The sequence below is a fragment of the Eurosta solidaginis genome, chromosome X (assembly GCF_040869045.1).
Source record: "Eurosta solidaginis isolate ZX-2024a chromosome X, ASM4086904v1, whole genome shotgun sequence".
Lineage (NCBI taxonomy): Eukaryota > Metazoa > Arthropoda > Insecta > Diptera > Tephritidae > Eurosta > Eurosta solidaginis.
In genome coordinates this window covers 148249807-148393985 of record NC_090324.1, presented here as the reverse complement: position 1 = coordinate 148393985, position 144179 = coordinate 148249807, and positions in this window count along the sequence as shown.

Genomic DNA, 144179 nt, shown 5'->3' with positions numbered 1-144179 from the left:
TCTCTATTCTTCTGGAATTGCTGCGCAGAAAATTAGTACTCCTAAATTTCAATACGCATTATACTCAGTTGTAACTGAAATATGTGTCTATGTTTCACCTCTATGTATTAACTCTACAAATGGTGTGTGTCCACTGTTCACCGCAACCGATTCACCTATAGGTTATACACTATTGCCAACAGAGGTGTGCCTCCGCTTTTCGGTACACCATGTTCTGTAGCAAGTTGCCGCTAGATGGGTCCCCTAACCATTGCCTGAGTGAGGATGAGCGTTTTTTTAACCGCAAACATAGACGTATATCCGTGTAAAAAACAAGCCTATTATTACTCAGTTTATTAGTTTATTCTCTGTAATCGGGGTTGATATAGTTAAATAACCATTTACATAAAAATCAACCCTTTCTTTAAGCGATTACAGAATTAAGAGAGATGAATATGAATAAATAGTTATTACCTAATCAACATTTGTTAACATTTTAATATATAAAATATGTATAAATATACATAATAAAGGAAATCAGATTTTTCATAAAACTTTGTACTTTCTAATCATATTAATGTATTAATGCTAACTGGGTTATATTGGTTTAATTGCAAACAGTTAGATTTTATATTGTTGCCAGCGTTGCCGTTTTCTGGGTAATTCGCTAAATTTGGGGAGTTTCGAAAGCGCGTGGGTAATTTTCGAGTACGCTCTTCTTTATTACCTATGAAGGCACGGAGTTCCATGAAAGGTCTTAAATAAATTTTTTACTTCACTATTTCGGTTGCGTCGTATTTCGTTGGCTACAGTTGCAGTAGTTTGCAGCATTTATTAAAGCTCACGGCTGAAAATAATTTTTTTATTCCGACCCCATGAAGTCATGGCCAGTATTGGCGTGATTGCGTTAAATTATGGGTAAAAGTCTAGTTGAGTCGACTGCTAATACACTACAAAAATATCGAGAGAGGTGTCAAAAGACCCGTATTGACCTCGACAACAATAATCCGAAGGCGAAAAAGAAAAATTGTATATCTGTCCGGAGATATTTGCAGTTGAAGTTGGCGATTATCAAGTGGTTGTTGTAATGTTGTAGTACCTACCCACAAAAAAATTGTGAACATAAGCGTTTTGCACGGATATAGTTTTGGTCTCTAAACCGGTGTTGGACCCACCGAGGGTAATTTTTTAACCGCAGAAACGTGTTCTGGACAAAAATACTATGGATACCACCCCCGGTTTCGGAGGAACCCGCGGGTCATTTTTCGGTTTTTCGTTAATATCTTTTGAACGAGTTAAAGTGTTTATTTTCCCACTTCGGATTATTATTTTCGAGGTCAATACGCGTCTTTTAACACCTCTCTCGATATTTTTGGACGCGTTTTAGCAGTCGTCCCCTCAACTAGACTATTACCAAATTATGAAACCTATATGTCTTATTTTACAATGTTCTTATATGCTATAAGCCTTAGTCGCTTTTATGGCTTATACAAAAATGTTTAAAGTAAACAAAACTAATACATGTCAAAATACAAAATATGGGTAACCGGAAAGTCTTCCTTTGTCTTACAATCTCAGAAAGGAAACAAAGAGCAGAAAATGGGTGTGAAATATTTTTCAATTATATTTAGTATGATACCCACCCAATGTTTATTGGAAAGTAAAGACATCTGTCCAAAATTTTATGAGTAGGAACATTTTGAAATTCATAAAGACGATATAATTGTGATGACATGAAATCACAAACAAACCAAAAAATAAAATAAACTTCTTATTATTTCCCGAAATTTTACACTATCACTTGCGACGTATTCACTTAAAAAAATAGAAATCCATAATTTCGCGCTTACGATACAATGGCTAACATAGCTTGCTATAGTCAAAATGAAATTTGCTTCAATTTATTTTACAGCTTCAAAGTAATTTACAGTCGTCACAAGTTCGAAGTTAACTTATTTTGCCTATCACTAAGCAACAAAACAATTTATTTGAAGAAATTTTGATATTTTGGGGAATTGAAAATTGTTTTTTTGGGTAATTTGAGAACGGCAACACTGGGTTGCATCTAGTTACATGCCAACATTCGTATAAGCTCAAATTTCCAGTAAGAAAATACTCCGCAAAAACGTATGGGTTAAAGCTGACAGCTATTAAAACATAATTAATGTTACTCCATGTCTCACCAAACTTTTACCAAATATAAAATATAATGTTATGTTGGTTTTATTGGTCTGTAAATAATGAATTGTTATACTAATTTGTCATATTCAAAACGGGTTTTATGTTTTCGTATAAATGTAGCCGATAACGAAAAATATAAAAAAATTATGGAAGAGTTTCTAATTAATAAAACCTACTGAAAAGTCATAACCAATGGTGACTTACTATTTGGCATATATATTTTTTCAAACGTGTAACTATACAGAGTGTCTGGACAAGTAACTTGGTACCTCGATCAACTTTAAACCTTAATAAAAAATCTTCTATGGATGATCAATTTGTGAAACGTCAATTCTTTAAGCAAATTAAACAACATTTCATATTGTATTCTCTGTTTAGCTGCTTTTTTTATTGTTAAGTGATTTTGTAACACTTTTAACAATACTTGTACTTGCTTTATGTCTACATATGATTGTTTATTTTTGAGATTAAGCTAAAGGTATTTAATTTGGTGCTGTAAGCAGGTTTGTGTTGTATACGTCTATAACATATGATTGTTATATTTAATTTGGAAGGAAAATAATATATTTTAAATAAAAAAATACTTAAATAATAAAATTATTAATTAAAAAAATATGTTAAAGAATTAAATGAAAAAAAAAAAATAACGAATCCACTTAAGCTTCTTTTCTGCAAATATAAGCAATGTTGTATTTAAGCTTTACGCCTTCTGCGCGAATTTTTCGACTAGATGCCACGTAAAATAAAAATAATTATTAAGAAAGCATTATGGAATAACCAAGTTTTTAGTGCAACCGGGAAAAGTTGTTGAAAACGCTAACCGCATTTTCTTTATGGTTAGGGGATAAATAATTGACCTACTACTCAGGAATTATAAAGAATAAGTGACCATTTAACTGGCATAATTTTTTTTTGGAAATTCCATGTGTACAGGGTGTCTAGACAGGAAAATTTTATTTAACTTGAAAATTTCTAAATCGCCATAAAAAATTGTCTATGGCTGACCAATTAGTGGGACCTACTGACCAATTATATCCAATCAGTGACAAATTAATTAGCATAATTTATGGCTGACCAATTAACGAAACCTGCTGACCAATTATGACCAATTAGTGACCAATTAATTGGCATAACTTGTATTGGAAGATTTATGTATACAGGGTATCTAGGCAGGAAAAATATTTTTCACTTGGAAAATTTTAAATGGCCATTAAAATTTTTCTATGGCTGACCAATTAGTGGGACCCGCTGACCAATTATGACCAATTAGTGACCAATTATTTGGCATACTTTTCGATTTGAAAATCCACCGATGGGGTGCTAACATCCGATAACACGATAACATCCGATTACAAAGAAAACTTTAAAAATTAATTAAAAAGTTCCTATGGCTGAGCAATTAACGAAACCTTCTGACCAATTATGACCAATTAGTGACCAATTAATTGGCATAATTTTTTTGTGAAAATTTATGTATACAGGGTGTCTAGACAGGAAAATTGGTTTTCCTTGGAAAACTTTAAATGGCCATAAAAAATTGTCTATGGCTGACCAATTATTGGGACCCACTGACCAATTATGACCAATTAGTGACCAATTATTTGGCATTCTTTTCGAATTCAAAATCCACCGATGGGGTGCAAACATCCGATAAAAGGGTAACATCCGATAACAAAGAAAATTTTAAAAATTAATTAAAAAGTTCCTATGGCTGACCAATTAACGAAACCTGCTGAAAAATTATGACCAATTAGTGACCAATTAATTGGCATAATTTTTTTTGGAAAAGTTAATAAAATTGGTATACAAATTCTTCTAATGCAAACTTAAGATAAAAGTAGCTGGTGCAAAATTTTTTCTTATCTCTCTTACTATTTCACATTCAAGCATTAATGATGCGAAAAGGGTAAGGGAGAACTCCCACATATATTTCGGGGATAAAAACTGGCAAGGTATACTACCTAAAACTAAGTAAACCTTGTTCCAATATCGCTAATACCAGAAATTACATTAGGATAGATTTCACTAACTTTTCCGAGTTGGTTATATGGACGACCAATCGCATCCAAACTACATTCCGTCACTCGTCAAAACTAGCATTGTGAAACAAAAATATTGAAAGCTCCAAATATTCTAAATATCACGTTTCGGTTCTTTGCTAACTGCTAATATTTGCAAACACTCAACTTATCAAAAGCCAATTCACTGGTAGAGTGTAGTAAACACATATTACTTCAACTCTATTTCCAAATGAAAAGCAATTGGAATCTAAAGCCGACCACATGATTGCAAAGTATAACTGGTTGCGAGATTTTGAATCCGAAGCCAATTCACTGGTAGAGTGTAATAAACATATATTACTTCAACTGTATTCCGAATGGAGAGCAGTGGGAATACAAAATCCCAATAAGAAATTTTCCGTCTAAGTTTTAGAGTATGCGGTTAGGAAAACAACACCAGGATTTCAGGGTAAGATACGGCTTCAAGAATATAAGCCTTAAGGTTTATAAGGCTGACGTTTAAGCCTTAGTAAACCTTGCGTCTCGTACGGAGGTGGTTGATCTCCCCCCAGTGAAGACGAGATGGAGGTAGACGAGGGCGAAGAAGCTGGTGGCTACGCTTCGTCAGGCTCGAGCGGAAGCTTGGCTCTCAGAGGGTTGTACTCTGAGGGCCACCTTCTGGGGAATGGCGATTCGGACGCGACGCTCACGGAGGAGAGCGCAACCAAATAGTGATTCGGGTCCTCCAAATAAACCTGCATCACTGCAAAGCAGCATCAGCTGCATTCCTACTGCAACTGTCTTCAGGTTGGGTAGACATCGTACTAGTCCAGGAGCCGTGGATCGCTGGCAATATGATATGTGGCCTGCGGACACCAACGTATAAACTTTATAGCGCTCAGGAAAAGGGTAAGCCTCGCACATGTATATTGGCTAAGTCTACTCTAAATGTTTTTCTTCTACCCAATTTTAGCGATGGGGATCTGACAGCGGTTAGCATCGAGGTGTCAGGCAGGAGCTCTAAACTTGCTTCCTTGTACCTAGCGCACGATCACCAAGGCTCATTACCACCGGATAATTTCAGGGATTTCGTGAGAGCGGCAAATCCACGAAACGATTTCATCCTACTCGGAGGCGACGCCAATTCTCATCACGCCCAGTGGGGCAGCAGTGATACAAATGACCGAGGTGAGTCTTTATTTAACTATCTTTTAGGCACTAGTCTAAATATATGTAATAAGGGAAATGATCCCACTTTCATTACGAGGAACCGCGAAGAGGTCCTTGACATTACCCTGGTCACAGACTCTTTCAGTGACCTGATCGTTTCATGGAGAGTTCTAAAGGAGCACTCCTTTTCTGACCATAGATTTATAAGCTTTTCTATATCACAGGCGCACACAAGTCCTAAGTATATACAAAATATTAGAAGAACGAATTGGGGCTACTATAAGAAGATAATAGGTAAAAAGCTATCTGAAGAGGTGCGAGCCCCAGAAAGCGAGGAGGAGCTAGACGTGTTTGTTAATAATTTCAGTCAAAAATGTAGGAATGATTTAAATAGGGCTTGCCCGACTAAAAAAGTTTTGGAAACTCACAAACCACCATGGTGGTCGTCCGATCTTGATAAGCTTAGGAAGTCATGTAGAGCGGCCTTTAATAAAGCAAAGCATGATGGACATGAATCCTCATGGGCTGCTTATAAAGCGAAAATAAATATATATATAAAAGCAATCCGAAATGGAAAGCGATCCTCCTGCGATTTTGCGGCAGGATTGAATCCACATCCGCGGCCTCCCGGTTAAGGAAGGTGCTATCGAAATCTCCAACTCAACTAAGTTACGTCCAAAAGCCGGATGGACACTGGACGGACTCCAGCGCTGAAACCATAAACTTGCTAATGGATACGCACTTCCCAAGAAGTGCGGGCGTGTCTTCAAGTATTGTCAGCGGAGGGTCACCTAATGATCAGCTGATAAGCGAAATCACAAATGATAAAAGGATACATTACAGACCTTCAAGCCCTATAAATCGCCGGGCCGGATGGAATTTTTCCGGCTCAGCTACAGTATACTGCCGAACTTATAAGGCCCTGGATTAAAGGAATGTTTATAGGTTGTCTTAGGCTCAATTACGTACCAGTATCGTGGAAAGAAGTCAACGTGGTCTTTATCCCCAAGGCAGGGAAACCTATAACCAAATGATTATAGGCCTTCGCAAGCTCAGCATGCCTATACTAAGGGCAGGTCAACTGACACGGCCTTGCACTCACTGGTATCCGTTATCGAAAGGTCACTAGACCTCAAGGAATACACATTGGTGGCATTTATTGATATAGCGTGTGCCTTCAACAACGTTCTCCCGAAGGCCATCACCTCGGCGCTGACCGATCTGGGGGTGGACGCGTGCCTGGTGGAGTTTATATAAAATCTGCTTACGCGTAGGCAGTTTAAAACTGAGCTAGGTGGATGCGTGATCCGCAGACCGGTCGCAGAGGTACTCCACGGGGAAGTGTTCTCTCTCCGCTACTTTGGGTGGTTACCGTCAACCAACTACTACGCCTCATGGAATCAGAAGGTCGCCAAGTGATCGCGTATGCAGATGACATCTGCGTCACCATGGGGGGGGAATTTCCGCAAACTCTTTGCAACCTAATGGAATAGGCACTATCAAAAATTTCGCACTGGGCCACAGCCACAGGTTTAGAAGTCAACCCGGATAAAACCGAGCTTGTCCTCTTCACGAGGAAGTACAAAGTACCAAATCTAACACCGCCAAGAATTAAGGGTACGTTTTTAGCGTTTAGCGATCAAGTCAAGTATTTGGGAGTCATTCTGGATAGGAAGCTATTATGGAGGGACCATATAGTGGAGCGATACAAGAAGGCAGCAGCAGCGCAGTTCACCTGCAAGAGGGCAATTGGCACCTCCTGTGGATTCTCCTCTAAGGTGACCTATTGGATTTATACAGCCATTGTGCGCCCGATTCTTCTTTATGGTGCCTTGGTCCGGTGGCCTGCACTAGCTAAAACTACCTATCTTAAAACGCTTCAAAAGGTGCAACGGAGTTCGGAGCTCTGCATCACCGGGGCTCTCGTCTCCACTTCATCTGAAGCACTCAACACAATGCTATACCTTGCACCTCCTGACCTGGTGGCGAAGAAAATAGCGGTCATCGCCGCTCTACGCATAAGGGAAACAGGTCAAATGGATCTAGTGGCCACGCAACAATCCTGGGCACGAACGCATCAGTCCAAATACCGGTGCGCACTGGCTACTGCACGCCAAAGAACGTCTTCGTTAAAAACTATAGTATATATATACCATCGCGACAGGACTGGAATACCAGATAACATACGGTACCGGGTGCCATCAACATATTCGCGGATGGTTCTAAGCTTGACGGGAAGGTGGGAGCAGGCCTCTTTTCGCCGGATCTGGGTCTAGATTTTCGCCTACCAGGTCACTGTAGTGTTTACCAAGCGGAAATGCTGGCAATACACAGGGCTGTGAACCATCTCGGGTTTATGCCTAAGGATGGTAAACGGGTGTTTATTTTCTCAGACAGCCAGGCCGCATTAAAGGCCCTGGACTCATTCGTCGACAGCGCAAAGTCGGTCACTGAATGCCGCAGATCTCTTATGAGATGGCTCAGCACTTCAGTATCAGCCTTATATGGGTACCTGGGCACAGGGATATTGAAGGCCATTGCAGAGCAGACGAGCTGGCCAGAAGAGGCACCACCGACCATATCCTTCCGGGAAATGATTCGGTAGGTATACCCATGGCCACTTTCAGGCTTCGTGTGAACACAAGCACTATAAGAATTGCAAATGGACTATGGTCAGCCATATCATCGTGTGAGACATCCAGGCAAACCTGGCCCTCATATGACAAGGGGCGCACAGAAGCCCTTCTGATTTTAAACAAATGAGTTCTATCGTCCCTGATAAGGGTTCTAACAGGGCATTGCTTAATAGGCACGCATGGTGCTAGAATGGGAGTAACGACCTTCGACTATTGTCGCAGCTGCAGATGTACAGAAGAGGAGGAGTATGTCCAGCACTTGCTCTGTCATTGTCCAGCGCTTAGTAGGAGTAGGTTGGCCATCCTTTGTAAACCTTTTCTACATGACCTCGCTGAGGTCTCTAGCTATGAAGTAAAGGCTCTAGCAAAATTTATAATTTCCGCGAGGTGGTTAGACCCGCTTTAGGCAGGGTTGGGGTCCTCTTTGAGACCGTATAGGGTATTACAATGGGCCCATTGGTGACCTAAGTAGTGAGCTGTTACCATAGTGTCCAGCTCAGCCCTTGCAACCTAACCTATGGCTCCCGAAACATAGAAAATTGCTTAGTCATAAAAGGGGCTGTTCCACGCCCATTTTTTTAAATTTGAAGTTTTTCCTATTTTATGTTATAAATCCACCTGGGAAATGAAATACCATTGATAAAAAGTTTTTTTTTTTTGCAAAGATATAGCTTATTTTATTCGTCTACGACCCTTTTAAAAATGTTTTATATAAAAGTAGGCGTGGTTATCATCTGATGTCGCTCATTTTCAACACCAATCTATTCTGGGTCTAGATAAGCTCGTGTGCCAAATTTGGTGAAGATACTTATCTCAATATTTACTCAAAAAAATTTTTTTTTCGATTATTTTTTTTATTATTATTTTTTTGATTATTTTGATATATTGAAGTCTATATCTATCTCGATTCGTTTATACCTGTAAAACCAACCAAAGTTAATATACTCTGTGTGCAAAGCACGCTGAGTATAGAAATTATAATTCATTACCCGTATGTATGTACATATGTAAACTAATGTTCCATTCGTATTTCCAACGGGTGCTTCTATATAGGTTTTTACGAGTACAAGTAGCCATAAATATATCTACTTTAGGAAACGAAATATAAGCGTTTTCAGTATTAAAATAATTCCTCTAACTTCTTTTAGAAAGCGTTTATAAGCGTTGGAGGCAAAAGACTATTATTAATCAGATTCTGAATCAATTTACAAATGTTTATAAAAAAACTCAAGAAAACCCTCGTCAATGTATTTAAACTTGAACATTCCTTCAAGGTGTTTAAGAAATAAAATAATTAAAAAAAATTTTTTAAGTTAAACGGTTTTATTGAAAACAATACTAACATGAAATAATAATAATACTAAAAGCTAGAAAATAATTAGGTAGGTCCTAGGTACTAGTCATCACACTCCTCATCAATCTAGGGCGTTGATCAGACAAATTAATAAAAGCGTTGGGCGCGTGAAATTTCTAAAAATGTAAGGCGTAGCATAACCTGATTACGGTTCAGTTGGTCTTATATATGACTATCAATAGGTATTTGACGCGTCCAACGCTTTTATTTAATTGTCTGATCAACGCCCTAGATTGCTGAGGAGTGTGATGACTAGTACCTAGGACCTACCTAATTATTTTCTAGCTTTTAGTATTATTATTATTTCATGTAAGTATTGTTTTCAATAAAACCGGTTAACTTAAAAATGTTTTTCTTTAATTATTTTATTTGCAAGTTTTTAGTTTTATCTAATTGTCTATTATTTCTCATTCTATTTAGTTCATTTAGTGACTCATTATTACAAGGACTCTTTCCTGACGATTTGTTACAATCTAAGTTCTCAATACATAATCCTTCCAAAGACTTTACTCGACTCTGCGACACGTATGCTTGGCCCCCCTCAAACTCCAAAATATTTTGATGTCACTTCTACCGGACTGTAAGTAATATTTGTTCGAAATATGACCCAAATCGGACATCATAGGTCGCTTTCTATTCATGTATGTATTATGTGTTCCAAATATGGACCAAATCAAATCGGACCACAAATACGATTTTTTGAATATATCGATCTTTGTGCCACTCAGCGGGGATTTTTTTTCATAGGTCGCTTTCTATCCTTGTATGTATTATGTGTTCCAAATATGAGCCAAATCGGACCGCAAATACGATTTTTGTGCATATCTCGATGCTTGCGCCACATAGCGGCGATTTTTTTCATAGGTCGCTTTTTATTCTTGTATGTATTATGTGTTCCAAATATGAGCCAAATCGGACCACAAATATGATTTTTGTGCATATCTCGATGCTTGCGCCACCTAGCGGCGTTTTTTTTCATAAGTCGCTTTCTATTCTTGTATATATTATGTGTTCCAAATATGTGCCAAATCGGACCACAAATACGATTTTTGTGAATTTCTCGATCCTTGCGCCACCTAGCGGAAATTTGTTTCCTATTATTGCATTGTCATTGGGTTCTGAACTATATTCCAAGTTTCAAGCTTGTAGCTTATCGGGAAGTTACTTAAATTTCAATTACAAAATTCGTTCACAATGGCCATGCATGTGGCTAGGCATGCGGCCGCGCGGCCTGCCTGTCAAGTCAAGCTAAATAAAACCGTTTAAAAAACGCTTGTATATGTGAGAGAATAGCTGCATTGAACATCTCCTTGCATGGTTTAGGAAGTCATTAGCATTACAGCTATACTCCTTATAACGAATGTAAGACATCAGAAAATGTATGTGTGTTTATACATAAATAGATTTTTTATGTATCTAATAATATTGAAATTAGGAATCTAAATGAAAATTATGGCTTAAAAAAAACAACCCAAATAAACAATAAAAAAATATTTTCCTTAAAATGATTTAAAAGCTTACATTAATGAGCGTTTCAGCAACAAGCCGTTTCGATTATCTTACGTTTATTCAAAAAAAAAAAAAACAACGTTTGATGAGCTAAGTGCTTGCATCACGTTTACTTCGTTTGCTGGGATATATACCCGCAAAAAACTATTAGTTAAAAAAAAAATACTCTATTAGTTACGATATTAATAATTCTGTTCACATTATTTAGGTAAATAAATATGACATATGGCGGCCACCGTGGTGTGATGGTAGCGTGCTCCGCCTACCACACCGTTTGCCCTGGGTTCAAAGCAACATCAAAATTTTAGAAATAAAGTTTTTCAATTAGAAGACAATTTTTCTAAGCGGGGTCGCCCCTCGGCAGTGCTTGGCAAGCGCTCCGGGTTTATTTCTGCCATGAAAAGCTCTCAGTGAAAACACATCAATTTGCCAAACGGCCAATTTGTAAAAAATTAAGAGGAGCACGATGCACATTGGAAAAGAAGATCGGCCTTAGATCTCTTCGGAGGTTATCGCGCCTTACATTTATTTATTTTTTTAAATGTGACAAACGTTTTCACACCTGTAATGAATTACGAACAACAACTTTATCGAGAATTCAATCATTCTATTCGTATATATATATTTATATATATACTTTTGTTTTGGAAGTTAAGGAAGGAGCAACGAAAGGGCCAATTAAACTTCCTTAACCCTAATGCCATAGTCGTAACCATACCCTTATCCATAACCATCTTTATTGTGATCGATTAATGGTAACTTAAACAGCTGACAATTGCAACAGGGAATGTTTTGTTTACAAAAAGTGGTCGTGGATTAAATAAAATTTGGTAATATTTAAACAAAATAAACTAAAAAAAAACATTTTTAATAGTAGTTTTTTTAATATTGCAAAAAATTGGGAGCATATCTATTTCTTTGGCAGTGAAACAATTAGGTGGTGAATAAAGTGTCCATACCCCCACGTACCTTAATTTAAGTTGTTCACAAATTAATAAGGATTTCTGCATTCTTACAGATTTCATTTAATACAGCACTACATGTAGGAGAAGATTTATATATATTTGAGTTCAAGGACGTGAATTTACCAGTAAGTATCTTCAAATAAAACACGGAAACTGCCACACAAAACCTTCTGGTTTCGGGGTTGTTTCATGTTTAGCCTGCTATTTATCTGAATTGTTATGGCATTTAGGATAGTGGTGGTACTAAGCATTTTGCTGAACCTATGCCCATGATGAATTAAAGGAAGATATCCTTGGAAGTTAAAAAACAGAACGGTCTCAAGGGTCTTTCCTACAGTCAAGAGTAGGAATTTTGGTCGATACTACTATCCGTGGTTAGCTGGTTGTCGCAAGGGGCGCAACTGTGTGTTCTTGTTTGTTGTTTGGCAATGGCATATCGCCAAGGGTAATTCATACCTTGTTATTGTTGTTGTTTTTTTTAGCAATGCTTCGCCCCACTCTATGGGCATGGTCACTCAAATTAAAATGCAGCAGTACCGGTCTCTTCCATGGGAAATGATGGGTTGAGATTGATTGACTTCGCCGCGGCTCGAAATATGGTCATCTTCAGTAGCAGGTTCCCCCGAGTCACTCCGGTGCATAGAACCTGCTGCCGTGGGATGTACATTAATACTCTGTCGTTATATTTGGTAGGGTCTGTTAGGGACTGACGGTTGACCATATATTACCAACACCAGCAAAGAGGTTGCATATCCTGAGGTGCTCTTACCGTTTGGTCTGTTTGTTTTGGTACCAATTGGTTGATGTCGGTATTGCGAGCAATAATTTTCTTATCTCTGGTTGGGGTTTCGTCTGCCGGCAATTCCTTGTTATCACATCTATGAACCTCACTATATATAATGGATAATTAAGAAAGAAGTAAATAAAACATATATATTTATTCCAGTTTAAGCTAACATGAGCAGTGATGAAGAAATTGACAACTTCTTCCTCAGCATAATGGCGTTATATGCTAAAATAAAGAAATTAAGGCAAAAAAGACGATGGCATGCCCGTCCCATTAATGCTAGTAAGACTCAAACCGGATATCACCAAAAAACGTTCTTAAGAAATAAGGATATGGATGAAAGCGAGTTTTTTGCGCATACAGGTATGTCCTTGCCGGTTTATGACACTTTTTTAAAACTAATGGCTCCATCGCTGACCAAATTCAAACAACAAATTGGTCTGGAAGGTCGTTTATCAATTACACCTCAGTTAAAAATTTCCAGATATTAACATCGTATTTTTGTATTTTAGGTACATGGCACATGGTATTCCTTTCAAAAATATAGCTTGGAGCCACAAAATTGGAAAGAGCACTGTGAGGATGATTGTGTTGCGAGGCTATCTGGCAAACGCTTTCCCCAATATATTTAAGTGAACCCACAGAGCAGCAATACAAATATATAACCACTGACTTTGGCCAAATGTGGAACATGCCAAATAGTGCAGGTGCTATTGATGGAAAGCACGTTGCTATAAAATGCCCTCCGAAATCAGCATCGCTTTTTTTTAATTATAAAAAGTTTTTCAGCATGCGATGCTAAATACAAGTTTACCGCTCTAAGCGTAGAAGCTTATGGAAGTCAAAGCGATGGGGGCATTTTTCATGCAGCAAGGTTTGGGGAAGATCTGTTGGAAAATCGATAACCACTTCCACCGGATACTCCTCTTCCATTATCGTCACAATCCTTTCCCCATTTTTTCTTTGGAGATTGTGCATTTCCCTTAAAGAACAGTCTGATGAAATCATATCCGGGAATGAATAGGACAAGGGAACAGCGAGTTTTTATTTAAAGACTGTCGCACGCCCGCCGCGTTATAGAAAACGCATTTGGGATTTTGACTGCGCGATGGAGAGTATTTAAAACTACAATCGAGTTTTATCCTGAAAATGCAGAACAAATCGTTCTCGCATGTTTAGTGCTGCATAATTTCATTATGTTCCACGATACTAGTCGGTGGTATTGCCCAGACAACTACACTGACGGAAAAGTGGCGAGTGAAGATTGGAGGAGCAAGCTAAAAACTTGTGGAGGTCCGCTGCGGACAGTGCAATCATTTTGAAGAAAGGGCCGAAATAGTGCATACCAGTATCGGGAATACCTTACCAACTACTTTATAACCGATGGCGCAGTAGCATTTCAAAATCACATCGAGTAATATATTCCAGGAGGTAAGAACGCAAGTTATATACATTTATCTAGAAGTTATTTTACATTTTGACCACCTTCTTATAGATCATTTGGTCGGAAGGCGGATACACAACAAAACAAAGCAACAACCATTGCTGCTGCACAAACACAATGCTGCTACAAAATCATAAGCTTTTTAAATTATTTTAACATAGTAATAATATAATTTATTTAATTTTTTTCTGTATACATACAGTAAATATATTTTTAAAATATAACTTATGGTTTTTATACTCAGTTGAGCAGAGCTCACAGAGTATAATAAGTTTGATTGGATAACGGTTGGTTGTACATATATAAAGGAATCGAGATAGATATAGACTTCCATATATCAAAATAATCAGGATCGAAAAAAAATTTGATTGAGCCATGTCCGTCCGTCCGTCCGCCCGTTAACACGATAACTTGAGTAAATTTTGAGGTATCCTGATGAAATTTGGTATGTAGGTTCCTGAGCACCCATCTCCGATCGCTATTTAAAATGAACGATATCGGATTATAACCACGACCACTTTTTCGATATCGAAAATTTCGAAAAACGGAAAATTTGCGATAATTCATTACAAAAGAGAGATAAAGGGACGAAACTTGGTAGATGAGTTGAACTTATGACGCAGAATAGAAAATTAGTAAAATTTTGGACAATGGGCGTGGCACCGCCCACTTTTAAAAGAAGGTAATTTAAAATTTTTGCAAGCTGTAATTTGGCAGTCGTTGAAGATATCACGATGAAATTTGGCAGGAACGTTACTCCTATTACTATATGTACGCTTAATAAAAATTAGCAAAATCGAGGAAGGACCACGCCCACTTAAAAAAAAAATTTTTTTTTAAAGTAAAATTTTAACAAAAAATTTAATATCTTTACAGTATATAAGTAAATTATGTCAACATTCAACTCCAGTAATGATATAGTGCAACAAAATACAAAAATAAAAGAAAATTTCAAAATGGGCGTGGCTCCGCCCTTTTTCATTTAATTTGTCTAGGATACTTTTAACGCCATAAGTCGAACAAGAATTAACCAATCCTTTTGAAATTTGGTAGGGGCATAGATTTTATGACGTTAACTCTTTTCTGTGAAAATGGGCGAAATCGGTTGATGCCACGCCCAGTTTTTATACACAGTCGTCCGTCTGTTCTTCCGCAAGGCCGTTAACACGATAACTTGAGCAAAAATCGACATATCATTAATGAACTTAGTTCACGTGCTTACTTGAACTCACTTTATCTTGGTATGAAAAATGAAAGAAATCCGATTATGACCACGCCCACTTTTTCGATATCGAAAATTACGAAAAATGAAAAAAATGCCATAATTCTATACCAAATACGAAAAAAGGGATGAAACATGGTAAGGTAATTGGATTGTTTTATTGAAGCGAAATATAACTTTAGAAAAACTTTATAAAATGGTTGTGACACCTACCATATTAAGTAGAAGAAAATGAAAAAGTTCTGTAGGGCGAAATAAAAAACACTTAAAATCTTGGCAGGTATTACATATATAAATAAATTAGCGGTATCCAACAGATGATGCTCTGGGTCACCCTGGTCCACATTTTGGTCGATATCTGGAAAACGCCTTCACATATACAACTACCACCACTCCGTTTTAAAATTCTCATTAATACCTTTAATTTGATACCCATATCGTACAAACTTATTCTAGAGTCACCCCTGGTCCACCTTTATGGTGATATATCGAAAAGGCGTCCACCTATAGAACTAAGGCCCACTCCCTTTTAAAATACTCATTAACACCTTTCTTTTGATACTCATATTGTACAAACAAATTCTAGAGTCACCCCTGGTCCACCTTTAGGGCGATATTTCGAAAATGCGACCACCTATACAACAACCAACACTCCCTTTTAAAATACTCATTAACTCATTTCGTTTGATACCCATATTGCACAAAGGAATTCTAGAGTCACCACTGGCCCCCCTTTATGGCGATATCTCGAAACGGCGTCCACCTATGGAACTAAGGATTACTCCCTTTTAAAATACTCATTAACACCTTTCTTTTGATACCCATATTGTACAAACAAATTCTAGAGTCACCCTTGGTCCACCTTTAGGGCGATATTTCGAAAATGCGACCACCTATACAACAACCACCACTCCCTTTTAAAATACTCATTAACTCATTTCGTTTGATACCCATATTGCACAAACGAATTCTAGAGTCACCCCTGGCCCACCTTTATGGCGATATCTCGAAACGGCGTCCACCTATGGAACTAAGGACTACTCCCTTTTAAAATATTCATTAACTCCTTTCGTTTGATACCCATATCGTACAAACATATTCTAAAGTCACCCCTGGTCCACCTTTATGGCGATATCTCGAAAAGGCGAACACCTATAGAACGAAGGCCCACTCCCTTTTAAAAATACTCATTAACACCTTTCATTTGATACCCATATCGCACTAACAAAGTCTAGAGTCACCCCTGGTCCACCTTTATTGCGATACCTCGAAAAGGCGTCCACCTATAGAACTAAGGCCCACTCCCTTTTAAAATACTCATTAACTCCTTTCGTTTGATACCCATATTGCACAAACGAATTCTAGAGTCACCCCTGGCCCACCTTTATGGCGATATCTCGAAACGGCGTCCACCTATGGAACTAAGGATTACTCCCTTTTAAAATACTCATTCACACCTTTCTTTTGATACCCATATTGTACAAACAAATTCTAGAGTCACCCCTGGTCCACCTTTAGAGCGATATTTCGAAAATGCGACCACCTATACAACAACCACCACTCCCTTTTAAAACACATTAACTCATTTCGTTTGATACCCATATTGCACAAACGAATTCTAGAGTCACCCCTGGCCCACCTTTATGGCGATATCTCGAAACGGCGTCCACCTATGGAACTAAGGATTACTCCCTTTTAAAATACTCATTAACACCTTTCATTTTATACCCATATCGTACAAACATATTCTAAAGTCACCCCTGGTCCACCTTTATGGCGATATCTCGAAAAGGCGAACACCTATAGAACGAAGGCCCACTCCCTTTTAAAAATACTCATTAACACCTTTCATTTGATACCCATATCGTAGTAACAAAGTCCAGAGTCACCCCTGGTCACACCTTTATTGCGATACCTCGAAAAGGCGTCCACCTATAGAACTAAGGCCCACTCCCTTTTAAAATACTCATTAACTCCTTTCGTTTGATACCCATATTGCACAAACGAATTCTAGGGTCACCCCTGGCCCACCTTTATGGCGATATCTCGAAACGGCGTCCACCTATGGAACTAAGGATTACTCCCTTTTAGAATACACATTAACACCTTTCTTTTGATACCCATATTGTACAAACAAATTCTAGAGTCACACCTGGTCCACCTTTATGGCGATATTTCGAAAATGCGACCACCTATACAACAACCACCACTCCCTTTTAAAACCCTCATTAATACCTTTAATTTGATACCCATATCGTAAAAATACATTCTAGAGTCACCCCTGGTCCACCTTTATGGCGATATTTCGAAACGGCGTCCACCTATAGAACTAAGACCCACTCCCTTTTAAAATACTCATTAACACCTTTCGTTTGATGCCCATATTGTACAAACAAATTCTAGGGTCACCCCTGGTCCACCTTTATGGCGATATCTCGAAACGGCGTCCACGTATGGGACTAAGGATTACTCCCTCTTAAAATACTTATTAACACCTTTCTTTTGATACCCATATTGAACAAACAAATTCTAGGGTCACCCCTGGTCCACCTTTATGGCGATATCTCGAAACGGCGTCCACCTATGGAACTAAGGATTACTCCCTTTTAAAATACTCATTAACACTTTTCATTTGATACCCATATCGTACAAACGCATTCTAGAGTCACCCCTGGTCCACCTTTATGGCGATATCTCGAAAAGGCGACCAACTATACAACAACCACCACTCCCTTTTAAAACCCTCATTAATACCTTTAATTTGATACCCCTATCGTACAAACACATTCTAGAGTCAACCCTGGTCCACCTTTATGGCAATATTTCGAAACGGCATCCACCTATAGAACTAAGGCCCACTCCCTTTTAAAATACTCATTAACACCATTCGTTTGATGCCAATATTGTACAAACAAATTCTAGGGTCACCCCTGTTCCACCTTTGTGACGATATCTCGAAACGGCGTCCATCTATGGAACTAAGGATTACTCCCTTTTAAAATGCTCATTAACACCTTTAATTTGATACCCATATCGTACAAACGCATTCTAGAGTCAACCCTGATCCACCTTTATGGCTATATCCCTAAATGGCGTCCACCTATAGAACTATGGCCCACTCCCTCATAAAATACTCTTTAATGCCTTTCGTTTGATACACATGTCATACAAACACATTCAAGGGTTTCCCTCGGTTAATTTTCCTACATGGTTATTTTCCCTTATGTTGTCACCATAGCTCTCAACTGAGTATGTAATGTTCGGTTACACCCGAACTTAACCTTCCGTACTTGTTGTATTATATCTTGACATATATTTTTATATAAAGTTAGTTCAAATAATTTCACTAAATCAAAAATTGCAATTCTGCCTCGTGTATATTAAATAGGGCATATTAATCGCAATATAATACAACAAAGTAATTGAATATTTTGAAGGAAAACAAAAAAATTTTTAAATACATATTTTTTGCACTTTTATAAATACGCAAATTTAGTTCATATAAATCATATATGTAACTTTAAAAATCCGTCACCAACTTTGAAACTTTTATGTAGGTAAGTTGAACTGGCCGGTCCATGAGGACCTCACATAGACTGATTGAGTCCGTAGTGTTACCAGAAGTTTGTGTTAACGACCAAACTGAAAAACCCTATCAAAAACCAGGACTTATGTTATAAAATAACTCCGTCCTCTTGGCAAATACTAGAAGCTTCCTAGGAATTAAGCCACTTGCTGCTTCTAGATCTGACAGCTGTATCACTCCTAATAGCTGGAGTTTTAGCCTGGCAAGAGCAGGGCACGATCACAGAACGTGCTCGATTGTTTCCTTCTCCAACCCGCACTTCCTACATCTGCTATCACTGACCAAGCCTAATTTAAAGGCATGTGACGCCAGAAGGCAGTGTCCAATCAGAATACCCGTCATAAGTCTACAGTCCTCTCTTTTTAATGATAGAAGCGACTGTGTTAGTCTAAGGTTGAAAGACCTACACCTAATCTTCGACACTTTACAGCCCCGCGCTTGAACCCACGCCTTTCCCGCTGGGTCGATCATGGACACCTCTCGCATTCGCTTAATCTCGTCCAATCTAATTGGGACATCTACGGAGCACGCTTCAAGGGATGCGCCCTTTTTAGCTAGTTCGTCCGCTTTTTCATTCCCATCTATTCCCATATGCCCTGGGACCCAATATAGATGTATGCTTCTCCCTGTCACGATTCTCTCCAGAGACTGTTTACACTCTAACACGCATTTAGATGCTGTGCTATGCGAGATTATATCCTTAATTTCTGCTTGACTGTCAATATAAAAGTTAACACCGTTGCAGCTTAAGGTATTCTCTTCCAGGGTTTCTACTGCTTTGGTTACGGCTAATATTTCCGCTTGGAAAATGCTACAGTAATCCGGCAGCCTGTACCACCCTACTCCTTCCACTACTTTGGAACCATCGGTGTACACATGTATCACCTCGTCCGCCATTTGCGCACCCTTGCGCCAACCGTCCACCTCAATTGTGGCCTTAAGATCTCCCTCGAAACGCAGGTAGGGAATCATGTAGTCTGTTCGTCTTGTGATTGATGACGATATACTACTATGGCCATATGGTCGGCGCTCAAGCTGCCCCGAAGCACCGAGCCTGGTTGCGGTCGTTAACGCTTTGTTCTTTGGCAGTGCGAATTATAAACACAATTTTTCATACTCAGCTGAGCAGAGTTCACAGGGTATATTAATTTTGTTCGCATAAAGGTAATCCGTAACGACATGAACTAATCGAGATAGATATAGACTTCTATATATCAAAATAATCTGGGCGAAAAAAGAAATTCATTTAGCCATTTCCGTTCGTCCGTCCGTCCGTCCTTCTGCCCGTAAACACGATAATTTGAGTAAATTTTAATGAAATTTGATATGTAGGTTCCGTATTTAGGTATATCCCGTAGGTATTTAAAATGAACGAAATCGGACTATAACCACGCCCACTTTTTCGGTATCGAAAATTTGGAAAAACGGAAAAAGTTTGATAATTCCTTACCGATGAAACTTGGAAAGTGGGTTGACCTTATGATGCAGCATAGAAAAATAGTAAAATTTTGGGCAAAGGGCGTGGCACCAACCACTTTGAAAAGAAGGTAATTTAAAAGTTTTGCAAGCTGTATTTGGCAGTCTTTGAAGATATCATGATGAAATTTGGCAGGAACGTTACTCCTATTACTATATGTGTGATAAATAAAAATTAGCAAAATCGGGTGACGAACACTCCCGCTTTAAAAAAAAAAACAAGTAAAGGTGTCTAAGTTCGGGTGTAACCGAACATTATATACTCAGCGTGAGCTTCAATTGTACATTTCATTTCAATAAATTACTTTTCTACATAACACGTGGCACCGCCCGTTTAAAAGAAAAATTTCTCCCATTTCCTCTTACAATAAAACTTGATAAGTGAAATATCATTGATTCAAAACTATTTTTTGCTAAGTTATAGCTTATTATTATAGTCTGCGACCCTTTTAAACTTTTTTTAAATCTAAGTTGCCGTGGTCTTTAACCGACCCCGCCCATTTTTACTAAAAATATTTTCTGCTATAAGAAAAATATGTGTACACAAGTTCTTTACGATATGTTAATTTTTCTTCGAGTTATGGCTCCCGAAACATAGAAAATTTCTTAGTCATAAAAGAGGCGGTGCCACACCCATTTTCAAAAACTTTAGTGTTTTACAATTTAATGTTATAATTCAATTTAGAAAGTAAAATTCTATTGATACAAAGCTCTTTTTTGCTAAGATATAGCTTATTATTTTCGTCTACGACCCTTTTAAAAATCTTTAATATAAAAGTGGGCGTGGTCTTTAACCGATCTCGTCCATTTTTTCTAGAAATATTTCCTGCCACAAGGTAAATACGTGTACCCAATTTTGTTACGATATGTAAATTTTTCTTCGAGTTATGGCTCTCGAAACATAGAAAATTGCTTATTCATAAAAAGAGGCGGTGCCACGCCCATTTTTTAAAATATGAAGTTTATCCTATTTATTGTTATAAATCCAGTTGGGAAATGCAACACCATTGATATAGAGCTCTTTTTTGCAAAGATATAGCTTATTTTATTCGTCCACGACCCTTTTAAAAATCCTTTATATAAAAGTGGGCGTGGTCCTTAACCGATTTCGTTAATTTTCAAAGCATTGCTTATAGTAAAGGCAACCTCTCTGCCGAATTTTGTTACGATAGGTTTAACAATTTTTAATTTATGATTAATAATATTTGTAAAATTGATTTTATTACAAGTGGGCGGTGCCACGCCCATTTAAAAAAATTTTTATCAAGAGTCTCAATATCAGTCCACACGTCAAATTTCAACATTCTAGGTGTATTATTTACTAAATAATCAGGTTTTGTGTTTTCCAAACTATTATATATAAAAAAATTGGGCGTGGTTATCATCCGATTTCGCTCATTTCAACACCAATCTATTCTGGGTCCAGATAAGCTGGTGTACATAATTTGGTGAAGATATTTCAATATTTACTCAAGTTATCATGTTAACGGACAGACGGACGGACGGACGGACATAGCTCAATCAAATTTTTTTCGATACTGATGATTTTGATATATGGAAGTCTATATCTATCTCGTTTCCTTTATACCTATACAACCAACCGTTATCCAATCAAAGTTAATATACTATGTGTGCAAAGCCCGCTCAGTATAAAAATGTTTAAAATCAAATTTTAACAAAAAATTTAATATATTTACAGTATATAAGTAAATTATGTCAACATTCGACTCCAGTAATGATATGGTGCAACAAAATACAAAAATAAAAGAAAATTTTAAAATGGGTGTGGCTCCTCCATTTTTCATTTAATTTATCTAGAATACTTTTAATGCTATAAGCCAAACAAAAGTTTACCAATCCTTGTGAAATTTTGTAGGGCCATAGATTCTATGACGATAACTGTTTTTTGTAAAAATGGGCGAAATCGGTTGAAAGCACGCCCAGTTTTTATACACAGTCGACCGTCTTTCCTTCCGTTCGGCCGTTAATATGATAACTTGACCAAAATCGATATATCTTTACTAAACTTAGTTCACGTACTTATCTGAACTCACTTTATCTTGGTATAAAAAACGGCCGAAATCCGGCTATGACCACGCCCACTTTTTCGACATCGAAAATTACGAAAACTGAAAAAATGCCATAATTCTACACCAAATATGAAAAAGCGATGAAACATGGTAATTGGATTAGTTTTTCGGCCCAAATATATAACTTTAGAATAAACTTTGTAAAATGGGTGTGACACTTACCATATTAAGTAGAAGAAAATTAAAAAGTTCTGCAGGGCGAAATCAAAAGCCTTTGGAGTCTTGGCAGGAATACAGTTCGTGGTATTACATATATAAATAAATTATCGGTACACGACAATCTGGGTCACCCTGGTCCACATTTTGGTCGATATCTCGAAAACGCCTTCACATATACAACTAAGGGACACTCCCTTTTAAAACCCTCATTAATACCTTTAATTTGATACTCATATCGTACAAACACATTACAGAGTCACCCCTGGTCCATCTTTATGGCGATATCTCGAAAAGCGTCCACCTATAGAACTAAGGCCCACTCCCTTTTAAATAATCATTAACACCTTTCATTTGATATCCGTATCGTACAAACGCATTCTAGAGTCACACCTGGTCCACCTTTATGGCGATATCTCGAAAAGGCGTCCACCTATAGAACTAAGGCCCACTTCCTTTTAAAATACTCATTAACACCTTGCATTTGATACCCATATCGTACAAACACATTCTAGAGTCACCCCTGGTCCACCTTTATGGCGATATCTCGAAAAGGCATCCACCTATAGAACTAAGGCCCACTCCATTTTAAAATACTCATTAACACCTTTCATTTGATACCCATATGGTACAAACATATTCTAGAGTCACCCCTGGTCCACCTTGAAGGCGATATCTGGAAAAGGCATCCACCTATAGAACTAAGGCCCACTCCCTTTTAAAGTACTCATTAACACCTTTTATTTGACTCCCATATCATACAAACACATTCTAGAGTCACCCCTGGTACACCTTTATGGCGGCATCTCGAAAAGCCGTCCACCTATAGAACTAAGGCCCACTCCCTTTTAAAATACTTATTAACACCTTTCCTTTGATACCCATATCGTACAAACACATGCTAGATTCACCCCTGGTCCCCCCTTATGGCGATATTTCGGAAAGGCGTCCACCTATAGAACTAAGGCCCACTCCATTTTAAAATACTCATTAACACCTTTCGTTTGATACCCATATGGTACAAACATATTCTAGAGTCACCCCTGGTCCACCTTGAAGGCGATATCTGGAAAAGGCATCCACCTATAGAACTAAGGCCCACTCCCTTTTAAAGTACTCATTAACACCTTTCATTTGATACCCATATCGTACAAACACATTCTAGAGTCACCCCTGGTCCACCTTTATGGCGATATCTCGAAAAGGCATCCACCTATAGGACTAAGGCACACTCCCTTTTAAAGTACTAATTAACACCTTTCATTTGATACCCATATCGTACAAACACATTCTAGAGTCACCCCTGGTCCACCTTTATGGCGGTATCTCGAAGAGCCGTCCACCTATAGAACTAAGGCCCACTCCCTTTTAAAATACTTATTAACACCTTTCCTTTGATACCTATATCGTACAAACATATTCTAGAGTCACCCCTGGTCCACCTTGATGGCGATATCTCGAAAAGGCATCCACCTATAGAACTAAGGCCCACTCCCTTTTAAAGTACTCATTAACACCTTTCATTTGATACCCATATCGTACAAACACATTCTAAAGTCACCCTTGGTCCACCTTTATGGCGGTATCTCGAAAAGCCTTCCACCTATAGAACTAAGGCCCACTCCCTTTTAAAATACTTATTAACACCTTTCATTTGATACCCATATCGTACAAACACATTCTAGAGTCACCCCTGGTCCACCTTTATGGCGGTATCTCGAAAAGCCGTCCACCTATAGAACTAAGGCCCACTCCCTTTTAAAATACTTATTAACACCTTTCCTTTGATACCCATATCGTACAAACACATCCTAGATTCACCCCTGGTCCCCCTTATGGCAATATTTCGAAAAGGCATCCACCTATAGAACTAAAGCCCACCCCTTTTAAATAATCATTAACATCTTTTATTTGATACCAATATTCTACAAACGCATTCGAGAGTAACCCTGGTCCACCTTTATGGTGATATCTCGAAAAAGCGTCCACCTATAGAACTACGGACCACTCCCTTTTAAAATACTCATAAGCACCTTTCATTTGATACCCATATCTTACAAACACATTCTAGAGTCACACCTGGTCCACCTCTATGGCGATATCCCGAAATGGCGTCCACCTATAGAACTATCGCCCACTCCCTTTTAAAATACTCTTTCATACTTTTCATTTGATACCGATGTCATACAAACACATTCCAGGGTTACCCTAGGTTCATTTTCCTACATGGTGATTTCCCTTATTTTGCTTCCAAAGCCCTCAGCTGAGTATGTAATGTTCGGTTACATCCGAACTTAGCCTTCCTTACTTGTTTCTTTTTTTATTTTCGTTAATTTTAGAAATAACTTTAATGAATTGTATAATCAAACACATGTAAACTAATTTCGAAAACAATTTCGGGAAAATGCGAAAATTCGAAAAGTGTTAAAAATCTTCATGAAATTTTCGAACATTTTATTTAGAGTTTTCAGAATTTTTTTCAGTATGCAGTTTTGTAGTCTAGTCAAATTGCAAGTTTGAAGTCTCGAAATTCGCTTTAATTTTTGCCAATTTTTTTTTCAAAGAATATTTTAGACTTTGTTCCATACAAAGAGTGAATATTTATATGGAAGAAAATCTAAAACACTCTTTGAAAAAAAAAAAATTGGAAAAAATAAATGCGAATTTCGAGAGACTTCAAACTTGCACTTTGTTATACTAAAATTGATTGGACTACAAAACTGCATAATCAAAAAAATTCTGAAAACTCTAAATAAAAAGTTCGAAATTTTCATGATGATTTTTTAACACCTTTCGAATTTTCGCATTTTCCCGAAAATGTTTTCAAAATTAGTTTGCATGTGTTTGTTTATACAATTCAGTGAAGTTATTTCTACCATTATCGAAAATAAATAAATGGAGAAATAACTGATAAAATACATCAATAATTTTCACTGCTGTTTAGTGCTCGCAACTGTACATCAATATGTGTTACAAATAAAACTATTTTCACAATTAATATGAGCAGGCGTGTACATGTCTACTATTTTAAAAATTTAAGTTCTTATATGTGTTTCTTTGTTACATTATCACAATTCAATATTCAACATATCTTTTTATACTCGAATTAACGTATTATTATATTATGATAAGTCAACTTTCATGTTACATGCAATACAACATATAATATATTAATAAATAAAGAAATTAATGTATCACAATTCGATATTCAGTCTACATTTTGTACTTTCTTAGGAATCTCAAATATGTCTACATACAAAAATAATAGCAAAAATTATTTCAACATTTTATCGGTTATTTGTTTATTTTATTTAATTTCATAAATTTTAGAAAACTTCATAAAAATTTCAAACTTTTTACTTGGATCTTTCAGAAAATTTTTTAATATGGAGTTTTGTAGGTTAATGAATTTTAGTCTAACAAATTGCAATTTTGAAGTCTGCCAAAATTCGCATTGATTTTTGACACACTTCAAAATTGCACTTTGTTAGACTAAAGTTTATTAACCTACATAACTCCATATTAAAAAAATTTTCTGACGGATCAAAGTAAAAAGTTTGAAATTTTTATGAAGATTTTCAAAAACTTCTTGAATTTTCTAATTTGTTTGAAAACGTTTTTATACTCAGTTGAGCAGAGCTCACAGAGTATATTAACTTTGATTGGATAACGGTTGGTTGTACAGGTATTAAGGAATCGAGATAGATATAGACTTCCATATATCAAAATCATCAGTATCGAAAAAAAATTCGATTGAGCCATGTCCGTCCGTCCGTCCGACCGTTAACACGATAACTTGAGAAAATTTTGAGGTATCTTGATAAAATTTGGTATGTAGGTTCCTGGGCACTCATCTCAGATTGCTATTTAAAATGAACGATATCGGACTATAACCACGCCCATTTTTCGATATCAAAAATTTCGAAAAATAGAAAAAGTGCGATAATTCATTACCAAATAAGGATAAAGCGATGAAACTTAGTCGGTGAGTTGAACTTATGACGCAGACTAGAAAACTAGTAAAATTTTGGACAACGGGCGTGGCACCGCTCACTTTTAAAAGAAGTAATATATTTATTTATTTATTTATTTTTATTTATTGTTTTGCAAGCTGTAATTTGGCAGTCATTGAAGATATCATGATGAAATTTGGCAGGAACGTTACCCTTATTACTATATGTATGCTTAATAAAAATTTGCAAAAGCTGAGAACGACCACGCCCACTTTTTAAAAAAAAAAAATTTTAAAGTCAAATTTTAAAAGAAAAGTTAATATCTTTACAGTATATAAGTAAATTATGTCAACATTCAACTCCAGTAATGATATGGTGCAACAAAATACAAAAATAAAAGAAATTTTCAAAATGGGCGTGGCTCCGCCCTTTTTCATTTAATTTGTCTAGGATACTTTTAGTGCCATATGTCGAACAAAACATTACCAATCCTTGTGAAATTTGGTAGAGCCTTAGCTTCTAGGACGATAACTGTTTTCTGTGAAAAAGGGCGAAATCGGTTGAAGCCACGCCCAGTTTTTATACACAGTCGACCGTCTGTCCTTCCGCTCGGCCGTTAACAAGATAAGTTGAGCAAAAATCGATATATCTTTACTAAACTCAGTTCACGTACTTATCTGAACTCACTTTATATTGGTGTAAAAATGGCCGAAATCCGACTATGACCACGCCCACTTTTTCGATATCGAAAATTACTAAAAATGAAAAAAATGCCATAATAATATATCAAATAATTGTTGTTAATAAACCATGAGCACTTGGGAATGTCAAACAAAGTAATTGACAATAAACAAAAAAATCCAGCATTATCAGTGATTTGCACCAGATGGCGCATCCTCACTAGGGTAGGCACCTTGTCGTTGGTGTGAGGGCTTAGCCGAACTCCATAGCGCCCGACTATGAGGCGGAGCTGTTTAGGACTGACATCTACGCCGTTTCGCCTCATGAACTCCGTGTTGGAGAAGCACACAAATGAAAACGGAGTAGAAGAGTGGAGAAGGGTATGGAGCAGAGGAAGTAAAAGAGCTCTCTCGCAGTACCGTGCAGCACTAAGAATTGTACAACGCTTGGGAGCAGTGGTCGACCCAACAGAAGTGGAGATCGAGCGCTTGGAATGGGCCCATGAAACGGTAGAAGTAGGTCGAAGGCAGTTCAAAAGGTTTGCTGCGAGAAACCCTCGGTTCTGCAACCGGTACGAGGAGGAAGAAGCGTCGAATGGCAGAATGAAGAGGCAACGTTCGGCAGAAGGCGACAAGCCTGCTTTCAAGAGGCAGAAAGGACCCAGTCCTAGAGCCGCGAGGCAGGGCAGTCGCATAGACAAGACAAGTAGGCCCAAAGCTGTAAGACAGATGGGTTCCAATAGCGAGGTAGCAACTACCTCGAAAGCTGCCAGTCAGAGGGAAGTTCCAACTACGGAAGTAGGAGATAAGCCAAAGGGAGATAACGCTAAGACTCCGGCTTTCTCGGAGGCGCTAAAGGGAGACTCCGGTGTTCTCGGAGGTTCCAAAGGGAGATAACACTAAGACTCCTGCTTTTCCCGAGAAGATGAGTGATGTGGCAAAGCAGTCACTGACTGTGGCGCTGGTTGATCGTAGCAGTCCGTTCGGACGAATGACTACTGAAAGGTGGAGATCTGTGGAAAGGGAGCTTATTAGCTTATTGCTTAAGATGATGCGGGAACAACCAAGTAAGCCCCTTCCAACCTTGATTCGGGGGGATGGTATAATGGTGTGAAGATGATAGCGTGCGACAACATCGCGAGCTTGCGGTGGCTGGAGGAAGTCGTTCCAAACCTCCAAAGGCAAGGCACGAACGCGCGGTTTGAGGTGGTGGATAAAGCGCAAATCCCCACGGTACCAAAAGTTAAGGTATGGATACCATGCGTGATGAAGTCGGAGGATACACTGCGAATTCTGCAGAATCAGAATCCGAACATACCGACACAGGATTGGAAGGTACTTACTGTATCTCGGCCTACCGAGGATGGTCAGTTCTACATCTTCCAAATAAACAAGCAGGCGGAGGATATCAGGGAAAAGAAGTCCCGAGGATAAAAATCCTAACACGCTGGAAGTGGGCGAAGTCGAAAAGGACCTCAGAACCCTAAGGGAAAAAAGACAGGTGGAGGTCCCCGACGTCACCACGAACGTGCTAGAAGAGGACCAACCGCTAAATGGTGCTGTGACTCGCACAGAGGAACACACGGCACAACATTCACGAAGGGCTGAAGGGGGCCTCGAATACTCTAAACCAAAAGGGCAAGAGGAGGACGACGACGTCAAGACGAAGGTGCTGGAGGGGGACAAACAGCCCAATGGTGCTGCGAGTCCTACAGATAAACCTCCAACACAGTAAAGTGGCGTCGAGCGAACTCCTCCTAACCCTTGAGGAGGGTTCGTTTGACGTGGCGCTGATCCAGGAGCCGTGGCTCTCATCGGGAGGAAAGGTTTCTGGACTTAGCGCGCGCGGGTTTGGCGTTTACTACGCACAAACGGAAGGACGGGTGCGAGCTGTAGTAATGGTAAGGAAACAGCTGCATTCATATATGCTGCCTAATTACACCACCGAGGATCTCGTAGCGGTGGCCGTTGAGCAAAAGAATAAGCAGGCATTTATCCTGGCGTCCTGCTACATGGCCCATGCTGCGGAGGTTCCACCGATGGAGTGCAAAAGGCTAGTAGAGGAGGAAGGGCGCAAAGGGCTGTTGGTCATAGGCGCAGATGCAAATGCGCACCACAATGCGTGGGGAGGAGCAGATACGAACGAGAGAGGCGAATCTCTATTTTGTTACATCCTGCAAACCAATTTGCAGAGAGCCAACAGAGGAAATGTTCCTAGATACATTGGTCCAACAACCAGCAATGTTCTGGATATTACATTGAGCTCCGAGCGTGATATATCAAGGTATGATTGGATGGTTCTCGATAGACCATCCTTCTCCGACCATGCGTATATAAGCTTCAGCATCCTACTAAAGAGGGTAGATAAGGGAGGAACCTTTAGAAACCCTAGGGCAACGAATTGGACTAAATTCCAGAAACATGTAGAAACGAAACTGGGACAACCCAAAGAGGTTGCTAATGTAGAGGAACTGGAGGAGTCGAATGAATTCCTAACAAGGACGCTTATGACTGCGTATAACAAAGCTTGCCCTATAAGAAGATTCAGAGGAAAAGCAAAGCCGCCATGGTGGAGCAATGAGCTGAGTCTTCTAAGAAGACAGGTAAAAGAAATGTTTAAACTCGCAAAGACCGCAGAAAGCGAAGCGTGTCGGGACGAGTACAGGGATCTGCTGAGGATCTACAAGCGTGAAATTACCAGGGCGAAGAGAAACTCATGGAAAAGTTTCTGTACGGACATAGAGTGCTCCAGTGAAACAGCGCGGTTGAAAAAAGTCCTAGCAAAGGCAAACATAGTCCAGGGACTAATAAAGAAAGAGAACCGGGAATAGTCACGTGATAGTGAGGAATCCCTTGAGGTGCTTCTCGATACACATTTCCCATCGGGAGACGGTTTAGAAGAACCAGCAGACATCACTTACACTTCGATCACGGGGCTAGTGGTGCCGGGCTTGGTGACCGATACCAAGATCGAGTGGGCAGTGAAGACGTTTTCTAAGTTTAAATCGCCGGGCCCAGATGGTATATTCGCGGCCATGCTACAAGTCTCAAGTAGGGCGGTCGTGGAATGGCTTAAAATAATATTCGATGGGTGCATAAGACTGAATCATGTACCGCACTCTTGGAGAACTGCTCGTGTAGCTTTTCTACCAAAGGCGGGGAAGATCGGTCACGTGTATCCCAAAGACTATAGACCCATTAGCTTAACATCATTTCTGCTCAAAACCTTTGAGAGGCTGATAGATGTGTACATAAAGTCCAACGTGGATGAAAAGCTGCTCTCCACAACACAGCATGCGTACACCAAAGGCAAGTCGGTAGACACCGCATTGCATAGGGTGGTAATAAGCATAGAGAAATCCCTGGAATATAAGGAGTATGCTCTAGGAGTCTTCTTGGACATTGCCGGGGCTTTCAATAATGTTGCAAAATGGGCGATTATGGATGGTCTTAATTACATTAAAGTACATCCTGCCTTAATCAGATGGATCGGCTGCATGCTAAATTGCAGAAAGATTACATCACAATGGGGATTGTACGAGGCCACGAAATCAGTGGACAGGGGCACGCCGCAGGGAGGGGTGCTATCACCTCTGCTGTGGACACTGGTCATCAACCAACTGCTCAGGCAATTCGATGAGGGACCCGTAAAACTTACGGCTTACGCAGATGACGTTGCAATTGTCATAAGTGGAAAATGCCTTCCAACGATTAGTTCTTTGATGGATCGGGCGCTTCGGGATATTCATACCTGGGCATCTAATGTCGGGCTGAAAGTCAATGCGGAGAAGACGGATATGGTCTTGTTTACAAAGAGGTACAAGGTCCCAAATTGGACCAGGCCTAAGTTAGGAGCGGTGACCTTACAGGAGAAACCTTGCACAAAATATCTAGGAATCATCCTAGACAGTAAGCTGTCATGGAAGCTCAACTTGGAGGAGAGGGTCAAGAAGGCCTCAACGGCACTCTATGCATGTAAAAGAATGCTGGGGTGTACGTGGGGCCTATCGCCCTCTCTTTCTCATTGGGTTTTTACAGCGATTGTAAGCCCTATTCTATACTATGGAGTTCTTGTTTGGTGGAAAGCCACACAAAAAACAACATACCTCAAAAAATTAGAGGGGGTATGCAGACTATCGATGCTTTGCATTACGGGAGCCCTGAAAACAACCCCGACGGCTGCACTGTATGCCATTCTGCTCATTCCACCTGTAGACCTGGTAGCAAAGAACAAAGCGTTAACGACCGCAACCAGGCTCGATGCTTCGGGGCAGCTTGAGCGCCGACCATATGGCCATAGTAGTATAGCGTCCTCAGTCACAAGACGAACAGACTACATGATTCCCTACCTGCACTTTGAGGGAGATCTTAAGGCCACAATAGAGGTGGACGGTTGGCGCAAGGGTGCGCAAATGGCGGACGAGGCGATACATGTGTACACCGATGGTTCCAAAATAGTGGAAGGAGTAGGGTCTGCGGTATACTGCGCTGATCCGGAATTAAGCAAATCCTACAGGCTGCCGGATTACTGTAGCGTTTTCCAAGCGGAAATATTAGCCGTAACCAAAGCAGTAGAAACCCTGGAAGAGAATAGCTTAAGCTGCAGCCGTTTTAACTTTTATATTGACAGTCAAGCAGCAATTAAGGCAATAATCTCGCATAGCACAGCATCTAAATGCGTGTTAGAGTGTAAGCAGTCTCTGGAGAGAATCGGGACAGGGAGAAGCATACATCTATATTGGGTCCCAGGGCATATGGGAATAGATGGGAATGAAAAAGCGGACGAATTAGCTAAAAAGGGCGCATCCCTTGAAGCTTGCTCCGTAGACATCCCAATTAGATTGGGCGAGATTAAGCGAATGCGAGAGGTGCACATGATCGACCAAGCAGAAAAGGCGTGGGTTCAAGCGCGGGGCTGTAAAGTGTCGAAGATTATGTGTAGGTCTTACAACCTTAGACTAACACAGTTGCTTCTATCATTAAAAAGAGAGGACTGTAGACTCATGACGGGTATTCTGACTGGACACTGCCTTCTGGCGTCACATGCCTTTAAATTAGGCTTGGTCAGTGATAGCAGGTGTAGAAAGTGCGGGTTGGAGGAGGAAACGATCGAGCACGTTCTGTGCTCGTGCCCTGCACTTGCCAGTCTAAGACTCCAGCTATTAGGAGTGATACAGCTGTCAGATCTAGAAGCAGCAAGTGGCTTAAGTCCTAGGAAGCTTCTAGTATTTGCCAAGAGGACGGAGTTATTTTATAACATAGGTCATGGTTTTTGATAGGGTTTTTCAGTTTGGTCGTTAAAACAAACTTCTGGTAACACTACGGACTCAATCAGTCTATGTGAGGTCCTCATGGACCGGCCAGTTCAACCTACATACCTACCAGATGGCGCAACACTAAATAAATATACTTGGTAAAAGGAATAGAAGTAGCAAATTTGCCAGTCAAACAAACCACCGCTGTATAGCTAAATCGTTAGCGCAGCGTGCCTAAAGCGTACTGATGATGAAGGCTTAGCACCCTTCGAAATGGATCTATCTGCGCAGCTATGGCAGGTTGTCTGAAACATTTTCTACTTACTATTCCAAAAACAAAAAAACATTTTTCAAATTTAGAAAAATTCAAAAATAACAATAATTATCATTAGAAAAAAATTATTGATCTGGCCTTGAGCTCGAATCGAACCTTGAATCATTTATCAATAGGCCGATAAAAACAAAAAAACAATTGTTAATAAACCATGAGCACTTGGGAATGTCAAACAAAGTAATTGACAATAAACAAAAAAATCCAGCATTATCAGTGATTTGCACCAGATGGCGCAACACTGAATAAATATAGTTGGTAAAAGGAATAGAAGTAGCAAATTTGCCAGTCAAACAAACCACCGCTGTATAGCTAAATGGTTAGCGCAGCGTGCCTAAAGCGTACTGATGATGTAGGCTTAGCTCCCTTCGAACAGGATCTATCTGCGCAGCTATGGCAGGTTGTCTGAAAATTTTTCTACTTGCTATTCCAAAAACAAAATACAATTTTTCAAATTTAGAAAAATTAAAAAATAACAATAATTATCATTAGAAAAAAATTATTGTTCTGGCCTTGAGCTCGAATCGAACCTTGAATAATATACCAAATACGAAAAAAGAGATGAAACATGGTAATTGGATTGGTCTATTGACGCAAAATATAACTTTAGAAAAAAACTTTGTAAAATGGGTGTGACACCTACCATATTAAGTAGAAGAAAATGAAAAAGTGTTGCAGGGCGAAATCAAAAGCCCTTGGAATCTTGGAAGGATAAATGTTCGTGGTATTACATATATATATAAATTAGCGGTACCCGACAGATGATGTTCTGGGTCACCCTGGTTCACATTTTGGTCGATATCTCGAAAACGCCTTCACATATACAACTACCACCACTCCCTTTTAAAACCCTCATTATCACCTTTCGTTTGATACCCATATCGTACAAACACATTATAGAGTCACCCTTGGTCCACCTTTATGGCGATATCTCGAAAAGGCGTCCACCTATAGAACTAAGGCCCACTCCCTTTTAAAATAATTATATAATTATTAACACCTTTCATTTGATACCCATATCGTACAAACAAATTCTAGAGTCAGCCCTGGTCCACCTTTATGGCGATATCTCGAAAAGGCGTCCACCCATAGAACTAAGGCTCACTCCGTTTTAAAATACTCATCAACACCTTTCGTTTGATACCCATATTGTAAAAACGCATTCTAGAGTCACCCCTGGTCCAACTTTATGGCAATATCTCGAAAAGGCGTCCACCTATAGAACTAAGGCCCACGTTCTTTTAAAATACTCATTAACACCTTTCATCTGATACCCATATTGTACAAACGCATTCTAGAGTCACCCCTGGTCCACGTTTATGTTGATATCCCGAAAAGGCGTCCATAAATAGAACTAAGGCCCATTCCCTTTTAAAATACTTATTAACACCTTTCATTTGATACCCATATCGTACAAACAAATTCTAGAGTCACCCCTGGTCCACGTTTATGTTGATATCCCGAAAAGGCGTCCACGAATAGAACTAAGGCCCATTCCCTTTTAAAATACTTATTAACGCCTTTCGTTTGATACCCATATTGTACAAAAGCATTCTAGAGTCACCCCTGGTCCACGTTTATGTTGATTTCACGAATTGAACTAAGGCCCATTCCCTTTTAAAATACTTATTAACACCTTTAGTTTGATACCCATATTGCACAAAAGCATTCTAGAGTCCCCCTCGTCCAACTTTATGGCAATATCTCGAAAAGGCGTCCACCTATAGAACTAAGGCCCACGCCCTTTTAAAATACTCATTAACACTTTTCATTTGATACCCATATTGTACAAACCCATTCTAGAGTCACCCCTGGTCCACGTTTATGTTGATATCCCGAAAAGGCGTCCACGAATAGAACTAAGGCCCATTCCCTTTTAAAATACTTATTAACACTTTTCGTTTGATACCGATATTGTACAAAAGCATTCTAGAGTCACCCCTGGTCCACGTTTATGTAGATTTCCCGAAAAGGCGTCCACGAATAGAACTAAGGCCCATTCCCCTTTAAAATACTTATTAACACCTTTCGTTTGATACCCATACTGTACAAAAGCATTCTAGAGTCACCCCTGGTCCAACTTTAATGCAATATCCCGAAAAGGCATCCACCCATAGAACTAAGGCCCATTCCCTTTTAAAATACTTATTAACACCTTTAGTTTGATACCCACATTGTACAAAAGTATTCTAGAGTAAACCCTGTTCCACCTTTATAACGATATTCCGAAAAGGCGTCCACCTATAGAACTAAGGCCCACGCCCTTTTAAAATACTCATTAACACCTTTCATTTGATACCCATATCGTACAAACAAATTCTAGAGTCACCCCTGGTCCACCTTTATGGCGATATCTCGAAAAGGCGTTCACCCATAGATCTAAGGCCCACTCCCTTTTAAAATACTCATTACCACCTTTCGTTTGATACCCATATCATACAAACAAATTCTAGAGTCACCCCTGGTCCACCTTTATGGCGATATCTCGAAAAGGCGTCCTCCTATAGAAATTAGGCCCACTCCCTTTTAAAATACTCATTAACACTTTCATTTGATACCCATGTCGTACAAACAAATTCTAGAGTCAGCCCTGGTCCACCGTTATGGCGATATCCCTAAATGGAGTCCATCTATAGAACTATGGCCCACTCCCTCTTAAAATACTCTTTAATACCTTCCATTTGATACACATGTCATACACACACATTGCAGGGTTACTCTAGGTTCTACGAGGTGATTTTCCCTTATTTTGTCTCCATAGCTCTCAACTTAGTATATAATGTTCGGTTACACCCGAACTCAGCCTTCCTTACTTGTTGAAATTGGTTTACATAGTTTTCGTTATACAGTGCATTCAAGTTTCTTCTAAAATTAATAAAATTAAATAAAATAAACAAATAACCGATAAAATGTTGCAATAATTTTTGCTACTACTTTTATGAACAAAACTGTATATCCATTTATACATACATTTTGTACTTTCATTAGGAATCTCTACTAAACATCCCGTAGCATATTTGCAGTCGCACTCATATTGACATATTAAATATATATGTGGTACCCTGTACCATACCTCAAATTCTATAACTATTCAATTTTGTTATCGTACCATATACTTACATTCATTTTCTTTCCTTTTCATTCGACATCTCATCGCAACCGGTTGTAATTTAACTAAGCTCATTCTAATTATTATTTCATTAAAGTCATAATTGTATTTAAAGCATAAAATCGCTCGGTTTATTAATTTGACATATTCATCACATTGGTAAGCTATAAACAAACAACGATTTAGCTAATCCGCTAAAACTGGTCACCCCGTCGAGAACATTTGTATTCACGCGTGGCATACACGCGATTTCAACCAACTTTGAGGTTAGCTTCTTTCGACAAAATGACGGACAGCGGTTCGCCACCATCCGAAATCGGAGGTAATTCGCCACCTCCACCTGCCTCAGGCACAGTAGAAAACACTGTTGCAGCTGTATACGCCAGACTACCGGTACCACCAATGAATTGCTACAACATAGAAGCCTGGTTCACTACCATGGACTTCTGGTTCACTGGATCAGGTATCAGTACCGACAAGCAAAAACTGCAACTGTGCTGGCAGCACTCGACCCAAATGTAATTGGCCAATTAAGTGACGTTATTGCATCAATACCTGCTAGTGATCGCTTCGATTTCATCAAACAAAAAATAACTGCACATTTTGCTGACAGCGAACAACGACGTCTCAACCGCCTGCTATCAGATTTGCCACTCGGCGACAAAAAGCCATCCGAGCTTTTTTATGAAATGAAACGTGTCGCAGGTAACTCGGTCAGTGAAGCTGCACTCAAAAGCCTATGGACAAAGCGATTGCCAGACGTCGCACAGCCGGTAATAGCTGCCTTTTCTGGAACTGCCACCGATTTCACCAAAATTGCTGATTCAATAGTGGATGCCATCGCCCCCAACAACATCAACCGTATTAAATCAGTTCAGCCAAACGAAATCGGTGAACTACGCACAGCTATAGTTGAATTAGGCAAGAAATTTGAACGATTTACGACGCGTCCCCGCTCCCGCTCGTGGAGTGGCAGGCAAAGCCGTTTTGCGCAAAGGTCAAACAGCCGTAGCAACTCACACGCTAATACACAAGGTGCAGCCAACTCATCCAATCAAGACTGCTGGTACCATCAAAAGTACGGCCGCAATGCCCGCAAATGCAGAAGCCCTTGCCGTCACAAGAATCGCTCCGTTCAATCAGTCGACACAACATCCACGTCAGCCTGACTACCACAGGCTGCGGCAGATGGTGCGAAAGGTGCGAAGTGCTTCGCTTGCAAGTCCACGATCAACACTCGAATAAAACATTTCTCGTAGACACTCGTGCCGATGTCTCCGTTCTGCCTCTCACTTCTAAAACATATGATGTCCGCCCAACAGCAACAAAGCTATATGCCGCAAACGGTTCTGCAATCAAGGTTATAGGGGAGAAAAGAGTACGCGTCGACCTAGGCCTGCGTCGAGATTTTCAGTGGTCGTTCATTATTGCCCATGTAACAGCGCCTATCATTGGCGCGGATTTCATACGCTATTACGATCTTTTGGTAGACCTGCGCCGCAATCGACTCATCGATAACACCACGAATTTGCACTCTCCTGTAACAACAACAACTACACTTAATACTGCTTAATCAGGACTTACGATTCAACATGCCCATTTGCTGCAATACTCGCAGAATTTTCCGATACAACAAAGTTGGCTCCTCACGGTGCTTCGACAAAATCTACGACCTGTCACAGGATAATAACAACTGGTCAGCCCGTTTTCGCCCGACCACGACGTCTTCCGCCCGAGAAGCTGGCTTCAGCACGAAAAGAGTTCGAGTACCTAATGAAAATCGGTGTCTGTCGCCCATCGAGCAGTAATTGGTCAAGCCCGCTGCACTTAGTTAAGAAAGCCGATGGTACATGGAGACCATGTGGTGATTACAGGGCACTTAACGCACAGACAGTGCCGGACCGTTACCCACTCCCTTATCTCACCGATTTCACTAGCACTCTACGAGGTAAGTCAATATTTTCTAAAATTAACCTCCAGCGAGCTTTTCATCAGGTACCCATTCATGAAGACGATATTGCTAAAACCGCCATCACAACACCCTTCGGGCTTGTCGAGTTCAAATTTATGACATTTGGACTCTGCAATGCTGCGCAGACGTTCCAACGACTAATCAACGAAGTGTTACGAGGTATTAATTGCGCGTTACCGTATATCGACGATATTTGTATCGCTTGAACGTCCATCGAACAACATCGCAACGACATACGCACTGTTCTTCAACGCCTTCGAGAATATAATCTTGCCATTAACACGGCCAAGTGTGAGTTCGGCAAAAGCGAACTTAATTTTTTGGGACACTTAGTCAACGCGCAAGGAATTCATCCTCTTCCGGAGAGGGTGTTTGTTATTCGTGAATTCCCAAAACCTACTGTAGCTAAGCAACTGAAAAGTTTCCTCGCGATGTTGAATTTCTACAGAAAATTTCTGCCGAACGCCGTTTCATACCAGCACTACCTCCAAAGACTAATAACTGCAAATACGAAAAACGATCGCACTCCGTTAATTTGGAATCAAGAAGCAGAAGACGCCTTCAGCCGATGCAAGTCAGAACTAGCAAACGCAACGCTCCTCGCACATCCAGTACCCGACGCCGAACTTGCGCTTTACGTCGACGCATCAGTTACTGCAGTAGGTGCGGCATTACACCAAAGCGTAAATGGCGAACTCCAACCACTTGGGTTTTATTCCAAAAAACTCACGCCCGCACAGCAAAATCATAGTACGTATGACCGTGAATTAGCCGCAGTGTACCAAGGCATGTGTCATTTTCGATATATGATCGAAGGGCGCAAGTGTTACGTCGTTACCGATCACCGTCCTTGGTGTTCGCTTTCCGACACAATTCAGAAAAGGCTTCACCTCGACGAGTACGACAACTCGATTTTATCGGACAATTTACCACCGACATTCGCCACACACTAGGGAGTCAGAATGCTACAGCCGACTTACTATCTAGCATTGAAGCAATCGATGGAGTTATTGGCTACACAAAGGTTGCTGAAGCTCAGAAAACCGACGTTCAACTTCAACAGTGGATTAAATAACCAGGTACCCATAAAAATTCGTTAACTCTTAAGTTTTTCCCGATTCCCAACAGTGACCGCCAGCTGGTATGCGACACTTCAACAACAACAGTTCGTCCTTATATAACGAAAGAGTTTCGAAGGGCCATACTTGCAAAGGCACATGGTTTATCGCATACAGGCGTACGGGCAACGACTAAACTGATCACTTCTAAATTCGTCTGGCCAGGTATCCGAAAATATATCGCGTCCTTCATGCGCTGTTGCCAAGCGTGTCAGCGGTCCAAAGTATATCGTCACACGAAGACAGCACCAGCAAGGTACGAGCCTCCACAGGAACGATTTTCCCACATAAATATTGATATCGTTGGTCCCTTTCCGCTATGTGAGGGACAGCGCTATTGCCTCACGATCATCGACCGATACACTCGATGGCCAGAAGCCGCCCCATGGCAGACATCTGCGCCGAATCAGTCGCCAAAGCTCTGCTTTCGCAGTGGATTTCACGGTTTGGTGTTCCAGCACGCATAACATCCGACCGTGGTAGACAATTCGAGTCAGCCGTATTCGCCGAACTGATCAGTACTTTTGGAGCAAGTCATTTGAGAACAACGCCTTATCACCCTCAGTCCAATGGCATCATCGATAGATGGCACAGATGTTTCAAATCGGCTATTTTGTGCCATGAACCAGCCAAGTGGGTGCTTCATTTACCAGCGATTTTACTGGATCTACGAGTCGCGTTCAAACCAGACATAAATGCTTCTCCTGCCATGTTGGTATACGGTTCAACACTACGCATCCCAGGTGAATTTTTTCAAGAGGTAAAATCGAAAGAAGTCACCAGCGAAGCCATAACGCAATTTCGATCTTCAATTGAAAGGCTACGCTCAACACAGACGGCGCACCATTCAAAGCCACACCCTTTCCTAACCACCGCTTTGCAGACGGCTACTCACGTATTCGTGCGAAAAGACTCAGTGCGGCCCTCGTTAACACACCCGTACGATGGACCATATCTCGTCATTAAACGAAGCCCAAAATTTTTCAAAATAGTTGTACGAGAGTGAACCACAAACATAAGCGTCGATCGCTTAAAACCAGCATTTCTTGCCAACGTCGACAACGATGACACCGCGCCAAGACAAGTAATACAACAGGAGGTATCACAATCCGCAGCAACAAGCACTACACGCACGGGTAGACATGTTAGTATTCCTCTGCGATACCGATGACGCATCTAGAGGGGGAGTATTGTGATACCCTGTACCATACCTCAAATTCTATAACTATTCAATTTTGTTATCGTACCATATACTTACATTCATTTTCTTTCCTTTTCATTCGACATCTCATCGCAACCGGTTGTAATTTAACTAAGCTCATTCTAATTATTATTTCATTAAAGTCATAATTGTATTTAAAGCATAAAATCGCTCAGTTTATTAATTTGACATATTCATCACATTGGTAAGCTATAAACAAACAACGATTCAGCTAATCCGCTAAATATATATTGTAACGAATTTTCTGCAAATCCTCTTATTTGCCCTTTTGCTAGGTTCGTATCGCTAAACTGTTGAATAAATAACTCCAATATTGAATAATGGAAAAATGGCCTTTATTAAAATACTTCACAATAACACTCAAACTGTGCAACGAATAGCTTAATAACCAAACTGATAGCTTAAATGAAACTCTACTATTCAAAATAATACTGCTATAGCTCGCTAGATAGCGCTTAATCGAAACTGCTTGACAGCTCAAATCAAACTGAATTCCAGCGCCTCTACATCTGCGGCCTTTTATACTCTCTGGTTTCCTCCTTCCCATCTTCTAGAATCTACTAGCATTGTCCATGAGCTCTCAAACTTCTCAGCTGTAACTACAATTGCACAATTTTATACATCTTCTAGGCGCTTCCAGAATCTACTAGTCCAGTATCTCTCAAACTTATCAGTTGTAACTACAATTGCACAATTTTATAGTTTTTCTCATTGCATACTTATAGGAGTATCTCAGATATATGCATGTGTTAGTGCATTGACTCTCCGTTGCTCGTATACGTACATGGTACATATATGTAGACGCAGTTATTGTCTCATTTATGTAGATACATAATGATTGAATTATTGATGTGCATTCACGTCACTGCTTAGCATCGGCTTAGAGACGGCAGCACTCCTTAGTTTTGCTAATATTCGTAACACTGCCCTCCACCTAAGTCTGATCGTCCCGATTAGACAAATCTCTCGATCTAAACGCTGCTAGCATCGCCAAATGTACCACTCTTCTACTCCGTGGTTTCTCAATGCTTTGTATGCGGTAGATGGTATCACTGATCTTCTTTACAACCTTGTACGGGCCTTCCCAACTGCACCGAAATTTGGATGGAACACCTTTCCATCGGTGAGGGTTGTATAACAGTACCAAATCTCCCGCAAAGAAACCTTTCGAATTATTGTTCTCATGGTACCTACATGTGTTTCATCGTACCACTCAATACCCTGGTTCGTTTCTTCGCACTCTGTTGTTTGGCCGATGAACTACTTCGTAGAGCTTGCGCTGGACGGATTTGCTTTGCATAATCAGTATCGTTCCCACGTTTCCCAACAGTAGTGCGATCTGGCTTGAAACTACCTTCGCATTCTTTCTCGGAAATTCGTTGCTTCGTTTTCCTGCGTCTTTTAGGTTTTGTCAATGCCAGTGTTTCTCTCGCAGGTACTTTTGATTTTGATTTATTTGGCCATTCGATCTATCAACCCTTGCCTTTGACTTTCGTGATCTTTGTCGAGTCTTTTCCACCAGTACCCGATTACTGCTGAACCCTTTTTCCAAACTAAAGTTAAGTGGTATGTCCTGGTTCTTATAGCGCATAATTTTTCTCCGCATATCGATCCCGATGTCATGGTCAACCAAGAAGTCCACTCCCAATATGACTTCATCAACGATCTCCGCCACAACGAATTTGTGTAGAACCATGACTTTTCCAATTAATACCTCACATACCACTTCGCCTTGGACTTGATTATACTCGCCTGTGACCGTACGCAACCTTGCTCCAGGTAATGACTTTACTCTCCTGTAGACCAAATCAGATCGAATCAAGGAATGAGATGCTCCCGTATCTACAGTCATTACACGCTCTTTACCATCCACATTCCCTCTGATGGTAAGACTGCTTGATTTCCTTCCAATCTGCGACACAGATATCACAGGACATTCAATAGCCGGGGCAAGTTTTCGTTCTTTACATCCGACACGCTCTTGCTCATTTCCGCCAGCTTTGCGTTTACGGCCACCCACATTGTTGGAACTATTAGGACAAAGATCGCAATAACGTGCAATGTAACCTGGGTTGCCGCACTTGAAACATTTAATAACTCCGGAATTCTTCTGTTGAGATCCCTTCAGTGCTTCCAAAATTGTGTCTACCCACTCTGGCCTTTCTACTTCCACACGAGCTTTGTACGCTGGCTTACTCAAAAGCGAAGCTGTTTCCTGAGTCAGCGCATGCGATACCGTTTCAGCAAATGTTAGTTTTGGATTCGCATATGTAGCCCGCTTTCCACATCTCGTATGTCATTTATGAAACTCTGGATTTTTACCCTTTCAGTGTATTCCACAGGTGCGTCCGCATTTGCGAGAGGATCCAATCTTTCAACATCCGAGGCAAACTCCTGCAAAGTCTCGTTCGATCTTTGGTGGCGGTTTTGAAACTAAATTTGGAATATCTGTTTTCTATGCTCGCTTCCATAACGTCTCTCGACAGCGGCCATCAGTGCTTCATAGCTGTTCCGTTCGTACTCTGGAATAGTCTGTAAGATTTCGGCAGCTGGTACTTTCAATGCTACGAAGAGTACAGCAACTTTATCTTCAGCATTCCAGTTGTTCACTGTTGCGGTCTTCTCAAACTGTAGCTTAAAGACCTGGAAAGGAACAGATCCGTCAAAGGATGGTGTTTTTACCTTTGGATTACTCGCTGAAACAGCTGGGCGATTTAATTGCAACTGCTCCATACGACCCTTCAAATCATCTACATCTGCCTGAAATTGAGCGATTTTTGCATCCTGAGCTTCCAGCTTTGATGTTACCCTTGCTTCCTGTGCTTCTAACTGTGAAGACATTTGTGCCACCTGCAATGATAAGCGCTCCTCTTGTTCTACCATCTTGGATGACATATACGTTTTCTGTTCTTCTAGTTGAGATGACATATAAATTTTCTGTTCTTCTAGTTGAGATGCCAGTTGAGATCTTATATCTGTCTTTTGCGATTCCAGTTGAGAAGCCACTGTCGATGTTTGAGCAGATATTGCAGCCAAAATCATGTTCAAGTCTGTGCTCGTAACTGTCTGCGTAACTGTCTCTTCCATTTTTGTTGTTTCCTCGCCTTCAAGATGAAAGTCATACTCTTCCACATCAATTCCTTCTGCTTCCATTGCCTCTCGTAGTCGTGCCTGAAGTTCGAGTTTAATGCCGGTTGTATTCAATCCACGGCTCTCCAACTCCTTCTTCAGTTGCTGGATCTTCAATTCACTGAACTTTGCCATGTCCTTGTTGTCCTCTGGAATTTATTCAACAATTCCTCTTCTGACACCAATTGTAACGAATTTTCTGCAAATCCTCTAATTTGCCCTTTTGCTAGCTTCGTATCGCTAAACTGTTGAATAAATAACTCCAATATTGAATAATAGAAAAATGGCCTTTATTAAAATACTTCACAATAACACTCAAACTGTGCAACGAATAGCTTCATAACCAAACTGATAGCTTAAATGAAACTCTACTATTCAAAATAATACTGCTATAGCTCGCTAGATAGCGCTTAATCGAAACTGCTTGACAGCTCAAATCAAACTGAATTCCAGCGCCTCTACATCTGCGGCCTTTTATACTCTCTGGTTTCCTCGTTCGCATCTTCTAGAATCTACTAGCATTGTTTATGGCGATATCTCGAAAAGGCGTCCTCCTATAGAAATTAGGCCCACTCCCTTTTAAAATACTCATTAACACTTTCATTTGATACCCATGTTGTGCAAACAAATTCTAGAGTCAGCCCTGGTCCACCGTTATGGCGATATCCCTAAATGGAGTCCATCTATAGAACTATGGCCCACTCCCTCTTAAAATACTCTTTAATACCTTCCATTTGATACACATGTCATACAAACACATTGCAGGGTTACCCGAGGTTCTACGAGGTGATTTTCCCTTATTTTGTCTCCATAGCTCTCAACTTAGTATATAATGTTCGGTTACACCCGAACTCAGCCTTCCTTACTTGTTGAAATTGGTTTACATAGTTTTCGTTATACAGTGCATTCAAGTTTCTTCTAAAATTAATAAAATTAAATAAAATAAACAAATAACCGATAAAATGTTGCAATAATTTTTGCTACTACTTTTATGAACAAAACTGTATATCCATTTATACATACATTTTGTACTTTCATTAGGAATCTCTACTAAACATCCCGTAGCATATTTGCAGTCGCACTCATATTGACATATTAAATATATATATGGTACCCTGTACCATACCTCAAATTCTATAACTATTCAATTTTGTTATCGTACCATATACTTACATTCATTTTCTTTCCTTTTCATTCGACATCTCATCGCAACCGGTTGTAATTTAACTAAGCTCATTCTAATTATTATTTCATTAAAGTCATAATTGTATTTAAAGCATAAAATCGCTCGGTTTATTAATTTGACATATTCATCACATTGGTAAGCTATAAGCAAACAACGATTTAGCTAATCCGCTAAAACTGGTCACCCCGTCGAGAACATTTGTATTCACGCGTAGCATACACGCGATTTCAACCAACTTTGAGGTTAGCTTCTTTCGACAAAATGACGGACAGCGGTTCGCCACCATCCGAAATCGGAGGTAATTCGCCACCTCCACCTGCCTCAGGCACAGTAGAAAACACTGTTGCAGCTGTATACGCCAGACTCCCGGTACCACCAATGAATTGATCCAACATAGAAGCCTGGTTCACTACCATGGACTTCTGGTTCACTGGATCAGGTATCAGTACCGACAAGCAAAAAACTGCAACAGTGCTGGCAGCACTCGACCCAAATGTAATTGGCCAATTTAGTGACATTATTGCATCAATACCTGCTAGTGATCGCTTCGATTTCATCAAACAAAAAATAACTGCACATTTTGCTGACAGCGAACAACGACGTCTCAACCGCCTGCTATCAGATTTGCCACTCGGCGACAAAAAGCCATCCAAGCTTTTTTATGAAATGAAACGTGTCGCAGGTAACTCGGTCAGTGAAGCTGCACTCAAAAGCGTATGGACAAAGCGATTGCCAGACGTCGCACAGCCGGTAATAGCTGCCTTTTCTGGAACTGCCACCGATTTCACCAAAATTGCTGATTCAATAGTGGATGCCATCGCCCCCAACAGCATCAACCGTATTAAATCAGTTCAGCCAAACGAAATCGGTGAACTACGCACAGCTATAGTTGAATTAGGCAAGAAATTTGAACGATTTACGACGCGTCCCCGCTCCCGCTCGTGGAGTGGCAGGCAAAGCCGTTTTGCGCAAAGGTCAAACAGCCGTAGCAACTCACACGCTAATACACAAGGTGCAGCCAACTCATCCAATCAAGACTGCTGGTACCATCAAAAGTACGGCCGCAATGCCCGCAAATGCAGAAGCCCTTGCCGTCACAAGAATCGCTCCGTTCAATCAGTCGACACAACATCCACGTCAGTCTGACTACCACAGGCTGCGGCAGATGGTGCGAAAGGTGCGAAGTGCTTCGCTTGCAAGTCCACGATCAACACTCGAATAAAACATTTCTCGTAGACACTTGTGCCGATGTCTCCGTTCTGCCTCTCACTGCTAAAACATATGATGTCCGCCCAACAGCAACAAAGCTATATGCCGCAAACGGTTCTGCAATCAAGGTTATAGGGGAGAAAAGAGTACGCGTCGACCTAGGCCTGCGTCGAGATTTTCAGTGGTCGTTCATTATTGCCGATGTAACAGCGCCTATCATTGGCGCGGATTTCATACGCTATTACGATCTTTTGGTAGACCTGCGCCGCAATCGACTCATCGATAACACCACGAATTTGCACTCTCCTGTAACAACAACAACTACACTTAAAACTGCCTAAATCAGGACTTACGATTCAACATGCCCATTTGCTGCAATACTCGCAGAATTTTCCGATACAACAAAGTTGGCTCCTCACGGTGCTTCGACAAAATCTACGACCTGTCACAGGATAATAACAACTGGTCAGCCCGTTTTCGCCCGACCACGACGTCTTCCGCCCGAGAAGCTGGCTTCAGCACGAAAAGAGTTCGAATACCTAATGAAAATCGGTGTCTGTCGCCCATCGAGCAGTAATTGGTCAAGCCCGCTACACTTGGTTAAGAAAGCCGACGGTACATGGAGACCATGTGGTGATTACAGGGCACTTAACGCACAGACAGTGCCGGACCGTTACCCACTCCCTTATCTCACCGATTTCACTAGCACTCTACGAGGTAAGTCAATATTTTCTAAAATTAACCTCCAGCGAGCTTTTCATCAGGTACCCATTCATGAAGACGATATTGCTAAAACCGCCATCACAACACCCTTCGGGCTTGTCGAGTTCAAATTTATGACATTTGGACTCTGCAATGCTGCGCAGACGTTCCAACGACTAATCAACGAAGTGTTACGAGGTATTAATTGCGCGTTACCGTATATCGACGATATTTGTATCGCTTGAACGTCCATCGAACAACATCGCAACGACATACGCACTGTTCTTCAACGCCTTCGAGAATATAATCTTGCCATTAACACGGCCAAGTGTGAGTTCGGCAAAAGCGAACTTAATTTTTTGGGACACTTAGTCAACGCGCAAGGAATTCATCCTCTTCCGGAGAGGGTGTTTGTTATTCGTGAATTCCCAAAACCTACTGTAGCTAAGCAACTGAAAAGTTTCCTCGCGATGTTGAATTTCTACAGAAAATTTCTGCCGAACGCCGTTTCATACCAGCACTACCTCCAAAGACTAATAACTGCAAATACGAAAAACGATCGCACTCCGTTAATTTGGAATCAAGAAGCAGAAGACGCCTTCAGCCGATGCAAGTCAGAACTAGCAAACGCAACGCTCCTCGCACATCCAGTACCCGACGCCGAACTTGCGCTTTACGTCGACGCATCAGATACTGCAGTAGGTGCGGCATTACACCAAAGCGTAAATGGCGAACTCCAACCACTTGGGTTTTATTCCAAAAAACTCACACCCGCACAGCAAAATCATAGTACGTATGACCGTGAATTAGCCGCAGTGTATCAAGGCATGTGTCATTTTCGATATATGATCGAAGGGCGCAAGTGTTACGTCGTTACCGATCACCGTCCTTGGTGTTCGCTTTCCGACACAATTCAGAAAAGGCTTCACCTCGACGAGTACGACAACTCGATTTTATCGGACAATTTACCACCGACATTCGCCACACACTAGGGAGTCAGAATGCTACAGCCGACTTACTATCTAGCATTGAAGCAATCGATGGAGTTATTGGCTACACAAAGGTTGCTGAAGCTCAGAAAACCGACGCTCAACTTCAACAGTGGATTAAATAACCAGGTACCCATAAAATTTCATTAACTCTTAAGTTTTTCCCGATTCCCAACAGTGACCGCCAGCTGGTATGCGACACTTCAACAACAACAGTTCGTCCTTATATAACGAAAGAGTTTCGAAGGGCCATACTTGCAAAGGCGCATGGTTTATCGCATACAGGCGTACGGGCAACGACTAAACTGATCACTTCTAAATTCGTCTTGCCAGGTATCCGAAAATATATCGCGTCCTTCGTGCGCTGTTGCCAAGCGTGTCAGCGGTCCAAAGTACATCGTCACACGAAGACAGCACCAGCAAGGTACGAGCCTCCACAGGAACGATTTTCCCACATAAATATTGATATCGTTGGTCTCTTTCCGCTATGTGAGGGACAGCGCTATTGCCTCACGATCATCGACCGATACACTCGATGGCCAGAAGCCGCCCCATGGCAGACATCTGCGCCGAATCAGTCGCCAAAGCTCTGCTTTCGCAGTGGATTTCACGGTTTGGTGTTCCAGCACGCATAACATCCGACCGTGGTAGACAATTCGAGTCAGCCGTATTCGCCGAACTGATCAGTACTTTTGGAGCAAGTCATTTGAGAACAACGCCTTATCACCCTCAGTCCAATGGCATCATCGATAGATGGCACAGATGTTTCAAATCGGCTATTTTGTGCCATGAACCAGCCAAGTGGGTGCTTCATTTACCAGCGATTTTACTGGATCTACGAGTCGCGTTCAAACCAGACATAAATGCTTCTCCTGCCATGTTGGTATACGGTTCAACACTACGCATCCCAGGTGAATTTTTTCAAGAGGTAAAATCGAAAGAAGTCACCAGCGAAGCCATAACGCAATTTCGATCTTCAATTGAAAGGCTACGCTCAACACAGACGGCGCACCATTCAAAGCCACACCCTTTCCTAACCACCGCTTTGCAGACGGCTACTCACGTATTCGTGCGAAACGACTCAGTGCAGCCCTCGTTAACACACCCGTACGATGGACCATATCTCGTCATTAAACGAAGCCCAAAATTTTTCAAAATAGTTGTACGAGAGCGAACCACAAACATAAGCGTCGATCGCTTAAAACCAGCATTTCTTGCCAACGTCGACAACGATGACACCGCGCCAAGACAAGTAATACAACAGGAGGTTTCACAATCCGCAGCAACAAGCACTACACGAACGGGTAGACATGTTAGTATTCCTCTGCGATACCGATGACGCATCTAGAGGGGGAGTATTGTGGTACCCTGTACCATACCTCAAATTCTATAACTATTCAATTTTGTTATCGTACCATATACTTACATTCATTTTCTTTCCTTTTCATTCGACATCTCATCGCAACCGGTTGTAATTTAACTAAGCTCATTCTAATTATTATTTCATTAAAGTCATAATTGTATTTAAAGCATAAAATCGCTCAGTTTATTAATTTGACATATTCATCACATTGGTAAGCTATAAACAAACAACGATTCAGCTAATCCGCTAAATATATATTGTAACGAATTTTCTGCAAATCCTCTTATTTGCCCTTTTGCTAGGTTCGTATCGCTAAACTGTTGAATAAATAACTCCAATATTGAATAATGCAAAAATGGCCTTTATTAAAATACTTCACAATAACACTCAAACTGTGCAACGAATAGCTTAATAACCAAACTGATAGCTTAAATGAAACTCTACTATTCAAAATAATACTGCTATAGCTCGCTAGATAGCGCTTAATCGAAACTGCTTGACAGCTCAAATCAAACTGAATTCCAGCGCCTCTACATCTGCGGCCTTTTATACTCTCTGGTTTCCTCCTTCCCATCTTCTAGAATCTACTAGCATTGTCCATGAGCTCTCAAACTTCTCAGCTGTAACTACAATTGCACAATTTTATACATCTTCTAGGCGCTTCCAGAATCTACTAGTCCAGTATCTCTCAAACTTCTCAGTTGTAACTACAATTGCACAATTTTATAGTTTTTCTCATTGCATACTTATAGGAGTATCTCAGATATATGCATGTGTTAGTGCATTGACTCTCCGTTGCTCATATACGTACATGGTACATATATGTAGACGCAGTTATTGTCTCATTTATGTAGATACATAATGATTGAATTATTGATGTGCATTCACGTCACTGCTTAGCATCGGCTTAGAGACGGCAGCACTCCTTAGTTTTGCTAATATTCGTAACACTGCCCTCCACCTAAGTCTGATCGTCCCGATTAGACAAATCTCTCGATCTAAACGCTGCTAGCATCGCCAAATGTACCACTCTTCTACTCCGTGGTTTCTCAATGCTTTGTATGCGGTAGATGGTATCACTGATCTTCTTTACAACCTTGTACGGGCCTTCCCAACTGCACCGAAATTTGGATGGAACACCTTTCCATCGGTGAGGGTTGTATAACAGTACCAAATCTCCCGCAAAGAAACCTTTCGAATTATTGTTCTCATGGTACCTACATGTGTTTCATCGTACCACTCAATACCCTGGTTCGTTTCTTCGCACTCTGTTGTTTGGCCGATGAACTACTTCGTAGAGCTTGCGCTGGACGGATTTGCTTTGCATAATCAGTATCGTTCCCACGTTTCCCAACAGTAGTGCGATCTGGCTTGAAACTACCTTCGCATTCTTTCTCGGAAATTCGTTGCTTCGTTTTCCTGCGTCTTTTAGGTTTTGTCAATGCCAGTGTTTCTCTCGCAGGTACTTTTGATTTTGATTTATTTGGCCATTCGATCTATCAACCCTTGCCTTTGACTTTCGTGATCTTTGTCGAGTCTTTTCCACCAGTACCCGATTACTGCTGAACCCTTTTTCCAAACTAAAGTTAAGTGGTATGTCCTGGTTCTTATAGCGCATAATTTTTCTCCGCATATCGATCCCGATGTCATGGTCAACCAAGAAGTCCACTCCCAATATGACTTCATCAACGATCTCCGCCACAACGAATTTGTGTAGAACCATGACTTTTCCAATTAATACCTCACATACCACTTCGCCTTGGACTTGATTATACTCGCCTGTGACCGTACGCAACCTTGCTCCAGGTAATGACTTTACTCTCCTGTAGACCAAATCAGATCGAATCAAGGAATGAGATGCTCCCGTATCTACAGTCATTACACGCTCTTTACCATCCACATTCCCTCTGATGGTAAGACTGCTTGATTTCCTTCCAATCTGCGACACAGATATCACAGGACATTCAATAGCCGGGGCAAGTTTTCGTTCTTTACATCCGACACGCTCTTGCTCATTTCCGCCAGCTTTGCGTTTACGGCCACCCACATTGTTGGAACTATTAGGACAAAGATCGCAATAACGTGCAATGTGACCTGGGTTGCCGCACTTGAAACATTTAATAACTCCGGAATTCTTCTGTTGAGATCCCTTCAGTGCTTCCAAAATTGTGTCTACCCACTCTGGCCTTTCTACTTCCACACGAGCTTTGTACGCTGGCTTACTCAAAAGCGAAGCTGTTCTTCTAGTTGAGATGCCAGTTGAGATCTTATATCTGTCTTTTGCGATTCCAGTTGAGAAGCCACTGTCGATGTTTGAGCAGATATTGCAGCCAAAATCATGTTCAAGTCTGTGCTCGTAACTGTCTGCGTAACTGTCTCTTCCATTTTTGTTGTTTCCTCGCCTTCAAAATGAAAGTCATACTCTTCCACATCAATTCCTTCTGCTTCCATTGCCTCTCGTAGTCGTGCCTGAAGTTCGAGTTTAATGCCGGTTGTATTCAATCCACGGCTCTCCAACTCCTTCTTCAGTTGCTGGATCTTCAATTCACTGAACTTTGCCATGTCCTTGTTGTCCTCTGGAATTTATTCAACAATTCCTCTTCTGACACCAATTGTAACGAATTTTCTGCAAATCCTCTTATTTGCCCTTTTGCTAGGTTCGTATCGCTAAACTGTTGAATAAATAACTCCAATATTGAATAATAGGAAAATGGCCTTTATTAAAATACTTCACAATAACACTCAAACTGTGCAACGAATAGCTTAATAACCAAACTGATAGCTTAAATGAAACTCTACTATTCAAAATAATACTGCTATAGCTCGCTAGATAGCGCTTAATCGAAACTGCTTGAAAGCTCAAATCAAACTGAATTCCAGCGCCTCTACATCTGCGGCCTTTTATACTCTCTGGTTTCCTCGTTCGCATCTTCTAGAATCTACTAGCATTGTCCATGAGCTCTCAAACTTCTCAGCTGTAACTACAATTGCACAATTTTATACATCTTCTAGGCGCTTCCAGAATCTACTAGTCCAGTAGCTCTCAAACTTCTCAGCTGTAACTACAATTGCACAATTTTATAGTTTTTCTCATTGCGTACTTATGGGAGTATCTCAGATATATGCATGTGTTAGTGCATTGACTCTCCGTTGCTCGTATACGTACATGGTACATATATGTAGACGCAGTTATTGTTTCGTTTATGTAGATACATAATGATTGAATTATTGATGTGCATCACGGCACTGCTTAGCATCGGCTTAGAGACGGCAGCACTCCCAAGTTTTGCTAATATTCGTAACAATATGTATGTCACGGGATGTATTCAGATTTCATTAAAACTTAAAAGGAAATTAAATAGAACAAGTAAGGAAGGTTAAGTTCGGGTGTAACCGAACATTACATACTCAGTTGAGAGCTATGGTGACAACATAAGGGAAAATAACCATGTAGGAAAATGAACCGAGGGAAACCCTGGAATGCGTTTGTATGACATGTGTATCAAATGAAAGGCATTAAAGAGTATTTTATGAAGGAGTGGGCCATAGTTCTATAGGTGGACGCCATTTAGGGATATCGCCATAAAGGTGGATCAGGGTTGACTCTAGAATTTGTTTGTACAATATGGATATCAAATGAAAGGTCTTAAAGAGTATTTTATGAGGGAGTGGGCCATAGTTCTATAGGTGGACGCTATTTAGGGATATAGCCATAAAGGTGGATCAGGGTTGACTCTAGAATGCGTTTGTACGATATGGGTATGAAATGAAAGATGTTAATGAGTATTTTAAAAGGGATATATCCTTAGTTCCATAGGTGGACGCCGTTTCGAGATACCGCCATAAAGGTGGACCAGGGGTGACCCTAGAATTTGTTTGTACAATATGGGTATCAAAAGAAAGGTGCTAATGAGTATTTTAAAAGGGAGTAATCCTTAGTTCCATAGGTGGACGCCGTTTCGAGATATCGCCATAAAGGTGGACCAGGGGCGACCCTAGAATTTGTTTGTACGATATGCGTATCAAATTAAAGGTATTAAGGAGGGTTTTAAAAGGGACTGACTCTAGAATGCGTTTGTACGATTTGGGTAGCAAATGAAAGGTGCTAATGAGTATTTTAAAACGGAGTAATCCTTAGTTCCATAGGTGGACGCCGTTTCGAAATATCGCCATAAAGGTGGACCAGAGGTGACCCTAGAATTTGTTTGTACAATATGGGTATCAAAAGAAAGGTGTTAATGATTATTTTAAAAGGGAGTAATCCTTAGTTCCACAGGTAGACGCCGTTTCGAGATATCGCCACAAAGGTGGACCAGGTGTGACCCTAGAATTTGTTTGTACAATATTGGTATCAAAAGAAAGGTGTTAATGAGTATTTTAAAAGGGAGTGATGCTTAGTTCCATAGGTGGACGCCGTTTCGAGATATCGCCATAAAGGTGGACCAGGTGTGACCCTAGAATGCGTTTGTACAATATGGGTATCAAACGAAAGATGTTAATGAGTATTTTAAAAGGGAGTAATCCTTAGTTCTATAGGTGGACGCCGTTTCGAGATATCGCCATAAAGGTGGACCAGGGGTGACCCTAGAATTTGTTTGTAAAATATGGGTATCAAAAGAAAGGTGTTAATGAGTATTTTAAAATGGAGTGATGCTTAGTTCCAGAGGTGGACACCGTTTCGAGATATCGCCATAAAGGTGTACCAGGTGTGACCCTAGAATTTGTTTGTACGATATGGGTATCAAATTAAAGGTATTAATGAGGGGTTTAAAAGGGAGTGGTGGTAGTTGTATAGGTGGTCGCCTTTTCGAGATATCGCCATCAAGGTGGACCAGGGGTGACTCTAGAATGCGTTTGTACGATATGGGTATCAAATGAAAGGTGTTAATGAGTATTTTAAAAGGGAGTAATCCTTAGTTCCATAGGTGGACGCAGTTTCGAGATATCACCATAAAGGTGGACCAGGGGTGACCCTAGAATTTGTTTGTACAATATGGGTATCAAATTAAAGGTATTAATGAGTATTTTAAAAGGAAGTAATCCTTAGTCCCATAGGTGGACGCCGTTTCGAGATATCGCCACAAAGGTGGACCAGGGGATACCCTAGAATTTGTTTGTACAATATGGGCATCAAACGAATGGTGTTAATGAGTTCGTTTTAGAGGTATGGTTCCTTCGGCAAAGTTTCTTATTTTAATCCCTAGAATATGATTTTCACAGAGCAATGGGCGATTTTTGGCCTCCCCACAAATCGACCCGGCCTAATACATACATATTCATCCTACTCCCACATACAAAAAAAAAATTAAAATACAGGTGAGTTTTTCTATTTTATTGCATAATTGAATAAAATAAGAAAACGAAATTAAAGGTGTTTAAGTGATTTCCGCGGATTTTCCGAAAAATATTTCAAATTGTGCGCGAGAGATTTGGTGTTTTTTGTTTATTTTGGCTTCCAATACCAATTTGTATGTAAATATCTTTGGCTAGCGCCATCTTTATAGTGTCCGTCCGAAGGGACATAAACAAAACAAAAAGTGGTAATTTAATTATTTTGCAGTGAGTGCTTATTAGAACTTTCCAAATTAATTAAAATAAATATATAGAAAAGTGTCCAAATTAAGTGTTTTCATAATCGTTTCTTAACGCGTTGCATTGTTTGCCAATTACATTTTTTGGCCGCGCCAACATACGACCTAAATGGGCCATTGGACATTGTTTTTGTTTTACAACAACACAGTACTGCACTATTCACTTCAATTGAATTAATATATTACTACTAGTTCAGAAAAACACCAAAATCACTCCCATCGAGTTTATTTCCGTAATTATTATTGTTGAAAACAATTTAAGTTAAAAATAATAGCGATTTGCGATCGCATTATTTAAAACAAGTGTAAAGAAAAACAAAGGAAATAAGAAAACAAAACAAGGCGAATTCGTGTATCTACACGCATTATAGTGGTGGGTGGTGAGCAAATTTGATATAGGAGTGCAAATCCCGAAATTAGTACTGCAAATCCCGAAACCTCAAAAAGGAAGTCTAAAAATACATTTTCACCGGTATTTATTTTAAATAAAGTGTGCAATTATTTTTCAAATAATTTGTGATTATTTTTGAAATAACAAATACATATTTTTATACTTAAATTTCGTGTTTTTTCATTTTTCTCCTCACCTATTTAGTTGTTTTATACTAATACTTCTAGATTTTGGTGAGTTATTTCGAGATTTTGGTTGGTGTTCTTACTGAAACTTATATTTCCGTTCAAATTCATCCTATTTACCAGAAGAAAAAGGGAGTTTCAAGCACCACAGTGCTATTTCGGTAACAAGTTTGAAATTTTTAGCGGCAAAAAGTTTACGATACCTGTAGGCTACTTAAGTTTTGCGCCAATTTTAATAATTTTGGATTTTAAAAACACTTTAGCACTACGTGCGTTTTTCGGATTTCGTCCAAGTTTTTAATAATCCAAAGTAAATTTTTTCATCCAACAAACTAATAAAAAATGGCAAGTTTCGACCAATTAGTTGAGTCTTTGATAGACCTCGAGGCGGACTTTCGTGAATACGAAAACCCCCATCAATCAGTCATCGAAACCCAAAGGGAGGAGGCTAAAGAGCTGTGGAACAAAATAAAACGAAGCTATAGTGAGTTTCAGGGGTCAGATGCTGCAGTATCTTCCAAAGATGCTAGTGCAGCGAGGAAAAAATATAAGTTAGCGTACACGACTTATATGAAGTTCATAAAGTTGATAGGTGACCTTGCTTCAAAGCAAAAAGATAAAGCCTCTGAAAAATCAAGCGACGACTCAGTTAGGGAATGCAATATTAGGCTTCCGCCTTGCGAGACCGAAGTTTTTAAGGGCGATTATTTGTCATGGCCAACCTTCCGTGACTTATTCACGGCCATTTACATAAAGAACCAAAGGCTCGCCTCAGTAGAAAAATTATGCCAATTAAAAAAAAAAACTGAGGGCGAGCAAGAGAAATAGTAAGCAAATGTCCCCTTACAAATGAAGGTTTCGAAACCGCGTGGAAAAACCTGACCGATCGTTATGAGAATAAACGAACTCAAGTTCATAGCCAATTGAAGATCCTCTTCAACCTCCCCCCGTAGGAACTGAATCTCGGTTCCAGACTTTGGAAACTGTTTTTGATTTGCGAAGCTCACAGCCGACCAAATCTCAACCCCCAAATCACATAACGAGGGGAACAGCAAAAATTTAATACTTTTCAGGCAAGCGTATCAAATGCGAAATGCAAACTCTGCAGTCGTGACGCTCACCACATTCGATCCTGCTCACGATTCCTAAAGATGACTCCGTCTGATCGCAGTAAGCATGTGAGAAGGAACAATTTGTGTCTAAACTGTTTGTCTTCCGGACATGGTGTGGCGAAATGCAACAACGCCTACAACTGTTCAACTTGCCACGCACGACATCACACTCTCCTGCATTTGAATCCAGTTCAGGCAACCTTTTCGTCCAAACAGGATTCTTCGAGTTCAACGTCGAGTGGAACCGGAACTACTTTCAAACGAACCACTTCTGAACATAGTCGCAATCAGGCCAACAGTGACTCTCCGAGTCAAGTCCAATCGTGTTTTTGGAACACACATAAATGGATCCTACTGGGAACTGCTCAAATCCACCTGCGGTATAGTGATACCGTATACTCGGCCCGAGCCTTAATAGATTCCGGCTCCGAGTGTTAATTTATTACGGAACGGCTTCGCCGACGTATCGGGCTTCCAGCCAAAAAAGTGAACGCTACCGTGTCAAGTATCAAAAATACGGTGTCTGCTCATTCAACCCTAGCTTGCCCTATCCATATATGCTCACCCCTTGACACAACGGTATCCATCAGCACTACGGCTTTAGTGTTACCTCAATTGACGGGCAATCTGCCAACCGTCGATATTGACCCGGCTATCCAACGAAACTTCCCGGGAATTAAACTAGCAGACAGCAGATTCTTTGCGAACTAATAAGTTGATCTTGTGCTTGGAGGAGATGTCTATACGCAAATCATGTTGGAGGGGATTTGGAAGGACTTTAAGAGTAATCTTCTCGCCCAGGAAACGGTATTCGGATGGATACTACGGGACGGACCAACGCCAACAAAGAGGCGACATCCTGTGTCTCTTTTTACAATGAAATCTCTTTGGACCAACAACTGACAGCATTTTGGGAATTGGAGGATATCCCAAGGATCCGTACGGCCGATGAGGAATACTGCGAGGAGATTTACAAAGCAACTACAACGCGAACGGATACCGGAAGATATACTGTCTCCCTACCATTTCGAAAGAATTTCCCAGTAGATATTTCTTTAGGGTGTTCACGTATATAATACAAGAGTCCTTAAAGAATATGATCAGTTAGGTCATATGTCTGCAATCCGACCAAGTCTGTCCGAAAATCCGTCCGAATCCTACTACTTACCCCATCATGCGGTGAGTAAGCCAGAAAGCACTTATACGAAGGTGAGAGTGGTGTTTAACGCTTCGTGTCCATCAGATAACGGCGTGAGTTTAAACGATGCTATGCTTCCTGGTCCCATCCTACAAAGCGATCTTACGATCTTAATTCTTAGATGGAGGCTGTTCAAATTCGTTTTTAGTAGCGACATCGAGAAGATGTATTGCTAAATATTTGTCCATCCTCAGCAGAGGAAATTTCAACGAATTCTCTTCCGTGAGTCTACAGACGAACCCATCCGTCAATTTCAATTGAATACGGTAACTTTCGGGGTAAACTGTGCTCCGTACCTAGCAAGAGGAACATTGCTTCAATTGGCAGACGACTTTCAAGATTCACATCCAGTCGCCGCCACTATTTTAACGCAACATATGTACGTCGACGACGGTGAAATTTCTGGCGCCTTATATTCAGCAGGCTTTCCTCTTAGAAAGTGGGCCGCCAACTGTAGGCAAGTCTTGAGCGATATTCCTGCAGCTCATCTGCTTAGCCAAGACTTCTTAGACTTCGAGGACGCAAACAGCGTTAAAGCCCTCGGCATTCGATGGAATGCATGTTCGGATCATTTCTACTTCACTGCGAAAGAATTCGATCAAGGTCAAGAAGTAACTAGACGTAAGATTTTGTCAGCAATCGCGAAACTTTTTGATCCTCTTGGATGGCTTGCTCCAATAGTCATAATAGCGAAAATTATGATACAAAATGTTTGGTTAGAGGGAACAGGTTGGGATGAAGAAGTGTCTTCAAGCACATTAGGCCGGTGGCAAAAATTTTCGGTGGAGTATCCAGCTATTAATAACATTCGGGTTCCACGATGGGTTTGGTTTCCTCCACAGTGCAAAATGGAACTGCACGGATTTTGCGACGCCTCCGAAAAGGCATACGCGGCAGCCATTTATATATGCGTAGAAGAAGGCAGTGCCGCCCATGTAAATCTTCTGCAAGGAAAGAATTTTTTACTAAAATCAAAGCACAAACAAGAAAATCGAGGTTTGTTTTTGAACTTGGAAAATATTTTCTTATTATTAAGAAAATCTTAGAAAATAACTGTACCTCTTACTTTTAAATAAATAAGCAAACATTTTCTTATTTCAGTCTTGATTTGCACTAAAATAATCAAGACTTTTTTTACTAAAATTACTCCAGTTCTTTCTTGCGTTAGCCGCAAAATTTAAGAAAATTTTTTCTTTTATTAAGCTTTTTTTTCTTGGAAGACGCGGAATTATTAAGAAATAATTTTCTTGTAGTAAGTAAAAATTTTACTTCTTTAAATAAGTAAATATTTGCTTAATATGGATTAGAATACTCTAGAAATTATTTTCCTAAACTTAGTGAACCTTTTCTTAATAAAACACCGAAATAATTTTTACCCAGCAGTTCTAGCACACTTTATTTTTTTAATTTAGTTACAAATTCATTTTTTTTTATTAATATTAACAACTAAATAAAAATATGTCATAGTCAAAGTATGCTCACTTATGTGAATATTACTTCTGTGGAAATATCAATAATATTACAACATATTGGGCTTGAATACCGTTTTACTATTTGGCAAACGAAATTTTTGTAGCGGCTTACATTCTAGGTTTGCAATGTTTATTTCTTCATAAAAAGTGGTATATTTATTTATATAATAACACATGTAATGGTGATCCCTTGCAGATATTTCTATTTTTTGTAATATAAAGTATACTCATTCACTTATTTTAACAATATCGGCTATATTGTAGAGATCGTCGTCGTAGTATAAATAAACATTCAGCCTATACAAGGTATTTTTAAATACAACACTTTCACCATATTCTGGAAATCCTATAATTTCCTCAAACATTTCCTCGAATTTATACAAGGGTTTACTTGAGTTTTTAGACAAAGTAAATGTAAATGTAGGTACAGTTGTATAGTTTAAAATAACATTTGTAAACTTAAAGCAACATTTTTTTTTTCTGGAACTAATAGTATGTGCATAGGTAAGAATTTCTTTGTTTTTAGACTCAAACCGCATACACCACAGATTTTTCAAGGTGGTCCCTTTTCTTACAATAGACGAATAGTGAATCAATAGATGGTGTTTGAGTTTTAAAAAATCATTGAACACATTAGTATATTGACTGTGGTGCAGCTTTATTATGTCTTTAAGTGTTCTTATATATTGAACAGTGAATTTATTGGATAAAATTAAACGAACCATTTCTTCAAGTGTACAAACATATTTCCATACATTATTCCCTACTGGAACTAAGTCACCAATGAAGCAAGTAAAATATGTTAAATACAATAGTGATTCACGGGCAGTCATGTTTAATTTTCCATTTTTTAAGTTTTGTGGAGAAATTTCCTTTGCCTTATTTTTTCCAGCCATATTTCCATAATCAAAAAAAATAGAGCGGTTATTAAGATATTATAAAGAAAAACAATTATTAAACACAAAATACTTAATAGCATTAATTAATCCATATTTGATTACACCTTCAAAAACATCGTGCATAATATCAACATAAAAATTATCTACTGCGTGAAATGAAAGTAATTTGTTAAAAACCGAATCACATTTTATTCCTGTTTCGCTGTACGAGTCGCCAGTCAAATCTCGATGAAAGTCAGTTCCTAAACGCAATAATAAAGAGTCTTCAATAATTGAAATTTTTGTATCAGCCTTTGGCATTGTACAAAACCGACAGAAAAAGGTATGTGAAAAAGACAGAGAAAATCCAAGTAGCGTATTCAAAGCTAAGTTGTCCTCAATAATTATACCTAGTACAAAATGAATAGTTTCATATGTTGAGTTAACTTTAATTGGTAGTCCGTGTTCTTCCAGAAATTTTAGTTCTTCAACTAGCGGACTTAATACAGTATTAATGTCAAATTCTTTTAAATATTTCGCTTTAACAAACATAGCTGAAAATATTGCTGACAGTTTTGAGGCTTCCTCTGGAGTTGCAGAAGGGAAAGAGTAATAAAATGCCGATATACTTTGAGTTCCGGTGTGACTTCCTATTGTGTCATTCGTTTCGAAGTCATCGTAGTACAAGAAAAAAGGAATCACTTTCTTGTTCGGAAACTTCAATACTTTTTCCTTCCATAACTCGCCTTGAAAGTAGCTATTGATATGGCAGAGATTATCCTGACTAAGCACTTCAATTCTCTCTAAAGTCTTAGTCAACATATTAGGTAGCTCAAAAAACTTTTTTAGCTGAAAACGTAGAGGAAGAATTGTTCCCCCAAACATTTTACTACCAACTGATGCAACCCCCTTTGAAACTATTTCTGTTACTACGGAGTTAAAATTGAATTGTGTTGGATTTTGTAAGAACTCATTTTGTAGTAAATAATTCGTTAATTGGTATTCACTTTTAAACAAGGTAATCATATTCAAAAAATTATGTATAAAACTTTCCACGCATTCCCTAACCTCCTGGTCAGAAATAGTTTTGGAAATATTTAGTAGAGGATTAAGTGTAATCTCCAAGAGATTGGTCACGTTACAGATAATTTCTTGTACATGTTTTGTAGTCAAGTCGCTTTGAGCATACATATAGGAAATGAATTGTAAAATTTTTGCTTCAACGAATCAACTAAAAAAATACTATCTATGACACAGTTTTTTGATGCGTTTGTATTTTGAATATCTTCATTAAAAAATGTTTGTATTTAGAATTCCGTTTGAGCTGTTAAAATTTTCGGGAAGTTTTATATTTACAAGTTTAGTTTCGGATATGTTTGTATTTTCAGAGCTTCTGTGAATATGATTTAAATGCCTTTTTAGGGTTTTTATACTTGAGAACGATTGTATACATTTATCTTGTAGACACTTAAATAGTCCATATGGTTTTTTGCGGTGAACATATTTTAAATGCATGATTAAATCATTTACAGTTTTTAGGCAGCCCTTATATACAAAGCAAATAAACATTATGAAAACGCTAGAATTGTTAAATTTACGCAAGCCGAAATACTGTTTGAATCGATCTAAAAAAAATATTTTTGTATAAATTGCCAAACGTGAACACATTGCTTTTGATATTGAAGATTAAAAATATAATGCAGTTTGAAAATATTGGACACTGCCTCAATAACAGATGCGTATGAGTATTTTATATCGTCAAATAATCCAACTATCTGCAAATTAGCCGTATCTTCATTACAAATTAATACTACTAGCGGCTGTAATTGAAGTGCATATTCCTTTAAACGCAGGGAAAGTCTTTCTAGAAATGTTTGTAGATCGTTGGAGCTGTTCACCCTTAGCAAAAATTGTTGCTGAGAGTCACTGATTGACGGCTTCGAAATTTGTTTATTTTTCGATTTAATAAGCCCTGTCGGAGACAATACAGCTGACATAAGATCAAATATTGCAGCATCACGTAAATCTTAGTAAAGAAAAAAATTATTAAAATTAACTAAAATATACTATTATGAAACTACCTTTGTTAGTTATATCACAAAGTGTTGAAAACACTTCTAAGTTGTGCTTGTCCTTGATAAAACTCTGATCTTTGCACATAAACACTTCAATAAATGATTCCCATTTAACATGGAGCCCATAGCAATTACCGTAGCTTATTTTGTCGAAGTCTATGTCTATCTGCAATTTCATAAGTGAGTTAAAATAAAAATCTAGTTGTCAGTTGTTATTTAGAATTGGTTGGTTAATACAAATTCGAAATGATGTTTAATGCATTCATTATTCAAAGCTAATGCAAATACTTATAAATTAACTTTGCTCCTAGCAAACTCAGTATAAAATATTTTACTTTTATAGTCGAATATTACTGCATTAAACAAATATGTACGTATGCATCTGAAAGCTGAGCTTTGCACTCACCAAAGTTTTTCCAAAGTATTTTCTTGTAGGAAGGCCACTCAAGAAGTAACACGTTTATTGTTTTGTCTTTACTGTTCTGCGATAATCAATGGTTTCCACCCAACGTCTTTGTACCTCCTCCCAAGGTTCACAAAAATGTCGGAGCCACTCCTTGTGATCTTCGAAGACAGTCGCTGAAGAACTTGGAATCTCTTCGATATCTTCGGGCAAATAATCGAATTGCGATTGAAATGCAGTCCTTTTTGCAGGAAACAAACTTTCCTTGCGCAAGCGTGCAACTGAATTTTTATAGAAATGGTACAATTTTCCAATTGGATATTTGCTGCTCTTGTTGTAATAAACCTCCTGTAATTGTTTTAAAATTTAATTTCAAATTGGTTTCAAAAGGATAACAATGAACTAATACATTATGCCGGTATGACACTACGTTTCTTCATGTGTTTTTCGGGTATTGTATAAGACCATCCCCTTCGTACAAAAAACAGAAAAAATGCCCCAAAAATACATGAAAAAAACATAGTGTCATATCGGCTTTAGCAATATTCACAATATCTTCATAATCTTTATAAATTTACTAGTCAGCTTACCACTTTTTCTCCAGGAAATTTGGCACAAATCTGATTTGCAACGCCCAAAAAATCTTTTTCTCGCATTAATTTAGATCGTGATGTATAAAATTCTAATGCATTTTCAATAATATTTGATCGGCCTCTTTGGGTTAAAATCGATGGATTCGTTTCCACAATGAAGTGTTTTAACAAATTATCAGTCTTCGTTGATAAATATTTTTCTAAATCCTGAGAAATTAAATGTGAAAATATAATTCATAAGCAGGTATATTTTTTTAAATTCTATACTTACAAAGTCCGCAGCCCATAAAGGGAATTCCTTAGAAACCGATGTTGTGGTAGAATGCAAAAACTTTTGAAGCTGGCTTTCTATGCGTGCAAGGATATTTTTTATCTCACAAGTTTCCTAAAATATTTAATTATGTAATCTTCGGAAATACTAAGGTTTCAAGATTTTACATTTTGTTTCTGTAATGGCTTAAGCTTCGACTGAAATTTTAATTTTGTAGCAAAGTCGTCCTTGAAGATTTTTTCTACGTCGCTTTCAGTGAAATACAAAAACGTTTCATAGTCTGCAATTCAAAAAGCTTTGTAAAAAAACAATAAATTATTGAAATAGCGATCAAGAGAATATGCAAAGCACCGGCTCTTTCCAAAAATGCATTAATATTATTGTTTAGGTCCGAGACCTAAATCTTTCGGCCCACCCTCGTAAATCAATCCGCACACCTGTGTCTGCCTGTAGACCAATAGTTTCGCTTATATATGTATATATGCACTAACAAAAACACGAATTTGTGTTTGCCGCTATGAGCTTTTAGCACCGGAGCCTTGTTAAGGAGAAACTTAACGAAGGCTCTTGTACGGAGGGTTCAGCGCCTTTTTGCAAGTGATTTGCCTTTTTTTCTTGGTTCACGACCGTCGACGGGAGCATTTCTAGCCATCCAGCGTCAAGGTAAGAGAACATTTATTCGAAACACAATTTTATTGTTAAATGCTTATTATTTAAATCATTAAAATCATTATTTGAGTATATTAATTCGAAACACAATTTAATTGTTACCTCATTATTCTTGAATTCAATAAAATGCTTACTCGAATATATTTATTAACATCTTTCATATTTTTTAACTTTTATTTTCATTGGGTTCAATTTTCCATTGGCGATTACGTGGGAGATTCAAATCTTTCACGTAATCATTTGGTCCTTCGAGCCGGATGATGTGGGAACAATGCTTTCCGGATGCCCGGATAATTGCATCCAACCTTCTGGTTTAAAGTTTGTTTTAAAATTATTATTTTGATTGTGTTCTAACAGAGCGGGAGTCGCTGGGGCGCTCAATTCCAAAGCGTTAATAGCCAGAAATTTCAGCAATGACATACGATGTGGAGGTAAAATTTCACGTTGACTCAAATAATCGGCCATATAATTTTCAAATTCTTTTTTCTCATTTATGTTATTATTGTCGCTTAGGCAATTTTGTTGCGGTTTATTCACATTGTTGGTATTGCAGTTACTCTGGTGCATTGTGGCACTCTCGTTAACTTTAGCGCCATTTGTTCTTATAGCATTATTATTGTTGTTATTGCTATTGCCATCCAATGCAATTAGTTTCCATAATTGTCGCAAACCAATATTATCTACGCAGGAGAACCGCAATTTCTCAGTTGACCAAGCCATTGCAGCGGCGGCTACAGTAGCTACAGCAGCGGCCTGTGTGGTTGTTGTTGTCGCCTTTTTATGATGACGTGAGTTGTGGTGCCGAGGAAAATGATGATGATGATTTCGGTGCTGATAATAGTCTGCGTGGGGTTGTGCGGCGTGTTGTTGCACCAGTGTTGAAGTCATAATTTCCATATACAGTTAGAAACAAAATTAAATTCGCTAGTTTTTGCGAATAAAAGTTTTTTTACGTTGATCCAAAATTCACTGTTTTTTTACCAATTTTCGAAATGTTGCTTTTTTTGCAATATTCAATTGCTTTTTTTTTTATTCAGCAAACTATTTTTTTTGTAGTTTCATTAAATGCATACTTTTTATTGCTATTTTGTCTACGTTCACATTAACGAGTAACCGGTTTTGCCAGTTTTTATGTTACAATTGTTTTTGTAGTTATTTGCATGTTAAATCACTTGAAGTATTTTTTCTTAATTATTTTTTTTACTCACTCAAATATTGATTTTATTTGTAACAAATTTGATATCAACGCGCGTCATTCATTTATGTATATACTAAATGCATGTAGTTTTTTTGTTGCTCTTGGCAAAACAAAACTTCGCTTTTAGTTTATTTGCGGCGCTTTAATTTGTTCGAGATCTCACGGTGAACTGGTTGGCCAGTTCTGCTACTTTCACACGGTTTTTTATTAAACTTTGCGCACAAGTGGAAAAATACTCTGTAAATCTTCCGTCATAATTAACTGGTCGGTTCTATCAAACTAAGTAGCAGTTGTGCCACAGTCCATAGGAGGGTGTTGCACTTTAATCACCTTTGACACATTACACAAATATCACTTGGGTTCGTGCACACACCCATTTACCTATATTAGTTACGTAGGGTGGCACGATTGTAATAACACTGCGAGTGTAGCAACTCTCAATCCCTAGGATATTGATCAGTCACCTCATTCACGACTCTCTGCAAAGGCAAATTTCATTAAATACTTTGTGTTTAATAATTTCGTTTTCCATTTAATAAGAAAATGGAGAGCTATATCCGCCAGGCAGATGCAGTGGCAGAATTTGAGGTAGATTATAATGGCATGCCCACAACTGAGCACAGTAAACACTCCTTAAAACTTCAAACGGAGGAACTAAAAGCCTTGTGGGAAAAGACAAAACGGGCATACGACGATTTTCTGAGTTCATCAGACCTCGAAACAAAGGACATATCAGCAATTAAAAAGAAACATAAAGCCACTTATTTCAGTTTCTTAAAATGCCAAGCGGCAATAAATGAGCTAGCTGAAAAAATAGAAAAGTTAGAGAAAGAAACAGATTCCGTCGGTCGCGAATATAGCGTACGCCTGCCTCCTTGTTACACAGATGTCTTTAAAGGAGATTATATTTCCTGGCCGTCCTTCAGGGACATGTTCAGCGCCATATACATACTTAACAAACGCCTTACCCCAGTCGAAAAGTTGTATCACCTCAACCAAAAGACACAAGGGGAAGCGAAAGAAATAGTGCGACGATGTCCACTAACTAATGATGGGTTCCAAACAGCTTGGAAGAATCTATGCGATCGCTATGAAAACAAGCGTATCTTGGTAAATGCACAATTGAAATTTTTATTTAATTTAAATGCAATTGACAGCGAATGTGGTAGCTCGATCAAAAAACTGCAACGAGATATAAACAATTGCATCTCAGCGCTTCAGTGTCATCAAATCGACATATCCAACTGGGATGCAATCTTAACATATTTATGCTCCACTAAACTGCCTGAAACTACATTGGCTTTGTGGGAACAAACAATAGAAAACAAAACTGAAATCTCGAAATGGGTTGATATGGACAAATTCCTGACGAATAGATTTCAAACATTGGAAACAGTCACAGGGCTGAAAGGAAAGCCCCCTAAAAATCCATCCTCTCGATCAAGCGCGGAAACGCCATCGAAAAAGCTGACCTTTCAGACTAGTGTAGCCAAACCAACATGCAAGATGTGCAAAAGTGCGGCACACAGAATCGCAAAGTGTGAGAAATTCTTACGCCTGACCCCAAGCAGTCGCATTGAACATGTGAAGAGCATACGAGGGTGCTTGAATTGCCTATCCGCTGGACATACTGTTTCTAAATGTTCCAGCACATATCGTTGTAGGACGTGTCAGTCAAGACACCACTCGCTACTCCACCTTCCAATTCAACCCCAAACAAACGAGCCACGTGATTCAGCTGACAAGGGTCCATCTACATCCAGACAGGCCCAAGCTAGGCGCGAAACTGAAACAATAAACACTCGGGTTAATAACGTAAATTCATGTTTCGCAAATTCAAGCAAGGGAATACTACTAGGCACAGCGAGGGTCAATATACAACATAATGGAGTTAGCTTCTCAGCAAGAGCGTTAATAGATTCGGGATCAGAATGCTCATTCATATCCGAGCGACTCAAACGGCGAATTAAGTTGCCTTCCAAAAGAGTGAGTGCCCAAGTATCGGGCATTAACAACACGATTTCGGCACAGGTAAAGGAAGCGTGTCACATACAATTAGGTTCACCAATAAACCCTCTAGTTACAATAAACACAATCGTGTTAGTCTTACCCCAACTAACAGGAAATCTCCCTAGCTGCCATGTAGATCCAATGACACGACAAGCGTTCCCTGATCTTGTTCTTGCCGACAAAAGATTCTTCGTGAACGAACCAGTCGACTTGGTATTGGGAGGAGACATATATCCTCAAATTATGTTAGGCGGATGTGTTGAATAATTTGATAGCGCAGGAAACCGTATTCGGGTGGATCCTGACAGGTCGATCAGACTCGATAAACAACACCCAAAATATAGTATCATATTTCAATGAGGTTACACTGTCCAAACAATTTTCTGCGTTCTGGGAACTAGAGGAAATCCCAAAACGAGGAGTGAGCACGAGGATGATAAATACTGTGAAGAACTCTTCAAATCCACCACAGTAAGAAACAGCGACGGGAAATACGAAGTTTCTCTACCATTTAGAAAAGATGTATGTTTAGGGCCATCACTAAAAAGCGCATGTGCTCAATTTTATCGAAACGAAACACGTCTTGGAAAAAACCCAACCTTACAAGCAGAATATAGTAGAGTCTTATCCGAGTATGAAACATTGGGGCATATGAAACAAGTAAGAAACATAGCGTCAGAATCGACAGACTGCTACTTCCTTCCGCATCATGCCGTAATTAAGGAGGACAGTACCACAACCAAAGTACGAGTTGTATTCAACGCATCGTGCCCCACGACAAATGGCAAAAGTTTGAACGATGCCCTCTATCCAGGTCCCATTCTCCAAGCCGATCTTACTGTATTGATACTCCGGTGGAGATTGTTTAAATACGTCTTCAACAGCGATATTGAGAAGATGTATCGTCAAATATGGGTAAATCATGATCAAACAAGATATCAGCGGATCGTATTCCGAAAAGATCCAAAGGATACAATAAGTCTGTACGAACTTAAAACAGTAACTTTTGGGGTGAACTGTGCTCCATACTTAGCAATACGGACATTGCATCAACTCGCCGATGACGTGGAGCACACGCACCCAATGGCAGCAGACATTCTAAGGAATTATATGTACGTAGACGATGTCTTCGCCGGCGGCCACAGTATTGATACCGCAATAAAGGCAAGAGATGAAATAACCGAGGCATTACAATCAGCAGGATTTCCATTAAGAAAATGGACGTCGAATTACAAGAAAATTCTACAAGGCATACCGAAATCATATTTGCTAACAGAGAACTTTTTAGAATTTGAAGATACCAGCATGGTGAAAGCACTGGGCATAAGGTGGAACGCGCACGCTGATTATTTCTATTTTACGGCGAACCCAATAGAAGATTACAGCGCCACTACAAAGCGAAGGATACTCTCAGAGATTGCCAAGTTTTCGACCCTCTTGGCTGGTTAGCCCCCGTGATAATAGTCGCCAAAATCGTTATGCAAAAGATCTGGTTAGAGGGTACAGGATGGGATGAAGCCGTGTCACCAACCACACTTGAGCGCTGGCAAGCATTCACGCAGGAATACATGCGGAACGATCTGGTGAAAATAATTGAATATTTACTGCAGTGAGCGAATTTATAATAATTGGTACCCAAGTTCTCAAAGATCAAACAATTGCACTAACCCCAGAGGTTATACATGTGACTAATCCCGGGAAAATTAAGGAAATTCTGCAAAAATATCATGACGATCCTATTAGTGGTGGCCACCCAGGAATAAATCGGATGACAAATAAAATCAAGCAGAAATATAGCTGGCAAAACATGAAAAATGACGTAACAAAATACGTAAAGAGCTGCATCCACAGTCAGAAAAACAAAATAAATAAGCATATAAAAGAGCCAATGACAATAACGGAGACACCTCCGAAGGCTTTTGATATAGTACAGATCGATACGGTCGGACCATTACCGAGATCAATAAACGGAAACAAATACGCAGTTACCATCATATGCGACCACACCAAATATTTGGTAGCAATTCCAGTCCCGAGCAAACACGCAATAACAGTTGCTAAAGCTGTATATGAGCACTTCATTCTGATTTATGGATGCATGAAAATAATCCTAACAGACATGGGAACCGAATACAAAAATTGCTTATTCGAAGAATTTTGCAAACTGTTAAACATTGAGCATAAAACCTCAACACCATACCATCATCAAACTCCGGGCACCGTAGAACGTAGTCATAGGACGTTTAACGAATATGTACGTTCCTACATATCCAGTGACAAAGATGATTGGGACGAATATCTCAAGTACTTCGCATACTGTTACAACACGACTCCATCGACAGTACACGGGTATTGCCCCTACGAGCTTATATTTGCGAAAAATCCCCCGACGTACGAATTCTTAAAAGAGAATAAAATAAGCCCAGTGTATAATCACGAGGCATATGATAAGGAAATTAAATATAGACTTCAAATAGCACAACAAAGAGCTAGAAAATTAGTAAAAGAAGCTAAGGAAAAACAAAAATCTAATTATGATAAAAGTAGCACCAGTAAGGAAATAAAATTAGGAGATTTAGTAATAGTAAGAGAAGAGGCTAGCCATAAGCTAGACAATAGATATAAAGCACGGTATAAAGTAAAGAAAATTGACAAAAATAACAATTTTACTTTAATACCACATAGAGAAGAAACTACCAATAAGAACAATAAAGATAAGGAATTAATAATCCATAAGAATAGGTTTAAACACATCTGAAACACCTGTTGATAATAATCATAAAATAAGCATTCCACTTTACTTATCGCATATTAAATATCTAAGGAATTGAAAACGAAAATTTTTTTTTCTCAGTTCCATATTTACACAAATTATTATAAATACATAAAGAATAAAGAATATCTTCAAACACGCGGATTTTAGGTGGGTGCACACATTTAAAATTCGCCTATAAAATAAATAAAATATATAAATAAGTAAAATAATTGTTAAATTTAAATTTTTTTCTTATACGTAAAATAATCGTTAAATTTAAAGTTTTGAAAAAAAAAAAAAGATTTGTACAAAATATTGAAAAAAATATATATATAAAATGTAAAAATAATAAAAGTATCAAGGTCAGCAAACTAAAAACAAATTACACAACCTCTTTCACTACAATATCAAGTTAAGGTAAAATACCAAAATCATTTAAATGCGAACAAAGAGTCTTATACAATTGTTCACAAAACAATTATATAATACCCTTTTTCTAAGGCGGATGTTGTAGCATCATGCGTCATGCCCACCCATGCAATACATTTACGGCCTTACGCATCATGAACTTATATGCCAATACAATTTAATAGCATAATCATATTACAATATCATAAGACATAAATTACCTTGAACTCACACAGCGGTTAGCTAACATCAATGGAATGCCGAATATGAATCCCTTGTCAGTTCACACATAACAAATTATGCTTATGTTAGTTTGTCACCAAAATATTTACATACAACCAATAATATAAATTAACCAAATATCCACATTTCACATGAATATCGATCTGCTGACTTTGCATACAAATCTACATGCATGCATAGTAATACAAATATACATATATGCATAGCAATACAAATATACATATACTACATATATGCATATTAATACAAATCTACATATATGCATAGCAATACAAATCTACTGTTACGCCGCTGTGCAAAACGAAATGCAGCGCCGTCGCTCATCTTCACCAAAGGGTTTCATCTTCTTCTTTGTGCTGCCTTCCGCTGTCATCGCTGGTTCATCACTATTTCTAAAGTCTACTAGTTTTCTTTCTTTTAAAAAATTTTCTTTCGAAACGTGGATACTTAAGAGTTGCAGGTTAAATTATTTGTTAAATTACATTGAATTTGTATAATTGAAGTTTATATATTTAATAATTTAACTGCACGTTGATAAATACAGCAATTAAGTCTTTGTGAGCAAGCATATCGTTTGTAGATAAGAACACAAGTGTAAGATAGCATAAATTTTACATGTTATACAAATCTGAATAAATTTCAATAAAATCCAGACTTTAGCCTACTGTCGCTAAGGCGATTGCTGAAAATACTGTTTTTTACTTGAACTCACAATTCTAAAATACTTTGGTTCCACCTTTACGGAAAGTTCAAAGAAACCATTTCTTACAAGAAGTTATCAAAAGTCACGTTGCTAGAGTATCGAACCTAACCTCATTTGAAATTGGGCTACGCGCTACTTTCAGGTTGGTAAATGGCTGATGCAGGTGAGCAAACTGCAACTTCTAGCGCGACATTAGCGCCTTCAAATAATTTTGTTGTTCCTGTTGCACCACCATTACCTGTTTCGGGTAGTACCACCGTCGCGGCGGCAGCAATCGGCACATACGCCTCGACAAGCACCTTGTCACTTTCCGGTGAGCCTGCGGCAACTGAGGCACGCGCGCCAGCAGCTGAATCTTCGACGGCAGTGCATTCACCTGTTATAGCGTCAACTCCACGCCAGGAAACCGGTCAGAAGATTTCCGGACGAAAACGCATCACGGGCTACTATGTACCCTACTGCAGCAAATTCTACAGTAGCACCTAGTGCCAATAGTGCTTGTAACTTTAATATTCCTGGTACTAGTTTAAGTACTAGATTTGCTAGTCTTGGACTACAAACTAATACTACTTCTACACGAGTACACCAGCACAATCTAAAATTATATATAGCTCCTTATTCTTCGGCTAGTCAAAGTGTGGCACATAATAATATCTTTTCCCAAGGTGAGCCATATGGTACCAGCGTTTTTTCTAGGAGTATACAAATTCCAGCTAGCGTGCCAACCACTTCGGTGTTTTCACTCGCAGCCCCACATCCTAATTATGTTTTTTCTGGTAGTTTGGCCAATGGGACTAGCGTGTCAAACACTTCGATTTCTTCCCTCGCGGCGCCGCATTCTAATGCGCCACATTCTAATGGCATTTTCTCCGGAAGTGTGCACAGTGTAGCTAGCATACCAAATACTTCGACGTTTTCACATACTGCGGCACCAACGGTTACGCCTATTAGTAGCATGCAGCAAGCGCAGCCCACATATGTATTTAACACTACAGGTTGCGCCCCCAATCTACAAGGCAACAGCACCTTTAATTTCGCTGCGCCATTTACATCTTATAATTTCCCGAACAGACAAAGTTCGATGGCAGACATTACGCTTTCTACCTCCAATATCGCTGCACGTCATGTGATGATAAAGGTTTACCTATTTTCTCGGGAAATCCAGAAGATTGGCCTATATTTATAACAAATTATGTCCAGTCTACTGAAAGATGCGGATTTACCGAACAAGAGAATTTGATACGTTTGCAGAAGTGCCTTAAAGGAGCCGCGTTAGAAGCAGTGCGGGGAAAGCTTATGATGCCTAGCACGGTGTCGTATGCGATTGAAACCCTACGAATGCTGTATGGTCGGCCCGATATCATCCATCAATCTCCTCAGTGTAAGTTGAGACAGCAGCCAAACGTGAAGATGGAAAAACTGGAAACCTTAATAAGTTTTTCACTGGCAGTACAAAATTATCGCGCGACGATGCAGGCAATTGAGCTGGGATATTATTTAAATGATCCCATGCTCCTGAACGAGCTTTTGACGAAATTACCCAATGATTTAAGACTGGATTGGGATCGTTATAGAATACCAAGGCCTCGCGTTGGCATAACGGTTTTTGATGAGTGGCTTTTAAATTTAGCTACTTGCGCGAGTTAAGTCACGCCACTGAGCTGTACAGCTATACCAGCCAACACAAGCGAAGAGAAGAAGAGCGGCCGAAAAAAGCAACATACCAGAATAATGGTACACGACGTCGCTGACCGCGAGCGAGAGAAGCATAGTTGCCCAAAATGTGTTAAAAGGCATTGCTTGACGGAATGTGAAGAACTTCTTGCAATGAAAAGAGGCATGCGTTGGAAGTTTGTTAGAGATGCAAATTTGTGCATACGCTGTTTCAAAAAACATTTGATTCGTCGTTGCAGCTCTAAACAGAAATGTGGTGTGGATGGCTGTCAGCGAGCACATAATCCACTTTTACACACGCCACCATATGAGCGCTCTGCTACGCTTACAGCTAAAGAAGGTAATGTTGAGTCCGTACAGAACCCCATTTTATTTCATACCAGAGAAAATAAGCGGACAATATTTCGCTATATTGGGGTAACTCTTCATGCAAATTGTAAGTTTCTCAACACGTGGGCCTTTATTGATGAAGGTTCGGCTTGTACACTTATGGAGCAAGATTTAGCCACGGAGTTAGGTATTGCGGGTCCATCGGAGGAACTGTGCTTGCAATGGACAGGTGATATTAAACAAAATGAAATAAACTCTCAATCTGTGTCTCTGCATATTTCATCCCAGATGCCTCAGGCAAAGAAATTTTATATGAAGAATGTAAGTACCATAACTACACTGAAGCTTCCTGCACAATCATTAGACATCGATACTATTTCGACGCGAAGTCATCTAAAAAAACTACCAATTGCTACATATAATTCGCAGCGAGCACGCCTGCTTATCGGCTTGGATAATTTAAAGCTCGAATATTGCAACGAATATTGCACCTCTGTGTTTGCAATGGTGACAAGCGTTTGGAAGAACTTGTAAAATCACACTATTCATTAGAATCTGTCGGTATCCGCGAATCTGCTTCTTTGGTTTCAAAGGAAGACGAGCGCTCGCTGCACATAATGACGGCTACGACAAAGTATCTCCCTCTGGAAAAACGATGGGAAACCGGGCTTCTATGGAAGCATGATAAAGTGGAGTTACCTGATTCTTTACCAATGGCACGCCGGCGTTTACAATGCCCTGAAGCTAAAATGACTCGCGATCCCGACTTAAATAAATTTATGATGAACACCATTCACGATTATGAACAGAAGGGGTACGTAAGAAAATTGAAGGAAAGTGAAATTTCCTTCGGGGATAAGGCCTGGTATATCCCGTTGTTTACAGTTACCAATCCTAATAAAAACAAAAAACGATTGGTGTGGGATGCAACTGCTTCAGTAAATAACGTTGCTCTTAACACGGCTCTTATGAAAGGTCCTGACTTGCTTAGACCCCTAGTAGGTGTACTGATACGTTTCCGGAGCAGCCTATAGCATTGTCAGGCGACATACGTGAAATGTTTCACCAAGTTCGTATCAGAAAGGAAGATCAAGCTGCGCACCAGTTTCTGTGGCGCAATGGCGATTGCTCAAAGTCACCGGGAGTGTACGTTATGCAGGTCATGACATTTGGTGCAACGTGCTCTCCCTCTCTTGCTAATTATATAAAAAATAAAAACGCAACTTCGTTTTCAACAAGAGAACTCTGCAGCCGTAAATGCAATTCTAGAAAACACGTTCGTAGGCGATTGGCTACAAAGTACCCAGCGAGAATGCGATATGATGGATCATGCACTGGCAAATGTGAGCAGGCTGATAAATACATTGGACAACCCGATCAGTGTCATGAAAAGGTTTTGAGGATGTGGTGGTCGCCGGGGCTGATGTGCTGCGATATTTTGTGAAATTCCCAAAGGAGGTCTTCGAAACGAGCGTTATACCAACAAAACGACATATCTTGAGGGTCGTAATGACAATATTCGATCCATTGGGTCTTTTAGGTTTTTTCATCATCTACGCAAAAATATTGATGCAAGAAATATGGCGTTCTGGTATAACGTGTGACGAACCTATTAGGCAAGAAGAACTGGATAAGTGGTGGCGATGGATTCGATGTTTGCATTCTATTGAGGAAATACGCATTCCACGCTGTTATAGTGGGTTAAGTTCAGCAGAAAAAATTGAGCTTCATATTTTTGTAGATGCAAGTAAGGATGCTTACGCCGCTGCAGTTTATTAGCGCGCCATACAAAACAATAAAGTTCCCTGTAGTTTACTTGCCTCAAAAACGCGCGTTGCCCCGCTTAAGCCTATATCCATCCCACGTTTGGAATTAATGGCTGCCATATTAGGTCTGCGGTTAGCAAAATTGGTGGCCCACGAATTATCGGTACATTTGGTTCGGTGCGTATTTTGGTCGGATTCAAAAAAATGTAATATATTGGATAAGGTCGGATGCAAGAAAATTTCACCAGTTCATAGCAGTTCGCATCGGTGAAATACTCGAGGACTCTTCCGTTCAAGAATGGAGGTGGGTCCCTTCCACAGACAACGTCGCAGATGAAGCCACAAAATGGTCCACTCAACCCGAGTTTAATAAAGCGACCAGGTGGTTCATTGGACCCGACTTTCTGAGCTTGCCCGAGGAGCTGTGGCCAAAAACAGACCTAAATGTCACTAAGGACAACCAGCACGATATGATTTGTCAAGTGGAAGTAAAGCAACGCACCTTTTCCTCATTAGCAGTTATCATTCCCGATCCGATGAGATTTAGCAAGTGGGAAAAACTTCGAGGCGCTCAAGGGTATGTTTTGAAATTTCTACGCATATTATGGCAGAAAGGTAGGCGATCCGCTAACGTTCTATTTTTGACAAAAGATAGCGACATTAAGAGCAATGAGCATGTTATCATACGAAGTTGCCAAGAAGAAGTATATGGACAAGAGATAAAGCAATTGCATCTCGGTGAGCCAATATCTCGTAAAAGTGCAATATACACGTATTCGCCCTACTTAGACGAATTTGAAGTGCTTAGAGTGAAAGGCAGGATTGAAGAAATGAGATTTGTGGACTATGATACTCGGCGCCCGATAATTCTACCACGTCGTCATCAAGTAACCTACCATATTGCAGATTTTTATCACAGGAAATTTCATCATCATCACAACGAAATTGTGGTGAACGAAATGCGTCGGCGCTATAGTGTTCCCGGCTTGAGAGCACTGGTCCGGGAAATCGCTAAGAAATGCCAAACGTGTCGTAACCGTCGTGTGCTCCCGCAACCACCAGAAATCGCCGCTTTGCCATTTGAAAGGCTTGATACATTTTCTCAGCCATTCACGAACATTGGTATTGACTACTTTGAAATAATCGTTGGTCGACGTCGAGAAAAGCGATGGGGAGTGCTATTCACATGCCTTACTGTTCGCGCCGTGCACTTGGAAATAGCTCCTTCTCTTTCTACGGATTCATTTTTGCTGGTTATGAAACAGTTCATTGCCCGCCACGGTGCATCCCGATGCATTTGGTCGGACAACGGTACAAATTTTCATGGAGCGAGTCGCATACTACAGAAGGAAATTGAGCGCTTCTCAACTGATGAGCTTGCGCAACGTTATTCTGAAATCAAGTGGCATTTTATACCTCCAGCCGCGCCCCATATGGGAGGCTGTTGGGAGAGAATGATCCCTTCTGTGAAATCTGTGCTAATGGATATCTTACCGACTACTGGTTTACGCGAAGAAGTGCTAAAGGCAGCTATGGCTGATGTAGAGCATATTCTTAACTCACGTCCTCTAACATACGTTCCCCTCGATTCACCAGAAATGGAAGCGCTGACACCAAATCACCTTCTCGTAGGCAGCTCTAGCGGAATACGTGAACATGAGACAGAAAATGCAGACGGTAGTACCTTGAGCCGCAATTTTCGAATCACATGCCAACTTGCAGATCAATTCTGGAAACGATGGGTACGTGAGTATGCACCTTGCCTTATACGACGGTCGAAATGGTTTCAGAATCCTCCCGATCCAATTGAGAAAATCGATGTTGTAATTATCGTAGATGATAACGCAAAGCGAAATACCTGGAGGAAAGGAGTTGTTATTGATATCAATTGTGGAAAGGATGGAATAGCGCGCAGCGCAGTTGTCCGAACAGCCGACGGATTATTTACAAGGCCATACGTAAAGCTGGCGAAACTTGATGTAAGGAAGTAAAACCCGTCCGTTGTACGCATGAAGTTTACGGAGGGAGGGATGTTACGCCGCTGCGCAAAACGAAATGCAGCGCTGTCGCTCATCTTCACCAAAGGGTTTCATCTTATTATTTGTGCTGCCTTCCGCTGTCATCGCTGTTTCATCACTATTGCTAAAGTCTACTAGTTTTCTTTCTTTTTATAAAATTTTCTTTCGAAACGTGGATACTTAAGAGTTGCAGGTTAAATTATTTGTTAAATTACATTGAATTTGTGTAATTGAAGTATATATATTTAACAATTTAACTGCACGTTGATAAATACAGCAATTAAGTCTTTGTGAGCAAGCATATCGTTTGTAGATAAGAACACAAGTGTAAGATAGCATAAATTTTACATGTTATACAAATCTGAATAAATTTCAATAAATTCCAGATTTTAGCCTACTGTCGCTAAGGCGATTGCTGAAAATACTGTTTTTTACTTGAACTCACATCTACATATATGCTCAGTAATACAAATGTACTTATTTTTAGTTGTTAGTATTAGGATATTTATAAATGTGTAGGTTAAGTAATTAGCTATAAAAAGATAAAGAATTTTTGTAATAAAGACAATCTTGATCTGACTACCAAAGTCAATACATTTCTTATTATTTTAACTTTTCAATTGCGTCACAGGATATAGTCCGCCGGCTCCGCTGATCGATCACAAAATCTGCATGTGTTATTCCGTTACTTTTTAGGTTTTATATATATGTACGTATTTTTATCAAAATTTATTCCAAAGGATAATGTATTGAAGTGATAAATTTTAAAGTGATATATGTATATATATTAACTTGGGTCGATTTGTATGGACGAAAGTTAACCAATATCGCGCCATCGACTTTTCGATAGGATTTGGGCTCAAGAAAAAAAGTTCCACTACACATACCCAAAAAAATAATTTTGGAGCCTGCGAAAAAAATAATGGCGAAATGGTAAATTTTTCGACCAAAACACTCCCCAAAACCCAAAAAATATTGTCACGGATATTAGCATCACTAAGCTTTACCATCACTAAGGCCATGCTAAGCGATATTTACGTCAATCGTCAATAATCAAATCATGTATACATATATATAAGGCAGCTGAGAGATGTCACACATAGATGCATTTTCTTATACGCCTATGTGCGCGCGAGAGACTGTAAGCTACAAACATTCACATCAATAATTCAATCTTTATGTATCTACATAAACGAATAAATAATTGCGTCTACACATATGTACCATGTACGAATACGAGCAGCGGAGAGTCAATGCGCAAACACATGCATATAGCTGAGAAGTTTGAGAGCTCATGGACAATGCTAGTAGATTCTGGAAAAATGCGAACGAGGAAACCAAAGGGTATAAAAGGCAACAGATGTAGAGGCGCTGTAATTCAGTTTGAGTTGAGCAATCAATCAGTTATTGATTAAGCACGCGATCTGGCGGCCAATAGTAGAGTTTAATTTGAGTTATCAATCAGTTTGGTTATTAAGCCAGCGAGTAGCAAAGTATAGTGTTATTGTGAAATACTTTAATAAAGGCCATTTTTCCATTATTCAATATTGGAGTTATTTATTCAACAGTTTAGTGATTCGAACTTAGCAGAGGATTGCAAATAAGAGGATTTGCAAGTAAATTCGTTACAATTGGTGTCAGAAGAGGAATTGTTGAATAAATTCCGAAGATTGGGAATACAACTTGGACATGGCAAAGTTCAGTGAATTGAAGATCCAGCAACTGAAAAAGGAGTTGGAGAACCGTGAATTAAATGCAACCGGCAATAAGATCGAACTTCAAACACGGCTACGAGAGGTAATGGAGTCGCAAGGAATTGATGTGGACGAGATTGTCTTTTATCCTGATGGGGACGAAACAACAACAAAAATTGAAGAGAAAAACGAAACATCGCAGAAAGTTACAAACACAGACTTGAACATGATATTGGCTGCAATATCGGCACAAATGTCCGAAATGTCATCACGAATATCCACCAACATGTCATCACAACTGGAAGAACAAAAGACAAATATAACATCCCAACTGGAAGAACAAAAGACAAATATAACATCCCAACTGGAGTCACAGAAGACATATATGGCATCCCAACTGGAATCACAGGAGGCACGTATTTCAGAAATGACGTCGCAAGTGTCATCTCAACTGGAAGACCAAAAGACATATATGGCATCTCAATTTGAAGCGCAAGAGGCACGTATATCTGAAATGTCGGCAGAAACTTTGGAACAGCTATCATCAAAACTGGAAGCGCAGGATGCAAAAATGGCTCAATTTCAGGCAGAAGTAGATGATTTAAAAGGTCGTATGGAGCAGTTACAACTAAATCGCCCAGCTGTTTCAGCGAGTAATCCAAAGGTAAAGACACCATCCTTTGACGGTTCTGTTCCTTTTCAGGTCTTTAAGCTACAGTTTGAGAAGACCGCAGCAGTGAACCAATGGAATGCTGAAGATAAAGTTGCAGCTCTGTTCGTGGCACTGAAAGGGCCTGCCGCGGAAATCTTACAGACCATCCCAGAGTACGAGCGGAACCATTACGAAACATTGATGAGCGCTTTAAAGAGACGTTACGGAAGCGAGCATAGAAAACAGATATTCCAAATTGAGTTGCAAAACCGCTACCAAAAAGCAAATGAGACATTGCAGGAGTTTGCTTCAGATATTGAAAGATTGGCTCATCTTGCAAATGCGGACGCACCCGTGGAATACACTGAAAGGGTAAAAATCCAGAGTTTCATAAATGGCATACGGGACGTGGAAACGAAGCGAGCTACATACGCAAACCCAAAGCTGACATTTGCTGAAACGGTATCACATGCATTGACACAGGAAACGGCCTCACTATTGAGAAAACCAGCATACAAAGATCATCGTGTAGAAGTGGAAAGACCAGATTGGGTAGACACTATTTTGGAAGCACTGAAGGGATCACAACAGAAAAATGCCGGAGTTATTAAATGTTTCAAGTGCGGCAACCTAGGTCATATTGCACGACATTGCGATCTTGGTCCTAATAGTTCCAACAATGTGGGTGGCCGTAAACGCAAAGCTGGCGGAAATGAGCAAGAGCGTGTCGGATGTAAAGAACGAAAACTTGCCCCGGCTATTGAATGTCCTGTGATATCTGTGTCGCAGATTGGAAGGAAATCAAGCAGGCTTACCATCAGAGGGAATGTGGATGGTAAAGAGCGTGTACTGACTGTAGATACGGGGGCATCTCATTCCTTGATCCGATCTGATTTGGTCTACAGGAGAGTAAAGTCATTACCTGGAGCAAGTTCGCGTACGGTCACAGGCGAATATAATCAAGTTCAAGGCGAAGTGGTATGTGAGGTATTAATTGGAAAAGTCATGGTTCTACACAAATTCATTGTGGCGGAGATCGTTGATGAAGTCATATTGGGAGTGGACTTCCTGGTTGACCATGACGTCAGGATCGATATGCGGAGAAAAATTATGCGCTATAAGAATCAGGACATACCACTTAACTTAAGTTTGGAAAAAGGGCTCTGCAGTAATCGGGTACTGGTGGAAAAGACTCGACAAAGACCACGAAAGTCAAAGGCAAAGGTTGATAGATCGAATGGGCCAAATAAATCAAAATCAAAAGTACCTGCGAGAGAAACACTGGCATTGACAAAACCTAAAAGACGCAGGAAAACGAAGCAACGAATTTCCGAGAAAGAATGCGAGGATAGTTTCAAGCCGGAGCGCACTACTCTTGTGAAATGTGGGAACGATACCGATTATGCAAAGCAAATCCGTCCAGCGCAAGCTCTACGAAGTGGTTCATTGACCAAACAACAGAGTGTGAAGGAACGGCCCAGGGTAACGAGTAGTAAGATGAAACACTGGCATGACAAGAACTTTAATTCGGAAGGTTTATTGGCGGGAGATTTGGTAATGTTAAACAACCCTCACCGGCGGAAAGGTGTTCCAGCGAAATTTCGATGCAGTTGGGAAGGCCCGTACAAAGTTGTGAAGAAGATCAGTGATACCATCTACCGCATACAAACCACTGGGAAACCACGGATTAGAAGAGTGGTACATTTGGAGATGCTAGCGGCAGTTAGATCGGGAGATTTGTCTGATCGGGACGATCAGACTTAGGTGGAGGGCAGTGTCACCGATATTAGCATCACTAAGCTATACCATCACTAAGGCCATGCTAAGCGATATTTACGTCAATCGTCAATAATCAAATCATGTATACACATATATAAGGCAGCTGAGAGATGTCACACATAGATGCATTTACTTATACGCCTATGTGCGCGCGAGAGACTGTAAACTACAAACATTCACATCAATAATTCAATCTTTATGTATCTACATAAACGAATAAATAATTGCGTCTACACATATGTACCATGTACGAATACGAGCAGCGGAGAGTCAATGCGCAAACACATGCATATAGCTGAGAAGTTTGAGAGCTCATGGACAATGCTAGTATATTCTGTAAAAATGCGAACGAGGAAACCAAAAGGTATAAAAGGCAACAGATGTAGGGGCGCTGTAATTCAGTTTGAGTTCAGCAATCAATCAGTTATTGATTAAGCACGCGATCTGGCGGCCAATAGTAGAGTTTAATTTGAGTTATCAATCAGTTTGGTTATTAAGCCAGCGAGTAGCAAAGTATAAGTGTTATTGTGAAGTACTTTAATAAAGGCCATTTTTCCATTATTCAATATTGGAGTTATTTATTCAACAGTTTAGTGATTCGAACTTAGCAGAGGATTTGCAAGTAAATTCGTTACAATATTTTTTTTTTTTTTCAAAAAACTGTTGTAAAAACAAATGGCGCGATATCGGTTGATAAATCGACCCAGTCTAATATACATACTTTTTATATATATGAAATATAATCAATAAAATGAATTTGAGGTAAATTATCAATTTTCAAGTAATTTTTCAACCCAACTAGGACTAGTGTATTAACTAGTAGGATGCTGATGCAAATATGGAATAGTATGTCAACTGGTATTACAATGATGCACAGACTGAGTAGTATGCCAACTGGTATGTTGATGTTGAATACACTAACAAGTATGTCAGTTGGTATGATATTGATCTATATAATAACAAGTATGCCATCTCGTATAATGCTGGTGCAAAAGCTGACAAGTATGTTAACTGGTATGAGCCTGATGAGTATGCTGACTAGTTTATCAATTGGTATGATGCTGATGCAGAGACTGGCAATTGATATTTCGTACTAATACTAATACTAATTATCTTGTTTTTATTTCTGTTCGCAAAACAAAATTGGTTTCATTCCCGCCAATTTTGTTCATGGTCCTTCGTAGCAGTTCTACTAAGAAGCAGTTTAATATTAAAATAAAGGAAAGAAAAAAATAGAGCTTTAATATCAAGGAAAATTTTAGCCAACAGGTGCCGAACATTTACATATATACATACTAGGGCGGGTCGATTTAAAAATCGCTCATTGCTCTGTGAAAATCGTATTCCAGGGGGTGATCCCTAGAATATGATTTTCACAGAGCAATGGGCGATTTTTTTGCCTCCCCACAAATCGACCCGCCCTAATACATACATACCATTACCTATATATTCATCTTTTAAATACACCAAAAAATTAAAATACGGGTGTGTTTTTCTTTTTATTGTGCAATATTCAACCAAAATGTGATTTTCGCGAAGTTTAACAAAAAAAAATATATATAATTATAATAATAATTTTTTCGTTTGTGCCCGAGTAATTTTGCATTTTTTGTTTTTTTTGCTTTTCCAATACTTGGAAAACTCTTTGGCTCGCTCCATCTTTACATTGTCAGTCCAAACGGATATAAACAAAACAAAAAGTGATAATTTAATTATTGTGCAGTGAATTCTTTTTCTTGATAAATACGTGAACAAGTGTCCAAAGTGAAAATTTCTTCTAATTTTTACCTCTAAAATTTACCGGCTTCCAATTTGTATTGTTTTTTTCTCGTCGGTGGCACAAATATACAGCCAAAATCGCCAATTGGACACGGTTTATATTCCTTTTAATTAATCACAACAACACAGCACTGCACTAGAAATTCAATTCAACTAATTATCACATATCACATATTTTTACGAATACGAACCACTCGCGCTGCGTTTATTTCAATAATTACCCTGAAGTCAAAAGCCAAAGTAGTCAACAAACATTCTAGTTCATTGACTAGAATTTTGTGCGTCTATTCATACTAGTCAGCTTTTGAATAGTTCATTGGCTATAATTTAGTGGTGTTATTCATACTAGTTAGTGTATGAGTAGTTAATTGACTAGAATTGTGTGGCGTTCATCATACTGGTCAGTTTTAGAATGGTTCATTGGCTATAATTTTGTGGTGTTATTAATACTAGTTAGTATTTAAATAATTCATTTGACTAGAATTTCGTCTGTCGGCTCGAGGAAATGCGCGAGTGCTTTCTGTAGCCAATTTGCAATTCATAATTCAGTTCACAATGCTAGATATCGTCCAAATCAACGGGCACATAAACACAAGCATGACGAGTCAACACTCACCGTTACCTCAACAGAGGTTAAAGAAGTTATTGAAAAGGCCAAGTCATCCTTATCAATAGTCCCAGACGGAAGACCTATACCGATGTCAAAACACCTGTGCCATGAGGGCATCAGTAGCCTAGGATATTTTTTCTACTTTTCGTTAAAAGCCTATGCCTTTCCAGAATAACATAGAAAGACCGGAAACCCAACCAGTATCTACCGGTATTATCCCTTTAACGAAAACGTTTAAAGCCGTTATGATTCCCTCAATTAAATGAAATTATTCGGTTATCCAGCCATAAGCATGACTTTCGTAAAGTGCATATCACTACCACCATTCTGAACTCCATTAACACTCATAACAGGACGGCGCTAGTGCAGCTTGGCCTGTTTTTACACAGACAACCACTACTGGTTCGTCCCTTCTTCGTTAGATAGATAGCTAATTTATTGAGGATTGCACTGCGACCTTTGGTCAGCACCTCATCCCATCCGAATTCCATGATGAACCCTAGCAGTTCTCTTAACTTGAGCGATTTAATGTGGGAATGTTGTGGCCATGGTGAACCCATAAACTTAGCCTTGCGTCTTGAGATGGCGTCACATTCGTGTGTTATTCCGTTACTTTTTAATTTTCATATATATGTACGTATTTTTATTAAAATTTATTCCAAAGTATAATGTGTTGAAGTGATATATTTTAAAGATATATACATATGTATATATATACATACCTTTTATATATATGAAATATAATGAATAACATAAATTTGAGCTAATTTATCAATTTTCAAGTAATTTTTCAACCCAACTGAGACTAGTATATTAAATAGTAGGATGCTGATGCAAATATCGAATAGTATGTCAACTGTTATTATTGATACATAGACTGAGTAGTATGCCAACTGGTATGTTGATGTTGAATACACTGACTAGTATATCAATTATATGATATTGATGTATATAATAACTAGTATGCCATCTGGTATAATGCTGGCGCAAAGGCTGACTAGTATGTTAATTAGTATGAGTATGATGGGTATGCTGACTAGTATGTCATCTGGTATGATGTTGGTTTATATAATGACTAGTTTGTCAATTGGTATGATGCTGATGCAGAGGCTGGCAATCGATATTTCGTAGGACATCGCAGTGTTAAAAATACCAGTTGGTAAGATGGAAAAAAGACAGAACTCATACTAGTTGAGATTGTTGGCAAACTAGTATTCTTCTAAAAAAAAAAAAAAAATAAATAAATGTAAGGCGCGATAACCGCCGAAGATATCTAAGGCCGAGCTTCTCTTCCAATTTGCGTCGTGCTCCTCTTGATTTTCCCTACAAATTGGCCGGACGGGACCTACATGATTTTAAGCCGACTCCGAACGGCATCTGCAAGGCAGATGAGTTTTCACTGAGAGCTTTTCATGGCAGAAATACACCCGGAGCGCTTGCCAAACACTGCCGAGTGGCGACTCCGCTTAGAAAAATGTTCTTCTAATTGAAAAACTTTATTTCTAAAATTTTTTTGATGTTGCTTTGCCCGGGGTTTGAACCCAGGGCATCCGGTGTGGTAGGCGGAGCTCGCTACCATCACACCACGGTGGCCGCCAGTATACAACTAATTGGTTTGGCTGCAGGGTATTAATCGTTTTCATTTATAAAACTCTTAATAATAGCGATTTGCGATCGCATTATTAAAAACAAGTGCAAGAAAAACGAAATAAAAGAAAACAAACCAAGGCGAATTCGCGTATCTACACGTATTATAGTAGTGGGTGGTGAGCAACTTTGATATAGGAGTGCAAATTCCGAAGTTAGTACTGCGAATCCCAAAGCCTCAAAAAGGAAGTTTAAATATACATTTTTATTGGTATATATTTTAAATAAAGTGTGCAATTATAGTTCAAATAATTTGTGATAAATTTTGAGATAATAAATAAATAATTTTGTATCTAAATTTCGAGTTTTTTCATTTTTCTCCTCACTTATTTAGTTGTATTATACTAATATTTCTAGATTTTGGTGAGTTTTTTCGAGATTTTGGTTGGTGTTCTTACTGAAATTCATAGGATCTTTCAAATTCATCCCATTTACAAAAAGCAAAAGGGAGTTTCGAGCACCACAGTGCTATTTCGTTAACAAGTTGGAAATTTTTAGCAGCAAAAAGTTTACGATACCTGTAGGCTACTTAAGTTTTACGTCATTTTTAGTAAATTTGGATTATAAAAGTAGTTCAGCACTACGTGCATTTTTCGGTTTTCGGCCAAGTTTTAATAATCAAAAGTATATTTTTTCAATCAACAAATTAATAAATAATGGCAAGTTTCAATCAATTGGTCGTGTCTTTGATAGATCTCGAGTCGGACTTTCGTGAAATCGAAAACCCCAATCAATCCGTCATCGAAACCCAAAGGGAGGAGGCTAAAGAGCTGTGGAACAAAATAAAACGCAGCTATAGTGAGTTTCAGGGGTCAGATGCTGTCTTCCAAAGAAGCTAGTGCAGCGAGGAAAAAGTATAAGTTAGCGTACACGACTTATAGAAAGTTCATAAAGTTGATAGGTGACCTTGCTTCAAAGCAAAAAGATAAAGCCTCTGAAAAATCAAGCGACGACTCAGTTAGGGAACGCAATATTAGGCTTCCGCCTTGCGAGACCGAAGTTTTTAAGGGCGATTATTTGTCATGGCCAACCTTCCGTGACTTTTTCACGGCCATTGACATAAAGAACCAAGGGCTCGCCTCAGTAGAAAAATTATGCCAATTAAAAAAAAAAAAAACCGAGGGCGAAGCAAGAGAAATAGTAAGCAAATGTCCCCTTACAAGGTTTTGAAACCGCGTGGAAAAACCTGACCGATCGTTACGAAAATAAACGAATTCTGGTTAAAAGCCAATTGAAGATCCTCTTCAACTTCCGCCCCGTAGGAACTGAATCTGGAAGTGCAATCAAACAACTTCAGCGGGGAATAAATAATTGCATTTCGGCACTCCAGATTCATAAAGTTGACATGTCAAATTGGGATGCGATCATTACGTACCTCTGCTCCACAAAACTTTCGGAAGCTACGCTTTCCTTGTGGGAGCAATCGGTTCAAGATAAAACCGAGATCCCAAAGTGTAGTGACATGGACAAGTTTCTGACAAGTCGGTTCCAGACTTTAGAAACTGTTTTGGATTTGCGAAGCTCACAGCCGACCAAATCTCAACCCTTCAAATCACATACCGAAGGGAACAGCAAAAAATTTAATACTTTTCTGGCAAGCGTATTAAATGCGAAATGCAAACTCTGCAGTCGTGACGCTCACCACATTCGATCCTGCTCACGCTTCCTAAAGATGACTCCGTCTGATCGCAGTAAACATGTTAGGAGGAACAATTTGTGTCTGAACTGTTTGTCTTCCGGACATGGTGTGGCGAAATGCAACAGCGCCTACAACTGTTCAACTTGCCACGCGCGACATCACACTCTCCTGCATTTGAATGCAGTTCATGGAACCTTATCGTCCAAACAGGACTCTTCGAGTTCAACGCCGAGTGGTACAGGAACTACTTCCAAACGGAGCACTTCGGAACATAGTCGCACTCAGAGCAACAGTGACTCTACGAGGCAAGTCCAATCGTGTTTTTCGAACACACATAAAGGGATCCTACTGGGAGCTGCTCAAATCCACCTATGACATAGTGATACCGTATACCCGGCTCGAGCCTTAATAGACCCCGGATCCGAGTTTTCATTTATTATGGAACGGCTTCACCGACGTATCGGGCATCCAGCCAAAAAAGTGAACGCTACAGTGTCAGGTATCAACAATACGGTGTCTGCTACACTGGCTTCCCCTATCCATATAGGATCACCCCTTGACACAAGGGTATCGATCAGCACTACGGCTTTAGTATTACCACAATTGACAGGCAATCTTCCAACCTTCGATATTGACCCTGCTATCTAACAGAAGTTCCCGGGAATTAAACTAGCGGACAGCCGATTCTTCGCGAACGAATAAGTTGATCTTGTGCTTGGAAGTGATGTCTATCCGCAAATCATGTTGCAGGGTATTCGGAAGGATTTTAAGAGTAATCTTCTCGCCCAGGAAACGGTATTCGGATGGATACTTACGGGACGGACCAACCCCAACAAAGAGGCGACATCCTGTGTCTCTTTCTAAAATGAAATCTCTTTAGATCAACAACTGGCAGCATTTTGGGAATTGGAAGATATCCCATGGAACGCGACCCGTACGGCCGATGAGGAATACTGCGAGGAGATTTACAAAGCAACTACGACGCGAACGGATACGGGGAGGTATACGGTCTCTCTACCCTTTCGAAAGAATTTCCCAGCAGATATTTCTTTAGGGTGTTCATGTAAAACTTCGTTCTCGCAATATTTTCGTTGTGAAGGTAGGCTAACCAAAAACCCCTATTTACGAGAGGAGTATACGAGAGTTCTTAAAGAATATGATCAGTTAGGTCATATGTCTGAAATCCGACCAAGCCTGTCCGAAAATCCGTCCGAGTCCTACTACCTACACCATCATACGGTAAGCAAGTCAGAAAGCACTTCTACGAAGGTGAGAGTTGTGTTTAATGCTTCGTGTCCCTCGGACAATGGTGTGAGTTTGAACGACACTCTGCTTCCCGGTCCCATCCTTCAAAGCGATCTTACGATTCTTAGATGGAGACTGTTTAAATTCGTCTTTAGTAGCGAAATGGAGAAGATGTATCGTCACATATTTGTCCATCCTCAACAGAGGAAATTTCAAAGGATTTTTTTCGCGAGTGCACAGATGAACCTATCCGTCAATTCCAATTAAATACGGTCACTTTCGGCGTAAACTGCGCTCCCTACATAGCAATAAGAACATTGCTTCAATTGACAACATCCGTATCCCACGATGGGTTAAGTTCTCTCCATCCTACGAAATGGAACTCCACGGGCTTTGTGACGCCTCTGAAAAGGCCTACGCGGCAGCCATTTATATGCGCGTAAAAGAAGGCGAGGAGGTCCACATAAATTTGCTGTTAGCCAAGACTCGAATAGCTCCAGTGAAAACGATATCTCTTTCGCGCTTGGAATTGTGTGGAGCAGTACTCTTGGCCGAAATGATGGAATCAGTCGTCACTAACCTCGATCTTCGATCCCTGCAAGTTTATCTCTACACTGAATCCACTATCGTGCAAGCTTGGCTGAGAAAACCACCATGCTCCTGGTCAACCCTCCTGTCCCACAGGGTTACCAAAATAATTGACAAGGTGGGGCAGCATCACTGGTATCACGTGGACTCATCCTCGAATCCAGCCGATTTAGCCAGCCGTGGAGCAACAGCTCCGGATTTAATTTACAATTCTTTGTGGTGGTAGGGTCCTTCTTGGCTGCAAGAAGGCAAGTCAGAATGGCCAAAATAAGAGTCGGTCTTCCAAACCAACAAAGAGGGAAAGCGCGTGATCTCCCACGCAACGAAAGTCCTTGAAGTATCGGATATACTCCAACGCTTCTCTTCGCTTCCAATGTAAAAGATTAGAATGCAATAAAAAGAGTTGTGACCTTAATGAGTGAGTTCCGAATGAATATTTATTCAAATATTTCAGCTTATTTATATTAAATTATTCTAAACATATTCTTACATACATATTTACATTTAAGCATACATACATATCTACCTTAAGCATACATATTTACATACCTACATACAACTTGATACAAAATATCTACCTACACATCTGTGTTGAGCTGTGACTTCTATGGGAAATGCAATGTTTGCAAATTTGCTAGAATTCAAATTTGTTTGGTTGTGTGTTGTACACACACCTGTATTACATCGTGTGAATGGATATGTCAGCAATAATTATCAAATGCATATTTATGTGTTGATGAACATTTAGAATATTTTTGTAGCAGGGTAGCATATTAGACTGATTTAAATATTTGGGATTAAATTGGTGGGTGTTTACAGTACATCTCCCCTTTTTTTTTAGAATGCTTATGCATTTGGAGAATGCATGAGTGTTCTATTTTATAAATTAATTGTACTTTTGTATTTTATGTTTGTAGGTTAAAAATTTTCTTGTTCTACTAATTTAATTCTATTTTTGTGTATCTTTATTTTCTTATTATTTATGATATTGCTATTCTCTATGTTACTGAGAAATTTTTGCTTATCATCATTCTAGATGGGATTAAAGTGTCATTATTTTTATTATTAGTATTTTCTTCTTTATAGGGTATTATAGTAAAATTATTATTTTCATCGATGTCTTCTACCTTATAGGGCCCTTTATATCTACTATCTAACTTATGACCTGTTTCGTTTTTTACTAACACTACATCTCCTATATTTATTTCCTTATAGTGAATATTTTTATCATAACTAATCTTTTGTTTTTCTTTAGCCTCTTCTACTAATTTAAAGGCTCTATCCTGTGCTATTTGTAACCTATATTTAATTTCTTTATCGTAAGCCTTATAATTGTATAATGGGCTTACCGTATTTTCTTGTAAAAATTCGTAAGTCTGGGGTTTTTTCCAAAGATCAATTCGAATGGACAATAGTTATGGGCTGTAGATGGGGTAGTATTGTAACAATATGCAAAATATTTAAGATATTCGTCCCAGTCATCTCTGTTAATGGATATGTATGAACGCACATATTCATTGAATGTTCTATGGCTACGTTCAACAGTGCCTAAAGTTTGGTGGTGATACGGCGTAGATGTTTTGTGCTCAATATTGAGAAGTTTACATAGTTCTTCAAACAGGCTATTTTTATATTCAGATCCCATATCCGTTATTATTGTTTTCATACTTCCATAAATTAATATGAAATTCTCGAATATGGCTCTGGCTACTGTTTTTGCATGTTTGCTCTGCATAGGAATTGCAACTAAGTATTTAGTCAAATCACATATTAGAGTTACAGCGTATTCGTTTCTATTTTATGATCTTGGTAAAGGTCCAATTGTATCTATTTGTACTGTTTCGAACGCCTTTGGTGGTATTTCAGTCAAAATCATTGGTTCTTTTAAATTTTTATAAATTTTATTTTTATTGCAATTAACGCATTCCTTTATATATTTTTTATATCATTTTTCATATTTTTCCAGTAATATTTTTGTCTTATTTTATTAGTTGTACGATTGATTCCTGGTTGGCCACCATTAACAGCATCATCGTGATATTTTTGAAGAATCTTTTTAATTTTATCATTTTCACAACCTTCGGAGTTAATGCAATAGTTAAATTTTTGAGAACTTTGGTACCTATTTCCTTAAATGTGTCTACTCGAGTATAATTAATTAATTTGTCTCCTAAGGACAACTGTATTTTCTTAATTCCCAAATTGCCGGCTTTTTCCATAAGCCTGGTAAAAATTGGCCTAAGTCAATCTTCGCCTCAACAATTTGATATTCTATATTTATTTCACTACAAATATTCTTTCCCTTTTTAAAATATAATTTCGGAGGATCGAAAACGGGCTGGACTAGTCTTTTAACTTCACATTTATTAAGCGCTTCGTATATTATAAGGTTCTCTTTGTGATTTTTCTTCTCTTCATTTCTATTACTGTTATTACTGGAATTATTTTTAGTTTGCGATCTTGTCGTGACTTCCATTATTTTACATGCCTGTACTGACATTTCTTTCAAATCATTGATATCTATTCGTGACAGAGCGTCTGGCACGTAATTTTCTTTTCCGGCTATGTACTCCACCCCAAAGTCATACTCTTCCAAATCTAATCTGATTCTAGTTAATTTAGATGAAGAGTTTTTCATTGAGAATAAATACGTTAAAGGTCGATGATCAGTTTTCACTGTGAATTTTCTGCCATAAACATATGGTCTAAAATATATAATTGCCCAATGTATGGCCGCTAATTCTTTTTCAATCGTGGCTTTGTTTATTTCGCCTTTTGTAAATGATCTTGAGGCATAGGCAATGGGTAATTGTTTTCCTTCATATTCTTGGCTTAGCACAGCACCGCAAGCATAACCACTTGCGTCGGTTGTAATAAAGAACTCTTTATCAAAATTGGGATATTGTAGGATATTTGGACTAACTAATGTATTTTTTAAGTAATTAAAAGATTTCTCGCAGTCGTCTGTCCAATTGAAAATTACATTTTTCTTACTAAGTCTTGTTGGAATCCTGGCGTATTCCGCGAAATTTGGTATGAATCTTCTATAATAATTACAAAATGCGACAAATCTTTTTGCTTCATCGGCATTTTTGGGAGTTGGGTAATTTTGAACAATTTTAAATTTGCTTGGGTCTGGTAAAATTCCAGTACTTGTGCATTTATGTCCAAGATAAGTGACTTCTTTGCTGAAAAATAGACATTTGTCCGGATGTAATTTTAAATTATATTTTCTGCATGTGGAGAATATATCCCGTAAATTTTTAATCATATGTTTTTCAGAGCATCCCAATACGACTAAATCGTCCATGTATAAGAATGCTTGTGATTGTTTTAGACCTGCGAATGCCAATGTCTTCATCCTCTGGAATGAGTTTAGCGCTACTATGAGGCCATAAGGTAATCTCTTGAAACGATAAGTATCGTTCTCCGCTGTAAAGAATGTGATATCTCTTGGTTCTGGGCTGAGTTCTATTTGGTGAAATCCTGACATTAAATCTAGGCATGAGAAATATTTCGCTCTTCCCAATTGATCCAGAATATCATCTATTCTAGGCAAAGGGAATTTATCAGCTGTTAATTTTTTATTTATTTGTCTGAAATCAACAACTAATCTCCACCTTTTTTCTTGTTTTCCCGGAAGAGATTTTTTGGTACCAATAAAATAGGGCTGTTGTACTCTGAGGTTGATGGTTCAACAATATCATCTTGAATTAGTTTATTTACTTGTTTATTTATTTCATTCTTATGTGCTTGGGGTAGTTTATAATTTTTAATATACACAGGAGTGTTATCCTTCAGATGCAACTTTTGTTTGTAAAAGTTGTTGGTCGTAATTGGTTCTGTTTCTAATGAGAATATATCAACGAATTCTGAGCATAATGTGTTGAGTGATTTACTAGCGAATGGTGGGAAATTTTTATTAAATCTTTCTAACTTTTCTTTATTATTAGCTTTACAGTGAGGTGTATTTTCAATCATTACATAATCCTCTAAACTTTCTGTTTTGATGTCATAATCTTGAATGATTGCATGTTTATCTGTTGTATTTATTATTCTTATTAAAGCTTGATTTGAGTTTACTATCGTGTTGGCTACAAAAATGCCATTAGTAAATTCTTGATGAGGTACTAATAGTTCCTTATTGTGACTATTGATATGAACCTGTCTAATTACTTCGGCTCTGGCGGGTATTGTAATGCTATTAATTGTTGGTTTATTTGTCATTTGTATAACTATATTTTCTGGGTAGTCATATGGTCGTAGTATTAGGCTGTCCTCATTTTTATTATAATCTAAAATGCAATTATATTTTTTAATGGAGTCGAGTCCCAAAATTCCATCACATGGGATTGGGAAATTGTCTTCTACTATGTGAAATTTATGTCTTATTAAAAGACTATTATCTGCTAGATCTGCTTTTACTGTTCCAAGTGTGCTTGTTATGCCTCGGCCATTACCTTTTAAATCTGTGATCTGTGAGTTATTTATTGTGACACTACTGTCAATTTGACCCTACTTTATTATTGAGATATCCGCTCCTGTATCTATCAGGAACGTCGAAGTTGACTTATTTAGGATAGTATTGGAAGATATGTAGCTGTTAAGATGCAAGTTGAATGTGCATATTTTATTACCGTTAGAATTTACTCTTAGAGTGGAGTTTGCTGGTTTTCCTCTTGGTTTATATTACGGAGATTGCTTGTGTTACTCTTATTGGATGATCTTGACTGACCTCCAAAATTACGTCTTTGGATATTATTATTTTGTCTATTACTATTGTTGTTATTATATCTGTTAGTGTTACCGTAATATCTTCGGTTTTGGTTACTTCGATAATTATTATTTTGGTAGCTTCTTCGGGAGTTACCTCGGTAATTACCTTGTGAGCGCGTCAGGCGTAACAGCTATTCGTGAATTTGGAAATAGCCTCGCTCATAGATGTGAACGTTCCTGCTTGCATTATCAATTTAACTGTTTCGTTAGCCGAGTTTTTACACATGGCCTTTACAGCTGATTGTGTGGTATATTTGGTTGCCAAATCAGGTGCAAGACCGTCTGATATGTAAGCACCTTCCAAACGATTTTGTTAATTTTTCAATTTCGGCAGTGTACTGGTTAGCTGTTTTACTGCGCTGTTGAACGTTTAGGAGTTATGCCGTCAAAACTTCTACAGATTCACCTTTAGTTGCTGAACTCAACTTTTGCCTTATTTCTAGTATTGAATTTTCAGTGCTCAAAAGGTTTCTAGCTGTTCCCTTGAGCTTAGTTTTATCATGGAGACTGCTATGGTCTCGTGAGTATCCTTAATTTGTTCAAGGATATCTAGTGCGTCTAAGAAGCTATGTAAGTTCTCATGTTTACCATTAAACTCAGGTAGAATTGACGAAGCCGTTTTTAAGAATTCTACTGTGGTTTGAGCCATTTTGTCTTTTCTTGTTTGATAGTTTGGCGTCTCTGTTAAAATTTCCTTTTGTTCCTGTTTTTCTTATTCTTTTTGTTCTACTTTTGGTTCCTCTTCTAAATCGGATGCTGACTCCAGAAGGAATGTGCTATAGTCTATTTCTATTTCCTTCTTGAAACTCGTTGGTACTATGAATTCTATATCATATATTGCCAGTGAGGACACCAATTTGTCTCTAATGCTGAACAAAATTTGATATGCTTGGTCTTTTCGATTGCCGTCGAGTTTACCATTTAACTGTTGAATTATTTTTCCTATTTTGTTAAATGCTTTAAGATGCTTTACTACTGTTTCTGCCTTAACTTTAAAATTTAGTTAAACCTTATCTAAACCGTCTGCGCGGCTAGCATATCGCTTTTTTAGGAATTTATTATGGGTTGAGTAGAGTTTCAGAAACAAATTGATGCAACTGACTACGCAGATGATTAGAAGTATGATCTTAATAGTATCTAGTGCCTCAGTATGGTCTACTACTTGGACTGAGTTTACAACGATTGCCGTTGGTTTTTCTAATTTTGATTCTTGGCCTCCCATCGTAAAAAAAATATGAAGACAAAAAAAAAAATGTTTGTTGCTAATTGCCGCAATTCCAATGTATCTTTTTTTGTTTTTTCCTTGGGTCTTCTAATTGCCGTAATTCCAATGTGTCTTTTTTGGTTTTTCCTTTACAAGGCTTAGGCTGAAATCAGCCAGTAAAATCCTTGCCAGCTATGAAATTAGGCTGAAAATTCAGCCAGTATAATCATAGGCAGGATCGCCATGTAAAAGATTAAAATGCAATAAAAAGAGTTGTGACCTTAATGAGTGAACTCCGAATGAATCTTTATTCAAATATTTCAGCTTATTTATATTAAATTATTCTAAACATATTCTTACATACATATTTACATTTAAACATACATACTTACATGCATATCTACCTTAAGCATACATACTTACATACCTACATACAACTCGATACAAAATATGTACCTACACATCTGTGTTGAGCTGTGACTTCTATGGGAAATGCAATGTTTGCAAATTTGCTAGAATTCAAATTTGTTTGGTTGTGTGTTGTACACACACCTGTATTAAATCGTGTGAATGGCTATGTCAGCAATAATTATCAAATACATATTTATGTGTTGATGAACATTAAGACTATTTTTGTAGCAGGGTAGCATATTAGACTGATTTAAATATTTGGGATTAAATTGTTGGCTGTTTGCACTACACCAAGGGCTTTACGAGTTCTATCGTACGTCTTTCGTTTCATCCAAAGGACCCACCCCACTCAGAAATCAATGTTCCAAGCAGCTTCTGTATCAATCCCTCCAGAGGAAATAAAAGGTACAACCCAGCGAATAATTGCTCTCTGCCAGCAACAACATTTTTCAGCGGAGGTTTCGAAGTTAAAATCTGGACTTGAGATAAGCGCTAAAAGCGAAATTCTAACCTTAAACTCATTTATCGACTCAAGCGGAGTTCTAAGAATGGGAGGTCGTCTCGGGGCATCGCAAGACCTCAGTTACAAAGAAAAGCACCCAATCCTTCTGCCGTATAACTGCCATTATTCACGCTTGTTAGTGAAGTTTATCCATGAAATATCACTTCATGGAGAACATCAGTTAATGTTGCGACTTATTCAAGCACAATATTGGTTCCCTCGGATCAAAGTTATGATCAAGTCAGTCATCCACAATTGCAAGGTATGCACTATATACAAAAAGAAAACGCAATCTCAAATCATGGCTTCCCTACCTTCAGAACGAACGACTTTCTCTAGGGCCTTCACAAATTTTGGCGTTTATTTTGCAGGTCCTTTCGATATAAAGAACTATAGAGGTAGAGCTTGCGTTATTACTAAGGGTTACTTTTGTCTTTTCGTCTGTTTCGAAACGAAAGCCATTCATCTCGAAACCACAAATGACCTTAGCACTGCCACCTTTCTAGCAGCCTTTTCTACAATTACTTCGCGTAAGGGATGTCCTAAAAACATATATTCAGACAACGGAACTAATTTCGTTGGAGCTTCGAGATCCCTAAAGGATGAATTTAAGGCTTTTCTACTTGATTCGCGTACTGTACTTCTTTCCACGTATTTCTATCAAGAACTTTCCTGGCATTTCATACCCGCATCGGCTCCTCACATGGGGGGCTTATGGGAGGCTGGCGTGAAGAGCTTTAAAACCCATTTTCGAAAAGTAGCATCTGTACTCAAATATACGTTTGAGGAGTTTTGACACTTTTATGTAGAATTGAGGCTTGTCTTAACTCAAGACCCCTTATTCCCACTTCAAGCGACCCATCGAGTTTAGAACCGTTGACTCTTGGATATTTTCTTATAGGTTATCTCGCCCGGTGATTGAGGTTAGCGAGAATCCAGCACCAGTTATCAACCGATGGCAAAAGATGAAAGCATTGCATCATTCATTCTGTCAACGATGGAAGAACGAATACCTTACGGAGCTGCAGAAGAGGACTAAGTGGAAGCGACAGCAGCTGGACATAAAAGCGGATGATCTCGTCGTGATCAGTGAAAATAACATGCATCCAAACGAATGGCGGCTTGGCCGAGTCGTCGATATACATCGCGGTTCGGACAATCGCGTTCGAGTAGTGAAAGTTCGGACCGAGAAAGGACTAGTCACCAGACAAATCGTGAAACTGGTCCGACTGCCACCGAACGAATCCGGAGATTGGTTTACAAAATCCTTTGCCTCCATGCTCATCACCCACCCGTCGCCTCTATTTTCAAATTCATTTTGTACTCGATTAAAACGACTTCTTTTCATTACAGAAGGTCTCGCTTTGTCGCAGCACGCAAGAGGTCCGAAAATAGTTCGGACGCATTTCCAATATCATACCGCATCTGCAGCAACAATCACGTCATCAGGCTCCGATACCGAGCCAAGGGACCAGAAGAAAGATTGCGTGTGGTATTGATCCATAAGTACTGACCGAATGGTCTGTCGCCCTTCCTCCGTATGGAGATCTGTCCGAGCTCCGCTCGCTGCCCTTACTGTGGTGAGAAACATCACACCACGCTACATATATAGGGTGAAACGTGTACCATATCGGCTCGAAGGGAGTAGTCAAACCGCCACGACGACGAGTCCGATGAGGCACAGTCGATACATTTCACCGAGGAGACTAAATCGTGAGCTCAACAATTGAGGAAGAGGAACTGGAGCAAAATGAGGCAGTTGGCGGTCTTCCCACAGAAGGCAGTGGTGCGGCATTAAAGACTTTCCGCCCGCTGCTCCAACACGAAATGCGGTTGCGCGACTTGAGATTAAATACTTGCCAATCGCCGATTCCACGAAGCCTTACAGTTAGAGACTTTTGCACACCAGTCCTCCAACGTTTAGGAAGCTCAGTATCTCGTCCTGCTCCGCAGAAAAATTGTCGACAGGGCGGCTCGGCATCAAATACTTTCCGACCGTCCAAACGTCACAACCATCACAGAGCCCCTAACACCAGCACACCGTATACGCGGAAAGAGCCAAATCAAGATGAGGAGAGCAACCTGCTTCTGCAACCGACCATATTCGGTTTGGCCATTTCCCGTTCCACGACAGGCGCGCTGCAACAACAAATGTATATATAATAATAGGAAAGAAAAACATATTTAACTAGAAAGAAGGATTAATAAATAAAAGGTAATAGTAATCACTAGTATCGAAATGGCAAACCCTAATAACTTAATCCGTCCTCAAGTCCTTTCCCAAAATCCTACCGCCCCTCAGGCATCAAATGATATACAACAAATGAGCATAGATAACCTAAAGGTCATAATAACTAATATTGGAATAGATGTTTTGCACAAGTGCCCAATCCCAACGCATTTCTCAGTTCGGCAATAGGCCAAACAATTAAAGATAGGCATGGGGGTAACTTGGGAGATTTAGATAAGACTCCGGACGTGGTTAAGTGCCTAAAAGATTTCCGGTCGTCCTGGTGAGTGCAATTCATGGAAAAAAGTGTAGATCGAATATTAAGTATTTGCGAACCGCTAAAGTGAACTCCGAAATATTACGGAATCCTTAGCGTGATTAGGAATAAAATAACGGGAAATGCTGATACGGCATTGAAATCCTATAATACGCCACTGGATTGGTCAGCAATTACCAAATGCCTAGCAATGCATTATGCAGATAAAAGAGATATCTCCACTTTGGAATATCAATTAACCACTCTAGTGCAGGGTAACAGGAGCATTGCCGACTTCTACGAACAGGTTTACAAATACCTTTCGTTAATTCTCAATAAATTAGGATGTATGGAAATGAGTGGCGAATCTCTGCGCATGATGACGCAATCATAGAGGGATAATGCACTTGACACCTTCATTAGGGGTCTAAATGGGGACTTACCACGATTACTGGGCATTCGAGAACCCGCTGACCTTCCACAGGCCCTTGTATGAAATTAGACAATCAAAACTATAGAACAAATCAGGGAACAAAATGTTAAAAAAGGATATCCAAATTCGGGAAAGTATCCATCCCAACAGCAGTCTTTCTCCACAACTAGCTCACAAGCCACAAACCAATCAACCAAGATTCAGAATTCAGGCTACGAGTACTCCTCCAAGGCCACAGAAACCTCAACCAAAACCGGAGCCAATGGAGGTAGACCAGAGCCTACATTCACGGCGCATTATTTATATTGTTACGAATATTAGCAAAACTAAGGAGTGCTGCCAGCTCTAAGCCGATGCTAAGCAGTGACGTGAATGCACATCAATAATTCAATCATCATGTATCTACATACACAAAACAATAACTGCGTCTACATATATGTACCATGTACGTATACGAGCAGCGGAGAGTCAATGCACAAATACATGCATATATCTGAGATACTCCTATAAGTATGCAATGAGAAAAACTATAAAATTGTGCAATTGTAGTTACAGCTGAGATGTTTGAGAGCTAATGGACTAGTAGATTCTGGAAGCGCCTAGAAGATGCGAATGTTAAAATCAAAGAGTATAAAAGGCGACAGATGTAGAGGCGCTGGAATTCAGTTTGATTTGAGTTGTCAAGCAGTTTCGACTAAGACGCTATCTAGCGAGCAAGAGCAGTATCATTTTGAATAGTAGAGTTTCATTTGAGCTATCAATCAGTTTGGTTATTAAGCAAGCTATTCGTTGCACAGTTTGAGTGTTATTGTGAAGTACTTTAATAAAGGCCATTTTGCATTATTACAGATTGGAGTTATTTATTCAACAGTTTAGTCATTCGAATTTAGCAGAGGATTGCAAATAAGAGGATTTGCAAGTAAATTCGTTACAATATGAACAAACCACCTCAGAATCAGTTTCAGGGTAAAAGACCTCCACAATCGGTAAACAACCAGCCACCCACCAAAAACCAAAGAACGTTTCATATAGATACGTCAAGTGAAGATAACCAATACAAATACGAGGTCGAAGATGAAGTTTCTGAATACAATGATGTCCATTTTTAGGATAATTAGCTCTTCGCTTCCATACATTAAAGTAAAGATGGAGAGCGGAAGTATCCTAAAATTTCTGTTGGACACAGGCTCCAGCAAAAATTACGTAAAACCGAATTTAGCAAAAAAGCGAATTCAAAACGAAAAACCTTTCCATGCAAAATCAATTGCAGGAGATGCTAAGATAACGGAACACACTTATGTGAACCTCTTTAACACAGGGGGAAAAATTAAATTCTACCTATTGCCCTTATTAAAATCATTCGATGCCATTTTGGGAAGCGACACACTTAGGGCACTAGGAGCAGTAATATATACCGCAGAAAACAAAATGGCCAGACTTAAGCAGCAGGCTTCGCACAGCGCCAACGCAATAAATATAAAAGAGGAGGGCTTATCTCCCAAACAAAAAATATTATGAAGGATATTGTGAATACATATCCCAATCTTTTCTCCGAACCCGACGAAAAGCTTACTTACACTACGAAGGTTATGGGACAGATCAGAACACAAACTGACTCTCCTGTATATTCAAAATTCTATCCATACCCAGCATCGCCAAAAGGCGAGATAGAATCACAAGTAAAGAAATTACTGAATGATGGTATCATAAGGCCATCCCGATCCCCGTATAATTCACCCGTATGGATCGTACCTAAAAAACCAGACTCAGAAAGTAATAAACAGTATCGCATGGTCATAGACTATAGAAAATTGAATTCAGTTACAATGGCTGATAAATACCCTATACCCGAAATATCGGAAGTAATTTCAAACCTTGGACAAAGTAAATTTTTCTCCGTTTTGACTTGAAAAGCGGATTTCACCAGATTCCTCTAAAGGAATCTGACATCGAAAAAACCGCATTATCAATAAAAGGTGGCAAATACGAATTTACTCGTTTGCCGTTCGGGCTTAAAAAAGCTCCCGCTATTTTCCAACGAGCCCTAGACGACAAACTTTGCGAGCATATAGCAAAGTACTGCTACGTCTATATCGATGGCATAATCATTTTCAGTAAAACTGAATCAATCACATTAGGAAAATATTTGCAACCCTAGAAGAGGCCAAGAAAGAAGTCGAGTTTCTGGGATATGTTATATCTCCAAATGGTATTAGAACAAATCCCGCGAAGGTTGAAGCAATTAAAAATTTTCCGCAACCCACAACTTTAAAAGAGCTTCGAAGTTTTCTTGGCATGTCAGGATATTATCGTAGATTCATAAAAGACTACGTAAAATTAGCAAAACCCCTAACATCTCTTATAACAGGGGAAGAAGGTAGAATATCCAAAAATAAATCTCCGAAAGTCAATATAATTTTGAATGAAGACGCCATAAGAGTCTTCAACAATATAAAACTCTCGCTTACTTCCGAGGATATCGTACTTGCATATCCCGATTACAATAAAAGCTTTCAGCTAGTAACAGACGCCTCCAAATTTGCTCTCGGAGCCGTTATATCCCAAGATTCTAAGCCATTGGCTTTCATTTCAAGAACCTTCAATAAGGCGGAGGAACATTACGCAGCTAACGAAAAAGAAATGTTAGCCATAATCTGGGCCTTAAACTCATTTAGAAATTTTTTGTATGGATCGGCCAAGGTGGACATTTTTACCGACCACCAGCCGCTCACATACGTACTTAGCAATAAAAATAAAAACTCAAAAATGAAAAGATGGAAGGCAGCTCTCGAGGAATACTCTTACGAGCTATTTTATAAGCCAGGCAAACAAAATGTAGTGGCAGACGCCCTATCAAGAATACCCCATAATGAAACACAGGTTAACACTTTGTCTATGGCAACAAATTCAGATGACAGTTCATCTCATAATCTAATATATAGTGTCGAAGTACCTATTAACGCTTTCAAAAATCAAATATTTCTTAAAAACGACGAAGTTTCCTCTTACCAATTTAAAATAATATTTCCAACATACCATCAGCATATAATTAAAGAACCAGAATTCTCCCATCAAACTCTTATCTCAATCCTCAAGAGATACCTCAACCCATCAGTAATAAAGTGCATTAAAACGCAGGAACCCATAATGGGAAAAATACAGGAATTATACCCAACACATTTCAGCAAATATCGCATCAGGTTTACACAGGTAAACAGATGAAAAAGAGCATGAGGAAATTATTAGTAGAACACATAATAGAGCCCACAGGAATGGTAAAGAAAATAAAACACAAGTTCTGGAAAGGTATTACTTTCCTGGAATGAAAATAAAACTAAAAAAATTATCAAATCGTGCGTTACATGCAAAGAAAATAAATACGAGCGTAATCCACCAAAACCTCAAATACAAGCTACACCTATTCCACAATTTCCAGGCCAAATAGTCCATATGGACATATTAATAATGAGTAAACAACTAATTCTAACAGCTGTGGATAAATTTTCTAAATATGCAGTAGCAAAGGTTATTCGATCCAAATCAGCCGAAGACATAAGGCAACCAATAAGAGATATTCTCTTTGCCTTAGTACCACAAACAATAGTAATGGACAATGAGAGATCGTTCAACTCAGAATCTATGAACTTCATGATTAATAACGAATTCGGTACAGAAATATATCGAACATCTCCATATACTAGTTGTTCGATCGGGCAAGTCGAACGCTTTCACGCACCCTACAGGAAATAATGCGCTGTCTACAAGTGGAGAAAGGCCACCGATCCTTCAGCGAATTATTAGAAAAATCCGTTAAAAAGTATAATTACTCGGTGCATTCTACGACAGGGAAAAAACCAATTGAAAATTTTTTGGGAGAAGAATTAGTAGCGACCCCGATCTTCTGGAGAAAGATAGGCAGGAAATCAAGGAGAAACTAAAGAAAAAACAACAGCAGGATCTTTGCTATCACAATAAAGATAGACAAACCCCGAAAACCTTTTCAGAAGGAGATGTTATATTCGTAAAAATAAATAAGAGATTAGGAAATAAGTTATCAGCTAGGTATAAGAAAGCAATTGTAGCAGAGAACCTTAACAAAACCATTAAAACAAACTCAGGCAGGATAGTTCACAAGAAAAACATTAAACAATGCTAAACCAAATACCCTAACTTCCACAGAAAAATGCTATTAACGACAATCTTCCTCTGGACACTCATATATGGTGTAAAAAGCCAACAAATTAGTGTGCAGGACCTAACGAACAACAACTGATATGTACCAATCAAGACAGGAGAATTAAAGACGATTCACCATTACGACAACATAAAAATTCTAAAGACAACTTCCTTTGAAGACATGCAAGTTTTGGAGTCCATCAACGAAAATTTTCTCCTACTAAGAGCAAAAATAGATGGGTTGCGCCCACACACAAAAACCAAACGACGACTAATTAACGTACTGGGAAAAGGCTTGAAATTCATAGCAGGTTCTCTGGAAAGTGACGACGAGTGAGAAATCAAAAACGCACTAGATCAGGCACACAATAATGAACGGACAATCACGGACAATGCAATCAAATTAACGCGATTTAACAGTTTCTTGACACAACAGATAGACATTATAACAACCCGTATAAATAGGCAACAAGCTCTCATAAGCGACTACATAGGTACATTTCGACATTCCACGTTAAACAAAATACAAACATTAGAAGACGAAGTTCAGTTCATCGAACATACGTACAGGATTAACAATGACATAACACTCTTAAGAAATCACATAAACGATATAGAACAGATCATATTTTCTAGTAAACTAGGTATAGTCCCTACCGACATAGTGACTCAAACTGAACTGGATCTACTCAAGGACTGCGCCAGTTATAGGAATATTAAGACCGCCGTCATCTTTCAAGAGATAATAAGATTCGAACCCCTTCCCAACGCCTCAAACAAGTCAATTGTACTAAACGAGTATGAAGTACTCGTAGATGATAAAAATTATATATACAGTCCAGATGTAAAAAATAACTTTGAGAAAAATTTGATCAAGAAAAATGACGAATGTCTTATTAACATTTTAGAATTTAGGGAAGCTCAATGTAAATTGAAATATTTAACGAAACCCGCAGTTGTAGAAATTGAACCAGGAATATTAATATTAAAACACTTAATGGAAATATATCTCACGATTGCAATAAACTAAAATTTATGCAAAAACGCACATTCCTAATAAAATTTGAAAACTGTAAAATCGTAATATTCAACATAACCTACAGCAATCTAAACCTAAGAAGTAACGATGCATTTGTTCTACCGAACCTAATAATTAATATCAAAGATAGTAGCGAAACAAATCTAAATCTAAAATTTGAGGCTTTATATGTAAGCCATCTGGAGCATAAGAGCGACATTCGGTTGCTAGTAAAAGATAATATAACAAAACATGTAATTAGCATAGGTACTAATATATGGCCACTCTAATTTTCTACAATAAAAATAAAAAAAAGTTCCACCTAACTACGGAATGTGTAGCAGACGTACCTAAAAACCCATATTTACAAGTTACTATATGATTTTTTCTTTGTAAAATTTGTGCCGATTACGGGCAATCGACTTAAGAGGGAAGAGTTAAGACGAGCTTTGTTAATATTCACCCAACAAAAGCTGACTTGACACTTGTACCGATTTTTGACTAAAGTCAATAATCGCCGCATCAACAATAGCTAAAACTAGTGAACAGGAAATCGCGTTCCAATTAGTTAACACGAGCTTCATTAATTTTACGCAATAATTGCTGACTTAACACATGCACCGATTTTGACCAAAGTCAATAATCGTCGCATCAACAGTAATAGCCAAAATGTAGTAAACAGGAAATGATTGCAAAGCACTTTAACTATTGCGTTTTCTACATGAAATAAAAAACATTCTTAAGTACCCAATTTAATATTAAGCATTTTTGTTAAGTGAGCAATTTATAACTATAAAAACCAACTGCTTGTAATCACTAGTTTAAGTTTATACTTGACTTCAATAAATGCGGACATGCTGTCCTACTAAAAATATATATATATTTTTTTTTACCTTAATCCGAGGGAACATAACTTATATAAATAAATTAGCGGTACCCGACTGATGATGTTCTGGGTCACCATGGTCCACATTTTGGTCGATACATCGAAAATGCTTTCACATATACAACTACCACCATTCCCTTTTAAAACCCTCATTAATACCTTTAATTTGTTACCCATATCGTACAAACACATTATAGAGTCACCCCTGGTCCACCTTTATGGCGATATCTCGAAAAGGCGTCCACCTATAGAACTAAGGCCCACTTCCTTTTAAAATACTCATTATCACCAATACTCATTATCACCATATTGTACAAACCCATTCTAGAGTCAACCCTGGTCCACCTTTATGACCATATCCCGAACAAGCCTCCACCTATAGAACTAAGGCCCACTTCATTTTAAAATACTCATTATCACCTTTCGTTTGATATCCATATTGTACAAACCCATTATAGGGTCAACCCTGGTCGACCTTTATGACCATATCCCGAACAAGCGTCCACCTATAGAACTAAGGCCAACTCCCTTTTAAAATACTCATTAAGACCTTTCGTTTGATACCCATATTGTACAAACGCATTCTAGAGTCACCCCTGGTCCACCTTTATGGCGATATCTCGAAAAGGCGTCCACCTATAGAACTAAGGCCCACGCCCTTTCAAAGTACTCATTAACACTTTTTGTTTGATAACCATATCGTACAAACAAATTCTAGAGTCACCCCTGGTCTACCTTTATGGCGATATCTCGAAAAGGCGTCCACCTATAGAACTAAGGCCCGCTCCCTTTTAAAATACTCATTAACACCTTTCATTTGATACCCATATCGTACAAACAAATTCTAGAGTCAGCCCTGGTCCACCTTTATGGCGATATCTCGAAAAGGCGTCCACCTATAGAACTAAGGCTCACTCCCTTTTAAAATACTCATTAACACCTTTCATTTGATACCCATATCGTACAAACAAATTTTAGAGTCAGCCCTGGTCCACCTTTATGGCGATATCCCTAAATGGCGTCACCATGGTCCACATTTTGGTCGATACATCGAAAATGCTTTCACATATACAACTACCACCACTCCCTTTTAAAACCCTCATTAATACCTTTAATTTGTTACCCATATCGTACAAACACATTATAGAGTCACCCCTGGTCCACCTTTATGGCGATATCTCGAAAAGGCGTCCCACTCGCCCTTAAAATACTCTTTAATACCTTCCATTTGATACACATGTCACACAAACACATTCCAGGGAGAAAAGGCTTTGAAGAGATTTACAAGGTATAATCGAAACAGCTGTCGCCTTGTCCGTCCTGATGTCACGTTGTTTAAATTTTTCCCAAATTATTAAATAAATTATAAAATTAAAAAAAAATTGCTTCAAATAAATGTTTTCATACATTTAAAAAAAGCAATATGGGCAATCCCCGATTATTAAAGTCATACAACAGACAAAATTGGTTAATCGTTGTAGTTCTATAAATAGAACGAAAACAGCAACAAAAACCAAAGTTTCTTTGAAAACCGCCGTACCAAGCATAGCTTTAACACATAATTGCATACGAAGTATGCAATGTGTAAAAGATTAAAATATGCAAAAAGAAGGCAATTGGGAAAAACTTTACAACAGGCATGACGTAGCTGAATGCGTTTATAACCATTTCAACTATCGTAGGAGTGCGAGTTCGACTCCCACTCCCGGGAGAAAAGGCTTTGAAGAGATTTACAAGGTATAATCGAAACAGCTGTCGCCTTGTCCGTCCTGATGTCACGTTGTTAAAATTTTTCCCAAATTATTAAATAAATTATAAAATTAAAAAAAATTGCTTCAAATAAATGTTTTCATACATTTAAAAAAAGCAATATGGGCAATCCCCGATTATTAAAGTCATACAAACAGACAAAATTGGTTAATCGTTGTAGTTCTATAAATAGAGCGAAAACAGCAACAAAAACCAAAGTTTCTTTGAAAACCGCCGTACCAAGCATAGCTTTAACACATAATTGCATACGAAGTATGCAATGTGTAAAAGATTAAAATATGCAAAAAGAAGGCAATTGGGAAAAACTTTACAACAGGCATGACGTAGCTGAATGCGTTTATAACCATTTCAACTATCGTAGGAGTGCGAGTTCGACTCCCACTCCCGGGAGAAAAGGCTTTGAAGAGATTTACAAGGTATAATCGAAACAGCTGTCGCCTTGTCCGTCCTGATGTCACGTTGTTAAAATTTTTCCCAAATTATTAAATAAATTATAAAATTAAAAAAAATTGCTTCAAATAAATGTTTTCATACATTTAAAAAAAGCAATATGGGCAATCCCCGATTATTAAAGTCATACAAACAGACAAAATTGGTTAATCGTTGTAGTTCTATAAATAGAACGAAAACAGCAACAAAAACCAAAGTTTCTTTGAAAACCGCCGTACCAAGCATAGCTTTAACACATAATTGCATACGAAGTATGCAATGTGTAAAAGATTAAAATATGCAAAAAGAAGGCAATTGGGAAAAACTTTACAACAGGCATGACGTAGCTGAATGCGTTTATAACCATTTCAACTATCGTAGGAGTGCGAGTTCGACTCCCACTCCCGGGAGAAAAGGCTTTGAAGAGATTTACAAGGTATAATCGAAACAGCTGTCGCCTTGTCCGTCCTGATGTCACGTTGTTTAAATTTTTCCCAAATTATTAAATAAATTATAAAATTAACTTTCATTGATCTATTTTCAAAATTTGCAAGGGATTATTATTTAGATAATAGGAATAATCAAACTATTATAGAAAAATTAAGGCATTATAAATTTCAACAGGGACATTTTTAAAAATTAATTTTAGATATTGAGTTTTAAAAGTATTAATATTAATAATTATTTGGAAAATGAAATTATTGAATTGCATTTAGTGAAACCAAATAACCATACAGGTAATGCCAATATAGTGAGATTGCATAATACAATGTGTTTAAATGTATTAATATTAAAGATTATTTGAAAAATGAAAATTTGGAATTGCATTTAGTTAAACCAAATAACCATTCAGGTAATACAAATATAGAGAGATTGTATAATACAATTACAGAGAAAATTACAATGATGTCTATTGAATACAAAATAAAAAAAAAAAATAAATGTAAGGCGCGATAACCTCCGAAGAGATCTAAGGCCGAGCCGATGAGTTTTCACTGAGAGCTTTTCATGGCAGAAATACACCCGGAGCGCTTGCCAAACACTGCCGAGGGGCGACCCAGCTTAGAATATTTGTCTTCTAATTTAAAAACCTTATTTCTTAAATTTTGGTGTTGCTTTGCCCGGGGTGCGAGCCGAGGGCATACGGTGTGGTAGGCGGAGCACGCTACCATCACACCACGGTGGCCGCCAATAAATTATTAAAGATAAAATTAGTAAAGTGATCGAGTTTTATAATAATAGTTTTCATTCTGTAATTTAAGAAAAACCAATAAATGTGGAAACTGGACAATTAAATTAAATTAAATTAACCTTCTGCAAATGTTCGGATCGCCAAATTGTCTACTAACTCCAATATTCAGTAAAGCAAAATGGTCTTTATTGGACTACTTTGAGAGTACTTCACAATAACACTTACACTTCACAACTAATTGCGTGTTTAAATCAAACTGATTAGTCATACCTCAGCTTGCGCTGCTTGTATACTCTCAGTTTTCTCGTTCACCCATTTCTCCTAAGGTCTTATAATTTCGCGATCTTCATGCATGGCTAGCCATATGTTTGGCCAGCGATATACATGTATATTTGTAGTTTGTAACCAGATGCGTGTGTATATGTGAGTACTACTTCGGCTGATGATTACATGTGTTTATGAGTATCTCTTCGTCGCCTTGTATGTATGTGTATAAATGATGATTGATTTTTTTAGAGCTGGGCTATTCAAAATTGAAAGTGCACCTGTATTAGTGAGAGCGCAATCGTAGCGATGATCGTGCGCCAGAATTGATTTTTCATTTAGTCGCTTATCAGCAAGCAACGAGCTAACAACAAGCATATGTGTCGCGCATAAGTTTTCATACATATTTTGATACCGATCAGCCGATACCCACCACCGATGTTGCTACGCCAAGTGCCAAGCGACGACTAACTCAATTAACGACGACAGAGCGAATCATATGCGTGTGAATTGAGAGGGCACAATTGTGCTATGAAATGAATAGCCCTGGTTTAGAGTGGCAGCTTGCTTTATTTTTGTTGTGCCTTTATTTACTTAGTATCACCTTAGTGATGCTAATGTTCGCCACACTGCTTTAACCTAAGTCGGATCGTCGTTATCAGACAAATTTCCTGATCTAAATGCTGCCAGCCTTTCCAAATGATCCACTTTAATTTTGGTTCGTGGTTTGTCAATGGTTTGTATGCGGTAAACTACGTCGTTGATCCGTTTTACAACTTTGTATTGGCTTGGGTTGTATGGGTTGTATAAGAGCACCAAATCTCCTTCCTGAAAACCTTCCGAATTAATTGCTTTATCGTACCTGGATTTCATCTTGTCACTCATAATCTTTGTTCGTTGGCTTACAAGATCGTGTATTTCTCTCATCTCTTCTTCCAAGACACCAGTGGATTTCTTGGCATTTCTCTCCGCATCGGCATCTATCCCAAACTTCAAATCAGCTGACATTCGAAGGTCATTGCCAAAAATTACCTTTTCGGGAGTTTGGGCCGTTGTCTCATGCACTTCCGATCTGGAAGCCATATAGAATAACGATATGTGTAACCCACATTTTATGGAACATGTCGAATACTTTCCTTAAGTGCTCCTCCAAGGTTCTATTGAAACGTTCCACCATGCCATCGGACTGAGGATGCAATGCAGTTGTCCGCGTTTTTCGGTTGCCCTACTTCTTGCACATTTCATTGAACACAGCTGATTCAAAATTCCTGCCTTGGTCAGAATGTAACTACATTGGTACGCCATAACTTGCAACCCAATCGTTTGTAAGCACTTCTGCTACTGTTTCCGCTTCTTGATTTGGGATTGGGTATACCTATGACCATTTGCTAAACTAATCCATAACCACCAGTAAATATTTGCTTCCGCAGTTGCTAGTAGGAAATGCACCTGCGACATCCATAGCGATCCTTTCAAATGGAGCATCTGAGTTATATTGCTTCATCTGGCCATGACTTCGGGTTTTGGGCCCTTTCACTCTGTTGCAAACCTCGCAGTTGGCAGTCCCCTCAGTGACCGACTGACGGAAACCAACCCAATAGAATCTCTGTTTAATTTTCTCGAGCGTCTTCGTGATTCCCAGATGACCTCCACTTGGATTATTATGTAGCTCGTTGAGAACGTCAGGAATCCTTTTCCTGGGAACAACTATCAGTTTCTTCTTGCACTGGCCATCCTCACTCTCCCATATTCGATACAGGCAACCGGATATCAATTGTAAACTATTCCACTGGGCCCAATATGACTTCACAATAGGACTTTCTGCTGACATCTCCTCTTTATTCGGTCTCCCATTTCGTTCGAGCCCGTGCATAACATGGGACAGATCTGAATCTTCTAGCTGACACTTCCTTAGTTGTTCCATGTCCCAGTCTTCCGAACACGTCACAGTCATAAGCCGAACATCTATAATGTCTTCCTTAGCCTCAGCTTTTGAACAGTGTTTACATTCCAAACTACATTGTCTTCGTGACATTGCATCAGCATTTCCATGGGTACTACCTTTTCGATGCTCAATGGAAAAGTCATAGCTTTGTAGTCGCTCGGTCCACCTTGCCAATTGACCTTCTGGGTTACGGAACTGCAGGAGCCATTTCAACGCTGTGTGATCTGTCATACGCGGAATCGCTGCCCGTAGAGATACTTGTGAAAATGTTTAATGCACTCTACCAATGCCAACAGCTCTCTCCCAGTAACGCAATTCTTCCTCTCTGGTTTTCCAATTGATCGGCTGTAATATTCAATTACCTTCTCCTGTCCATCGACCAGTTGTGACAAAAGGCCCCCTATCGCATATCCACTCGCATCTGTATCTAGAATAAACTTGCTCCTGGAATCGGATATGCCAGCATTGGGGCAGTGCACAAACGCTCCTTCAATGTTTGGAAAGCCACTTCTTGCTCCTTGTTCCATTCAAAAGCTTTATTTTTTCTTGTAAGCTCGTGGAGGCTATGGGCTACGCTCGCAAAGTTTGGTACAAACCGGCGGTAATATGTGTACAGCCCAAGGAAACTTCTTAATTCATGCAAGTTCTGTGGTCTTGGCCAATCCCTTACAGCTTCCATCTTTTCAATCGCAGCGCAGATGCCCTCTGTCGTTACCTTGTGACCCACATATTTTACTTGCTTTTTAAACAGCGAACATTTCTTGGGGCTTAGTTTCAGACCAGCGCCAGCTTTTCTCTGGAAAACTTCCTTCAAGTTTTTAAGATATTCATCAAAGTTCTTGCCCAATACGATGATGTCGTCCAGGTACACCAAGCATATTTTCCAATGTAGTCCCTTCAATACCTGATCCATGAGTCTGTCAAAAGTAGCTGGTGCATTACAATTTCCAAAAGGCATCACTGTGAATTCCCAAAGACCATCGCCGACACTGAAGGCTGTTTTTGCTTTGTCTTCCTCCTTCATTTCCACTTGCCAGTAGCTGATTTTCAAGTCCAGTGTGGAAAACCATTTCGTACCAGGTAGCGAGTCCAGAGTATCGTCAATTCTTTGTAATGGGTAGCTATCCATTTTCGTAACGTCGTTCAACTTGGGGTAGCCCACGCAAAACCTTATTTTTCCATCTTTCTTCTTCACAAGTAACACCGACTAGCTGATGGTTCGATTACGCCGCTGTCTCTCATTTCTTGTATGATTTGACTCCCCACTTCCCGCTTCGCAAATGGAACACTACGAAGAGCTTGACGGATCGGCCTCGCATCTTCAGTGTCAATTTGATGTTTCACAACGTTGGTGCCATCTTGTTTAAATATTTTTCGGAGCCATCTTGGTTAAATATGTTTGCGTACTTTACGATCAGCTATTCTGCCTTACTCTGATAGTCTTCCTCTAGCCGATCCGTCCATGCCGCGCTGTTATTTTAAAGATAAATCTTGCTAGTTGTAACGGCTCTCTCCTAAATGGCTGCTAAATAAGAGGGATTAAATTGTAGGTGCATGCTTTCAAAGCGGGTCTGCATACCGAGCGTTGCTTCAGCGTGGCTCAGGGAAAAGGGGCGTGGGCTTGCCTTGACGCATGCAGCGACAGCCATACAAAAAATATAAATGTATGCAGGATTGAAAAGATATCAAGCGAAAGAAAAAAACCAAACACAGGAAACCAAAATTTACGCAGCGACATGGATATACCTCTTAGATGTGGTTTCTAACAAAAAAGGAATTCCCGAAGCCAACTCCAACAACATTTCGATGAGGGAAGCAGAAGGTTTTGATGCTCCCTCGGTCGTAACCCACCCCACCTGTTAAAGGTTCGCATTTTGTACCATTAACCCAAGTCAAATCTCCTCTAACTTACCATAGCCAATCTCTACATTTCGCCATCAATTAAATAAATTACTCAACAAGCATATTTCTGATTTTACCATAGTGACAATATTTAATTCAATATCATCAGAATCTATACATTTCTGATTCTACTTATACTAACAATCTTTAATTCATTACCATCAAATTCTACACATTTCTGATATTACTTATACGAAAGTTTAAGTTCATGATTTACATATTCTGAATCTGACTGGAACAACAATTTTAAATCATTAGCTTAGAAATCTACCTACTTCAGATTTCACTATCTAGGCAATTTGAATTTATTGTAATTTAAATTTTACGTATTTCGGAATCTGACTGGAACAACAATTTTAATGCATTAGCTTAGAAATCTACCTAATTCAGATTTCACTATCTAGGCAATTTGAATTTATTGTAATTTAAATTTTACATAGCCTATTCTCCTCTTATCGTACGCCTAAGCTTAACCTGTTTGTTTCGGTCAAGTTTCTACTATTATAAGTTTTAATTCAAACAAAATTTCATGAAATGAGTCTACAGTAAAGTTCCTTGTACATTTGTAAAGGGTTTTAGAAATTTTATCCCGAAAGCACAAGGTTAAAATAAAACAAAAGGAGAATTACAGATTTCACTATCCAACCTCGTACCCTCATAATAAAAGGTATCTAAGAAGGTGCACATATGTACGTACATGCGTGATGCTCTCGCACAAAAATTTACCAACGATTAGGCATGTATATACAACTTAAGGATCTCAGATCCTTTCACTTAAAAAAATTAAGGAGCCAACTCGCTCCAAACAAACTAAGAAGTTGAAATTAGTAGGCACTGAAATTTAAAGTTAACAAATATACTTTATTCAAAAATGATTGTATATAATTGACAAATCGACTTAGTTGTACGGATCCCCGACAGCAACTGCCCAAACGTTCTTGGCGGTTTGCCAAAGAAACCTCAGCGCCGGCGGCAGCGGCGCAACCCTTACGCAAGTGTGTTACAATACAGGTGAGAATGACCGTGGCCTTGATTTCCCACAAGCGTTGCATTATTAAATTATTGGTATTGCATTTCATGATGAAATACAAATATGCTTACGCTGCAGCGCATGCAACGATCGGTGGGAAACAAAATGTGCTGACGTTGCGGATCGAACGTGGGAATGGGTTGAATGGGCAGTGGCTGAGCGTGTTAACTCCTCCCCCTTTAAAGATCTACGTCCCGTAGATTAGGTGTTTGGGGTGAGTCCTCGCGCCCATGTCCGCGGAAGCTCTTGTTCAATTCCGGAATGTTCAAGGTATGTTTAATTTTGCTGTAATTCTCTTCCAAATTAACCAAATGACTGTGACCAACATAGCAAAGCCCACGATTTCCGATGTGATAAACCAGTCTGTTTTTCCTCTGAGGTATCGAAGAAGCTTCACGTTTCCTGTTGTCATCTCATGGACAAGGTTGAGGTTGACTGCGAGACTTCCATTTGTAATAGTGGACAGCAAAGGAGGTAGTACTTGGATGCCTGAGCTGCTTGTGCTCCAGTAGTTTTTACCGTCGATTCTAACCGTGTCGTTGTACAGTTGTAGAATATATGAGCCGCTCAATTCATTGGAAGTATTGTCTGACCAAATAGTTTTATTGAAATTGTCCAAGAGGATTGTGTCCTCCTTGATTGCCTCAATCGTTGAGTCATTCCAGCTTATATATCGGCAACTGGGTTTTCCACCTTTAAGCAGGCGTGGCACACAATCATCCTCTCGAAATAGGTCCAATGATTCTTGCTTACATACCATTGCGCTTGTAAGGTGGGTGCAACTATCCTTGATGCCATACGTTTGCTCCTTGTTAACTAGGACTGAACTGTATTGCAATTCCACCCGATGACCGTTCTTCGTTATTGACCTGGTGATTAGATGGTTGAATCTTGTTTCGGCCACCTTAGGCATGACCAAAACGTAGAGTAGCATTGTGCCGTTTGTGTAGATGGAAGGTTCTCCGTACTCAATGGCTTCTATAACATTGCTATAAGGGAGGACCTCTATCTCGCTTATGATTCTGTTGATTTCTTCTTTGTCTAGCAGGTTGCTGTTGACCACCCCTGCTTTAGCCATCTGACAGGCGTGGACCAATTTGTAGACATCGTCCCTCAGAATCCTTGCCTTGTGTAGGATTGCCTGTGATATCTTCATAATGTGATCATGCCCACGGATTCCATTTGTGGCGGTTATGATGCCATTGACAGTCTGCAATAACTCATGAGATTTTTTAAATATTTCAGAGTTTACCTTGTATTGTTGATTGTTATTGGATATTAATGAATCCTGTACTTGTAGGATTTTATCCCAGTCCAAAGCGTCAGGGGAACCGGCAATCCATTTCCAAGCCGATCCTATCCAATTAATTGAGCGTCTATGCCGTTTATCTTTCGGGCCTTTTAGTTCACTGAGCTGAGTTTGAACTTTCTCCAAGTGGTAGGAGAGAACATCTGTAAAATCGTTGGTTTCGTTTAGGTTTAATGTTTCGAGTTTCAGGCGACTTGCTATTTCCTCATATCGAGATAGGTTGATCATGTGAATTAGTTTGAAGTATCCATTTGTTATCCAGCCGTACCCATCGCGGATTGAAATGATTGGAGAATCGATTTTGAAGACATCATAGGTGTGCGCGGTTGCGCAGAGACAGATGCTGCGGGGATTAGATTTATTTTAATTATACTTAGTTCTATGAATTACCCCGCTTAGTAAAAAAATTTAATTTAATTGTAGTAGAAAATTTTAAGATAAGAATTTACAAGTCAACTTACGTCTAAAATAGTTAATAGTAGTAACTTTAAGGTAACAAGAAATTTGAAATAGTTAAAAATTGTTTCCTCTTTTTTGTTTTACAATATTTACATTTGTTTTGATCTGTTTGAAAAATTTTGAAAAGTTTAACTTATAAAATAGTGGTTTTACATGGCATATTTTTTATTCAAATCTTTTAATTACATAAGTTGATAAGAATTCTGAATGTGATGTGAGTAGTGGCCCACATAGAATATACCCAATTCACATTAATAACCTAAATACCTAGTATTGAAAGTGAGTTGCTGCTGGGGACTTTGGGGAATTATGAAGACAAAGGAAAGAATTATTTGGACCGCTTGTGAAGGTGTTGATGGTTAGTATTTTGGAAAACCTTTTTTTTTTTGGTTTTTCCTTTTTTTTTGTTCGTTGATAGTTAGATGTTAGTGGTTAATGGTTTAGTATTCAATTTATTTATTTCGTGTTAATATAGCTCTAGTAAGAGAATTCCATTCTCCTTTGTTTTTTTTTTTTTTTATATGAGAGCGTTTTTTTCCTCTTCACCAATTTGGTGTTTATAATATGTGTACAATTTATGTACTCCCATGCGCACACTGTTGGTTCAAAATTCTTTTTGTTAAATTTGCATTGGAATATAGGCGTTTTCCCAGCTGACATTGGAAGGTTCGTGTGATCCGTTTTAGTCATAAGCGTTGATGATTGCAAATGACCTACTAAGGGCACGAGTGGCTTCACGTCAATTAAAGCATAGTCCTCGCGGTGGAGTTGAACCACACCGATTGTCGTCAGTCGAGCCATCGAGTTATTTGGAATTGAACCAATATCTGACTAGATCGGCTGCAAGTTAATTCCACCCAAAACCCTGGGTCACAAGGATCTAAGCATAAGAGTTGCCTTCTGACCAATGTTATCTTAGACGTTTTTGACGTCACTTTTGTGGAACTTTTTTCCACTTTCGGTAACAATAGTTACGTGTCTGTCTTCAGCGACAGTTTCTTCTTTATAAAGAGGCTTTTGTTTTGCCTTTATTTGTTTGTTGGCAATCAGCAACTTTTCCCCTGTTTCAAAGGAACGCGGTGTTGTGCGTTTAGCGTTCAACGTGGCATTCCTGACCTCCTGCTCCCTCTCCATTAAGGCCTTTATATCCTCCATAGTTTTTTCTCGGAAATTCACCAATTCCTAATAATTTATTCTTGAGGTCCGGTTGAGGAACACATCCGCTGGTTTTCGTTTGATAACAGAGTGGACAGTATTGTTGTATCTGTCCACTGCAATAGAAATGCGTTCTTTTTGAGTAAGTCTCTTATATTCAACCGAAATACAGCGGTATATTTCAATCAACGTTGAGTGCAGACGCTCAACCTGACCGTTAGTTTCGCTTCGTCGTGTAGGAGTTTGGTAAATTTCTATGCCAAGGGATCTAATATAATTTAGGACAAGGGGAGTCAAAAATCCCCTCTCATTGTCCATAACTAATATTTTCGGCACGGAGAAATAGTGCAGGAGATCAGTAAGCTTTCTTCGGAGGTGAACGGAAGATTTGTTCTTTATTGGGAAAAGCTTGGCAAATTTCGTGAATTTATCAATTGCACTGAGATACTTTTGCTTCTCTATTTCGAAGAGGTCGACGTGTAGAATTTCGCAGGGATAATTTGGTATTGGGGTGCCTATCGTACTTGTTTAATTTGCAAGTATCACATTGCCTAACGTAATCTCAGATTTGCCTGGACATTGTGGGAAAATAAAATTGCTCGAGTATTTGTGCTTTATTCTCACGGGGATTTGTGTGGGCTCGTTTGTGCTCCCTCTCGATTATTTCGTAGATCCTGTCCGGAACCGTAACATCTTCCACCACCCTCTGGGTTATTCTAATGCGGTACCTCCGGAAGTTGTTAATGAACGCGTTTTGGAGTGAAGCGAGGAATATCTCAAGAATTTTTATCCCATTTATCACATTTGGGTTGAGGCACTCCCTTAAAATAGTAACCAATGCGGCCGTATCCGATTCAGGAAATGACACATAGTGCCTGCTATAGCCCGGATAATAATGCTCCAGGCATTGCGGACGATTACCGTCTCTGAAGATTATTTGGTTTTTAAAAATGTTAAGGGGGCCTCTACATGTGGTATTAAATCCGAATTATCCTGATCAGCTGAATGCATTGTGCATTGAGTGGCAGTGTCAATTTCGGGTTCTCTTTCGAGTCCAGCACTTGTGGGATCATGTCCTGAAACAGATGGAGGTTGGACAATGATAGAATCGGTTAGCACATTAACTTCGGATTTGAGACGAGAGAGAGCATCGGCGACTAAATTCGAATTTCCCGGTTTGTAGATTATTTTACAATTGTACTCCTCTATCCTGGCCTTCCAGCGTTTAAGTTTAGCATTGTAGTTTCTGAAACTCAGAGAAAAAGTTAGTGGTTGGTGATGGGTGTATATCTTAATTTTCTTGGCACCGTATAGGTACGACCGCAGATTATCGAGAGCCCAAACTATAGCGAGGAGCTCTTTCTCGTTAGTAGCATACTTTTCTTCGCATTTATTCACGGATCGTGAAATGTAAGCTATAGGTTTGTCCTCGCCTACTGCTCCCTGGGAGAGGACTGCCCCGATGGCGAAGTTCGAGGCATCCGTAGTCAGGTTAAATCTTTTCGAAATCTGGAAAGGAAGAACATCAGCAGATACAAGAAGCTGTTTTAAATCATGAAAGCCTGAAGGGCCCTGTCATCAAGTTCAATTTTTACTTTTTTGGAACAATTTGCTTTCACTTGAGCATTCTCGCCTCTAGTGAGATTGGTTAGAGGTTTTGCCACTTTTGCGTAGTCTCTTATGAACTTCCTGTAATAGGAAGTCATACCTAAAAAGCCTTTCAAATCCTTGAGATTTTCTGGTGTTGAAATAAGTTTAATCGCTTCGACCTTGCTTGGGTCAGCGCGAACGCCATCGGGAGTGATGACGTACCCAAGGAATTCTACTTCTTTTTCGAAAAAGCAGGTCTTCTCCAGATTTACCTTAAGGTTTGCTTCGCGAAGCCTTGCAAATACGTTTTCGATGTTCAGTAAATGTTCTTCCGGGTCCTTTCCAAAAACAATTATGTCGTCAATGTAGACATAACAAATTTTCCCTATATATTGTTAGAGGACGTCCTCGATCATCCTTTGGAAAATGGCGGGAGCATTTTTTAAACCAAATGGTAAGCGTAGGAATTCGTATTTCCCATTCATCGTTGAGAACGCTGTCTTGGGTATATCCGACGCTTTCATAGGTATCTGGTGAAAGCCAGACGTTAAGTCAATAGTTGTGAAGAAATTGGCCTGTCCTAAACTGGACAAGGTGGAGTATATGTCTGGGATAGGGTACGTATCGGCGATAGTGACAGCATTTAATCTCTTATAGTCAATCACCATTCTATATTGTTTTTCCCCATTCGGCTTTGGTTTTTTGGGCACCACCCATATTGGGGAGTTGTAAGGGCTTTTGGAAGGTCTAATAACTCCCTCATTAAGCAATTCGGTTATTTGCCTGTCTACTTCTTCCCTCATACATACCGGATAAGGGTAACTTTTACTGTAGATAGGTTCAGGGGTGGTGGTCCGTATTTCGGCTCGCACATTTGTATCCACGAGCTCACTGCCATTAAGAGGGAGGAAAAGATCGGAGTATTTTTCCAGTACTTCATCAACGTGCTGTTTTATATCAGCGGATACGTCCTTTCCCATTGAGTAATTAACCTGATTCGAGATTTTGGCCTTTAGTGGTAAATTGAAACTATTTATCCTTAAGAAATTGTTCTTCCTGTCGACTACTGCCCCTAACATTCTCAAGGTATCATCGCCGATAATACCGGCGAAGGATTTCAGTCCCGGAAGGACAAAGAAAGCTATCTTTGAAGGGAAGCCCACATCCCTGAAAAATTTTAAACCTATCTTTTTACTAATCTGCACCTCTCCTCCAGCTGAGTGGCCATTAAAAACTTTCTCAACGGGATCACCTCCAGCTGCAATTTCTTCGCTAATGAAATTTTTGTTGGCCCCTGTGTCAATCAGGAAGTCGAGGGTGCGGCCATCTGAGAGTGTGTACTCTAAGTATGGTACGCTAGATGGCCCTCCGATAGAAAATCCCCTTCATCCTCGTTCTTGGTCGATTCTTCTTCCTTGGTGTTATCCTCATCAATGCCGGTCGTTGAATGGAAAAGCCTTTGTTGTTTTCTCGGGAGGTTTTCCGATCTTGCTTCACGTTTGAATGGATTTGGGCGATTGATATAATTTACAGCACGCGATTGGGTAGAGCGGTCCACATCCATTTTTTCTACGGGAGGATTCCTAGACTGAGTAGCGGGTGGAGCACGATAGTTACTTGAAAAACGCTCCCTTCTATCGAATGGAGCCCTGCGATCTTGTTGACGCCATGTAGGCTTGGGTGGGATTACAGGTGGTCTCCCTTCGAAGAAAGGTTTAATCTCGTTTAAATTTTTAATAGGGACCACTATGCGATTATTACCGGGAGATGGGTGAAGGGATACGTTTCTGAAGTTGACATTTTGCAACTCCAGGCAGGCTGAATAAGCCTCTGGAAGGGTCTTGGGGCGTTGAACGAGGAGCATCCTTGAGAGCTCCCCATTTAGACCGCGGATGAATACATCCAACGCCCTATTCCTGTAGGTGTCCATAAGGACCTTCGTGGTTTTTTCAGTGTACGATTCGGTTTGTAACTTATTAAGGATCAAGTTGAATAGGTGGTTTACTCGAGCGTAGAACTCGTCGACAGTGCCACCTTTCTGTTGCAATTGATGCAACTGGTGTTCGAGAGTGCGGACATCCCGCTTATCTGCGTAATGCAGAGCCAGGCACCCCTTTATTTTTGACCAATTGTTGTCAAAAATATTGTAGGAAATCAGGGCGTTATCCGCCGTACCGCGGACTTTTTGTCGAATGTGCTGTAATATAGCACGGTATAAGGGTTTTCCCTTGATGACTGAGAAGTCAGCAAGGATGGTTTCTACGGAGTGTACCCAGGAAACGAAGTTTATATGGCTTCCATCAAAAACTTGAAGCTCTTTTACGCAATCAGGCAGACGACATATTTCGCGAATGTCGGCCTCAGTCATGGGGGCTTGTGCCACCACTTCCTCTGTTGCCTCGCTACGCGTAGGACGGCTGAAGGTATTATTGGTCCGGTCCAACTCCATCACACGTCTCTCTAAAAATTTCATCTTCTCCAGCAGGGCATTAACGGCACCTGTTAAATTCGTTACGTTCACTTTAAGTTCCTCCATCCTTGTTACCGTTGGAAAAAAAGAAGGTATATTAAATTATTGATTAAGTTCTATACTTACAGCACCATTAGGTTCATAAGTGGTGTTATATCGTGTACACTGTTTTTTCCTAAGAAGAGCTAGCTTCTATATATTTTTGCTTTTTCTAATATGGGGTTCTTTACCTCTTATAGCTTTTTGGTTTTTAAATTTTTTTTATTATTTTTTTATTTGCTTATTTCAATGTAAGCTCACTTCACAGATTTTTACTACTTGATCCTTAAAGGATATTCACTTTCACAAGCGGTCCCTGGTCGGGCGCCACTTAAGGATCTCAGATCCTTTCACTTAAAACTTAAGGAGCCAACTCGCTCCAAACAAACTAAGAAGTTGAAATTAGTAAGCACTGAAATTTAAAGTTAACAAATATACTTTATTCAAAAATGATTGTATATAATTGACAAATCGACTTAGTTGTACGGATCCCCGACAGCAACTGTCCAAACGTTCTTGGCGGTTTGCCAAAGAAACCTCAGCGCCGGCGGCAGCGGCGCAACCCTTACGCAAGTATGTTACAATACAGGTGAGAATGACCGTGGCCTTGATTTCCCACAAGCGTTGCATTATTAAATTATTGGTATTGCATTTCATGATGAAATACAAATATGCTTACGCTGCAGCGCATGCAACGATCGGTGGGAAACAAAATGTGCTGACGTTGCGGATCGAACGTGGGAATGGGTTGAATGGGCAGTGGCTGAGCGTGTTAACTTACATACACACATATGTGTTAGCAAAACTATATGATCAATTATATGAAATTATTACGTTTCACTTACCATCATACAAGCATCATCAGCGAAGGGCCCAACTACGATGATGATGTTGATGTTACGTCGAACATATTTGATCGGTAGGTTTAATGATAACTTAGAAGTTCGATAGTGATGTTAGGTTTACACATTTATATCATACGGGCTTTCCACAATTTCTGAAACCTTCTACATATAAACATTCCGTGAACATACAATGGCTCTACGCAAAAACAAATTAGTTACTTTAAGCCAAATACAAGTTCTTTCTTTTCCTATTTGAAATTTTTTTTTTTTTGATTTTTGTCGTAAATATTATTATTGTACTGTATTGTAATTCTCCATTATCATTTTTAGCGAAACTTCTATTTTCTATTCTACAAAAGAAACTAATTCTAATAGTTCATATTCACAATTTTCTTTCTCTTTTTTTCACATTTGCAATCTTATGATTTAAAAGTAAAAAGATTAGAACGGCCTCTGTTTCGCCTAGAACATCGCTTTCTATCCTCTTGTCTCCTCGTCGATATGTTGTTTCCGCCTATACTTATCATTTCGCTTTGATGTCAGGCTATAGGTATACTTTAAGTTTGAGCATTGGACAATATTTCGTACCAAGGGCAGACGGAATCGATGTGGTCTGATCCTTTCCTTGCACTTTACACATACATTCTGTATTAAGTCAAATTAATTTTCATAGACGCTTATAATTTGGGTTTATAATATGTGCGTTTATAGGTCTTTATAAGTCTCGACGCACAGATTTGGCACGCCTTTTAAATTTTATTTAAAGTCTTTTTAATTTTAATCGACTTTTTACACAGCGACGGACAATTCAAGTACAGTACTATTTTACGTTACATAGCAATTAATACTTTTTTTGTGTTTTTTTTTTTTCACCGACTCGACTCGCAGACCGCGCAGCTTTAACTAGCTGTCCAGCAACTAAGTTGTACAAGAAAATCTCATCAAAACTTGCTTCTTTTCCCAAATGTTCTCCCTTTTATAGCTCTTCTTTTCGAAACCTTCTTAGTTAAGTGAACAACGGTACAGTCATCCGATTTAGCGGTCTCGAACTCATTGTTTTTATTAAAACTATAAGCAGGTATTTTGCACCCATGTATGTTGATATGTAAGTTTGTAATATATAGTTATAGAAAAAAAGAAACTGCAATATTTAACAAAGCAATCAAGGATGTCCTTGTCTTCGGCTGGGTTATGTACTTTATGCCCTTCACGAAAGCACCAAACCCCTTAGTTAGCATTAGAAAAATATCGTATTGGTCCGATATTTTTCGTTCCATAAAATTATCGCTACATTATAAAAGTGGTTTGAACATAACATTTTAGCCAGATACCTCAAAACTACATGCTTCGTAGGGTTTATTTATGCTTTCCAACAGATATGCATCACTTACTCATCATTATGATTCTGTCTATATACTTGTAGTTTTGATAGTAATCCTTTATTATTTTAATCACTTAAAACTACTTACAAAAAAAGGTTATGAAAAAAGTATGATTGCACTAACATGTGCTTGCGATGGCGGCGATAAAAAGATAGAGAAAAAGTAATTGTTTTTGTTCTACATTTTACATTTCGACAACTGGCTGTGGTGAACTTTGCTATCAGCTGTTGGAGCGGCCATATCATAGGAGAGGTGTGGAAATCCATGTTGCCACAGTACTCCCCCTGTTGTGTGTCCATGGGATATTTTACTGATCATGTGTCAAAAAAGCAGGCTTTAACCGATCGATCGATGCTTTCGTCTCTCTGCCATCTACGTCGAGTATGAAATATTTTGGAGTACGCTTTACGATTTTGTGTGGACCTGAGTACGGTGGCGAAAGCGACGGTCTTATTAGGTTGTCTCTGAGGAAAACTTTCTCACAGGTTTGTAGATGCGGATACACAAACGGTTTTTTGACAGTATGCCACGCTGTATCAACGGGACGTAGTTCACGCATGACATCATGTAGCTGTTGAATGATCTCGGATTCGGCTCTTTTGTCATCTCTAACGAAAAATTCGGATGGTAACTTAAGCGTGGTACCATAGACAAGTTCTGCTGATGTGCAATGTATGTCCTCTTTAAAAGTGGAACGTAATCCCAGTAGTATTATTGGCAAGTACGATGTCCATCTTTGAGAGTCATGACACAGAATCGCTGTTTTTAGCGTTCTATGCCAGCGCTCTATTATCCCATTTGCCTGCGGATGATATGGCGTGGTGCGCAGGTGACGTATTCCCAATAAGTTCATCAGTTCCTGGAATATCGATCCAACGAACTGTCGCCCTAAATCGGACGTAACATCAATAGGAACACCAAATCTCGAAATCCACCCACTGATCAAGGCGCGTGCCACTGTGTTGGCAGCCGAGTCGGCGATGGGAATAGCTTCTGGCCAACGGGTGAAGCGGTCGATGATGGTCAGACAGTATCGACAACCATCTGCTAGCGGCAACGGGCCCACAATATCAATGTTAATATGAGCAAACCTCTGCGACGGAAGGCTCCTTCTAACAAGTGGTGTGGTCGCATGACAGCTTATTTTGTTGCGTTGGCATTGTACGCATGAGCGAGCGAATTCGATGCTGTCTTTGCGAATACCGGGCCATACAAAGCGTTCACACAAAAGCTTTGCAGTGCCCCTTGAACCAGGATGCGATAGGCCGTGGGTAGATCGTAAAAGTTGTCTTCGGAACTTTTTAGTGATGAATGGTCGAATTCGGTCATTTGAGACGTCACAATATACTAAGTTCGCGCTGAAAGGAAAAGCAAAACGTTTTAATTTTAAAGAATGAGTACTACCTTCCTCCATCAGCATTCGCAGCTCTTCGTCGTTTGTTTGATCTTCGGCTAGGTCGTCATAATTTATTGGCATTGAATCGATCTGTTGGACGCTGTTAGTGTCTAGCGAAGTGTTGATTGGTTGATCCATTTCTGTACTGGTGCTGATTTGTTGTATACGCGAGAGTAAATCAGCAACGATGTTGTTTTTACCCTCCACGAAGCGTATGCCCGTCGTTATTTGGCCGACGAAATCAAGTTGGCGAGCTTGTCGATCTGATGCCTTCCCGAGCTTTTGCTTGAATGCAAAAGGCAAAGGCTTAAGATCGGTGTAAATATGACAACGTCTTCCTTCGATGAGATAGCTAAAGTAGCGTGTCGCAGCGTACATGGCAGTTAGTTCCCTGTCATAGGTGCTGTATCGCATCTCGGCGGCCGAAAATTTACGCGAAAAAAATCCCAGAGGCACAGTTCCTTTTTTAATCATCTGGTTGAGGACTGCGCAGGTGGCAAAATTTGATGCGTCCACCCATAGTGAAAGTTCAGCGTCCGGGGATGGATGTGCCAGTAATGTGCAGTTTGCCAACTGTTGCTTGCACTCCTCAAAATATCGTATGCTTTCTGGTGTCCAATCAAGCAAGGTATTGTCGTTACGTTGGTTTCCCGGAACCATTTTAAAGAGCGGCGATTGAGTTTGTATTGCATCCTTCAAAAATCGGCGGTAGAAATTCATCATCGCCAAAAATCGTTTTAGCTCCTTTGCAACCGTCGGCAGTGGGTACTTGATTAAAGCTTTAACGCGCTCTGGAAGAGGTAGAATGCCTTCACTGGTAATGCGGTGACCAAGAAAGTTTAGCTCCGAGGCGCCTAACTCGGACTTGGCAACATTGATGGTTAGTCCATTATCTTTAAGTCGTTGAAATACGATGTGAAGGTGCGATTCGTGTTCCTCTCGTGTTGCCGAAGCAATGCAAACGTCATCGAGATAGGCGAACACAAAATCAAGGCCTCGAAAAACCTCGTGTATCAGCCTTTGAAAGGTTTGCGTTTCGCAACCCAAAGGTCATATAATGAAATTCGTAGACCCCAAACGGCGTAGTTATTGCCGTCTTGGCTACGTCGTCTGAGTGTATGGGTACCTGGTGGAATACTTTCTGAAGATCGATATTGGAGAATACCGTTTTCCCAAAGAGGGCGGCAGAAAAATCGTGTAAATATTGGAGCGGGTAACGATCCGGCACCGTATTGGCGTTTAAGGTGCGATAATCGCCACAAGGTCTCCAAGAACCGTCCGCTTTTCTCACCATATGCAGTGGGCTCGCCCAGTTGCTGCATGACGGACGACAAATGCCTAGATTCATAAGTGTTTCGAATTCAGCACGTGCTGCGCTAAGTTTCTCCGGTGATAATCGGCGAGGCTTCGCAAACACGGGCTGTCCTGTAGTTTCAATGCGGTTTACGACCGTTGCTTTTGGTTTTGCTTCGGGATTCGGAGTACGTGTAATTTCGGGGTACTGTTTTAAAATGTTCGAGAAGGGCACGCCGACATCAATAGTTTTAACTGATCTTGTATTATACGCCCCTTTCTCACAAACGGTTTTAAGCGATGTTAATTCGTCACGCAAGCACTTATGCTTCAAGTCGACTACAAGACTGAAATTAGCTAAAAAATCTGCCCCTATAATTGCATGGCTCACGTCTGCAATTAAAAAATTCCAAATAAATTCGCGGCGCAGGCCTAGACTAAGTTTTAGTAGAACTTGGCCATAGACGTTTATAGCACTGCCGTTTGCGGCGAATAATTTTGTGGATGTAGGTGTAGCTCGAGCTGAATGTTCACTTTTTGGAACAACTGGTACATCAGCACCCGTCACGAATGCATAGGCGCGATGTATTTACAATTTCGGAGCGTTCGCCTAACTCCGATACTTCAGCTGAGCTGGCCTACTGCGAAGATGGGTTGTTAGAATTTGCCTTTCTAACAAAAGCACATGGTGCTCTACAATTCTTTGCTTTATCCTTATACGTGGCGTGATACCAACATACATCATCGGCAGATTTACGATTATTAGATCGGGACCGTGAGTGCGAGCGGGACCGTGAATGGGAACGTGAACGATGTGCGCGGTTATCTAAAAGTGTACGAACATCACGCGAAAGTGCTGAAATTTCATTTTGCATTTTCTGCATATCATTTAAAGTTGATGAAACTGCTGCCACTTCAGTAGTAGAAGCATTTAAAGATTCTGTTATTGAGTCTGCAATACGTAACCGTTGCGCCAATTGAACTTCTTCCGCAATAATTGCTGCACGTGCATGCGGTGGTAGACGACCGATCCAAAGAAGTGCCTGCTACGCGCCTCATTTCATTGTAAAGTTCACTTGGTTTTTTGTTTGATAGGGGCATTTCCGAGAGCACCCTTTGCAAGCGCCGCTGCTCGTTGTCGGCAAAATGCTCAATCACTTTCTGTTTTATAAATTCTTATTTCCCGGTGATAGGTGTTGTTTCGATCGCAGGTCGAAGCTCTATTAAACGATGTGGAGGAACGCTTGCTAATACTATATTGTATTTACGTGTGTCCCCAATGATCATGCACGCCTCAAACCAGAACTCGAGGGAATAGAAGTACGCCTCAATGTTGCTTTCTGGAAGTGTAGGCAGAGGCAATTTGGGCAAAGAAAGCGCGTGGATGCCCTGCATATTTCTAGAGTCCGGCGTTTGGGAAATTGAAGTGCTGTAATCTTCCGCCATCTCGAAAAATTGTCGGGGTCACCAATTGTAGTTTTGATAGTAATCCTTTATTATTTTAATCACTTAAAACTACTTACAAAAAAAGATGATGAAAAAAGTATGATTGCACTAACATGTGCTTGCGATGGCGGCGATGAAAAGATAGAGAAAAAGTAATTGTTTTTGTTCTACATTTTACATTTCGACAACTGGCTGTGGTGAACTTTGCTATCAGCTGTTGGAGCAGCCATATCATAGGAGAGGTGTGGAAATCCATGTTGCCACATACTTATGGGTTAGGCCGTCTATATCATTACCTACTATATCAGGTAAATCTTTCAATAAAGTTTTAATTAAATTTTTGTATTCATGTACGGTATAGAGAAGGTTGACGAGCGTCGGATATGTCTCAGTCATGTCATCGATGGTGTGATTGCCCGCTCTTTATCTACATTGGCAAGACCAGCTATCATTATACATATAAATGATAACTAGTTTGGTATCCGCATACCCAGTGTAATATTCACTTGACGCATATACCCCTCACAAACTCCCCCACCCAGACAAATGCTAACGATGGCTTGCGGAAGTTAGCGTTTTCGCACGCGTACGCTTTTATTCCATTTTGAGCAAAAAAATTGCAACATGTTATTTTGGTTTGCTTTTACGACGTCACCATATGTCTTTGGCGTGATAAGTACCTTTACCTTTTCCTTCGATATCCTCGAGCACCTAATAAAAGTTTCCCACTCGTTCTACTACTTTGGAACGGATGCCTTTCGGATCTAATTTAGCGTTGAAGTGCTTTAGGAGATTACTTTGTGCAAAGTTTCTGCGTACAACCTCTTGACAAATTTGGAATTCTCGCCGCGGTGATCTCGAATTATACGTGCGGCTGTTCTTATCATGAGCCATTTTAATTTTTCTTTTGACGTCTTCACGAATAAAGTTAAATTCGTCTTCTCTCGCTAGTTTGGCACTACCTTCGTTTAGTAAACTAAGGTTCCGTAACACTTTATAGTCTTTTCCATGTGTCAACATGTGTTGACCAAAAACAGCGTAGTATGGGGATTTTCCAAAAGTGTGATGTAACCCATTCCTTAGCGATGAGTTTATGCTACTTATATACTTTTCCCAATCTCGTTGATCTTTACGGATATATGATCTTAGCGCTTCGTTTACTGAACAATTAACTCGTTCAGAGGCATTAGATTGGGGAGCGTAGACAGCAGTTCGTACTTGCTTGACACCATGTTTGCCTAGACAATTTGTAAATCCTTTCGAAACGAACTGGCTTCCATTATCCGAAACTACAATCTCAGGTACTCCGAAGCAATCAGATATGTTTTCTTTCAGGTACTGTATCATCAAGTTCGACGTAAACTTTTTAAGCGGTTTTAGAAAAGTAAATTTGGAAAAATGGTCTAATACTATAAACAGTCCGATATGTCCTTGTTTAGACCTCGGAAAAGGTCCGATAAGATCCATGTATAGACATTGGAATGGACGATCTGTTTCCAACAATTGTCCCATTGGAGGTCTAAGGGTGTAAGTGGGGATTTTAGATGTTTTACGTAGTTCGCAATTTAGTACATAGTTGCGTACATCTATTACCATTCCTGGCCAGTATAGATTTCTGCGAATTCGCTCTAAAGTTTTTGCAATTCCTCCATGAGCAGATGCAGGTTGGTTATGAGCAGAATACATTACGCTTTCTCGTAGTTCAACGGGTATGAATAGTTTCCAGGAATCTTCTTCTATCCTTTCGTCACTGCTAAACGATGCGCGATAATAAATATATCTGTCTACTACCTTGTAGTCTGGCAGGTCTGACTGAGCATACTTTTCTCTAAGGCTTTTATAATCAGCGGACTCGAAAAACTCTGACTCCAAGTCGACTTCTGGCATAATTTCTAACTCTATTTCTGCAATATCTAACTCTTCATTTTCAAAGAGTCGTGAAAGGGCATCGGCTACTTTATTTTCGCTTCCTTTACGATATTCAATTGAAAAGCTGAATCCCTGCAGTTTCAATGCCCATCTGGCCAATCTACCACTCAGGTCTTTCTGGCGCATAAGGCATTTTAAACTGGCATGGTCCGTTACTACCTTAAACTCTTGCCCTTCTATATACGGTCGGAATTTCTTTATGGCCATCACTACTGCCAAACATTCCAGCTCCGTAATACTATAATTTTGTTGAGCCATATTAAGCTTATGGGACATGTACGCTATTGGTTTTTCCTCACCATTTTCATTGGCTTGTGCCAAGAGTGCACCTATGTCACATTGGCTTGCGTCGCATTGCACAATAAAGGGTTTAGAGTAATCGGGATGGACTAGTAAGGGAGCTGATGTTAATTTAGCCTTTAAAGAGTCGAAGGCCTCTTGTGCGGCTGTACTCCACACGAATTTCTTCCTCTTCGACAGAAGCTCAGTTAGCGGAAATGTAAGGCTAGCATAATCTGGGATGAATCGACGATACCAACCGGTCATACCCAAAAATCGTCTTATCTGGCGTACGCTTTTCAGAGCCGGATAATCGGTAATTGCTTTTACTTTGTCATCATCGACTGCTATTAATCGTCAGCCCTGGTTTTCGTAACTGACTTGCTACTTCTAACAGGTGGCTACTTCTAACAGGTGGCTAATATGTTCATCAAAAGATTGAGATACTATCAAAAGGTCATCCAGATATACGAAAACGTGAGTTTTTAGATGTTACGGTATCACTTTGTCCATCAAACTGCACATTGTTTGTGGAGCGTTACACAGCCCGAATGGTATACGTGTAAACGGAAAGCGGATGGCGAAAGGCTAATCTGCCAAAAGGCGTCTTTTAAATCAATTTTCGAAATGCAATACACAGGTGGTAAACGTGAAAGTAACCCTTCAATATTCGGTATCGGATAAGCGTCTTTGATGGTAACTTCATTAAGCTTTCTGGAATCTAAGCAGAACCTTGATTTCCCCGGTTTAACGATAAGCACACCTGGAGACGACCAGGGCGATTCTCCAGGTTCCTCAATAACACCTAGTTCCAGCATTCTGTCAAGTTCCATTCAGAGTATCTTCTCCATTGCAGGGGAAATAGGGTAATATCTCTGTTTTATCGGACTTGCAGAACCTGTATTAATTGTATGCTCAACCTTAGTAGTTGACCCTAGTCCTTCCTTTTCGTATGAGGGAAATACGGCTTTCGTCATTTATTGTTTGTAGCTCTGCTCTGAGGAAAGGGGTAAAGACCCGGCGTCTAAATTTAAAGAATTTATCTGATAATTTAAGGGATCAGTAGTAACTTTTAAACCGAAAATTTGCCAAAAATCCATGCCACAAATTACATCATTGGTTACTGAAGGTAATATCAAAAATTCAACTTCTTTCTCCTGATTGCTAAAGGACAATAGAATAGAGATGGTTACTGCTAAGCTTTGTTTCTTACCGTCTGCTGTTCTTACACTGCCTAAAACTCTACGGATCTTATACGTGGGATCTAATGAAATTAATTTTGCCAAATTGGATCCTATGCAACTCTTATTAGCACCGCTATCTAATAAAGCCAAATAGGTTTTTCCAAATATAACCAAGTTCGCATACGGGCGAATATCCGAGCCATTATATACTACGGGTGATATAATCATCTTTCGTGATGCCTTTTTGCGTTGCCAATAAGCACGCATTCGCTTTGAAGATCGAGTCTCTTTAAGCTTTTCATTTTCGTTTGCGAAAATCTTGGCTCTAATACGTTTATACTCAGCTAGTCGAACGTGATATGGTTTGAAAAAGAAATTTTTGTCATTGTGATCGCTATTGGCGGATTCGTTATTCGATGGTGGTAAAAGTAGTTTTGTAGAAGAAGGTAAATAATTAACTTGGTCGGTATTTTCCTTTAATTGAACAGGATCATCCGGTTTTGATTTTTCGCCTAATTCCGAGAACGATTTGCAGGACGTCCGTCTGATGTCCGACGAACATCCTTCCTCCCGTTTTCCGAAAGGGTCTTACACTTGGTGCAGTTGGGTTTGTAGACGTTTACTGCTCCGCATCCATAACAGAAACTCCTTCGCGCGTTTAGGCAATCATGGTACCGATGACCTATCTCTTCGCAATTCCGGCATTTCAGTTCGCTTGAAACTATTGCATCAATCTCCATTTGGGGATTTTCCTCCACTACTGCTATTTGTCCTTCGTCGTTCGGTTCGTTCCTCACCTCGAAGACTTGCTTCCGAATAGGGTATTGACGTAGACCAGAGGTATAGATATCGCGGAAGAATTTCTCGTGTTTACGAACCTCTTTTCGCAACGTATTAATGTCTTCTATATCAAGGTGTAATAATTCGTGTCTTAAATCGGGTTTTAAATTTCGTAATAGAATCTCTACAAGTTCATGTTCACCGAGTGGAAATCGTAGCCGGTCACATATCAACATAACCGCATCGAAATATTCGTCAAACAGTTCGGTAGGCTTTTGTTTTCGTCGTCTAATATCGTCTTTGATTTCGGAGTCTGTAGAGTAGGCTTTGAATTGTCGACGCATTGCATCGCACAACTCGAACCACTCGAGAGTATCTATATGTTGGCGATATCTCCAAAACCACTGAAGAGCTTTCCCTTCAAAAATTTAATGAACATGTTTGCATAAAACATCAAAATTTCCGTTTAGGTGTCAGGACGTTAGAGTTTTTATACGATATATAAACTGATCAACCGACATACTATCGGTGGAACCATTGAAGCGAATTTGCCAATTTCGAATAAGGTTAGATATTTTTTCATTGGCCAATGTAATATTGCCAATACCTAAGGATTCTGTCCTTTGAGGGTTATTTAACAAACGTCTGGAGCTTCGTTCCTCAAACGGGATTTCGCGTGACCAGTCTGCCTCATGGTGTCGCGATTGGTTAGGTGACGGAGATCTTCGTCTATTTAGATGTAAATTTTGCAACACACTTTGCATTTCATTGGCGATAGTGCTCGTAATTTCCTGTCGAAGGTCATTCATGGAAAAAGCAATTATTTTCTGGACTCTGTGTTCCGTTAATGGGTTAACGTTAATATGTTGGTGGTTAGTCCGACGCGGGTTTCTAGGGCTATGAGTCTGCTCAGAGGTTCGTGCATTCGCTGTAGTTAGACGAAGCTTTTGATTTCCTTGAGGATGTGTTCGCGTATTAGGGCGATCCCTGGAAACTGCGCCAGTGCTTCAATTAACGGTTTCGGTAATGGGTTTCAAATCAGGTAAAGTACATGCTTGACGACAAACAGGGCATGTCTGGTTATTTTGTAGCCATGTACGATTACAAGTCAAATGAAACTGGTGCTTACAGGTGGTCTCTATCTTACCTGAGCTGGTATGAAAGCTTTCGCTACATACTGTACAGATCGTGACATTCATGGAAGCGGGGTCTGTACCACCAGTAGCATTGTCGGGACTGTGCGTAATCGGCATGCTTAGATTTTCAGCAAAAAAAATTCGGTATATATATTAAAATTTAAATGATTTTTGTATTTTAATCCGGCGAAAGAAACTCAAAGTTTTACGACGGACAACAAAGGCTAAATACCTATGACTTACACGTTTTCAAAATTTCAAAAAAAGATTAATAAAAATATATTTGAACGACTACTCTGTAGAGAAGGCTATGGCGGGTAACCTGAAAAAAAATTTAACTTTTACTAAACGTTGTTGTTGTTGCTTCCTTCCGTAGAAGAAACATTAATGCTGGCGAGAAAACAAAATTCTCACTTCTTTACCTTCACTACTTTGTAGGATTACAGCTCAACAATTCGCTATATAATAAAGTCAGTTTGAGATATGAAACATGTTTTCAGTAAAGCAAAGGGTATGATTCAAAAGCGATCGAATCAAAAAAAGCTATCCACTTAACTTACTGAGAACTTATGATAGTAAAAATGAGAGTTTATTTCGGATGCGAACAAAGCGGTAATTAATCAAGAACTCCCGATATAATGAAGTCCAGCCTATTGGCATTCAAAACGATAAAACGATAACAAAACGTTTGACTTAGCAAAATCCGCGAAAAGAATTCGAATTAATCAGAAATCCTCATATCCTGGCTTCTTTCACTAAGCGCAAAAATTATTTGTGAATATTATGTGGGGAAAAGAATAGGTTAGATGTTATCGCATGTTTAGCCAATTTGGTCAGACATAGCGATTCACATCTTTTGCTTTCAAGTCATCTATTTCTATTAGACCACAAACGTTGGGCGCCAATACTTTTATGTAACGGCTCTCTCCTAAATGGCCGCTAAATAAGAGGGATTAAATTGTAGGTGCATGCTTTCTATGCGGGTCTGCATACCTAGCGTTGCTTGAGCGTGGCTCAGGGAAAAGGGGCGTGGGCTTGCCTTGACGCATGCAGCGAAAGCCATACAAAAAATATAAATGTATGCAGGATTGAAAAGATATCATGCGAAAGAAAAAAACAAAAACAGGAAACCAAAACTTACGCAGCGACATGGATATACTTATTAGATGTGATTTCTAACAAAAAAAAGGAATTCCGGAAGCCAACTCCAAAAACATTTCGATGAGGGAAGCAGAAGGTGTTGATGCTCCCTCGGTCGTAACCCAACCCACCTGTTAATGGTTCGCATTTTGTACCATTAACCCAAGTCAAATCTCCTCTAACTTACCATAGCCAATCTCTACATTTCGCCATCAATTAAATAAATTACTCAACAGGCATATTTCTGATTTTACTATAGTGACAATATTTAATTCAATATCATTAGAATCTATACATTTCTGATTCTACTTACACTAACAATCTTTAATTCATTACCATCAAAATCTATACATTTCTGATTTTACTTATACGAAAGTTTAAGTTCATGATTTACATATTTCTGAATCTGACTGGAACAACAATTTTAAGTCATTAACTTAGAAATTTACCTACTTCAGATCTCACTATATAGTTAATTTGAATTTATTATAATTTAAATTTTACGTATTTCGGAATCTGACTGGAACAACTATTTTAATGCATTAGCTTAGCAATCTACCTACTTCAGATTTCACTATCTAGGCAATTTGAATTTATTGTAATTTAAATTTTACATAGCCTATTCTCTTCTTATCGTATGCCTAAGCTTAACCTGTTTGTTTCTGTCAAGTTTCTACCATTATAAGTTTTAATTCAAACAAAATTTCATGAAATGAGTCTACAGTAAAGTTCCTTGTACATTTGTAAAGGTTTTTAGAAATTTTATCCCGAAAGCACAAGGTTAAAATAAAACAAAAGGCGAATTACAGATTTCACTATCCAACCTCGTACCCTCATAGTAAAAGATATCTAAGAAGGTGCACATATGTACGTACATGCGTGATGCTCTCTCACAAAAATTCACCAACGATTAGGCATGTATATACATACACACATATGTGTTAGCAAAACTATATGATCAATTATATGAAATTATTACGTTTCACTTACCATCGTACAAGCAGCATCAGCGAAGGGTCCAACTACGATGATGATGTTGATGTTACGTCGAACATGTTTAATCGGTAGGTTTAATGATAACTTAGAAGTTCGATAGTGATGTTAGGTTTACACATTTATATCATACGGGCTTTGCACAATTTCTGAAACCTTCTACATATACACATTCCGTGAACATACAATGTTTATAATTTGGGTTAATAATATGTGCGTTTATAGGTCTTTATAAGACTTGACACTCCTTTTAAATTTTATTTAAAGTCTTGTTAATTTTAATCGACTTTTTACACAGCGACGGACAATTCAAGTACAGCACTATTTTACGTTACATAGCAATTAACACTATTTTTGTGTTTTTTTTTTCACCGACTCGACTCGCAGACCGTGCAGCTTTAACTAGCTGTCCAGCAACTCAGTTGTGTAAGAAAATCTCATCAAAACTTGCTTCTTTTCCCAAATATTCTCCCTTTTATAGCCTCTTCTAGTCGACGGCTTCTTAGTTAAGTGAACAACGGTACAGTCATCCGATTTAGCGGTCTCGAACTCATTGTTTTTATTAAAACTATAAGCAGGTATTTTGCGCCCATGTATGTTGATATGTAAGTTTGTAATATATAAAAAAAAAAACTGCAATATTTAACAAAGCCATCAAGGACGTCCTTGTCTTCGGCTGTGTTATGTACGTTATGCCCTTCACGAAAGCACCAAAACCCTTAGTTTGCATTAGAAAAATATTGTATTGGTCCGATATTTTTCGTTCCATAAAATTATCGCTACATTAAAAAAGTGGTTTGAACATAACATTTTAGCCAGATACCTCAAAACTACATGCTTCGTAGGGTTTATTTATGCTTTCCAACAGATATGCATCACTTACTCATCATTATGATTCTGTCTGTATACTTATGGGTTAGGTCGTCTACATCATTACCTACTATATCAGCAAATCTTACAATAAAGTTATAATTAAATTTTTGTATTCATGTACGGTATAGAGAAGGTTGACGGGCGTGGGATATGTCTCAGCTATATCATCGATGATGTGATCTTTGGCAAGATCTACATTGGCAAGACCAGTTATCATTATACATATAAATGATAACTAGTTTGGTATCCGCATACCCAGTGTGATATTCACTTGGCGCAGATACCCCTCAAATAGTTGAAACGTTTTCCTGGAGCTGCTCACAGTTAATAATTACTTCAGCCTCTTGGCATCTTCCCAATATAGCTCCTTTGGTCAGTTTGAGTGGTGACTTGAACTCATTGAGTACTTTTACCGGAATACGTCCATCTTGTTTAGTCGTAGTCAGGGGTTTTCCTACAAGTATTTTCGCTGTGGATTTGTTTGCTGTCTCGACAATTTGTTTGTCCCACAATCTCCATCAACCTTTGCCCAGATTACTGCCTCTGAATTTGGTGGTATTTGCTGATTCTCCTCCACCAGCACTCGTTTACTTGCTGCAGCCTTTCTCTTAGCCGGAATTAAGTGCTTGCAAAATTGTGTCTACCCAATCTGGCCTTTCTACTTCCACACGATGGGCTTTTTACGCTGACTTACTCAAAAGTGAGGCTGTTTCCTGAGTCAGTGCATGTGATACCGTTTCAGCAAATGTTTGCTTTTTATTCGCGTATGTGGCTCGCTTCGTTCTGACGTCCCGTATGCCATTTATAAAGCTCTGAATCTTGACCCATTCAGTGTATTCCACGGTTGCATTAGCATACGCTAAATGTGCCAGCCTTTCAACATCCGACGCAAACTCTTGCAAAGTTCCACCAGGCCTGTGAAAGCGGTTCAGTAACTCCATTTGGTATATCTGTCTCCTATGCTCGATTCCGTATTGCCTCTCTAGTGCGCCCATCAATGCTTCATAACTGTTCCGTTCGTACTCTGGAATAGTCTGTAAGATTTCGGCTGCGGGTCCTTTCAATGTCACGATCTGTGCAGCAACTTTATCTTCAGCATTCCAGTTGTTCACTGTTGCGGTGTTAGCAAACTGGAGCTTAAATACCTGGAAAGGAACAGAGCCTTCAAAAGATGGAGTTCTTCCTTCGTATTGCTTGCTGAAACAACTGGGCGATTTAGTTGCAGCTCTTGTATACGACCTTTTAAGGCATCCGCCTCAGCCTATTTTTTGATCTAAAACTGTATTATTTTTTCGTCCATACGGGCTTCCAATTGTGCAGAGATCTGCGATGCTACCTGTGCTGAAATGTGTCCTGACATTTCGGATATACGTGCCTCCTGTGCTTCAATCTTGGATGCTATTTGTCTTAGATGTTATTTGTGACGACATTTCGGAATAACGTGCCTCCTGTATTTCCATCTGGGATGCCATAATGTCTTCTGTTCTGCGAGTTGAGATGACATTTACGACGACATTTCTCAAAAGCGTGCCTCCTGTGCTTTCTCCTTGGATGTTTTGTCGATGTTTGAGCAGATATTGCAGCCAAAATAGTGATCAGGTCTGTGTTCGTAACTGTCTGCGATGTTTCGTTTTTCTCTTAAATTTTTGTTGTTGTCTCGTCCCCATCAGGATGAAAGACATCATCGTCCTCATTAATTCCTTCCGATTCCATTACCTCTCTTAGTCGTGCTTTAATCTCATTGCCGGTTGTATTCCATCCACGGCTCTCCAACTCATTTTTCAGTTGTTGGATCCTTAATTCACTTAACTTTGCCATGTCCAAGTTGTATTCGATATCTTTGAAGTTTTTTCAACAATTCTGACGAATTTAGAGAAATTCCGCATATTCCAAACCTTCTGCTTACGTTCGAATCGCTAAACTTTTGAATGAATAACTCCAATATTCAATAATGCAAAATGGTCTTTATTAGACTACTTTGAAAGTACTTCACAATAATACTTATACTTCACAACCAATAGCCTGTTTAAATCAAAACTGATTACTGATTACTCAGCTTGCGCTGCTTTTATACTCTCCGTTGCTTCATTCGCATATTTCTACTAAAGTCTAGACGTTTCGCCTTCTAGAATCTCTTGCTTGGTTACCAGCGATATACATGTATATTTGCAGTTTATGCGTTTCTCATAGTCATATGCATGTATATGTGTGAGCACTACTTCGGCCGATGACCACATACGCTTGTGAGTATCTCTCCGTCGCATTGTCTGTACATATGTTCGTAAATGATAATTGATTTGTTTATGTACACAAGAATGGCAGCTTGCTTTATTGTTGTTGTGCCTTCATTTAGCAACCGCTTAGTGATGTTAGTATCACTTAGGGATACTAATATTCGTAACAATACTTACATTAATAGCATATCTCCGCCTAGAGCTTTAACTGAGTAGATTTAATAAATCCCTATTTTAACCTGCATTGTCCCCACTGTAGTTTTATTTGACGTTTTATTTGTTCGTATTGAAAATTTATCTGAGAGGTTTAACGTTAAATCCTACAAGAATTATCATACAAAATTAAATCTCGAAACACAGAAGATTTAAGTTAAATCTCCATTAAATCTTCAATCATTTGTTCAATCATTAAAAATATTTCAAGTATGCAACCTAAAATTCATATGTCATGTAATGGTTTGATAGGAAATTATTTAAAGTTAGGAATGGTTTTTAAATGCATATACATTGTTAGGACCCCATTGCACCCTCACAACATATACATATATACATATATTTTCTTAACATAAATAAAAAAATAAATGTAAGGCGCGATAACCTCCGAAGAGATCTAAGGCCGAGCTTCTCTTCCAATTTACGTCGTGCTCCTCTTGATTTTCCCTACAAATTGGCCGGACGGGACCTACATGTTTTATGCCGACTCCGAACGGCATCTGCAAGGCAGATGAGTTTTCACTGAGAGCTTTTCATGGCAGAAATACACCCGGAGCGCTTGCCAAACACTGCCGAGGGCGACCCCGCTTAGAAAAATTTTCTTCTAATTGAAAACCTTATTTCTAAAATTTTGATGTTGCTTTGCCCGGGGTGCGAACCCAGGGCATACGGTGTGAAAGGCGGAGCACGCTACCATCACACCACGGTGGCCGCAGCATGCATTTTGTAATATAACTAATATTTGAATTTATAACCTTGAACCTATTGTTTATACATTTTCATGAAGTACCCGAAATGTACATATATATTAATGAATTATACTCCAAAATATATATATTCTGTTTTATATTGACTTAATGATTACCAAATTGAAGTACAAATTAGACTTACGCACTTTTGCACGCAAGCAAAATATTTACATTTCCGCCCATATAAATTTTAAATATAGGATCACTCTAGTGTATATGGGCGGCGAATTCGCATTAAAACACAGAGATTAGGAGACAGGCATACGAGTCGGTAGGTTTTATGACTACCGACCAAGAGTACACCTGAAGGTTTTGACTTCATTTTTACTAAAGTATATTCGTCTGGAGGTTTTATTACTACATTCAATCGCAGAGGTTGGCCGAGTCTAAGTCACCTCTTACAAAGCAAGGGAATAAGCTAGGAGTAGAAATAGAATTTTTATTAAATAAATACTTTTAACGTTTTTTACATGAAATAAACAGGGCTATTCTTTTAGAAGGACCGATAGGGATTTTTTACTTTCAGGAACCCTGGACGGACTGAGGTCAACCCCGGCAAAGCCGAAGGAAAAGTCCGTCACATTTTGGCGCTCGAACAGGTTCGAGTCACATTTTGGCAAATTTTAAGATATACTTTCAGAGCATCAGAAACGAAGAGGGAAACAAGATTCACACACTTCTAGGTTAATACTACGAGGGTATAAAGCATATCAATGGTAAAGGTATCGTGGGTATACTATCTCACTCGAGAGGATCTGGTAGCCTACAGCACGGAATTTGATGGCGGAACGGTTGACGAGCTAAGAAAACGATTGGTGGCATTCATCCAAGAGGAGAAAGATAACGAGAACTTACGGAATCGATTCACAGAATTGGCGACGATGTGGAAGAGGTGGTTACTTTTCATACGGGTGCCGAGGCATAAGAAGAGAATTTTGCTGGACATGTGGTAAGATAGGCGTGCTCACTCGTGATTGTTGTAGGAAGCCACAGGGAAACGACCAGAGACCACATTGTAACCGAGGAGGTGCAACCTCGGAGAAATTAGACATGTTCAAATACACAAAGGCCGCATATTGGTAACAACGTATGTGAACGGAGAAGGAGCGGTAGCAGCGATTGACACGGGAGCGACGAGAAGCTTTATAAGTGATGCAATGGCGAAAAGATTAAAAGCTGGCAAATTCAAGGAAGTAAAGACGCGAGTAAGAATGGGAGATGGCAGAGCAATAATAATCAAAGAAGCGGTAGATGCAGAATTAAGCATGGGTGATAAAGTACAGAGGAACGAGATGCTTATCCTACCGGTACTGTGTGATGAGGTGGTAATTGGCACGGACTATCTGGCGAAGGTAAAGTTGGAGATGAGATGTGGTGATAAAAAAATAACGTTGAGAGTAGACGAACGGAAGCAAGAAGTAGTGACATGTACAACTATGGTTGAAACAAATAGCGAAGATTTCAAGGAACAACCCAATGGCGGCAAACACAAAATAGTTATGAGGGACGACCGTCCAATTAAGCAAAGGTACTATCCGAAGAATCCGAAAATGCAAGAAATTATCAAGCAGGAAGTCGACGAGCTGATCGAAAAAGGTTGCACCGAACCATCTAATAGCCCGCACAGCGCACCCATAGTTCTGGCTAAGATGAAGAATGGCAATCCGCGTAGACTACCGTCAACTAAACGCAAGATCAGTACCAGACGCATACCCTTTACCACGTATACAACATATCTCGGACAAATAAGAAGCGCCTTGACTTGAAAAATGGATATTGGCAAATCCCTCTGGAAACAAGCAGCAAGCAATACACCGCATTCGCAGTACCTGGGCGCGGACTATACCAATGGAAGGTAATGCCATTTGGCTTGCACTCAGCGCCAGCAACTTTCCAGAGAGCACTTGATCGTGTCATAGGACCACAACTGGAACCATACGCGTTTGCATATTTTGACAATATTATCATTACAAGCAAAACATTGGAAGAGCACATTGCACATTTAACAGAAGTATTTCGAAGACCGCATAGAGCGAACCCGAGGACAAAACCGGAAAAATGTGAGTTTTTTAAGAAAAGATTGAAATATCTAAGTCATGTCGTGAGCGAGGAAGGCATCCATACCGACCCAGCCAAAATAGAAGCCATCAAAGAACTGGGACCACCGAAGAACATGCGAGAGTTACGACGTTTTCTAGAAGTCGTGTCGTGGTATAGAAGATTCGTGCCGTATTTCTCACAAGTCGCACACCCGTTAACATCGATGCTTAAGGAAGGTAGTATGTGGAGTTGTTCTGAAGAGCAGCAATTAGCATTCGAAGCACTTAAGGCAGCACTGACGCAGGCACCGGTACTCGCTTGTCCAGATTTCTCAAGGAAGTTTAGTTTACAGACGGACGCAAGTGATTTTGGTCTTGGTGCAGTACTTACGCAAGGGTCAGGTGACGAAGAGCGAGTAATAGCACACGCAAGCTGCAGGTTAAACAAGGTAGAGATGAACTACTCACCGAGAGAAAAGGAGTGTTTGCCAATAGTTTGGGCAATACCAAAGATGAGGCCGTACGTAGAAGGATACACGGTCACAGTAATAACCAATCACCTAGCGTTGAAATGGTTGAATGCCATAGAGAGTCCAACTGGTTGGTTTGCGAGATGGGCGCTGGAACTACAGCAGTACTCATTTGACGTACAGTATCGAAAAGGAAAGTTGAACGTTGTAGCAGATGCACTATCAGGGCAACCGATGGACGAGCAGTTGGGTAAGTTGACGATGAATGACGGAAAAGACGAGCGTAAGTGGCTTAAAGCAAAGATGAAAGATGTAAGAAAGGCTCCGGAGAAATTCCCAGAGTACGTTATCGAGGATGGAAAAGTGTACAGACGCACAGGGAGTCAGGTGGATGGCGAAGATGCAGTGCCATGGAAGCTATGTGTGCCGACTCCACAGCGACGCAGAGTGCTAGAGGAGATTCACGACACACCGAGCGCAGGGCATATGGGTATCAGAAAGTCGATAGCAAGAGCAACAACACGTTATTACTGGCCAGGAATGTTCGACGAAATAAGAAATTACGTACAGCAGTTTGGTACGCCGTGGGTAAGATGTTAACCAAGATTTCAGAGGAGCCTTGGGCAACAATCTGTGCAGACTTTGTTGGTCCAATGCCACGATGCAAGCATGGCAACACGATGGCACTAGTATTGTTAGACAAATTTTCAAAATGGGTAGAAAGGCAACTACAGAATGTTTAACAAGGGGATTTCGAGAGAGGATTTTGGCACGGTTCGGCGTCCCAAAAGTATTTATTACGGACAACGGAGCGCAGTTTATCAGCAGACGTTTTAAGAGATTTTTAGAGGGACTTGGCGTGAAACACCAATTAATGGCGCCGTACACACCGCAGGAGAACCCGACAGAGAGGGCAAACAGGAACATCAAGAGGATGATAGCACAATTTACGGGAAAAGAGCAGAAGACATGGGATGAGTTGTTACCAGAGATAACGCTGGCATTGAATCGACCAGTTACAGTCCGGCATACATAGTACAAGGGAGTGAATCGAGAATTCCCAACAGCCTTTACGATGAGCAGACATTTGGTACAGGTGAGAAATTACCGAACCCGGGAGAGAAGTCAACGAGGATGCAATAAATATTCGAGATGGTACGACGGAAGCAAGAGAGAGCATCTATGGAGCAAGCGAAATATTACAATTTAAGAAGAAGGCAATGGCGACCGGCGATAGGCACCTAGTGCTGGTAAAGGAGCATCAGCTGTAAAAAGCGGTGGATAACTTTACAGCCAAACTAGCGCCCAGGTACAGTGGACCTCACCCGGTAACGAACTTTATGTCACCAGTGATCGTAGAGCTAGACAAAGTCTTCAGGGAAGGAGGAAGACAGCCCACCTAAGTGAGCTGAAAGCCGACGCCGCCGACAACAACGAATCCAGCAAGCAAAGTCATAAACACAACAACAAGAAGAACGCTAGCAAAAATCAAATCCCGTCAACATCGTACAATCGAACAGCAAGCAATATTTCCGAGGTACAACAACAGAGAGAGAACAGCGAGGTAGTCATTTGCGGTACGCTCACACGAGCCAGCGCAGAGACCGAGAGACAACACGGAGAGAATCAAGAAAATCAATTACAGATCGCCAGAGGACAGACACATGGATCAAGGTTACACCTAGGGAGGCATCTCGCTATATCGGCCTTAAACGAACACACACCCCGGGATAACTGCGGAGTAACGGACTATTTTGTAAGATTTTATTTCAATCCGGATCAAATCGGTAGTAACGGACACGCCCAACCGAAACAGTGTCAAATCATACACGAAGAAATTTCATTTCAAGAAATACTCGGAAGCCGAATCAATAATTACATAAATATGACATAAATATGCTCTTTAACTAGGCGCATGATATACCACTTTTTTTTTAAATCCACCATGCACGGTGCGAACACCCTAAGGAAAATCCACCAGTTTTTCATTTAAAGTATAGACTGATATCACACACACCACCGACGTGAAGGGCAACATCGATCAACGACGACAGCGAAACATTAAGCCGTATGGACAGCGAGGTAAACGGCAGCCTCAACAACAAACCACGACGACAGCGAAACATTAAGCCGTATGACCAGCGAGGTCAACGGCAGCCTCAACGACAGCAACGACGGCAGCAAAATATTAAGCCGTTTGGCCAGCGAGGTCAACGGCAACCTCAAAGAGAGCAGTCCTTCAAGCGCTTTGTTGAAGGACACCTCTACGGCATACGCATTACACGCACTGGGCTGGTGACGGTGGGTCTCATTGCGGCACGTGAGGGGGAGTTTGAGGACCCCAAAGCCGAGGGCTTTGTACCCTCACAGCATATACATATATACATATATTTTCTTAAAATTCATTTTGTAATATACCTAATATTTGAATTTATAACTTTGAACTTATTGTTTATACATTTTCATGAAGTACCTGAAATGTACATATATATTAATGAATTATACTCCAAAATATATATATTCTGATATTAGAGAAAAATTGTAAGTTTACAAATGGCAATGGATACTAGGACATGTTTCAGAATTTCACTTCTTCATCAGCTAGCTTTTCGGGAGCTGAGCGTTGAACTCGAATATCCAACATTCATATCAATGCAAAGGTAGATGCCTTTAGCTGCTAAGCCATATGAATGTCCCGTTGTTCGCTGTACAATTAGTCTCTAAGAGTTGCCTTTTTTTTATATTCCTTTTGATCACCATGGAGGCACATACACTCTGTATGCAGTTTATTCCTAATGGTGTGGATATGATTTTTAGGCGCGCTTTTGAAAGCTTAGTAACATTTGTTCGGATCTTTACAGTATTTGTTTTTAATACTTCCGCTGTTACTATTATATCAATATGATCATATGTATTTAATTAGCGAGCTTTGCTCATATTGCTTTATACAATGGTTTTTGTAATTGATATTAGAAAAAAATTGTAAGTTTACAAACGGCGATGGTTACTAGGACATGTTTCTGAATTCCGCTTCTTCATCAGCTAGCTTTTCGGGAGCTGAGCATTGAACTCGAATCTCCAACATTCATATCGCAAAGGTAGATGCCTTTAGCTGCTAAGCCATATGAATGTCCCGTTGTTCACTGTACAATTAGTCTCTAAGAGTTGCCTTTTTTGTTTATATTCCTTTTGATCACCATGTAGGCACATACACTCTGTATGTAGTTTATTCCTAATGGTGAGGATATGATTTTTAGGCACGCTTTTGAAAGCTTAGTAACATTTGTTCTGATCTTTACAGTATTTGTTTTTTGTTTTTAATACTTCCGCTGTTACTATTATATCAATATGATCATATGTATTTAATTAGCGAGCTTTGCTCATATTGCTTTCTAAAATGGTTTTTTTAATTGATATTAGAGAAAAATTGTAAGTTTACAAACGGCGATGGTTACTAGGGCATGTTTCTGAATTTCACTTCTTCATCAGCTAACTTTTCGGGAGCTGAGCGTTGAACTCGAATCTCCAACATTCATATCATATGAATGTCCCGTTGTTCGCTGTACAATTAGTCTCTAAGAGTTGCCTTTTTTGTTTATATTCCTTTTGATCACCATGTAGGCACATACACTCTGTATGTAGTTTATTCCTAATGGTGTGGATAAGATTTTTAGGCGGGCTTTTGAAAGCTTAGTAACATTTGTTCGGATCTAGAGAGTTTTTTGTTTTGTTTTTAATACTTCCGCTGTTACTATTATATCAATATGATCATATGTATTTAATTAGCGAGCTTTGCTCATATAGCTTTATACAATGGTTTTTGTAATTGATATTAGAGAAAAATTGTAAGTTTACAAACGGCGATGGTTACTAGTACATGTTTCTGAATTTCACTTCTTCATCAGCTAGCTTTTCGCGAGCTGAGCGTTGAATTCGAATCTCCAACATTCATATCAGTGCAAAGGCAGATGCCTTTAGCTGCTAAGCCATATGAATGTCCCGT